General features: G+C 40.5%; 4 protein-coding genes and 1 long non-coding RNA gene across 6 annotated transcripts; 3 read left to right on the forward strand and 2 right to left on the reverse strand.

Annotated features, from left to right (window-relative positions):
- Nucleotides 1-6,934: 6,934 nt before the first annotated feature.
- Nucleotides 6,935-70,788, forward strand: LOC139683045 (hedgehog-interacting protein-like). The gene is made up of 9 exons (XM_071577767.1): nt 6,935-7,719; nt 14,734-14,929; nt 22,122-22,278; nt 22,727-22,728; nt 23,118-23,317; nt 67,328-67,479; nt 67,920-68,093; nt 69,499-69,642; nt 70,709-70,788. Exons 1-9 carry the CDS (start codon nt 7,453-7,455, stop codon nt 70,743-70,745), a joined length of 1,329 nt encoding a protein of 442 aa, XP_071433868.1. The 5' UTR covers nt 6,935-7,452; the 3' UTR covers nt 70,746-70,788.
- A 7,486-nt stretch (nt 70,789-78,274) lies between these two features.
- Nucleotides 78,275-88,785, forward strand: LOC139683043 (NEDD4-binding protein 2-like 1). Of its 2 annotated transcripts, XM_071577765.1 has the most exons (5): nt 78,275-79,162; nt 81,216-81,339; nt 82,807-82,895; nt 83,934-84,010; nt 85,805-88,785. In XM_071577765.1, the coding sequence occupies exons 1-5, from the start codon at nt 79,160-79,162 to the stop codon at nt 86,031-86,033; spliced, it is 522 nt and encodes a 173-aa protein (XP_071433866.1). In that variant the 5' UTR covers nt 78,275-79,159; the 3' UTR covers nt 86,034-88,785. The 2 variants fall into 2 exon arrangements, with proteins under 2 accessions (XP_071433866.1, XP_071433867.1); XM_071577766.1 differs by lacking the exons at nt 82,807-82,895; nt 83,934-84,010.
- On the reverse strand, nt 88,219-123,819 carry LOC139683032 (breast cancer type 2 susceptibility protein-like). Its single transcript, XM_071577738.1, is given in 29 exon segments — nt 88,219-88,629; nt 88,632-88,947; nt 89,942-90,085; nt 90,759-91,015; nt 94,478-94,613; nt 94,702-94,868; nt 95,087-95,288; nt 97,071-97,208; nt 99,255-99,410; nt 100,088-100,399; nt 100,401-100,440; nt 100,741-100,911; nt 103,489-103,676; nt 104,280-104,470; nt 105,405-105,823; nt 106,218-106,287; nt 107,677-107,769; nt 108,741-109,289; nt 109,292-110,529; nt 110,531-113,474; nt 114,312-115,484; nt 117,180-117,294; nt 118,211-118,266; nt 119,692-119,803; nt 119,902-119,942; nt 120,041-120,093; nt 120,888-120,993; nt 122,891-123,142; nt 123,732-123,819. Coding segments are annotated over 29 exon segments (10,035 nt in total). The 5' UTR covers nt 123,811-123,819; the 3' UTR covers nt 88,219-88,312.
- Nucleotides 123,820-127,211: 3,392 nt separating this feature from the next.
- LOC139683042 (zygote arrest protein 2.S-like) lies at nt 127,212-129,056 on the forward strand. The gene is made up of 4 exons (XM_071577764.1): nt 127,212-127,799; nt 128,227-128,319; nt 128,449-128,523; nt 128,742-129,056. Exons 1-4 carry the CDS (start codon nt 127,212-127,214, stop codon nt 128,883-128,885), a joined length of 900 nt encoding a protein of 299 aa, XP_071433865.1. The 3' UTR covers nt 128,886-129,056.
- Nucleotides 129,057-131,990: 2,934 nt separating this feature from the next.
- Nucleotides 131,991-143,414, reverse strand: LOC139683037 (uncharacterized). The gene is made up of 4 exons (XR_011699743.1): nt 143,330-143,414; nt 137,444-137,461; nt 133,562-133,672; nt 131,991-132,179 (listed from the first exon to the last, which is right to left on the reverse strand). It is a non-coding gene; the product is annotated as an uncharacterized lncRNA (long non-coding RNA).
- Nucleotides 143,415-144,179: the final 765 nt, after the last annotated feature.

Here is a 144,179-nt window from a genome sequence, read left to right on the forward strand (position 1 = left end):
ACAGCCTCACCTAAAATCCACTGCGCAGGCTGGAAGGGCACACCCACGTGGGGACAGCCCTTCCCAAATCTTCGTTCATGAAGCCGAGCCACACACACACACACACACCTGAGAAAAGTGCCAGGTACACCAGTACTTTCCCCTATATGCCAGGGCACTGGGTAGTTGTGTGAACAATGCATAGAGGAGCAAATATAATTGACATGAACTTCCTACTTTCCAAAAGAGAAATTATACTGAATTAGATGCACCTTCCTGATGCTGCATTACAGATATGAAATAGACACATGCTGTTCCAGAAAAATATGTAAAAATGGTTGATGACTCCATTGTTATTTTCCACTTGTGTGAGAAAAGCTTTTTTACTGTTTGGAAACTAGCCTTAAATACCACTGGTAATGCTGCATATATGCCCTACAGGCAGCAATGCCGTACATGGTGCCTTAGCAAATACTGTATGAAAACTACTATGAAGACTTTCCCTAAATGTCCATATCAAATATGAATTGACTCACACTGGCGTATGTAACAATGTGAAATGCACGTGCTGCATCAACACAGGGAAAACTTGTGGAATCCTGACATCCCAGTTATTGAGCATCTCAGAACAGAGCTTCATGACCGGTTAGTTTTAACACTGCCAGACTACAGTTTCCATCCTCGCACTCAGCAGGCAACAAAGAATCCTAGGCACAAATACTTTAGTCCATTGTTTAGTTCTGGCATGCACAATATCACTTATTAAGAAAGACCTTTATTCTTTTGATAATTATTGGATAACTATTCAGTTTCCTTGATGACATCTTATGTAAATTGTTCCTACAGTAAGTTATGGACACTTCAAACACTGGAGCAAAAGACAGCATACATGTGGCTGGTAAACTGCAGCACAGAGTGGGATTACTACAGTGCCAGGGAGGAAAGAAAGATTTTTCCCACAGCAGCTTCTTTTGTCTCTTTGTAGCACACATAAATAGAGACCCGCAGTTGAGGTGGATTACAGCAGGTAGTGAAAGTATGCAGACTATAGGCAAGAGGGCCTCTTGAGTCTTCATTTCCTCACAAAATGGTTTGCTTTATCTGCCTTCCAGTTAGATCTGCCTACATTGCAAAACTGATCACGTGTAATTGAAGGTTTGTGTTAGCAGCTGATGTGACGTGCTAAAACAATCTGCAGTTCTTACTCCTTGACAGGCCAGTCAAGGGGAGTTAACATCAGCCCAATACTGCTTTTGTACAAAGACAGGAATCAGTTTTTTTTTGAAGTCATATTTAGAGAGTAGATGAATTAGTTTACAGACTCAAATAGTCCAGGAGGCTTCAGCTGAGTTGGTTTAGAAGATTTCTCAGAGCCATGGGGAACTCTGTGGTAAAGACATACCCTAAAAACCTGTCTGTGACTGTCTGGGCACCTATTTGCTCATAAAAAAATATCCTAACAAGTCCTGTTCATTCATGTTATACCAGCTTTCACACCTTGTATTTGTGGTATGCAAAGACAAGCAACATGTCATTCTCAACCCCATGAAATGATATGGGCTATGGAATATGGTGGATAGAACCAACCAGAAGTGTTTTGACCAACTGAAAAAAATCTGTTACATCACAAACAGAAATATAAGGAAAAATATAATGGTTTTATAAACTCCCGACTAACCACAAGACACTTTAATGAAACCATTCCAACAGTTTTCCTTCTTCATCACCAGAGGAGCTGGTACAGGGAATGGACTTGTGGAGTTCACAGCTGTGGGGAACTCCTGCCATAAAGACTGTCCCAGAGTCAGAGTTTCCTGAGATTTCAGTTCTCTGCCTGAAGCCACAGGAACCCCAGCCCCAGTGATGCAGCTGAGAGCCAGAAAAAACTCTCAGCTTCACTTCTAATGGGACTCTCAGGACACTTGGGCTTTCACCCAAAAAAAGCCAGAAGCACAGGAGCCCAGACTGCCAAACCTTGAGATTCCTGCCCAAGTCCTCATTCCAAATTTCCAGATTCCTGTGTCTCTGTCCATCTAGCTGACAGAAAACAGGGAGATGGGAACTTTGAGTTTCAGGAGCCGCAGCTGAAGCAGAAGCCTCAGAGCTTGGACTTTTCAGCTTGATGTTTTTTCAAAATAATTTAAATTATCTCTGTGACCGTGGGATATTTAGAAAGATTTGATTTTTCTGTTTCCTTTTCTAAAGGAAAAAAAAAAAGAAAAATACAAAATCTCAGATTAATGGCACCTTTTTTTTTTTTTGAGAATTGAATCTGGAATTGGAACTCTAATTTTGAGCATCTGCTGTGGAGAATCCATGATCAAGTATTTCTCACTAGTCTATGATACAGTGACCCCAACAAGAATACAGAATTTCAGAATATCTCAAGCTGGAAGGGACCCATAAGGACTATTGAGCCCTAATTCCTGTTCCTCATAGAACTACATAAAACTAAGAAATAAAGTCGAATCATTGACTTCACAACACATCCCACAGTTTATAGAAAGGGCTCAAAATAACAAGTATAATGTTACAAATGGACTCAGTAAAAACCATAATGGTTATGAGATACTGAAAGATTCCATCCTCATTTCATCTGACAAGAAAGCGATTCTGAAATACAAGAAAAAAGCTTTCTTTTTCCTTTACAAAACATATGGCAAAAGAAAACTATGTTTCAGAAGTTCAACTCATATGCCAGCAAAACAAGAGCAGAGTCACTCTCCCAAGAGATGAAGTCCACCCACTTCATTTAGTTGAGTGTCCTTGATACAGAGGGGTAATGTTTCTCTACTAGTATCTTAAATACCATAATTTCTCAGATGCAGACCAAGGTGAGTGATGGTTTGTCTTCTAACCTGTTCCAACACTGCAATATTCATCCTCATGGTATGCCAGGTATTTTCCATCCGTGTGGAAGGTTGGAATTTAGCCCTGATATCACTGCTGAGAAGATACATCCCATGCTACATGGGCTTAGCTGTGAAAGTGAGGTGACCACATAGAAAGTTCTGTAAATCACAGGAATATGTAACACTGTGTCATCAGACAACATCTGTTGAGAGTTTAGGAATAATCTGATGTTACTGTTTGCTTCCATCAAATCTGGTGGCATGAGATCGCTTTGCCCAGCTCCTGCCCCTATCTGCAAACTCCTGTGGAAACTGTATTTCTCAACACTCATACTAGTTGCTACACATAACTATAAATTTACACATTTCCTCTTCTGTTCAAACTCCTGGGGAACTCATTGACTTAGAATCATAGAATCATTAAGGTTGGAAAAGACCTCCAAGATCATTATGTCCAATATTTGACCAAACACCACCATGCCAACTAAACCGTAGCACTAAGTGCCAAATCCAATAATTTCCTGAACACTTCCAGGACTCCCTGGACAGTCCATTCCAATGCTTAACCAACCTTTCAGTGAAAAAAATTCTTCCTGATGTCCAGCTTGAACCTCCCCTGGCACAACTTGAGACTATGAGCTCTTGTCCTGTCACTAGTTGCCTGAGAGAAGAGACCAACTTCCACCTGGCTGCAACCTCCTTTCAGGTAGTTCTAGAGAGTAATAAGGTCACCTCTGAGCCTCCTCTTCTCCAGGCTAAACAACCCCAGCTCCCTCAGCTGCTCCTCACAGGACTTACTCTCCAGACCCTTCACCACCTCTATTCCCTAGATCTGCTCCAGCAGCTCAATGTCTTTCTTGCAGTGAAGGGCCCAGAACTGGACACAGGACTCAAGGTGCGGCCTCACAAGTGCTGAGTATATGGGGACAATCACTGCCCTGGTCCTGCTGGCCACACTATTTCTGATACATGCCAGGATGCCATTGGCCTTGGGCACATGCTGGCTCGTGTTCAGGTGTTGTCAACCAGTGCTGGGCCACTTTTCCAACCACCCTGCCCCTAGCCTGTAGCACTGCGTGGGGCTGTTGAGACCCAAAGGCAGGACCTGGCCCGTGGCCTTGATGAACTTCATACAACTGGTCTCAGCCCATCCATCCAGCCTGCCCAGATCCCTCGGCAGAGCCTTCCTGCCCTCCAGCAGATCAACACTCCCACCCAAGTTGGTGTCATCTGCGCATTGCTCAGGGTGTACTTGATCAATCCCCTCATCCAGATCATTGATGAAGATATCACACAGGTCTTCAAACCTTAAAGCAGGTTTCTTGGTGCAGTTAAATTCCCTTGTAAAATATATATGACATAAAATAACCTGAGAAATTGTAAGTTTAAGTGCATGCCACAATCAGCCTTACACTCTTGGATGGGCATTCTGACACATTTAATCTACATTTAATCCACACAATAGAGGGACCCACAATATAGATAATAATATAGATAATTAAAGTAATGGCATAAATAAGCAGTCTTCTTATCTCCTAGGCAAAACGAGAAGAAAATCTAGCTACATTCAAACACTAGGGCAGCAACAGCTTCCTTTTTCCAAACTTTCTAACCCTTTCACAGGTAATTGCATTGTAAGCCAAAGATTCTCATCTATATCCTACAAAGATTTTCATTTACATCTGAACAAATAACAGATTTTATTCATCTCACTTATGCCATCACCATGTTTAATAATTTCTTGTAATGAGCTTCATATGACAGAATCCAGGTTTCCTTAAAAAAACCTCGTGTTTATTATCCATATTTCCTATGTATATGTTTTTACTTCATAAGTATTCCCTTATCTGTCTTTATCAAAAGCTGTAAGTCACCTAAAGTTGACACTCTGAACTGCATATACTAACACTGATCTTAACTTTGCATTATTAAAAAGGTTTATAAATAAAATCCTGTATCAACCAACTTGAGAAAAATACTTTTTTATAAAAGAAGCCAACATGTACTTTTAAAGTGTGGAAAGGAACATAAGATTAGATGAGGTCTTCTCACACAAAACTCCAAGAGTGACTTCTATTCAGAAGTTTTCAAGAACATTCAACCTTCTCCAAGTCTTGCTTATATACCTTTACATCACTCTATGATTACAGAGTTTGAAGTTTTGAGCACTTTACATTATACAAGGTCAACAGTACGTTCCACAGAATTTCTGGGAAATGTCTCCATTATAGATCCATGTAAAATTTCTGTGTAGAAATGAACCTTCTGTCATTCTGTGTAGAAATGGACAAACTGCCAGCTCTTTCTTAGACTAGCAGCTTGATCTAAACCCCATTTGGGGAAATCATTATCTAATTAATACACCTCAAACGCACTTCCTCTGAGAACAGGTACAGGTATACATAGAAATGGATAGTTGTACAGGTAGCACTTGAAGGGGAAAGAAAGGTTATTTACTAAGAGCTGTATTACTTTAATCATACAGAGTTATATTCCCCACTTCCTCTCTCCTTCAGAAAGATGGGAACTGTGAGGACCAGGCCACAACAGCTCACTGAGATTTTCACTGAACATTTGTTTTCTCAAGAGGGTATCTGTCCCACACTCACTTTTTTTCATCAAGTTCTAGTTTCCCACTTCAGTACAGGAGATGCAGGGCAGAAGTACACAACCTACCTGAAAAAGTATGAGCACCTGCCTGTACAGGGAAAGAGACATACAGACCTCCTCTTGAGGCCACTACAGTTCTGCCAATGTAACCCTCTCTAAGAAGTCTGCATGGTAATAAAAGTGACCTTTTTTTCTGATACAGTTGTTCTGCCGTATACCAGAATCACTTTTATTTCAAAATAATCTATGTAATAACCTAGAGCAATGAAAAGGGCATGGCTGTTGTAGTAGAACTACATTGCTAGTGTTGTTCATGGAACAAGTTCATGGATTGCAAAGCAGTACTTTTCTCTGAAACTATGAAAGGAGGATGCCATAACACCAGAATACACCTTTATTTCACCCATCAACATGAGTGCTGGGGCCCAAGATGCACCACCAGCTGCCTTGACTCATGTGGACACGGCTCAAGCCTTGGCTGGGACCACTGTCAAAGGAGAGTCAAGACAAGGGGTAGTAGTAAGGAAGCACTACCTTCAAAAATGCACTTGAAGGGACAGAAAAGAACCTCTATGTCTACTCAATAATTTATCTGATGTACCATTTACCTATGTCAAACTCCTATTTTGTTTGGTGTGCACTGTTTAAGAGTTCAAATGTAAATATGAACACAGAGGGGAGTGAACAGGACCAGGGCCTAGCTGGTTTCGAGACACCAGTGCACATCAAGCAGCTGCTTTCTCATCACCAAGGAAAGCCCTCGGCTCATCCCATTCTTCCCACACACAGCTCTCCCGTTCTCGGCACGCCAGGACAATGCTTGCCCCTCCACAGCTCACCTTTAGGAAGGGCTGCCATTACCAATAGTTATACTTTAGTTAGCATGCTCAGAATGAAGACATGAGTGTCATCGCGCTCACAGACACCGAGGGGTCTGCGAGCCGACGGCAACTTCGGCGGCAGCAACAATGTCGGAGATCCGCTGGAAAAAGGCATCGGGAGCTGAGGGCACCTCCTGCCGTCGATGCCCGCCCAGCGCTTGGCCCCGTGCCTCTGGAACCTTCCCTGGCGCTCGGGGATGAGTTACAGGGGCAATGGGCGGGCACGGGCGAGCAGACCCAGAGCCGAACCCGAGGGAGCCCTGCCCCGGGCGCCTCGGCCGTCGGGGGCGCAGGACCCACCTACGGCGCTCGCCGTCCACGGGCCCGCTCTCTCCCTCTCTCCGCCGGCCAAGCTGGGGGCCCGGTTCCCGTTCCACCGGGGGGCACGGGGGCAGCCGGACCCCTCGGCGTGGGGGGATCCCTGCGGGGCGGGGGGCGCCGCCTGCCCCACGCCGCTCCCTCCCGCCGGGCTCGTCCCCCGCGCCGCTCCCGCTTCCCGGCGGGCCCCCGCGGGCGGGCGGCACGCGCGGCTGGTGGATGCCGCCGGGTGACGTGCAGGGCGCGCGGTGGCAGCACCTCCCCGCGCGCCGCTTAAAAAGAAGAAGAAAAGAGGCAGCGAAACATGAGAGCCCGGGCCAGCCGCAGCCGCCACCGGCAGCAGCAGCAGCAGCGGAGGGGGCATCGCCCGGCCCGGCCGCCGTCGCAGTCCCACCGCGGGGACACCCTTCCTATGGGACGACAAGTGAAGGGCTGCTGCCGCCGCCCGCTGCCCGGCCCGCCCCGAGCCTCGGCGCCTCGGCGCGGCATCGGCAGCTGCTAAAACCTGTGCCGCTCGCACAACTTCGCCGGCTTCGAGCATCCTCCCGCCGGGGGCTCGGGGGCTCCGTCCCCTGCTCCTGCCTCTTCTCGTCCGCGTTTTTGGTAGAGGCGAGGGGTGGCCGAGGTGCTGTTTCTCCGTCGGCTTTTTAACCGCTTCTGTTATTATTCTCCTCCAGACTTTCCCCTTCTGGGGGAGGGAGGTGGTTTCCTGATCTGAAGTGCAAAGAAAAGTCAGTGGGATTCCCCTCCTTCCTTCTCCCCCCACCCACCCCCCACGCCTGGTTTGGGTGCATTCACACGCTCCCTCAGGCATGATGCTCAAGATGCTGCCGTTTAAGCTGCTGCTGGTGGCCGTGGTTCTGTGCTTCTTCGAGGGGGATGCCAAGTTTGGGGAGAGCGGTGCCCGGAGGAGAAGGTGCCTCAACGGGACCCCGCCGCGGCGGCTGAAGAAGCGGGATCGGCGGGTGCTGTCCCCGGAGGCCCCGGGCGGCGGGGAGGCGATGTGCCGCGGCCTCTACCCACGCCTGTCCTGCTGCTCCCGCTCCGAGCCGCAGGGGCTGCCGCACGCCGAGGCGAAGGTAGGCAGCACCTGGGGCCGCGCTGGGCTTCGGGGGCAGGTTTTTGGTGTCGTTTCTTTATTTTTGCTTGGAGCCACGCACCGGCCGCGAACCTGCCGCGTTTCCCACGCGGGTGGGGGCGATGCCGCGGCGGGGGGCGACGCCGCGGCGGGGGGCGACCCTTCCCGCCCGGGGGGCGAGGGCGCGACAAGAACGGGATCCTGGCGCGGGGCTGATGCCTCGGGGGGCGCGGGGAGCCCGGCAGGTCCGCGCCTTGGAGGGGTCGGGCTCCCCGCGGGGGAAGCGCTGTGCCAGGCGCCGGCTCTGCCCGCCAGTTACTTTCTGTCCGCAGCGCCGGAGTTGCAGGCGGTGGCCCCGGGCCCGGTCTCGTCCCGGTGCCGCGGGGCCGGGCCGCCCGCAGGTATCGCTGCCCGGGCGCGGCTGCGGGAAGGGCGGAGGAGCCGGGCGGGCTCCGGCCGCCGCCCGGGCAGCGGCAGCGAAGGGACTGTGCGTTCTCCTGGCAGTGCCATCCGGCTCGGTTTTGCCCTGGGGTGAAAAATTGTGCCCTGTTTGCTCCACAGGAGCAAAGTCAGGAGGGATTTTGGATAGTGGATGGTGCCGCTGTAGCAACACTCCGTGATCTCCAGCCGCCTCGGGGCCCGGGTGCTACTCACAGTTCCAGGTACCAGCGGAGAAACACTCCTGAAGTCTCCGCTGCAGGACCCCCGTCTCACGGCTCTCGCTCAGCACCGGTGCCTCGCACCAGGTGCCGTGAGACTCTGCCTTTTCACATTACCTGGCAGCCTCTCTGCCGAATTTCAAGCTGCGGTCATGTGAAGGGAAGCACCTCCTCTGCTCACCGATTTCTTAAAATTGTCAAGTTCTCCGCATCCTTTCGCAAGTTAAATTCTGCTTATCAGCCTGTTGCCTCGATTTTCAAACGCGTGGGTACCTAACCCGGTAGGACCGTGTTTGATAAACTCTGCTGTGATGGCCAGTGCTGCATCCAAGGGTACGCATGGGGAGGGAAGTTGCTGAATAATGTCATTAAGAGTCACTGCACGTGAAATAAACAATCAGGCGTCTTTTTAAAAAAAATATTATTATTACTTTTCTTGCTTTCTATTTTGTGAGGGTTTTTCCCCATTTCATCCTGGTTTAGGTTTAATTAAGAATTCCTCAGTTACAACTCTGTAGTTGTCAAGGTCTGAGACACTCTTGGAAAACTTGTGTTTCAGTCTTGCTGGCCCAAGCATAATAAAAAAAATACCCAGCCTGAATCGAATTTTTATGCTCAGTTCACGGTAGATATCATTCCATTCTCATGTAAACAGCTTCTACGAATCAACATATGTGTCTGGGTGGTATCTCTCACTTTGTTTTGTAACAAAAAGCCATATTGCATCATTTAATTTGCTCAAGTCATGCAAATAGGAAAAAATCAATAGGACAAAAAGGGGTCGACTTATCTTCCTCCCCACTAAACTGCTGCCCACACACAGAGTCCTGTTGCTTATGGCAAAAGAATAACAACAACACCATTGTGTTTGTTAGTTGGTTCACTAATGGGTGAAACTGGAGAACATCATTCTCCTTCAGTCCCCAGCTCTGTCCAAATGTTCATGCCTTTTGAGGGAGCATTTGTCCTACCCCCTCTATTCCCAGATGAGTGAGAACTGTCTTACTGCAGGTTTTCAGCTGCAGATCTCTCTTTATTCATACCATATGCAGCAGCAGTTTGAGATTCAAGGCAGATATATTTCTTCATGTTGTCTAGAGACAGTGTCATTAAGCTCCTGTGTGATAATTGAATTAAACTATAAACTAACCACACACAGATAACCTGAAAGATCTAGGTGAGAAAAAGAAAAAAATAAGAAAAAAAATAAGGACTGGAAAATATGTCCTTAATTCACCCTGTTTGCAATGTCTCTGTGGCATATATGCTACTGAGATTATTCAATGCTTGGAGACCCTTGTGGTAACTGGTTGAATGCAGTAAACTGGAAGGTCAATTTTGGTTAGTTTTCCATCTCCAGGCAGTTGAAGGGTTTATTCTCTTCTTGCTATTCCTTTAAAATATATTTTAATTCCTTTTGAGTGTAGATTCTTTTTAATAGTGGTACTAAAAACCTGACATGAGTGTGAGGAAGTGACCATATATGCCACCGTACCTATTTCTGAGCTGTTGAACCTGTTTGTTTGAGGTTTTTTTGTTGTTGATTTTTTTAATATAAATTGCACTTTTAAAGGAATATTATTTTACAGGGTTGTAAAATCAGACTTTTTTCACCAAAGACTAACGTTTATGAAACTCACAAATCTGCTTTATCATATCAATATATGTTTAGAAAAAAATGTCAAAATGTATGTCTTTTATACTTAATAGAATGAGTTGGTCATTCTGTGAAAGACATGCAAAGTATCATGGAATATTTTTGAGTGTAACTTTTCTAAAAGCACATTTTTAAACTCTCTTCTACTACAGTTCCAAACCCAACTTTTTAAAACTCCATCATGTACCTATGTACCTACATGATGGAGTGGCTATGTCATTAGCAGAAAACTGAATGCTACCATCTTTTCTTAAAAAAAAAATTAATTGAGCATGTTCAGTAGACATTGTCATAACATCATATTGATTAAGATGCTGGGTCTTTGAGAATTTTGGACCAAATTATTGATCTGTACTTAGAGCGAAAAGACCACCATTGCCTGCATCTCTGGGAACAAAAATGGAGCTCCTAAAATAAGCAAATGCAACATTGCACTGGCTCAAGTAAAATATTTGCATCTTGTTGTTGACATTTAAGTCTTTGTCTTTTATTGATGTGCAGTATCCCCTTGTTTATGTAGGGCTACTACATGCCAGTCAAACATTGTAACTTCAGTTTTTCTAAAAGTTTACTTACAGCCTGACAGGCAGAGAAGTCCTCTCTACCTTGGATGGTTTCACAGCCAAGGCTGTCAAGGAATGGGTGAAAAGTAATTGTTTTCAAGTGTGCCCTTTTACAATCATTTGTTTGCTCTGGCTCTTTCATGAACAAAGGCTATTGTTGAACACATCCAACTAAACAAATAACTCATCTTGGGGTCCCTTTAACAGCTGCCTTAGTACAATGATCTATTTAAATATTACCCCAAAATTGAAACTGAACTCTTTAATGACATAATCCAGCACTATAATACAGAAGAGGCATATGTTCAAGTCAACAGTTGAACAATCTCATCAGCACATGATTTTTAGACATAAATGCTTGTATGTCAAATACGGCTTAATGCAATGACTTATTTCACTGGGTTTTTTTCTTCTGTTAGCATCACAATTATCCTGTCTGTCTCAAACTAGATATGACAGAGTACACAAAACATGACAATATTAACCATAAAGATTTTCTGCCTATTGTGTCATCTGTTTCTTCTTTGCACTCTTCCTTTTGTTGATAAACCAATTTAGCATGCTATGCTTTTCTGTGCATTCCAGGATTTATCTTACCTTTAGTCTACCCGTCTTACTTTCATGTGGCTAGAGATTAAAGGATGATCTTACAGATGTTGTAAATTAATCAGCAGCAGGCATAATCATTATTAGGCATGTTGCAATAAATGTTTGGAAGTTTTACATATTTTCCAGAGCACAGTTAGTTTAAACCACTGCAGTTTGATGGTTTCACATATGACTTTAAAAATTGGAGAAGGAAATTAGTTTACATTTCTTCAAAAGACCAAAGCTATTGTCAACTTTAAGGTCATTTTCAAAGTAGACATCCAATAGAAAAAGCTTAATTTGAGTAAGCATTTGCTTAAAACTGGTTTTATATACTCCGGGATAAATACATTATAGATTTACTGAAATTCAGAATAGAAAGGTTGTCCTATCTCCGAGCCAGGACAGAGTTACACATCAGACCTCACACAGAGCAAGTGTTACCACCCTATTTTGCTTGAGCATTCTAAAAGTTAAGTAACATTGTACTTGATTTTCAGATAATTGATTGACTCTCATTCCTTAATCTTCTGATTAGCTATTATATGACTGAGATTCATTCCAGAAACTACATGAGGGGGTGAATTCCTGTGGTTAATTCCTGGATAGCAGCTGCTCAGGGGGATTAGGATCCTTTTGTCTTAACTTTGAGGACTGAAATGTTGGCAAGCCTGTATCACCAGGCAACATCTATTACGTTTTCCACAAGAAACAGTAAATTATCTTTGCTATCCTGTAATTTATTTCCACACACACAGGCCCCCACCCCTTACCCTGTTCACAGTGTGTTCTGGAGTCTTCCAGTGAAGTGCAGTTTTCTCTCTGCATCACTGTGGAGTTAATTCAATAAGCACTCTGAATATTTGCCTAGTAATACCTTACTTGTACTTCTAAACACACCATCACACTGCTACCACAAGAAAGCTTACTGCCTGAGATGAACTCCCTGATGAAAACATCTGATCTGAGATTTCTGCAAAGTAGGCGATACTACTGAATGTAGGCCAGTACTGTGAAGGGTCTGTACTCATGGTATAGTTTCCTTTGGTGGAAACACCAAAATGGGTCATTTCATCCTTACTTCGGGAGAGAAGTCACCTAATGTTCTTAAAAAATAGCATGTATGGATAGTGCTTTTGGTCATCCCCTATTGGCTTCAGACTTTGTTCTATTTGGCAGACAATGACCTGACTGAATTGTACAGGTCCCTTCCCATCAGAATCACAGCATCCTCTAAGAAAGCCCAGCTAATGCAGAAGATTACCTCAGCAGCATGGATTACTGCAAGCATGTCAAGGCTGTTCTTTACTACCTGGATTGCAGTCCTGGGCAGTATTAAGTCAAGCTTCAAGTTTTAGATGCTATGTATTTTGGTTATAGCTTATTGTAGTTATAATTATGTTTTTAGTTCTTGTCTTCAAAGCATTTCCTTCCACATTCACTATATCTAGAACAACATCTGAAACTCAAGAAGACTAAGGTTAACTGTTGTAATGTTATGGCCTAAATGAGCAGTATAGCAGAAAGAATCTAAACTTTTTCAGGAGAGAAGAGCCTGTGGCCTTGGAAAGAATTCCCCAAAGAATTCAGGAGCAATGCAAACCTTTTGCCATACATGCAACACGCAATTAATTGATTACTGTGTTAAAGCTTAAAAAAAAAAAAAGAAACCCTTTCCAAAATATGTGAGACAGTTACATTCTTAAGAAGGATCTGAAGAGAGATAATAAACTATGTATGGCAGATGTTAATCACATTACTGAGTTGCAGGTGCTGTGAAGCTGAGGATAGTCTGAGAACAGATAGTCTAAAGAACAGAACATTTAACGCATTTAATGATCCTGGCAAATCTGAAGGAATTCTTTTTGAAGCCAGGGGCAGCATATCCAGAATAAGGATAGAAGCCAAATGGTGTTCTTCTAATCAGTGGCTCAACTTACAACACTAAACTTAAGTACACATTTCAGATGGCCTCTTGACAATATATATATGGTAAGACTAAATTTTCCTGGAAAGAGTTCGTCTTCTAAATTAAGGTTGCTTTAAATAAGATTTTGTTGAAATGTATGGGCCATATATTGTGTAATATTTTGAATACATATCTGTTGAAAACAATGGAAAGTGCATTTCTCTCAAGCACTTGAGATTTATATAACTATGATCCGTAAATAAAAATCAGAGTTCAGAACTCTGTTATCAAAGCACAGCGTACCAGAAGAGAGCAACGTATGAGACAGCATACTCAAACATATCAGGAGTCTTCCTGCACTGAATAACTTATTTTTTCAAAAGTAACTTTGATAATTCCCTTTAAAGTTACGTTGCAAGGGAATGACACTGAAAAGTCCTGCAAATCAACTCAGAGATATGAGCTATAGCAAAGCTAGCAATGTTTTCAAATGTGCTATTTACAAACATTTACAAATTTTACAGAATACAACTATTTACCACATTAATACTTCTTAATGTGTCTTACAGCCTTTGTTTATAACTGTGTTAAATAAATAGAAGAAAGAACCTGAGTTTTGTTTTTGCGTTGGATCAATCACTGTCAATGGAGAGAACACATTTCCCACTATGCACCACTGGGATGAATGATCAAAAACAAACCATGTGGTTAACAATAGATTAACAAAATGCACTGCATTTAAAAGCTAATAAAGATGACTATGCTGTTTTCCATTATTTTTCACTATTTGATGACATTGCACTCCTTAGGCTCCTATGTTTACTTAAACACACATCAATGGTGGTTTCATGCTTCTTCAAGTGCTATGCATGCATAATATATGCTCTTTTTTCAGGACAAAGTTACAGTCTCAATATTGACACAAACAAGATGTTACAAATTCTACTTTTTCACTTACAGAAAGATACCTCTGCAAACACACAGGTTTTCCCACCTCCGAGTAGTTTACACTAGAGAGAGCAAAAGGCAGAGCAGCACTTGAAGCATGAAAATCCACAGCACCTGCTGGATTTCACAGCAGTCATTTCAGTAGCCAGGCTGTTATGTTGTTCAAGATACACCTATTTTACAAATACCTAAACATGTTTTTCTTGATGTGTGTTGATGCTAGAATTTTAATTTTTAGCCTCTAAACACTTGAATAGGCCACCTTATTAAGTTAGGGTTTAGGTATTTCTCGTAAGAGCAGTGGATAGGAGGCCTACTGCTGTAACTCCTCCATATATAAATGATCCTTCTAGTGCAGAGATTGCCTATGCAATTAAGATATGTCAGGCATGAATTTAAAACAACTCAAGTTTAAAACAACTTGAGTACTATTATTCTTACCCAAGAAGCAAGCTCAGATAAGAAATCTTAGAGAATCTTCTGTAAGAAATCAGAGAAATTAAAACCTCATAGCACTAATGGCATATTGAACATTTCATAGTAATAACTTTTGCACTTTATGCACAATGCATCGATACTCACTGTATTTGTCCTGCTAGCTTTGTTTATTACATTAGGTCACGCAATCTTTCTTTGGGTAAGATGGGAAAACAGGTCCTATGTTTATTTGTTTCTGGTTTGTGACTTGCAGGTACTTTCTGTTACCAACAACACAGAATGTGCAAAGCTACTGGAGGAAATCAAGTGTGCACACTGCTCACCTCATGCTCAGAATCTATTCCACTCACCTGAGAAAGGGGAAACACCTGAAAGAGAACTAACTCTTCCTTACTTGTGCAAAGACTATTGTAAAGAATTCTATTATACTTGCAGAGGTCAAATACCAGGCAAAACCTATATAAAAAGTACTGGGCTGAAAAGTGTCTGGTTTGATATGTTAGTATTGCCTGGAGAGTTGTAGATCGGCTTTGAACTGGGAAAAATCCCCATTTATATTCAGGGGATTTTGCCCAAGCCAAGACAGAATATCTCAGTCTTCACAGTAGATCTTATATAGGGAGGTAAATATTTTGAGTGTCTTCTTGCTGCCCTCCTGTTAAACTCTCCATGAAACAAACATGGTTTGATTGTTGTCAAAGGCACCTGGAACTTTTACCTTTACTGAACTATTTGGGTGTTAATTCAAATCATGCAAGCAAGCAGTTGGCCATCCAAAAGGCTATTCCAAACAATAGATTGCTTTAAAATGCAAGAAGTAAAAAGTCCTGGCTGTTTTCTGGAGACTCTAAAAGCTGATGAGTAAAGTGTTTTTTTCTGGTTTTGTTACCCTGGAAACTGATGGTTTTTTCCACAGGGTTTAAAGCCCATTGAAATCAAAGGGAGCTGTTTGATAGACTTCTGTGATCTTTGAATCACTTCCAACGTGCTGTTAACAACCAAATTCTTGACTAACCTAACACTTCCTCACTGTAGTCAGTAGAGTTAGCTGGACATAACCAAAAGCAGCATTTGCCCTGCACTGTCTAAGGCAGTCCCGAAGTGTGTGCTATCACTTGTCACTGTATCAACAAAACCACAGAAGATGGTTCTTTGAGAAACACTGTCTTAATACACTATTATGTTAAATAACATCTTTGGTATTCTCAATAGTAAATTATTTATATGTTTAAGACTGTCATTTTTAAACTATGCTTTTTTCCCTGTCCAAACACTACTTATAAACAATGCCACACAGGAGAAAATAATTAAATTGATTGAGGTATTTTTTACTACCTTTTTTTTTTTTAACTAGCAACACAGACTGGAAAAAAGAGTTGATAATGACTTTGTGAATAGTCATTTTTTACATATGAACACAGTTTTGTAATATAATATAAACATATTTGGGTAAGGGGATAGTTTATGTGGATGGGATTTGGAGGAGGGTTTTTTGATTGCATGTGTGCAGTGCTTACTTGTTTTCTCTGAAGTCCCAAGAGTGCAAGGTTTTCTTTGCAGTGTTCTTTTATTGACTTGAGAAAACATTTTGAATTGACTTACATTTTCCCTTTACTGTGGTTTAACATGTATCTCAACCCATTCAAATATGAAAATATTATTATTGTCTTTATAAACTAAGAGATGTTTCTAGGGCTTTCTTAAACCAGCTGTTTCTTGCTCTTTATCACATTCCCCAAAGCAAAGCAGAATAGATCATAGTTGCCAAGACTGCCTGCTGAACAGCGATAACAGATTAGATATTCTAAATGTTTGGCCCATATAAGAAGTCAGCACAAAGACATTTTTGACATGAGTTTTTAGCTAGCACAAATGATTATCATATTCTCCAGAGCAAGACCCTCATAGCTGTTTTTGAAATTCTGTGTTTACGAGGAAACAAGTTGTTTAATTGAGAAAAGTGAAAGAGGGAGAAAAGGGAGAAAGAAGGAGTAGACAGAGGGAGGGAGAGACAGTGAGAAAGTGCTGAGGAGCACAGGAGCTACAGCCACAGGAACCTCGCTCCTCAGATCAACATATGTGGTGACGAATGACAAATTTATTTTTCTACAAAGTTTGTGTATATGTAAAACTGCTGAAGTGCATCAAGATGTCAAGTGCTTTTTGTGACCACCCAGGTTGCCTTGAAAGATAACCAGATGAAAGCATAACTTTAGCACTGGGCAGAGCACTGTGCTTTGCAGGAAAAGAGTTTACATACTTCAGCATCAGTTAAAATAGGATTTTTCCTACATCAATCAGATGCTAATAATCATTCTAAATACTTGTTCTGAAAGTAGGTTGCACTAACAGAAAATTGTTGCATACTTACACCCACCAACAGGGTTAATTTGGTGACTTGACTGGTACATATGGTTGTTGATACCTAGTCTAGCATTTCCCAAAGGTATTAATTAAGATTCAGGTCCCTCTTTTGGGGAAGATGGCCTACAGGATTTTAATATAGTTTAGTAGTCTTATAGAGTCTGAAATATAAATAATTACAATAACAGCTTGTTTGGGGGTTCTATTTTACTTGTGAGACTCATATATCCATAATACTATTTATTGCAAAAGACAGAAAAAAAAAGAAAATGTGGAAGCTATGTTTTCAGCTTAGCCTGAAGGATTAAACAGAGTTGAAAATTAACAGGCCACCAAACCCAAGGTCTCTGGCAATGATTCACTGTGCATTTGTTAAAAAGTCGAATAATTGCTCTTCCTCCATTAGGGAGTGCTAATTGTTTCTGAACACCAATACGACGGAGTTTAAGGAAATTGCTGACTACAAAAATAATTTTATCCCTTATGTCCCGCACAAATGAGAAATATTAATAACATTTTAAGCTAGCAAGCATCTTTTCTGGGATTGAAATTTTAGCAGTACATATTAACCAGGAAGACTGAAAAATTATGCATCAGGTTTTTTCATGAGTTAGCTTCAGAAATTCATTTGTTGTTCTGTCTCTTTTTGCAAAGATGAAACTCTAGCAAATGCTTGATTAACTCTTTTGAAGACAGCAGTTTGCTCACCAGTTACAACTGTGTCAAAACTTCCATTGACTTCTGTAGGAATATACAGAGAAAAACAGGACCTTATCCTTTATTCAAACAATATAGTAACAATAGGTGTTATGATTGTATGAATATGAAGGAGAATGTAATGTTTCACAAAGACTATGAGATTAGAACTTTCCTGCCTCATTCCAGGTAACTGTGATTATTTCTTGTCTAACCTTTGCTGTAAGCCTCAGCTTAAGTGATCCGTGATGGTGACATCAGAGTTAAATGTTTTAATGAAGTATCTTCTGTCAGTATGAATTTTAAGTTTTCCAAGGACATAAGGGAAGACTGTCTCATATTTATGATTAGTACAGCTAGTAAAGAAAGGCATGGCCGATTCTCCCTTTAGATATAAGCAGAAACTTGGTCCATGACAGTGAAGTTGTGTATTCTAAGGAATAAACCTGCGCAACAGCCACAGTGCCATTCAAGGACATGGGAGAGATTTTGAACTATCTGGTCTCCATTATTTTCATTTGAAGGAATGGGTTCCAGATGATTGTGGCTGAATTCAGATCCAGGCCCAGATCTGAATCCAGGCATTACAAGAACAGAGGCTTGATGTGGATGGATGCTTGGTGGATTTTTTTTAACACCAAACATGGACACCCCAGCCCAAAATGCTGGAATTCTAAGAAATTCTACAACTCACACAGCACTTCCAGAAGTTCTGACATGAGCAATTAATAGTCACAGTCAACATAGCCAACCTGCAGAAAAACAGTAGTGGCTCATAATTTTGCTACTGATAACAGGGAGCATCAAGGGGATTAACCCTGGCACTGCCTGTGTGCAGGTACGTGCAATGTCTGGGTATGAGAACAGGACCACTAGTCATTTGGAAAGCAGTAGGAGACTATGTGAGCTGCCAGTGGACTCAGTACATTTTGAAACCATCAGTCTGGAATAAAGTCTTTGATTTGGATTTCACTGGGAGTTGAGAAGAGAGAAGCGAATGCGGGTTTTTTGTGAACAAACTCACATCTAGCTGTCAAAAGTGCACATCGGGGGCGGGGGGGGGACCAAAGAGGAAAATACTTCTTTAACAAAATACTGACCTGTATGCTCAAGGTCATAGCAGTGCCCTAAAAGCCAGGGTAGGTCTGCTCAGATGAGTGGATGACACCCAATACAGTGTGCAGGGCAAACAGGGAGGGCAGTGAGTAGGATCTTGAGTTGTTATAAAGACTGGGACAGGGGCTACCATGACACTGGAGTTGTATATCAAAGAGAAGAGGCAGGGGAATGGATAAGCAGGGAATCCAGCAAAGTGGAATTTGATGAAGGTAGGACAGGAAGGGAGATACAGTGTGAGGAACAACTGAATGCAAACACAAGTGGAGAGAGGAGGTGGAGATCAGCTGAGTGCAGAAGTTTTCCTTTGAAAAGGCTTGTAATCATGCAACGTATTCCCACAGTGTTTTATAAAGGCAAACACAGAAAGCCCTCACTGTAACTGCTCTAACTGAAAAGCCTGTCGTTCGATTCTTGTTTGCAAGACAGAAAGTTTCAAAAGCATAGAAATGCAAGCTTGTGCAAAATCTGACACACATGATGTTTAATCACCCTTTGTGATTTCAATTTTCTGTGTCAACACGTACACAGCTGGTAGGAAATTTGTAATAATATGCATGAGTCTTTTAAAATAAAGTAGTAAGTACAGAAATTCACACAGGACCAAGGTTTGCAGTCCTTATTAGGCACAGTTCTCACAGAGGACAGTGACGGAGCTGTATTTGAATAAATTCAGACTGAGTAAAACGATTTCTTTTTTTTGCTTTTTCTACTGCTTAGGGGCACTTGTCAGGGACCATTCTTCTGGTCACTGTACAAAGGCTGAACAAAATGGCAAACTATACTAAAGACCTTACAATCTAAGCACAAGAAAGAAGACATTAAAAGGCTATAAGCAGATAGGGAGTAGAAGCAAATGTTTCTCTAACTGTTTTTAGTGAAGCTGTTAGTATGTTAAATTGAGCATCTATTACACATGCAGATTTTTTTTTTTGTATGTTACTATTGTTTTTATGGAAAAAATTAACAAAATTCCATCCTTAATACACAGGTGAAACTGTATTCACAGAGGTTACATTCCTTCCAGCAATGCAACATTTTTCCCAGTTTAATTCTAACCCTGTTTTTTTACAAGCATTTCTAATGAAAATGGAACATAAGACTTATCCTTTCTTGGAACCTGCTGGTGGGTTTGCTAAATAGCAAAAGGCAACTGCAGTGCAACACGTACTTAAGTGCATGATAAAACATTTCATAAGGAAAGGGGATTAGTGTTACATATACGAAAAGGCACTGCACTATTGAAGTGAGTTTTCATCTGATCGTTATTTGGAATGGACATGCATGGAGTGAACAACACCATCACAACATGCTCTCAGCTTTTCTGACTAAGGAATACATTCAAGCCAAGAGTAGTTTATCATCAGTAAACAGTAGATGGTATACTTGGAAAATTCTAGAAATTCTTAGTAATCGTACACCTCTAATTTGCTATTACATTTTTTTGAGTGACCCACTGTGCCCAGAGAAATAAATCATTAAAGAAAAAACCCTGCATTCTTAAGTCAAATAATTCAATGGCAAGATTTTAGATTACCTTTGTTTTTGGCTTTATATCTCCAAGCCTTGGAATACTGCTCCATGATTATATCAGAGTTCCTCTTCAGTTGTTTCACTTGAATTTATATCTTTCATTTTCTCCAAATAACTACTATAAATTAAAACCAGCTCCTCAGAGATGAAATTTACTGAAGGTCCAAGTCACGGTAATTAAACTTTTACAACACAACACACTACTGTGTTTCCAGATATTATTTCATAGAAACCAAAGGCAGGCTTTGTCATGTAATTTTTTCCAATATTTTTAAAGGAAGATGTATATGAAAAGAAGTATAGTTGGGTGGGAAAGGCTTTCCACTCCACAAAAATTCTGGGATCTAAAAATTTTCCTATTCCACATAAGGAAGAAATTGAACTCTTTCGAAATTTTCCATGAAGAAAGCCACAGAGAGACCTCTAGCTAATAAAGCTGTTAAAGATAGCTAATAAAGTTGTTAATAAAGCTGTTAAAGATAGCTAATAAAGTTGTTAGGACATTTACTTGGGAAATGGGAGACTTAGGGTCAAACTCTTGCCTGACAGATGAGGGGCATTGACCTGAATATTCCTCTTCCTAATGAAACACCCTAATTACAAGACATTGCAATATGAGGTTTGCCGTCTGTTTCTGAATTTTTCATTTAGACCAGAAGTTTGAGTTTGGACCAGAAACATCATGTTAACTAAAATTTTGTCAAAACTGATAATGTTTCTGAAAAAGCTTTGCTTAAAAGAAACTGGCATTTTCCAATGAAACACAGCTGTCCCTGATCAGCTCTTACTGTACAATATAAGCCATAGGTTTTATGGCCAAGACCTATGGATTATTGCATTATTCACAAGTGGTAAAGCCATGCATAAATTAGGCTTCTAATTCCAATTAAGTGCTAATTCCGTGTATCCTATGAGTTATGTCCTGGACCATAGTACATCCTAAGACAGTGCCAATAACACAAAAAGGCATGAAGACAACTTAAGACATATTATCTTCACGTTCTAGTAAAATAGTACATGTGTAACTAGACAGATCTTGTCTTCCCAGATTTAATATTTGTGATTAAAAACTGGATAGCAATGACTAGAATTAGGTTTGTGAACAGAAACTTTTTATGTCATTAAACATAGTTTAATAGCAGTAGTGGCAGGGTTTTTCCTTAAAGGCTTTCATTTTACCAACTTCTCATTTCTCTGGGCCTTTGCACTCCTTCCCATTTTAACCTATAACCTAAAGACTACTTTTCATCCAAGCCAGCTCCAATGCAGCATGAGGCATATCCCCCTTTCAAGGTTTAGGGGCTGAGGAACTAGACCTTATGATGGGACACTGTTCACTCACTTTAATGCTGGGAGTCAACCAGAGGCCAACTGCATGTCAACACAGTCCAATTTTGAGCAGTACTTGTGGTTTTCTGAGATTCACCTGATTACTGATTAGTCATCTCTCTGACCACTGTGCTTTGCTGGCAGCACTCCACAAAGTCTTTACTACAGGCCTTTTACCAAAGCCTTTACTGCAATTTTAGCTACAACAAGCCACTTAAAAAAAAAAAAAGTTAAATAGAAGCTGCTCAAGCTGTTTTATTGCAGATATACTACACTTGACTGGTAGGGTTAAAATGAGGCAGAAGCGTATCATAGCTTCAACTCTGAGCTTTGTCTCTTATTTTTTTAGTGAGTGAAGTGTTGTGTCATTTTGAATGAATTGGTATTTTTATTAAAGCACTCTGAAAATAAGGGTTACTACAAATACAGACGAATAAACTGTGAAAGGTAATACTCTGTGTTTATTCAGAGCAGGCCTTTTTTGGTGCTTTGTTTAAAATGACCTCTTTTTCCACTATAATCTTTTTAAAGATGAATTTGATGACACTAAACTGCAGACATGACAACACACTAAATATTTGTATGCTCTTTTGCATTTTTAAGGTTTTCTCCAAACTACAGCTGATGATTTTTGCAATTACTATGCAAGAAAGGATGGTGGTGTATGCTTTCCAGATTTTCCAAGAAAACAAGTGCGAGGGCCAGCCTCTAACTCCCTGGACCACATGAAAGAATATGACAAAGAGGAAGAGATCAGCAGGTTTATAAAGATAAATGCTGTTTAATCTGAAAAAAAAACATAGAAAAGCCTGTGGTTTTCACAGTGAAACGGCTCAGTATGTCCTTATGCTGAGCAGCTGTGTTTTCCAGATGTTACTTTCTTTTGCTGCCCCTAGTGTATGTCAAAAGAGAAAGTTACATTCACTTCAACATTTCAGTACCATTTGATGTTTGCGTTGCTGAAAAGGTGTTAGAATCCTGGTTTGATCCACCCTGTGGATCTTGGTTATCATCCAGCCTGTGGATCATACACAGTTCTGGGAAGTCATTTCTACCTGAATCTAATATTACTAAACAAGTGCAATAAGTTTATTTAGTAAAATATATATTTCATAATTTTCAATTTATTTCATTCATGTATTTTTCTTTGTGAAAATCATTCAATTATAATATCCCATTATAAGTCATTATTTTTAAATGGGTTTTAGAAGCCAAATTTTGTCAAAGTGATGAAATTTGCTGTGTTTGTTTTATAGTAGAAATTCTGTATTTCTAAATTATTCTCTTCTTGTACCAATTTTTTTCTCTCCCTTTCCTCTTCATTTTGGATCTAAGTTTATTTAATTTTCCCTTCCTTGTATACAGACCAAATTTTGCTCAAATGGAGTTCAAACTGATATTAAGTATTACCTGCTTCCATACTTTCAAGAAAATAATTTATTCTGGATAGAGGATTACATATTTATATATATAAAGCTGATTTTAGTATAAACTGGTTTTAATACCACTGCAGAATGAGCATTTTATCTTTTGGAGACATTGCTGCGTCATGGTTATGAGAAACAAGAAATTTCTTATCATTTCTTTAAATTTCTTTAGAAAACAAGCACAACTGCTTCTGTATTCAGGAGGTTGTGAGTGGACTAAGGCAGCCTGTTGGAGCAGTACATTGTGGAGATGGATCCCATCGCCTCTTTATTCTTGAGAAAGAAGGATATGTGAAGATTTTCACTCCTGAAGGAGACATACTCAAGGAACCTTTTTTGGATATACACAAGATTGTTCAAAGTGGAATAAAGGTTGGATTTTATGCTTATCTCTACATTTTTATATTTTAGCATGTATATGGGGGGAAAGGAAACACTTTGCAGAAATTATTTTAATTTCAATAATAAAAAAGAGTAATGACAAGAGACACTACAGTTCTTTCTGGCAAAGAAGTGCAAACTTCCTTGTATTGGGAATGGAAATATAGCATCTTATATGTCTTATTAGAGTTTTTCCTTTCCCCTCATTTTTACCTCACTTGAAATTCAAATGGTACTGGTCAGCACCAGCATTCCACAGCACTGACTTTGTATTTTCATCCTTTGGACTCACTTCCATCCTATTGCCTTCAGCCGAGTGTTGCTGTGATGCCAGTGGGGGCCAGCTGGGCTCAGGGCCCCCCCGAGCTGTGGGTGCTCAGCATTGCCACAGGAGCCTGACACAGGAGGGGGCCTGGGAGTGCTCAGGGACCCCAGGGAGAGGGGCAGGGCTGCTCACTCTCTTGGCTCAGCCTCAAATGTAGCACAAACTGCCTTTGATGGGAAGCTGCTTTAAAACTGCATGTATTTGAGATGCTCATAAAAAGTGACTGACCCTCTAAATTCAGGCATGAGGGATTCGGGTTGGTGCAATGACTTTCATGGTGTTTAATTTGAAGACTTTTGTGGTCAGGGGAGTGAGAGGTATATGGGCACTGATGGGAATATGTTGGAGGGTGGAGGTAAGAAATTCCATCTAGTTATGGGGTAAGTACCAATGGAAAACTCATTAGTCTATTGAGGGATATTTTACTTTGGAAATGTCATTGAAGCGTTGTTCCATGTTGATTTCTTGTCACAATTTAGAGTGGTGATGGAAGTAAAATCCAGATATATCAAGAAAATTTAAGTTGTAATCAGGTTATGCTTACAGCAGTCAGAACTATATATCAAAAAGACTTCATGGATGAAAGATATATTGACATACTCTTGACAGAGTAACCTTAAATAACAATAGTGACAAAATATATCAATTTAAAATGCATAGCACATGCTAACTGATAACTTTGTGTTTCAGCTATAAGGGCAACAAGCCAATTAAGTCTTTTCTGCAAGGAAATCTCAGAGGTTTTTGGTTTGTGTTGAAAGAGTGAGAAATGAAATATATTGCACCTTTTTCAGGAAAGGAACCAATTTATATGATTATGTGATTTGCCGAATGCTTCCCTTTCTGCCACTGTAGGTAACCCTTATGTTCAAGTTAGCAAAACAGAAGGGACTTATCAGGGATGTTTTTGAACATCAATCTATAGCTGTTTCTTATTTCTTAACCAAAGGTTCTGATCACTTGTACTTGTGAAAAACTGACAGTGAAATTCCCACAGAATTGCTACTGGTCCAAAACAAACCTCTCTTGAAGAAACCTTTACAGCTTCAACTTAGAGACAAGGCTAAATGGAAAAATGATTTTCCATTCTTCTGAATAGGCAATAACGTGCTTGATATGACTCTTCAACAGGATCAAATTCAACTTTTAGTTCTGTTTTAAATCAGTGACCTGATCTTCTTAGTTTTTATTACCCTAACCATCATATAATACTCTAAACTGGATCTGTTTCAACCATAACATTTTGTGTAAACAATTTGATGTGTCTAAGCTAGAAAGTCTAATTCAATTCCCTGAGATAACAGTCCGGTGACTGAGGATAATTGTGTTGCAGTGTTTAATGCAGGCTGGCAAGAACAGTCTTTATGTGCTTTGCAGGTAAGGAGGAAGGGAATGTGCCTAGAAGCAAGACTCCAGCTCTTAAACAGAAAGAATAAAGAATTTCAGGAATGAGTACATTATATAAAATAATAAATAAATAGAATAAAACAAACCCCACATAATCTAAATGGTAGTTTTAAAACAAGGGTTCTTGAACATTGTTATCCTTATTCCCTGCACATTGATTCCTACAATCATTGTCCATGGTCCTTTACCTACAAAGGTGGGAGATCACTGTGACAATGGTGGCAATTGTCACTGCTTGATAGGCTCCTTGAAAGGTATTTGGTCTTACTTACCTGTTATACACTTTAAAACTAGAAATCAGTAATGGAGCATACTATGTGTAAAGATAGTTTTCCAGCAGACAGTGTAGAAAGTGTCAGTCAGCAATTAACCCCCCCCCCCCACAAACCACTGTCTAAACTGCTGCATCCCCACGCAAAGCATGAGGATCACTGGATGTGTCCTCTGGGCCTCCTCAGGAAAAGTGTGTAGTGCCAGAATGTGAATGTATATATTTTGCTTGTTGTGTCTGATTCTTCTCATGTAGTGGTGTAGCTGAAAACATAAAATGGAATCAATGAACTTTTAGTTGGCCCTCACTAAGCTTAGGCCAATGTATTCCAGGGAAGTGTTCTGCTGAGGTACCTCGTTGCCTTTTTCAAGTCCTCTATTCATTTCCACATATTCAAAGATGTTAACACAGATATTTGGTCTATTCCTGGGGGTCCTGGTCAGTGGCAAGTTGAATGTGAGTCAGCAGTGCCCTGGCAGCCAGTTGGGCCAACAACATCCTAGAGGTATCAGGCACAGCATTGCCAGACGGTCAAGGGAGGGGATTGCCCCTCTCTGCTCTGCGCTGGGGCGGCCTCACCTGGAATATTGTGGGCAGGTTTGAGCGCCACAGTGTAAGAGAGATACTAAGCTGTTAGAGAGTGCCCAAAGGAGGGCAATGAGGATGGTGAAGGTCCTTAAGGGGAAGCCGTATGACGAGCGGCTGAGGGCACTTGGTCTGTTCAGCCTGGAGAAGAGGAGACTGAGGGGAGACCTCATTGCAGCTACAACTTCCTTGTGAGGGGAAGAGAAGGGGCAGGCACTGATCTCTGCTCTGTGGTGACCAGTGATAGAACACAAGGGAATAGCCTGAAGTTGTGTCAGGGGAGGTTTAGGCTGGAGATTAGAAAAAGATTCTTCACCTAGAGGGTGGTTGGGCACTGGAACAGGCTCCCCAGGGCAGCAGCCACAGCACCAAGCCTGACAGAGCTCAAGAAGCGTTTGGATGATGCTCTCAGGCACATGGTGTGACTCTTAGTTCTGGTCCTGTGCAGGGCCAGGAGTTGGACTTTGATGGTCCTTGTGGGTCCCTTTCAACTCAGCATTTTCTGTGATTCTATGATAACATTATCCATTTGATATTATTCTTTAATTAACTTAGAGACTCTTCATTGAAGTAAACGAAAAATCTTCACCTTTTTTCCAGCCTTGAAGCAACGATAGCAAGAAAAGTCAAACAATTCTTTTTGTCTAAAAAGAAATGTAAAAATTTTCTCTCCTATACACAAGTGTCTGAAAATAGCAGTTTCTGTTATTTTTTTGTCTGTATCTGAAATACAAATACTTAAATTTTGTGACAGTAAAAACAATAATAATATTTAAAATATTTTTTTCAAACTTTAGAGATATATGTTGCATCCAGTAAATGATGATTGATGATGATGATGATGATGATGATGATGATGATGATGATGATGATGATGATGATGATAATGCATCTGTGGTTGAATGAAAGGTAATTTAAATTGACGCCTCTGAAAAGCATTTTGGACAGCTATCCTGATAAGATATTTTTTATGCTGATAGATGGAATAAAATAGTGGTAGTTGATTTTGTCTTCTAACATGGAGAGGAAATTTAGCAGTGATAAAATCACTGTATTGTCACAAAGCAGCAAATCTGTTACATGATGATTTTCCAAATAATCAACTTAAAAACTATTTTGAAGCTCTGATATAACCAAGAAACTGAAGTGACATATTTCCTTCATAAAAATAATCCCTGAAGTTTAGTTCTGATCTCACTAGCATATTTCACTCTTCACAGAACTGGTAGTCAGATAAGTAGGAAAAAATATACAACAACAGAAGAGGAGAGGTGACAGCATTGTATAGCAATAAGTCATGCTTCCCTCCTAAAAAGATGCCATTTTGTTCCCTTAAGGGAACTAATGGTCCCTGTGTTGATGAAATCCATTTGAATCTGTGAGCAAGTTTGTAGGGCTTCTTCATTGGTCCTACTAACCAAAGAACATAAATAGGATTATGTGGAGTTGCTTCTTGTCAGTCACTCCTGTGAAGGTCTGAATAAGAACAGAGGTACAACCTGATGCATAAGTTTTATTGGTTCGTTTGCTTTTAAAGTTCATTGAAGTTGTTGAGGTCTCTGCTTGAAAATTGTTACTGCAGTAAAATTACTGTCAGTTTCTTGATTTAATTTTAAGGAATCCAAATGAAAGAGAAGAAGTGATAATTTTATCTGCTGCCAGTATCTCGGGAGGAATTAGCACAAGCATGTAGAAGTATTTCATAACAGAGATAGATTCTATGAATTGATGATGATGACTTGTGCTTCTTGGTGGCTCTACTCGAGAAAATTAGATGCAGGATTACTGAAGACTCAAAAAAAGAAAAGCAACTTAAGAAACAATTTTTCTTTGCACATCTTCCAAATTCTAAAACTCTTTGACAGCACAGTTAGCAGGAATGCTTTTTTGATCTTCTATTTTTCTACTTAGTTACTGGAAACTGTGAATGGATCTTATTCAAGAATTTTCTGATTCAACACCTGTGGCCTTCTCCAATGCAATTTATGTCACACTGGCTACACAAGAATTGTACTATGTGTGAATGGACTGGGCACTTGGCCAGCTCTCTCTTATTACTCTTAGCCTTTTCTTTCCCATGTCAAGAATGTAGTGACAAGAAGCTGCATGCCTCAGTTTTGCCTCAAAGCTGACTAAGGACATGAGTGAGACTTGCACGTGTAACTCATACCTGGGACATGCACCTGGGCTTCAACTATCTCAGAATATATAGCCCTGTGTGTGTGTGGCTCGGCTTCGCGAACGAAGATTTGGGAAGGGCTCTCCCCACGTGGGTGTGCCCTTCCAGCCTGCGCAGTGCATTTTAGGTGAGGCACAGCGCACACAGAACTGGCCCCACCCTTTAACTCCTAAGGTTCGTCTGCCACGGCCGAGCGAGCTTGGACAGTGACAGTGAAGTCCTAAGGACTAGAACCTACAGCACCCGGCATTTCCCAGGAGGTCTCCCATCCAAGTACTAATCCGGGGCTGACCCTGCTTAGCTTCCAAGATCTGACGGGATCGGATGTCAGGGGGGCAGTGTAGTGAAGAAAATACTGACTCTGTCCCCCAGTATAAAATTAATATGTTCATTAATATTAAAACTATCCTGAGCATGTGGCATGTATTCAGAAGAAAATAATAAACAATTTACAAAAAACAAAACAAAACAAACAACAACAACAACAACAAAAACACACCAAAAAGTCCCTAACCTGAAAATCTGCTTCTGGTGATTTACTGTTCCATTATGCTGTGGTGAAGAGAGTTGTTATTTACACAGCAACATTTTACAGTCCTCCCTTCAAAGTCACATAGCAAAGACAATTTTTAATTAAAATATTAGTACCTGTTTTTTCTTTCAGACTGATTTTCACTACTCTTATTTTCTTTTTGTTTTAAACTATTGCCAAGTAAAGAGAGGCAGAAAGTTTGAATGAGAAGCTAGTGAACTAATTATGGTAGCGCTTTGATTTCATTGACAGTTAAGAAGACCTTAATCAACTACCTATTAAAAATAGACCTGATATGCCTGAATCTATTGTCAAAATTTAGGCATAATAATTAAATGCTTTAAAAGTATCAACCAAATATGATTTTATCCCATAATTCACTCTGCAGAGAAAAAAAAAGTATCAAAACATTCTACAGACTTGGCTTTAATGATTTCTTGAATTGCAGCAGTGCTGAATATGTTATTATTACAAGATCAGTCACCTTGTACTCAAGATTGTATCTAACTTAAAGAAAAATTGTGAATGCTGTAGCACTTTTTCAGATTTTCTTATTCCTCTGGCTGTATTTTATCTTATTAACTATATTATTTCCTAAGATTTGGAAACCTTTAGATTAGCAGCAGCCACCATAAAATGTAGCACAATCTATTCCATCAATTTTCACTCACTTTCTTGTCTCTCGAGCCCAGAAACACGTATTGGTCTAATATATATTGGCCTAAAACATATTGTTCAGAAGGGAAGGCATCAAGGTATGGTTTGGCAACAATAAAAAATTAAGAGCCTACCACTTCTCTTGGGAGTTAAATGCTATAATCACCTTTCGAAATACACTCTGAAAAGTTAAGTAGCTCTAGGGCTGCAACTGTTAGTCCTTAAATCATTTTTGTGGTCCTTCCCTATAATCATTCAACTTCCCCAAATCCTTTTAAAATGAAGGACATCTGAACTGCACAAAGTAGCCAAGCGGTAGCAAAGTGCTGCCAGTGGTAAAATCAAGTCCCTGTAGTTACCTTGTAGTTTTCTACTTATAAATCCCCAACTGAAAGCTCTTTAGGTACGGAATCGCAGAAGGTCTTCATGTTCAGTTGCTTATTGTCTCTGATCCTTAAGTTATTTTCAGTTTATTGCCTTTATTCTCCCTTTTGATTGTGCCTAAACTCTGGTGTTGCTCTGGTGTGTATCTGCTTGAGCTACAGGGTCATAAATTGTGCAGCCAGCAAGAAGGGTTGCATTCTGTCATACTTTGGCTCACACAGTGCCAAGGGGAGAAACCCCCATAAAATGAGTGTCCTTAAAATTGCCATTATGGAATTACCACTTGCACTTGTGCAGAGGTTTCATTATTTATTTTTTTTAACTAGTAATAAAATAACCCTAGTATATGTCATGGGAATACTGTGATAAAGGGCAAAGTCTCTGAGGAAGGAAAGGGCAGGGTAGGGAAGGGAAGGGAAAAGGGACAGAAAATCCCTGTTAAATTATATCAGAGATCACTGTTAAGAATATACAAGTTAGACTCCTTTATGTCTGTCACTTTCTTCCCTACTCTAAGACTGTGGTTTTCCTTGTCAAAAACACTTAAACAGAAACCTCCCTTAAATCCCAAGATATAGTCACCTTTTCATTTCATCTTGCTTTCAAATTAATCAGTAAGACTAGCTTTATGACATTTTTAATTCCCAAGGTATTTTAAATGCTATATTCCCATGTAATTCCTTATAAATATTAACAGCCAGTTTTCCTTGCAGTGAAAAAGAATGTAGAAATATATGCTCATCAGATTTCCAAGTACTAGTCTTAAGATGAGTTAAAAGTCAGATATATGTCTTACTGTGTTTCGGTAGTTTTTCTGTCAGAGCACAAATACTTTCAAACCTGTAAAGTCTTATTAATGAGTGATTCAGTGATTCAGGCAGGAATTTTCTGTGATGCAATGAGGAGTGCTGTGGAACACAGCAATTCATATGTTCAGGATAAGACTATGGAAGTGTTAACTGGGCTCCTATGAGCCAGTTATTCCAGAGCTACTCGGGGTCAACGGAGTATCTTGTTGCCATAGGCATCTTTTTGCAGGAATACATGGTTAGTAGTGAAACACCTACTATGCCTTCATGTTTGTATCGAGACATTGGAATAGACTGCCCAGAAAAGTGGTGTTCAAAAGGCATGTGAATGTGGCAGTTGGGGACATGATTTAGTGGTGAACACAGTGGTGCTGGGTTAGTGGTTGGACTTGATGATCATAGAGGTCTTTTCCAACCTTAGTGATTCTATGATTCTATAACATTTGGTCACATGAATATGTATTACTCAGATGATTAAATATAAAATCAATTTTTTTTTAAATTAACACTCTATTCAGCACTGGCAAAACCTGTTTGAAGGGGCTTATAATAGGTTGTACTCTCTTTGCTGTGAGGAGTACTGCTACAGAAAAATACAATAAAACAGGTATAAGATCAATTTAAAACAGTGCATGAATAGAATCAGATTGTTTGCACTATTTGCCGAATTGCTCAGTTCTATCACCACTAAAATTTTTCACATATTCCTCTTGACAGTGGATATGTGTATTTGTTTTCGCACCGTGTTGATATACAGACAGGCCAAGGTTAACGTATACACTGTCCACTGATACCCATGACAGAAGACCCACAGCTCACACAGTTCATGCTAATACTTCCATCCAAGTCCAGTAATTTAAATTTGTTTTCCTCTGAACACTTACTTGAGGGTGAAATCAATGACTTTCCTACACTTAGCACTAGTTTATAATCTCAGCAAAAGCCATCTTATGCTCTCTGCTCTCTAGAAAGCCAAACTCATAGTGGCTACTAAATTTGTGACCAATTAGTCCCAAAAGGGATTATTTTGGTGCATGGAGAGAAAGGGGAACAGGGGAAGGATGTACTTCTCCCCAGGCTTTAGGACTGGAAGAACAAATGAGACAGCCTATCTGAATTTTTATCACAGTCAACCCAATGGGCCTTCAATTCTTCAGAGTTACTCAGAAACATGGTCTATGAAAACTCTGGAAACTAAACCCTCCTTGCTCTACCAAACCAAGCTCTCATCTGTCTCTAAAGAATAGGGGTAGTCCTCTAAAATAACAACATTAGAGTACAGAATGTAAGTATGATATATATGCCATTATGAGTAGAGTGAGATTTCATTTTATAATTAATTCCACCAATGCTGAGGGCAAATTCTATTTGCTCTCTTGCACCTGTACTTCTAAGAGTAATTAAATGTTAAGTCTATTTAAGATATGTACATAGGCCTGGGCAGAGTGGCAAGGGAAATAAAATCATTGGCATATAACAGCAATACTTTTGGAGCGTTCTTTGGTGTCCTGTTCTTTCAGAATATGAAAAGGAAAACTCTAGGATGCCTTTGGTGAGAAGCTGAAATGTTCCATTTTTTGTGTTGTTGGAAAAATGATGACGCAAACAGCACAGAACTTGGCTTTCTGCTGGAGGGTGCAGAGGGAAGTGATGAAGACTATTTTTCAGCACAGGATTTGCTTGTGAAGTGAGGTCACAGGACACAGGGGTTTCTCCCTCATTCTGGAGGTCAGGAGAGCAGCAGTCAGACCTGTGGCACAAGGCACATCATTTTCGAGGCTACACCTCACCCGTGACCTGCCTGTCAGAGATCACAGTTATTTGGCTTTAAATGTCTTGACACCACTGGAACAGCAAACTAGGAAACACATAATGGTTAAGGTGTGCAAATGGCCAAATGTGAAAAAAACCAGGACATTTTAAAGATAAACCAAGTAGAATATCTTGTTTATATGAACTTAAACATTAATGAAATGCACACACCACAACAGTCTGTATGAGAATTCAGCCTTCTTCATAAAAAGGAAGATTTTTTTTTCTTTATAAGCAATGAGTTCATAATTTTTGAGTGGCTGATAATACTTTTGTGAGGACTTAATATAGTTTAACTGTATTCAGAAACTGTAAAATACAGCATTTTAACCAACTGCATAATGACAGTGAAATGTGCCTGGATTTCTCATTAATGATTTGCAGATTTTGTTCTAATCCTAATAGGGGCACCCCAGTCCTTTAGAAGAGGCTGTATCTCAGCACCTTATAGCTCTATTGCTTGCACAGAAAATACAGTTTCTTACAATTCTTAAAAGTGTGTGCCAAAAGACCTCTGTTTTTGTCTGAGAGACTGCACTAGATAACCATATCCATGCTAGCAGTTGTGGAACAGTGCAGTGACTCTCAGGTTGTAAGCTGACCAGATGAAGAATTGCCAGTTTGTTCTAAGGAAATTTAAATCAACAAAACAGTCATTTCTGTTGATTTTGGGTAGCATATCTTAGACTTGAGGAGCTGAGAGGGGAAAGAAGATAATACTTTATCATTTTACATGCACATGTGTAGATTTTAATGTTCTGTGTTTCCTTGAGAGGAATCCCATGGTGCCAATTAACCTAACTTATTCCAAAACAATTCTCTGTTTGGAAAGAATAATTTTCATTGTGGGTGTTCCATGAAATTGTATGCCTCATACCCTGTTATTACTGAGACGTGTGTAGTGCAATTGAGAATGCCAGTTTCTTTTCCATGCACTATGTAGATTATAGCTGTTTCCCACACACAGTGCTAGATAATCCCTACTTTAATTTTGTTATGTGTACAAATCCTTTCTGAACATTTAGTGGTTTTAAAAATGTAAAAATCCATCATCTTCTGAAACTGCATTTGTTAAAACCAAAAGCGGAATTTAGAAGTGATCAAAACCAATGAATAACATGGCAATTATCTAATTCAAAGGAAATTATTGCATTTGCTGAAATATAACAGGCAGATCATGATAGCCAACACAAAATGGCAAAGAAGGAATAAAGTTACAGAGAAAATTCCATGGGTTTTAGCCAACACAGTTTCAACCACATGTTTTTCTTTAATGGGAGGAGGCTTAACAGTCCACTGAAACTCCAAGATTCATCATCCCTTTAAGCTCTTGGACACCCCAAAATCTGTAAGAATCTGTAAGGTCTTAAGAATGCCTCAGGGAACCCATGGAGTACTGGGACTCTCAGAAGCAGTCCTGAGTCCTTGAGACTTCTACTTTCCTGTCCATATATGATTTCCTCTGGTGTTACATCCCTTGTACTGCGACTCACAGAAAATGGGTCATGGCTTTGTCTTGAAAGAGATGGAAAATTGAATAACACGTACACTTTCATGGTTAATACAGCCCAACTGCTATTCCTATATATCCTTCCCCACAATGCCACAGAAAAATTTTCCTTTTTATCTTCTTACACACATTTTCTCACAAGCTCTTAAGTCCTATTCCTTACAGAGTATCAGCAAGTTGGATTGAGGGAGGAACACTTCCTCCAGTGGAGCAATGGTATATTATCATATTTTCCACCCATTTTATCCCCTCTGCAGTAAAAGTTGGACAAATGATCTGCCCCTAATTAATGGCTTATATATAATTTTAGTTTTAAAAAGCAGTCAGAACTAATTTTTCCCATTACCAGAAAAAAAAAACCTCCAAAAGATGAAACCACTTAGTAGCTGACACTTACTTTTCTTCAGTGTCTGCCTACATTCTCATATAGCTGTAATTTTTAAAGAAATTATTCCATAAATCTCAATAAAGTAATATTCTCTCTTAGATTTAATTTGGAAAATGGAATATGCAATCTGTGGGAGAGAGGTCTGCAAGATACTTTCAACCATTTGTTTTTCATTTACAGCAGATACTTTCTAAAACCTTGATCTATCTTCACTGGCATTGGATTGCAATCCCTACAGCTGAATTGCAACAACTTTAATTTATGCAATAATCATTATTTTTATGTTAACTGAATGCCTTGAAAAGAAATAAAAGCGGGAGCAAATCACCAAAAACTTCTATATTTTTGACATTCCTAAAAATTGGTGAATCTCTATCAGCTGGATTCTCAGTCACCCCAATCACAATCCAATCACAGCACACCACAAGTGTAGTAGATGAATGGACCTAAGTCACACTGTAGCATGAATGAGAATAGATTTTTTTAATATCAAGCTACATAAGAAAAGTACTTACCTAAGCTCTTCCTTAAAGAAAATACATACAATTCCATAACAAACTGAATGCTTATTTGTTAGTAATTAAAGTAAGATGATATTGTACACCTCATAGAAGGCTTGATGATGTGACTAGGCACTATTGACTGTCCTTATCAAGTAGCAGACAACATTTAAATATGTTAATGTCTGCACTAAACTTTGGGCACTTTAAAGATCTCATCAAACCAATAGAATTTCAGGTTAGATGAAAGGCAATACCAAACCTTGTCCAGGAGTCAGGGAAAGCAGATAAAACTTAACAAGACACCTACGAGATTACTCCAATTTGCCCCTACAGTTACTTTCAGATCACTGCCCTGCCAAATACAGTGTAGGTCCAAATGTCATGTCAAAATTTTGAAGAAAAAGATAAATCCAAAAGTAGAGAATTTATTGGGGAACCACCCAACAGAAACAGTCTCTGCAAGTTTCCCCTCACTGCGACAAATAAAAGCTATTTCAAGGACAGTAACCATGTTTCTCCAAAGGCCTGTGGGGCTGGTAAGGCCACAGGTGAAATTGGATCAAACCCTTTTTTTACAAATGCTTGGTAAAAAAATGTGTAATGGATTACATAATGCAAAAGTAGTGTCAGGTCTTGAAGCAAAAGCATTAAAAACTGTGGGTTTTAATGCTGTAAATCAATGTCTGTATTTTGCAACTTGCAACATTTTGCATTTCTTGTAGAGATACATTCTCCTTGCAAATTGCATGGTCCTTTAAAAATATTGCTTTTTAAATAGTATGCTAAACATGTAGGGCACTGATAAAAGAGCAAAGGCAACACAGTTTTATACATTCCATATAATCCTCTGTTTTGTATAAAATGTATATACATTTTCTCAGTGGGTATGAATTTTGTTATATTTTACTATGTGCATAATTGCTTCAACTTCCAGAAGTAAGCATTTTTATGTAAAAACAGTAGCAAATGACTAAGGGAAATGAACTTAATTAGCTCCTTACTAACATAGTAACTTCTGAAATCCTTTTTTATGAATGGTCAAAAAAAAAATCCCATACAAAATGCATGAAAGAAACCATTACACCGCCTTCAATCTAAGCAGTGCTAAAGTTATATTTTAATAAGGCCTGAGAAATCCCTTGTTCCATAAAACAAAAATGTACCTTCAACAACCAGTGAATGATTCAGGTGAATTGAAACATAATGAAATCGAATCCTTAGTACTGAATTTGATTTATCTAATTTTCTTAGGTGCTGCAGTTTAAGAAAAGAAATTACAAATGTTCTCACAGAAAGTGAAGAGAGTATCTTATTCATGTGTTGGATGTACCAGATATGCAGCGAAGGAGAGGTTTTTGGAGAAATAAAGCTTCAAAACTGAAGTACTGGATTTTAAAACAGACTCTGCAATGTGAAAATTTGGTTACCAAATGTGTATTACCACTCAAGAGTAAGCAGTGATAGAGTAGGAAGTGCAAAGGGCATTGCTCGAGCTATAGTATCGCTCTGTCTGGAGCATTCACAGAAGCTCCCGAGCCCAGACTGCACAAAACTTGCACTCCTTCCATTATGTTCCCTTGTTTTCTGTGTGAATCCTGCCCATTTGTAAAAAGGTAGAATAGGGTTTCCTTTATGCTGTCCTCAACCACACAATTCTTTATTTGATCAAAAACTAGTGGAAGGAGGATTTGTGTTTAGCTGATTAAAGGTCTGGGTCCATGATACTCTGTTTTAGTTCTAGCTGTTTGAAACTTTATCATCTTAATTTTGAGACTGAACATACACTGTGTTGTTCTAATTGCACTGGCTTTTTGCAAAGAACTTTGTACTGTATTCAGCCAAGTTACAGGGTTTCCAAGATCATGGTCTTGGCTCAGGATAAATGGAGCCAATGAGCTAAACAAATTCCTGCTTTCTTGGTTCTTATAGTACAAGAAAAAATGGAAAGAGCAGAATACATTTTTCTTGCTTTGTACAAGTGAAACAATCCTGGAAACTGAAAAAAAAAATATAAGTTAACCGTGTTTATGTCAGCAAAACACACTATTTTAGAAATTATTTTTAGCTTTCTTTTGAAATGGGAACCACAAATTATAGTATTAATGAAGCAAACATTTCTCTCATGGCAAATTTAAGAAAAGTTAAATTTAAGAGTAACCAGTTTGGGATTTAAAATAGTAAAGAAATTCAGTCTAGTACAGACAAATATTAGTGTTCTCATATCATGTAATAGCTCTCTTGCACTATGCTGAACGAGGATACACATGTCTATATTTGTTTCAGCTTCTGTTACTGTGAATGCTTTTCTAATGAGCTAGATTTTAAAACTGGGATTGAAATAAATGAGTAATGGGAAAAAAAAAAAGAGAAGGGACTTCTAATCAGAAAAACAGTGTACATTCTTTCAAAGTCATGTTTATAAATTCAGAGAAGCAGTAGATCTAGTTCAAAGACAAACCATATTTCAATGTGCTTTTCAGAACTACCATATAGTTTGTTACTGAAGTTTGTTTTCAGTTGAATCTTATCCTCACAACAACTGATGACTTGAGATACATCGCTGTACTTCATAATGGGCTTTCACTTGTAAGGTATCACAATATCTATTTGCTACAGATCACAAAATCCTTAATTTACAGTTTGGGTTTCAGGTGGGTTTTTTTTAAGGAACCAACTGCCCTTTGAGTTGGCTTAGGCTCTCAAGCTATGGGAGAACCAGTAATTCCCATTTGCTGATTTGCAATTGGATATTTAACCTGCAAGATTCATGCCTCACAAACAGGAATCTCAACATATGCAGAGTTAGATGTGTAACTGACCTCCCAAACATACAGTTTGATTCATGCACAGAGTAGGAATATTTGAATTAAAAAACTCCATGTGCATTAACTGACAATTAAGTCCTTTAGACTTCAGGCACACTTAAAAGTGCACTGAATAAACAAGTATTTCCTGATGACTTTTTCATGTATATCACAGGCACATATTTTTAAGCCCTCTCACTATAATACTGGAATAGTGTGTAGACACCAAAGACAATAATTTGTTACAAGAATTCTGAAATACTGAAAGGACAATCTAGTCTCAATGCAGTTCTTGAGCAAAATATATGAGTTGATTCAGGAAGTTAATATGGTTGAGCCACTAAATAAAAGTGACCATAATATAATTAAGCTCAACATCCTCCCATGGGAACCTACCATAAGGTAATAGTATTACAGTGCTTTTCAAAAAAAGGAAGATTTTTATATTGAGGAAGTTAGAAATAGCCTGAAGGGGAAAGTTAGGAAATTAAAATCCATAGAAGCAGCATGGAGGTTCTTTAAAAGTACCTTATTAGACTCAGAGAAAGGACCTATGTACTGAAACAATTAGGAATCAAGGTGAGAAATATAGCAAGGTACAAGGGAATGTTCAGGCCCCCCAAAATAATAATCCTATAATAAAATGGAAATCCAACTCAAGTGACACTAATAGAGCAGAATATAAATTCAGAACACCAGAGTAAGGGTTATATCCTGCCATTGTTTCACTGGCAGAGTAAGTAGGAGTTTCCCATAAATATTTATGGTAGAACAACATTCTGAGATTTGAGAGGAAATTTTTAAGGACAATTAGGGAAAAATACAGAGAGGTTTTAAATGCATTGTGATAAAAGAACTTCCTTAAGCTAGGTGATGGTCTTTGGCAGAGGCCACTTAGCTAGACCAGTGGAGTATAAAAGCAAAAGCTGCAGCTTTATTTCTTTCCTTAAGAGAGATTGGGAAAGACACATCCTATAGTTGTTGTTTAACATTTGCCATTTCTCCATCTGTAGGATGAAAAGGGGGGAAAAAAAGAAGAAGGAGAAGAGAAATAATGGAAAGCACCAGCATAAATTACCCTAAAAATAAGTGCTCTAAAGGAAGTGAAAACTTGACTAGTTAAGATAATGAAGTTGTACTATCTCTTTTTACAAACTTTTACTATTATCTGTGAGTCTGACTGTAGAAGGGCTCTGAGGGTCATCTTGCAAATAACAGAGAATGGAGAAGCCAGAAAAATCTTAGATGAAAAATTAAGAAAATTGTAAAATTAGGTCAAAAAAAGCATCTTGTTCATGTATTGATCTGTTGCGATAAGCACAATCCTGTCAAAGAATTAGTAAGATAACAAAGAAAAAGTAGTTTATATTTCTAGAAGATTTTATACAGTGTTACTAAATAAAGTGGTAGGAGAGGTTGCTAGGCATATAATAAAAAAGTCCTGTTGGTCTTCTGACTGCATTCAGGGAAGAACTGCTCTATACCAGTGCCTCTACAAAATTAGGAGCAAAAAACAAATAGAAGAAATAAATAACTGGTATCTTTAAAATAATTATAAAAATGTGTTATCCAGAAAATCAGCTGTTACTTTGAGAAGTTCATGATAACTGGCAGAATTTGCTGGTGGTACAAGATTAAAGTGTGTTGGTAGGAAGGCTAGAGAAATTTTCTTAATCTAAATAATGAAATGGCACACTAAATTAAATACAACATAAAGAATCTTTAAACAAATGAAGAGCTCTCAGCTTATTCTTTTCTATCCTGAAAAATATATAAGAAGCATCAGTGCCAACTCAGAGTAGCTATCCAACTATAAATTAACAGGTATTAAGCAATATCTGAAAGAGTGCTTTGGATAATGAACCCTGTCACTGTTTAACTCAGCAGCATTCTCAGGAGTTCAGCAAGAGACAATTGGATAAAATAGTGTTGAAAAGGGGGTTTGTTTGATGGCATCTAAAAATATATTTAATTTGGAAAAAATAAAATCTAGCAGAAATAGGTGAAGAAATAAATTTCAGAGAAGGCAATGTTGCCTTTTCATTCTCTTTTTTTTCTTTGATGAAAAAGTTTAACAAATTGAATTGTCACACTTAAAAGGAATGACATTTGAGCAACATAATCACTTGTCTGTTACATGCTGCTGCCTTGATAGTTTAGATTCAACACCAATTAATGAAGCATTTGCCTGTAGCTTTTCTACTACTACTATAATTTATTATCCAATTGTTTAGAAAAAATACAGCAGCCATGCAGCTCTCCTGATAGGGAACTGGATCATCTGCATTCAGGTAGGTCCTATCCCTGCTGGGGTGGTAGCCTATACCAGTATGACACTTAATTCCTTGTCCAGAAATAATGTAGTGGTAATGTTTGTTTTCTGTGTGGAACAGAACCAGGCATCCCAAAATTAATCTTTTAGGTGAAACTTGAGGTAGGCTGCAAAGCTCAGTGACTTGATAACTCATTTAGGCTATCAGACTCACACGTAAGGTCTGGTTTATATCAGGGCTGGATGCTTGAGGAAGCATTTCCGACAGTAATTAAGAGTTGTCAAGATATGCTTCTGGAGACAGTTATAAAATTGCAAAATACTGGACACAATATACAAAACCCAGATGAAGTTCAGAGAAGCAGCTCCAAAGGCACATATAAAAAAAGTCAGTGGTCCTTGCTCATTGAGACCTGCTGTGCTACTGCATGAAATTAAATAGTGTTTGGTAAGAGACTCATTGCTCTTTACAGATCAAAGATATGTAAGTTACAGATTGTAGTGCTTGTCATGAATCAAGTGCAAAATTCCTCTTCCAATTTTAAGGAAACTGTTGTTTGGAAACCTTCTTGGGTCAAGACTAGAAATTCTAGTAAAAACAGAAAAAGAAAATGAGGCAAAGTCCATAACAACATAACCAATAGCTTGATAGGTTAGATTTTTGAAAAGGGATGTGTGAGCTGATTTTTTCTTTTAATTGATTAGGATTTTCCAACAATACTTGCCACAGAAATGTTTTGCCAAAAATCCCAGGCTAGCATTAAGAGTCATAGACTCATAGGAAATGATTATATTAGTGATATCATTCTCTACATTCATTGCCACACTTAACTGCTCCACTTGCAGAACAAGGTCCTGAAGCCTTCTCTTCTCCGGGCTGAACAAGCGCACCCCCAGTCCCCAGAAACCCTTTCCTGAGCTCACTGTGGTGTGGTGATACCATTCTGGCACTGAGGGGCCTATAGAACCAGATGCAGTGTTCCATCTGCAGCCCTGTGAATGCAGGGTAAAGGAGGCTGGGGGGTTTCTCTGCCGCCTGTGCCCCTGTCACACAGCCCAGTGTGCCACTGCTTTGCTCTGCTGCTGGGGCACACACTGCTGGCTCAGGGTCACTGTGCTGTCTGCTGAGAGCCAAGGTCCCTTTCAGCAGAGCTCACCCCAGTCAGTCTCTCCCCTGCCTGTATTGTTGGAAATGTAATGGGATGTGAAAAGGGAAAGGTCTGCAGGGATATGTATCTGCAGTTGCAATGTATTACTTCTGACTAGGCTAACCAGTCAGAAGTTCTTCTTCAGCTCCATGAAGATCAAGTTTTCTCTCTGAAAGCTTAACTTAGAGATAGACTCCCCTGAGATATCTTTCTTACCCTTCTGTCCCTCTTCCCACTATAAAACCCATCCAGTTGCTTTAGCCACTGTTTAGAACTTTCTATCAGGCTGGCTCCTCTCTGTCTTAAGAATTGCTTCAGAAATAACAGATGCTGTCACACTGTTGACTGAATGGCTGTGAACTGCACATGTGCATAGAAGGGTGTGAAAGAAGCCTCACCACTCACACTATTTCCACTGAAGACTATCTTTTAAGGGGTTGATTTTCAGAACTCTTAATCACTGCTGTAACCAGATACTTAGACTTGAATATTTATTATACACATAAGGCATTAAATACTTATTGTGATTTATTGCTTGGGTTAGGATGTTATTTTTAAATAAGCCATATAAAGTACCTTCAATCCTGTCCATTCACACACTCAACAAAACAGACTCCAAAATCACAAAATTGGCTTTAAAAGCCACATGCTTAAAAAATGCATTTGGAAATGGAGTGGAAATTCACTGCCTACTTACTTTTTAGCTTGATTTGTGTTCTCAGACTTCTTCCTGCAATCAAGAAGTTTAAAGGGTTCAATTTAAAAAGCTGAAAACCTACTTGCAATGTTTTATTCTACTAATTTCAGCTTTCAATACACCTCTTATACCTCACAAGGCTTGTGATTTAATTGCAAGCATTGGCTACACTACATACTAAGACGTGTATACACATCTATGTAGCTGTAATTCCACAACATCATGAAATATTAGTTGTAATTAACAAGAGAGTGGATTGCTGAAGTTCTGTGGCATGCCTTCAAGTGTTTAAACCCACATTCCTTCCATACAGTCAGCTCTGACGGAGTTCCTAAATCCCTCATGCAGTGAGACTGTGGGAAGAGCCCATATGGACAGGGAACAGGGAAACCTGCTGGTGTTCTGGAGAATATCTGCTTTGTTTCAATCTTCGTGTGAGAAAGGGCAATTTTCATATTACACTTATTACATTTCATGTGTCCCTGGAGGTTTTTCTCTATTAGTACCAAGAACAATTGCAAGGAAACGTCCGAGTTTATGAATTTGTAGAGGAAGTGAATTTACCACTTTCAAATATGTTTAAGCAGTTATATTTGTATTCCTCAGATAGACCAAATTGTGTATAGCCTGTCATTTTTCTCAGAAGTTATTGCTCTTTTTCTCCTGAGGGAATATGGTTTCTGTAGCTTTAGTGAGACTTTGATAATTATTACATACCTCATATTTCTAAAGAAATTATGCTTATGTTAGCTATTTTTCTTTCAGAAAATGTTCCCTTCAGTACTTAGAATATAGAGTGCAAATGTGTGAATTCCTTATTCATTTTTTTGGGAGAGAGGGTAATAGAAAATGTTGGCATTTATCAAGGAGTAATGAATCAGTATATCACAATATTCTGACAACTCTAGTATTTTTTTCGACTTTGAATTTCAATAACTGTTGCATTTAGCTAATGTCCGTTCAAATGCTAAAGTCCCCATGTGTAAATAATGACATCATTTGAAACAGATGCCCAGGTCTTCCAACAAAAACAACAACAAAATCAGGAATAATAAATAATATTTACTTACATTTAAGTTTATATTGAGTAATGCAATGCATTATCTTAAAAAGTTGTCAGGGGTCTTTGGATTAAAATGGTCCAAATCATCTGTGTACTGCATATCTTTGAAAGATGATTTGAAATGAAAGATATAATCCCAGTTGCTAATTTCATTACAAATTTACTCAACTGGTACCTATTTGTCTAGATCAAAAGTATGTTAAGGACAAAGATGCTGATGAGCCAGTCATGCTGTGGAGCAGAACAGCACAGATGGTTTGTGAAAGGCAATGTGGATCATGTCTCACCACCATCTCTTCTGCTCGCTGCTCCTTTCTGGAAGTGGAGAGATGGCTCAGACACCATTGGCCTCCCTGTGGGAAAGGACTCAGTGGGCAAGAGACAGAAAGAGCAAGACTCTATTCCACATGTGCAACCAGACCTGCTGCATATGACATACAACTTTCTCATCTCCTATGTATGTTATTAGCATATGGCATTGCATAGAATTGTTATACCGTGGTGCTGACATACCTCTTGCCACTAACAGAGAGCAATGATGAAATGAAATTACTATTTCAAACACTGTAAAAAACTCTAGAGTTAAAAGAAAATGGGCATTGGCTCACTGCTCTATAAGCATAAATTATCACTTAATAGACAGTTTCTAATTAATGTAAATAGAAGACTAAGATTTTCAAATGTGAGTTATTGCTTGTGGTCATTGTGAGACTAGTTTTGAGGATATACTGATTGTTAATTCTATGATTCCTATATGCCTTTTAGTTGTTTTAAGTTAAACCTTAAATATAAGGAATTGCTTCTAGAAATGTCCTTAAATGCTTAACATGTTGTCGCAGGTTTGGCCTAGCTGTTGCCAACCCTGGACTGGCCCCCCTTCCCCCCTCCCAGAACTTTCCCAGCAAAGGAAAGGGGAAAAAAAAACTGAAAAGAAACGCACTCTAAAGAAACTGAACTGAATAAAAAGAATAAATTATATTTACTAACATTTACAAACCACACTGTATACACAATACATAGGATCCCACCCCCCAGGGGAGAGGGGAAGGGAGAAAAGAGGATTGATTAGCTGGAAAATAGGGAAGACACCAACCCAACCCAAAGAAACCGAATGAATCAAAACAAACACAATTAAAAACCTCAAGTAAGGGAACAAGAATGAAACAATCTCACCCAGGACAGGAGAAACACCAGGGACCGGAGGGACCAGACCTCCACCACCTCCCTCCAGCTCCTCAGCCAAGGACCGGAAGAAGGAAAAAATCCACTCCCCCACTGCTACGTGGAAGACACGTGTGGAATACTTGTAACTTCCTTAGATACAATGGTTACTGGGGAAGGCCTTGGGTCAAACCATTACATTCTCCACCCCTTATTCCACACTGGTCTTTCCACGCAAACTTTGTATTATTGTATTTGCTTATATCCCACACACACATATATATATATAGTCCATATGCGGTCCTTCAAGGCAGATGTCTTGTCATCAAGGATCAGCACCAGCATCAGTTTAGCTTTAGTCCATTGCCTTTTGGTTAGAGTCACAGTTCCAAGTTGAGGCCTAGTCCACAGTTTAGGGCTGCCTTATCGTTGGACATCATGGGATACCAGTACCGGCTTTGTTTGGGTTTTTCTCATCTCGTGTCTGGTTTCCTGCAAAACACAACTCAAAGCACATCATTAGTTCTTCCCCAAGGCTAGATTGCCTTGGGGCACACACTGGATCTCACCATCTTTCCTCATTACCCACCAGGTGTTTCCGGACCCTTGGGCAAAAACAATCCCACGAATGGGTTTGTCTTGGCCCGAGGGAGGGGTAATCCAAACAGATTTCCCTAACATGCCTCTCAAGTGAATCGCTGGAACTTTGTCTCCATCTACCGTGTGGAGGGATTCTGCTTGGGCAGGACCAGCTCGATTGACGGAGCCTCTGGTGTTAACCAACCAGGTGGCCTTGGCTAAATGCTTATCCCAGTTCTTGAAGGTTCCTCCACCTAGTGCCTTCAGAGTTGTTTTTAATAGTCCATTGCACCTTTCAACCTTTCCAGCAGCAGGTGCGTGATATGGAATGTGATATACCCATTCAATACCATGCTCCCGTGCCCAAGTGGCCACTAGATTGTTCTTGAAATGAGTCCCATTATCTGACTCAATGCGATCTGGAGTGCCATGCCTCCACAAGACCTGTTTCTCAAGGCCCAGGATAGTATTCCGGGCTGTTGCATGTGGTACCGAATATGTCTCTAACCATCCAGTGGTCGCTTCCACCATGGTAAGCACATAGCGCTCACCTTCGCTAGTCTGTGGCAATGTGATGTAGTCAACCTGCCAGGCCTCTCCGTATCTATACTTGTCCCAGCGTCCACCATACCAAAGGGGCTTCAATCTTTTTGCCTGCTTAATGGCAGCACACGTTTCACAATCGCAGATAACCTGGGAAATAGTGTCCATGGTTAAATCCACCCCTCGGTCTCGTGCCCATTTATAGGTTGCGTCCCGGCCTTGATGGCCTGAAGCATCATGGGCCCATTGAGCTAGGAACAATTCTCCCTTTTTCTGCCAATCGGGGTCTACTTGTGACACCTCAATCTGTGCAGCTCGGTCTGCCTGTCTGTTATTATCTTGTTCCTCGTTGGCTCGACCTTTGGGCACATGGGCATCTACATGGCGGACTCGCACGTTCAATTTCTTTACTCTGGCAGCAATGTCTTGCCACAGATCTGCAGCCCAGATGGGCTTCCCTCTACGCCTCCAATTCATCTTCTCCCACCGGTCTAGCCATCCCCAGAGAGCATTTGTTATCATCCATGAGTCGGTGTACAAGTAGAGCCTTGGCCATCCTTCTCTTTCTGCAATGTCTAGGGCCAATTGGACAGCTTTGAGTTCGGCGAACTGACTCGATTCGCCTTTCCCCTCAGTGGCTTCTGCCACCCGCTGGGTGGGATTCCACACAGCTGCTTTCCACTTCCGGCTCCTCCCTACGATACGGCAAGAACCATCAGTGAAAAGGGCGTAGCGCGTCTCTTCATCTGGCAGCTGATTATATGGTGGAGCTTCTTCAGCTCGACTCACTGACTCTTCCTCTTCTTCATCTGCCAGGCTGAAGTTCCCACCTTCAGGCCAATTGGTTATAATTTCTAGAATTCCAGGGCGATTCGAGCTCCCAATTCGAACACGTTGTGTGATCAAAGCAATCCACTTGCTCCACGTGGCATCGGTGGCATGGTGTGTAGGGGGCACTTTTCCTTTGAACATCCAGCTTAACACTGGTAGTCGAGGTGCCAGGAAAAGCTGGGCTTCAGTACCAATTACCTCTGAGGCTGCTCGTATGCCTTCATATGCCGCTAGGATTTCCTTCTCCATAGGGGTGTAATTGGCCTCAGAGCCTCTGTAGCTTCGGCTCCAGAAACCAAGTGGTCGCCCTCGTGTCTCACCAGGCACCTTTTGCCAGAGGCTCCAGGAGGGACCTTTATCTCCAGCTGTGGAATAAAGTACATTCTTCACATCTGGTCCCGTCCTGACTGGTCCAAGAGCCACGGCATGTGCGATTTCTTGTTTGATCTGCTTGAAAGCCTGTTGTTGTTCAGGACCCCATTGGAAAATGTTCTTTTTACGGGTCACAAAATAGAGAGGGCTCACGATCTGGCTGTACTCTGGGATGTGCATTCGCCAGAAGCCTATGGCTCCCAGAAACGCTTGGGTCTCTTTCTTGTTAGTCGGTGGAGCCATTGCTACAATCTTATTGATGACGTCGGTTGGAATCTGGCGACGTCCATCTTGCCATTTCACCCCGAGGAACTGAATCTCTCTGGCAGGTCCCTTGACCTTGCTCTTTTTGATGGCAAAACCAGCCTTGAGGAGAATCTGAATAATCTTCCGTCCTTTTTTGAAGACTTCTTCTGCTATTTCTCCCCATACAATGACATCATCAATATACTGGATGTGTTCTGGGGCCTCACCCTTCTCCAATGTGGCCTGGATCAGCCCATGACAAATGGTTGGACTGTGTTTCCACCCCTGGGGCAATCGGTTCCAGGTGTACTGCACGCCTCTCCAGGTGAAAGCAAACTGTGGCCTGCACTCTGGTGCCAGAGGAATGGAGAAGAATGCATTAGCAATGTCAATAGTGGCATACCACTTTGCTGCCTTGGACTCCAACTCATACTGGAGCTCCAACATATCTGGCACAGCGGCACTCAGCGGTGGCGTAACTTCATTCAGGCCACGATAGTCCACAGTCAGTCTCCATTCTCCATCTGATTTACGTACAGGCCAGATAGGGCTGTTGAAGGGTGAGTGTGTTCTGCTGACCACCCCTTGGCTCTCCAGCTTCCTGATCATTTTATGGATGGGAATCACAGCATCTCGGTTTGTACGATACTGTCGCCTATGTACAGTTGCAGTGGCCATCGGTACTTCTTGATCTTTGACACGGAGTAATCCCACAGCAGAAGGGTCTTCTGAGAGACCAGGAAGAGTAGACAACTGTTTGGACTCTCCTTCAATCACTGTGGCTACACCAAAAGCCCACCGGTACCCCTTCGGGTCCTTAAAGTGTCCTCTTTTTAAATAGTCCATACCAAGAATGCTAGGGGCTTCTGGTCCTGTCACAATGGAATGCTTTTCCCATTGGTCTCCTGTTAGGCTCATGTCAGCCTCTACCACCGACAGGTCCTGAGACCCTCCGGTTACTCCAGAAATAGACACAGTCTCTGTACTCTCATGTTCTGATGGCATTAATGTACATTGGGCACCAGTATCTACCAAAGCTCGATATTTCTGAGGATCCGATGTGCCAGGCCATCGAACCCACACAGCCCAATAAACCCGATTATCATCCTCGTCCCTCTCCTCCTCCTGGCAGGAGGCAGGGCCCCTCTATTGTTGTTCCTGGTCGGAGCACTCTCCATCTGACGTGTGCGATGCTCTGTCAGAGGCTCCTTCATCAGCATGGGGGGAGTTGTTTCTTTTGCGTCTCGGAGATCGATGTTTCTTTTCCGGGGTCTTTGCTTCAACTATGTGGACAGCTTTCTTGCCAGCTACTTTCCGTTTTAATTCTTGCACTCGGGCTCTAAGTTTAGAGGTGGGTTCACCGTGCCATTTCTTCATGTTTTCCCCTAGTTCGCGCAGAACAGTCCATAAGACACTACGCTCACTCTGTGTCTTACTCCTGGGGCTTCCAGTTTTCTCTCGTGCTGCATGAGATGACCGAGAACGGGAACTGGAACGAGAATAAGAACGAGACCTTTCTTTGCGATCTCTAGAACGTCTGCGTCTAGGTTCTTCTTCATACACAGAGCGTCTGGTATTCCTCTGGTGGCCTCTAGTTCTCCCTCGTGTTGCATGAGGTGACCAAGAACGGGAACGGGACCGAGAACGGGAACGGGACCGAGAACGGGAACTTGAATGAGAATGAGAACGAGACCTTTCTTTGTGACCTCTAGAACCTTTGCCTCTAGGTTCTTCTTCATACACAGAGCGTCTAGGATTCCTCCCTACCCTTTCCCCACTGTACAGGGACGAATGCTGGTGGTTAGAGGGGACCCTCATGGTTTCCGATATTCTCCGTATCCAGTGACACATTCTGTCAACGTGTATCTCATTCTCGTCCATACTTAGAGGGTATGCAGATATCAGACATGGCATATAAGACTTAGGGGCCCCATTCATCACCTTATCCCACATCGGCTGTGTGCATGGCATCTTCTCTGGGACCAAGATGTCATAGTAATTTGGATCGGAGTATATAATCTCCAACATGGCCAGTTCCCGCAGATACTGGATGCCTTCTTCTGCAGTATTCCACTCTCTCGGAGCACTCACCAAATACTCTTTAAATGGGTATCTTGCCCTCACGGCACGGAGGATTCGGGTCCAGAGACTGGATGCCATCTCCCCCTGTCCCATTTCCTGTTCTATTTCACGGTCTCGGGCAAGAGATCCCAATTGTTGTGCTTCATGACCTTCCAGCACATGACTACTGGCCCCCTGGTCCCAACATCGCACCAGCCAGGTGAGGATGCGTTCATCGGGCCACCGACTGTAATCCCTTCGTATATCTCGAATCTCCTTTGGGGTCAATGATCGTATAATTTCACTTTCCCTCATTATTTCCTGTCCATCTCTCCCACGTACTATTCTCTCTACCTGTGTTTTTACTCTTCCACTCCTTCGTGGAACCTCTCTCACTTCCTTTCTGACCCTCTCACGTGAAGATGAGGATTGTTCGCGCCGCGAGGACGAATTTCTATGGTGTTCACTCCGGGAGGATGGGCTCCTACGTCGCCCACGCTGTGGAGAGAGACTTCTACTTCGTTCGAGCCATGGGGAAAGACTCCTAGCTCGTGCACCCCGTGAAAGGGAGCTCCTGCGTTGTTCATCAGGTCTGATGAATGGAGGTAGCACATAGTCCTTGGAAGGCCGGGGTAAGGGCCTTCCCCGATCATCTATTCCCTCAAATGTAGGTCTAGTATGGGGAGGTGGAATCATACTTCCAAGGGAGGGTTGCCTTTGGAGAGGCTGAAACGGTCCTTCCTCAGGCTGACGGAAGCGCGTTGACCTCCTCTCTTCCTCCACTGGGTACTTGCGTATGTAGTCAGAGCACCAATCGTCGAATGTTATTCTATCCCAGGATGCTCGCACCGTCCCTTTCCTTTCTCCAGGCATGCCTCTGGTCTCTTTTGGACGTGCCCCCAGTCCCATTAGGTGTGCCCCATCCCTTGTGACCACTCCTCCCTCTCTGGCGGCTGCTCCCTCTTCTACTGTGACTGTTCTTTCCTCTCGTGCCGTCGCTCCTTCCATCGTCACAGTAGTTTCTTCCTCTCTCGCAGCTGCTTCTTCGTCTGCTTCTTCTTCTTCTTTTTCTTCTTCCTCTTGTTCCTCTTCTTCTTCTTCTTGTTCCAATTGCGGGGGTGGCTCTATGGGTTTTGTAGTCTCCTTTGTCCTCGTTGTTTTCTTCTTTATGGGGGCAATGATAATCTTCCGGTCCGTAACTTCAGTTTGAGTTCCCACAGAGCGAATAGGAACTGTATCCGCGTCGGCTTGAGTTTGAGCTTCGACTGTGGTCTTGGTGGGTTTAGTAGGAATGGCTGCTTCCAGATCTGCAGCTTGAGTCCGAGTTTCCACAGAGCGAATAGAAGCTGTATTGACGTCAGCCTGAGTCTGAGCTTCAACTGTGGTCTTAGCAGACTTAATAGAGATGGCAACCTCCAGATCTACGGCTTGAGTCTGAATTTCTACGGAGCAACTGGAAGCTGTATTAGCTTCAGCTTGCGTCCGGGTTTCAGCTGTGGTTGTAGAAGGGACAGCAGAAGTAGCCATGTCCGGGTCTGCAGCTTGAGTTTGGGTTTCTACAGATCGGTCGGAGGCTGTATTATTTTCAGCTACTGGAGTTTGGGTCTCTACAGAAACATCATCGACCTCATGCTGTGTTTGGACTTCACTTTCGGTAGCCTGAACGGGGACTGCACGGGTCTCGGATGGCATATCTCCATATTCTATCCTGTCCTCAAGCCAGTGACAGTAGTCTATGGCACATCGATAAGCACTAGCCAGGCCCCAACACAAAGCAGAGACTCGCGTATACGGGTCCTCATAGGAAAAACACTCTTCTGATAAACAGCGGGCCACCTCAGCAGAGTCACACACTTCTTCTGGCGTGAACTTCCAAAGAGCGGAGGGTGAGATACGCCCTAGCACTTTACCGAGATCCGACCAAGGCCCATCCCATCCAGGGACTGGCCTGTCCGAAGCCCCTTCCAAAGTTCCAGCGAGTCCCCCAGAGGCATAGCCTTTCTTAGGTCTAAAACAAGGGAAGCAACAAAGTGCCAGCATTCTTCCAATCTTATACAACAGTTTCATTACCCTCATAAACACTAGTGCTGTCACAATACAATTTAGGTAATAACTGGGACCAATTGTAACAGTAGGGATCTCTCTCAATAGTCCATTAATGTCATAATTTAACAGGCCTTTAATGTCAAGATTCAGGAGGGCCTTACATGGATGACAATTATCACGCAGACCTAGGTATGTCCCTAGGAGACCTCTCAGAGTGGGAGTAAGCATTAGCACCATCAGTGTGTAAAAGAATAGAAAGACACTTAACAGGAGGCCTTTCACTACAAGAGACTGCCAGGCCATGCCAGCATGGTTGGACTGACCTCCTCTGGTACCTCTCAGGTACTTGCCAAAAAGGGTGAAAACCATTCTTTCTATTGTTTACCTTATGCCTGAGTCCTCTGTTCCCAAACAGAAAACCTTGTTTATATCAACAAGATACTCTTTTGATAATACCACTTCAGTTGGCAGTTCTCCCGGCCACTGTTCTCTAAACAGAGAATTATTTACAAAACAACTCAAGGTCAGTATCTCGGTGGGACCTCCAAATAATGTCGCAGGTTTGGCCTAGCTGTTGCCAACCCTGGACTGGCCCCCCTTCCCCCCTCCCAGAACTTTCCCAGCAAAGGAAAGGGGAAAAAAAACTGAAAAGAAACACACTCTAAAGAAACTGAACTGAATAAAAAGAATAAATTATATTTACTAACATTTACAAACCACACTGTATACACAATACGTAGGATCCCACCCCCCAGGGGAGAGGGGAAGGGAGAAAAGGGGATTGATTAGCTGGAAAATAGGGAAGACACCAACCCAACCCAAAGAAACCGAATGAATCAAAACAAACACAATTAAAAACCTCAAGTAAGGGGAACAAGAATGAAACAATCTCACCCAGGACAGGAGAAACACCAGGGACCGGAGGGACCAGACCTCCACCACCTCCCTCCAGCTCCTCAGCCAAGGACCGGAAGAGGGAAAAAAACCACTCCCCCACTGCTACGTGGAAGACACGTGTGGAATACTTGTAACTTCCTTAGATACAATGGTTACTGGGGAAGGCCTTGGGTCAAACCATTACACATGTCAAAAGAGAAGCATCAAAAAATGAGTTCATGGCTCCTCTGAAACATTTTTTAAAGTCTGAGTGATTCTAAGAAGTCTTCGCAAGTCATCTGTGATAAATGGGCATATATCACCTGGAAGGGAATATTGTTTCCTATGTAAAACCATTATGATGATGCTTATTTCTTTTTAAAGAGACCGACAATGAAAAGCATAATTTCTCCTTTCATCTGAGAACTCAGACTCATGACTGAAACTGGTTCTTGGAGATAACCACATTTTTGACAAATTGCTACTGCTGTATTCCTATTATTCCTGGCCTATTTTGGTTTTTGTTTTGTTTTGTTTCAAGCAAGTTACAAAGATGGCTTAAATTCAGAGAGATTTTCTTAATAAAATCTATTCCACCCAGAAGGTGTTCTCTTTAAAAAATGGGAAACATCACTAAATTTAACCCAAAGTCTGAGCATATGGAAAGCTACATAGATGATGTCAGACATTACAAATATTATTTGTACTTGCTAGTTTACTTTCAAGGGAAATTATGAGAATGACATCATAATGATGACTGACTAATTTTTATTAGTGTTTTTTCTCTGAAACTCTAGACTTACAGATATAAAGGAAAACAGCTTTTAAAATGCCGTATCTGTTATTCTGTTCTAACACTTTTTGATTTTCTTATTTATAAAAGATATTAATATTTTACCACAAATACTATCAGTTCTTTTCCTACTCCTTTGACTTGTCCAAAGTAATAAAAAAAGTATTATTTAATGCTCCTAAAAGATAGGAAATGATCACATCTTCTTTTAAATTAATTGCTGCTTGGGTTGGCCTACAAACCTATAAACTCTGCTGGAGCAGTTGCAGCAAATTTCTTTACAACTGTTTCTTACTATGGAAATGAATTATGCTGATGAAGGGGTGATGACAAGCTTAGGAATAGCGATATGTTTCTTCAGTCAGCAAAGACAAATCACAGAGTGCCACAACTGTAGAAACATCCAAAATCCACAGAACCAGTGTAACTCTATTTTACAGCAAGAAATGCGGCAATCCAGGGTTGTGCAAGGACTTTTTGCAAAGATCTAGTGAGGAATTTTGCTGAGGACCTCTTCCCAAGAAGTACTGTATCAGCTCCAGCTCTGCAAGGCTGCTCAGGTGTTGTGTGTTATCTCCAGAGCTGGAGGCAGCAGCAGCCCAGGAGATCAATAGAACAGTATCTCCCACAGCAAGGCGAGAAATATTTCTCAAGCCCAGACACAGGGAATCCCTGAAGGAATACTGTGAGAGTCATCAAGGGACTAGATATAATGATTGAAGTCATTAGAGACTCTGTACCTAAAACCTGTTGGGTGGCACAGCAAACCAAAGGCTGTCTCTTGTGGAGAATTCCCTTCCCTATTTTGAGGAACTTGTCACCACCAGACTGGATTCTTAGGCTCTTTACTGAGGATGGGATTAGGCTGCAGTAACCTGAAAATCCATGACAATATTAGTATCTTTCTCCAAATGCTATTGTCCCATTCAGCACCATGTTTGTACTGGACCTCAAAGGCAATGGAATTATCAATGTGTTTATGGTTGAGCATGTTCATAGCTGTTTGATGTAACAGGACCTTTGTTTATCTATAAAGACTTGTTTTCATGAGAAGTTAGTATTTATGGTGCCAAGGTGCCTACACACATTAGGGCACTTAAACGCTGTGTCCTATTGGAGCCTTCAAACTCTTGAATTAATTTAATATGCAAAATTCAGGGATAAATTTAGCATCAATAATCCCTACCAGACCTGCATGTGTGGCTCTGACTCCTGGCATAAAGTGATGCATTTGCAGTCTCAACTTCCACATAAATGCATATAAGTATGTGAGTTAAGCGTGCAAAGGCAAGGTTGTCAACAGGACTCCAATGGCTGAGTTCAAACCCTACTGGTAAAGCAGCTCTAGTGATGTGAAAGATTGCCCCCTCTCAGTCTTCTTTGTAATGTTCCTGCTGAGTAACTATCTAACTGCTCCCATTTCACTCCAGTGTAAAGCTAATAAAGTTCAGCAAATAACTAAGGGGTGGTACTTTCATATAGCTTTACAAATTTTTACTTCCAGAAAATCCTGCAACATCTTTGGTAAATGATATATATTTGAGCTCAAAGATATCCCGAAACAAAAGGTCTAGACAGGCACCAATGGCATCATTCATCTCAGCACTGGGAGAAAGTTAGTTCTGAGGCTGATTTGCAGAGCTCTTCTGAAGAGTTACACCACCATGTAATGGGCCTGTGTGACAAAGAATGTTCCCCTAACCAACCCCATTTGCAAGTGATTTGCAGGATAAAAATGAACAAATGATCTGTAACAGATAATAAACAGCTAATCATTGCATCACACATACCATACAACATCAATTAATATAGATGCATTTATTAAACTTCTTTAATATATGACTTACATTAAAGCACTCTATTTTATCAAGGATTCAAAGGGATTAGATTTTAATTTGTTATTTTAGTATACTATACCTTTAAATTGTTGACATATAAGTTGTATAAATAGAAACACCATAATCTCTTAAAAAACATACCATAAATTTTTTATGTATGACCTTTAAGTAACAGCAGTCTGTTGCATAACTCTGCAGGGGAAGTCACATGGTGGAAACCTCATACTTCCTTAAATTTATGGTTGTTTCTTGGTGGTCTAAAAGACATTTTTTCTCTCTCTCTTTTTTTTTTTTTTTTAGTTTCCTTTCAAAGTTGTAATCTTAGTAAATTGTTTAATGTTTGGTCTAATGCAGGTCAATATAAGTTCTTATTTAGATTTATAATAGGAAATATATAATGTCAGATACCAATGAAGCCTGGCTAATAAAGTCAAGGATACCAGTGTTAAGTTTCATTATAATGATGTGAAGATAATGTCTTTAGCTGCATAACCACCACGTTAGCTGCAGGCCACAAGAAAATCTTTATGAAATCTTGGGGTAAGATTCATTAAGGAAAAAAAAATCCTTTTTTTCCAAGTAATTTTTTTCCTTCTCAATCAGAAGCATTTTTGATGGATAAATCCCTTCATCACCATTGTATCAGCTCTCATTTATTGACACCAAAAATCAAGTAAATTCTGAAATGGAGAGAATTGGCTGCCTCATGTTACCCTGTTTTGCACTAGAAACAAATCAGTGAAGTTTGGGCATGTGCCTAAATACTTGCAGAATTAGGGTCTTATGAAACAAAATTTTACATTAAGGTAATTATCATTGCCATTACTTAGAGAAAATTTTACCTATTCCACAGGAGTTTAGTTTACACTGAGAACAGTGTTATCAGCATCAACAGAAAAGTCTGCCTCAAGTTAAAATGTGGAAGTGAATATAAGTCGTGTGAACAAGAAGGACTTATTAGGGGTTTTCCACCTCCACTGAAATCCTCAGAATCCAAAACAGGAATTTACAACACTTGGCAGAATAAAAATTAAACCCCACTCAGAAAAGTCAATATTTAAAATACGGAGTACAACCATAATTTAATGAGTTCTTTAAAAAACACAGGCACATACATGAAGTGCTCAGTTTTCAAAACCCTTTTCCCCCACCATTAGAATTGAATTTTGTAGGCATGACAACATTAACTTATTCTATATTATAAAATAAATTCTTCTAGGTAGTTCAAAGACCATTTATTTAAGCCTTAGGATATGCAAGTCAAGCACTGTTTATATCCACTCATGTTCCACTTTTGTGACTACAAAAAAGAAATTAATTTGATCTAAAAGGACAAGGCAAACTGTGTTTCTCTAAATGCTGGATGCAAGTGTATGTAGGGCATATATGCATAACACAGAGGCATCAACAGCTTGACAAATTCAAGCCTTGCACAGTCATAAATTCTCACCTGAAAGGCAGATGTGCACATTGCACAGCGGATGCAAATGAAAGAAATGCTTTATGTCCAGCCTAGCAAAGGATGAGGGTGGGTTTAGATTAGATACTAGGAAGAAATATTTACTGTGAGGGTCAGGAGGCACTGGAACAGGTTGCCCAGAGAAAGTTATGGATGCCACATCCCTGAAAGTGTTCAAGGTCAGGTTGGATGTGGATTTGAGCAACCTGGTGTAGGGGAAGTTGTCCCTGCCCATGGAAAGGGGTGTTGGAACAAGAGGATCTTTAAGGACCCTTCCAACCCAAATCATTCTATAATTCTCACTTCACAGAATGTCAAAGAATATTCTGAGTTGGAAAGGATCTACAAGGATCATGGAATCCAGGTCTTAGGTGAAGGGCTCATGCAGTGATCAAAGCCACAACCTTGGTTTAGTAGCACCATGCTCTGAGCAATCAACCTCATCTCAGCCTGTAACACCATCCTGTAATGACGCTGAAAGACATACCAGTAATTCATTTTCAAAGAAGAAGGAGTCAAAGCATACATTCGTAGTCTGTTAGGTAGCAAGCAGAGAACTCGACCCTGATTATCTGCTCAGACTTGCAGTTGCAGTGGACCCTGTAATGGGCTGCCGTTCCTACATCAGCCTGGCTGCTTCTTCAGATAGCCCATGTTGACCTGACTGTAATCCATTAGTCAAAGATGCACAACAGTGTGCCTTTAGTGTCTTAATAACATTTGGTTGACTAGACTTTGTTCATTCTGTCCAAAGGTTTCAGGTGTTATGCAGGTCCAATGAGTACTAAAAAAGAATGGAAACTAAAACAATGAAAATGACCATTTTAATTTTCCATCTTTTGGGGGTTTTCCATTCTCCCTTCTGGGTAAGGACTAAAACAATTAATATATGTTAACTAAATATTTCCAGGAGTGTTTAATAGTGATAAAAACAAGCCTGTTCAGATATGCCAAAAATCTGCTGAAAACCAATTTAAGACCAAGATACAATAATAGAGAGTTCACTGTGATAGTGTGAGCATTGCTCAGTTAAGGAACATGTAATTTGTATAATGAGTGTCTTTGTACTTGGAACAGGGTTAATCCAAAATCTTGACAGACATGAAAGACTAGGAAACTTTTTATCCTCTCGATAATTTTCTTTAAAAGAGCATTTAAAGCTTGGACTTCGAGAAAGGACGATAGTACTAAAGGCTAGTCTGGAGAAGAAGGCACATGTGCACTAAAAAGAGAGCCTGGAACTTTTTCCTATCCATGCAAGGCATTCATTATCCTCACAAATAACAGAAAAATCAGCACTGCTGGGGCTTTCACAAGTAGATGAGGGTGTCAAGGGAGAGGCAAAAATCCATCCCGCAGGCAGCGAGTCTTAGGAACCTCAGAATGCTGGCAATGGCTTCGTTAGAAACCAGAGAGCCTTCCCATGCCAAGAACAGACACTAAAATCTCAGACAGTTAATGCAAGAACAGGATAGAGAGGAGTGAGAATATTCTGAGATTTTGAAAACATACTCTCACCAAGTGTGGACTGGAAGACTCTCAGAAAGGGCCAAATGAAATATTTCATTTCAGTGTTGACATTCTTTTAACTAAAACTAATTTCTAAACTGAAAACAACTCACTGAAAGAATCAAAATTCCAAATTTTACAAATATTGGAACTGAATGTCTCAGGAATTTCAAAACTATTTTCCTTTTTGCCCAACAAATACAGCATGTATCACAAGCAAACCTCTCTTTCCATCAGGGAAAGTGGGGGCTTGGACAAATTAACATTTTCAAATCCTCTCTTTACTCAGAGAGCTTCTGGCCAATTACACTGAAGACATTTTTTCATAGTAATTCACTGATTGTCTTAGGACAAATGAATTCTGAAGTTCTGTGTCTGCATCAGCTATTGACGCACACAAACATGTTCCTCCAATTATTCCATATGCAGGCAGTGCCTCACCCTATTTCATTTTTATAACTGTCCATGCTTAACACATTCCTTCTTTGCAATACCCAAAACTATCTTTGCATTCTCAACAAGAAACATATTTCTCATTCACACATCTTGGGCCAAACCCAGCTGGTATTAGTTTCCTACAAGGGTATTTCCTGTATGTCTGAATTGTCAACACGGCTGTGGATTGCCATCATTCTCCTCTTATGTACAGATTCTAGTCATGGAGAGCAAACCGTATATCCTCCACCATCCTGTTTTTTCCACTTGGCACATTTCATTAAAATATTCATGTCTCTCTTCAAAATATTAATATTTTTTCTCACTATTTTAGTTGAGTTGTAAAGACAAGAACTTTATGAGTGATCCTCAAAAAAGCTGTATTATTTTAGCTTCCTCTGGTGTTTGCAAAATGGCTGTGCAAAAATCTGGATTTCTGGGTTTATTTACTCCTTGTTTTCAGGTAGCTGACAATTTACATTTTTTTAAAGACTTACTGAAAGAACTAAAATAATTTGGTTACTTCAGTCAGTGTTAGAAAGCCAAGTTTAACTGCAGCAGTGCAGGTAAGTTGCCTGGTGGTCTTTCTGCCCTCGGGCTGCACAGCTCCTGGGGATGATGGGACTAGCAAAGTACCAGTGAGAAAAATGCTTGGGCAGTATCAGAAAATTCAGACGCATTTTTCTTCCCATCTCCCATTCAGTGTATTTTCAGAAATGTGATGGTTTGATGCTTTTATGTTTCTGACCCAGGTACAAATGTGAGGTACATGCACAATTTTTGTTGAAAGAAAAACAAAAATAGCATTTTCTGGTTTTTTACAGATGTGTTTGTATCAGGACTCCAACAAGTAGTCCTTATGTTTCAAACAGTTTTATTTTGGGTAGTAAATACAGTTCCAATGCTCATGCTCACATGTGGAAGCTTAAAAACTCAGTAGCAGATGCTGTACCTCTAAATGGGTTTTCTCTGCATTTGTGCCAATAAGACAAGATTGTTTACTTTTTGGAACAGTTGAATGGAGAAAGAACATAGGTATAAACAATTTCAATATTGGAGTAGAGAGACAGCAGAGTTGCCCAGCCTTCATGCAGTAGTTCTGCTATACGTCTGCTGGTAAAATGTTGGAGAATACTTACAAAATTACTTCTAAAATACAAAGTCTGACTTGGCCTATTACGTTTAGCATAATAGTTACTGAGAAAATGAACAACATGTGAAACCAGCATTTGCTTTGAAGATATGACACATTATTATCAAATGCTGATGCTAAATATAGGCTGAAATATGCCTGTCCATGCATCCAGATTTCAGAGTCCAAAAGTTCTTCAGATATTAGAGAACAGAGCAGCATTCACTTTATTGCTAGAATTTGCACACACATTCTTTGGCAACTGGAAAATGGTGACATGTTCCCATCTGTGGGTGCCTGCAGGCAAGACTTCACATTCTACTTGGTGTCGGAAGAGAATCCCAGACAAGATGATAGGGGGAACATGAGCATCAATTGCAGTGAACCTTTCACATGCTTCCTGACTCTGCCCTGTGTTTTTATGTTAAGTGAACTTTTATCCTTCAAATTGTCTCCCAATCCCTTACTAAAATCCATTCAGATAATGCAATTTTCCAGTTTCTTACAGTAAGAAGAAAAGGAGATTTGAAATATCTTGCAGAAATCACTTTAGAACCTCTGCTTAGTACCTTCAAAGCCTTAGTGACTAAAGCCAGAAATCTGCTAAGGAAATAACCTTCAGTGAAGAAAATTACCTTTCTATTTTACAGGGAAGATGAGCATGATTTTGACAAGCTACTGAACTCTTGTCTCAAAACAGTGACAGAGCTCATAAAGCCCACAGTTTAATCCAGGTTATGTTGCAGACATGAATGATTGTCATAGTAAAACTTGCCAAAGAAACAGAAACAGTGTGGACTGAATGAAGCTCCTCTGGTCCTTTATTACCCTCAAGCAAAAGGTATCCTGTTGAAGTGGGACATTTTAATTTTTTTTTTCAAGATTCAAACTGCTATGACTTACTTTTAGCACTTGCTGAGCAAGTTTTAATATCCATTCGCATAGAGGCAACAGTAAAGACATGAGGACCAATAAGTGGAAACCTGTAGTTTCTTTCCCTTCAAACTGGCTGTGGCTTTTTGCTTTCTCCCTCTGCCCCACAATATTTAAATACATCACTCATGTGAATGTACCATTCCTCTTGCAACCAGAAAAAGTAAGTATCTTCTTTAATAGGTAACAGTTCAGTACTGAGAGCCAAAGGAGAATGGCAGAATTGTTTGTAAGACTAATGCCATCATGGCATCTTTCCATTTACATCTCTCTTTTTTTGAAACAAGTTATTTTTTAATGCCTACAATTAGACAGATCAACATTTCTGGTTTTAATTTAATGCACAGAGCATGATAATTACTGTTATTCTGTTCTGAATTATATCCCTAAATTTCCATATAAAGTGGTCACGGTAAAACAGTATGAATTTGTTTTCGATTATTGGAGTATAGAATTTGGTGTAGGTTCGTTCATTTTACATAAGCACTGTCAAATTTCCTCTGTGTCACCATACATCCTCTTTTTTCCCCCTCTCTCAGCACAAAAGAAAATAAGTCTTCCTGCTCATTTTAGAGTGCTTTAGACTTTTTTGTGGACATTTACGAAACATCTTAGTTTAGTAGCTCAGGGAGATCTTACCATGGTAAGATTTTTATTTTTCCATAGCATATTTTTATCCTTAGGAATGACACAACTGACAGCAGTGATTGGCTGAAATGTCATGCCATAAAAAAAGCAACATATAAATACAATTGTAATTCTTAGAATCTTTTGACAACTGTCTGCCATTAGATCTGTGTTTTAACCAAAATGAAAAATTTTATGAAACATGCTACTAAAAAAGAAAAATAATTTTTATATACATAGTGAAGGAATAAGAGCATGAGAAAACCAGAACGGATGGCTGAAAGGGTCAAATTAGAGCACTGGTAGAACAGTAAATCACTAATAAGATTAATTTGTATTATTTGTATATTTACAGAAAAATAATGTTAGCACCAAAACAGGATGTAAGTTTAAAAAAGTCATTCTTGATTCGAAAAGGTAAAGTCACAGGTTTGGTGACTGAAAAATGGGCTATTAGTGACTTGTCATCATGTCATGTATTTGTGAATGTTAATGGAACACAGTCTGTTTTCTGTGGGGTATCATCTGAGCCCATTTTATTGGACTGCCCACTGAAAGAGAGTTGTAAAATTTGCCTTTATCACTGAAGTGGCATGGAAAGGTGGGTAAAGCTTCAGAGCAAGAGAAAGAAGGAGCAAAAATACAAAGGTCATCAAGCCTATTCTCCCTATTAATTAAGGATTTTCATGGTCAGTAAATTTCTTAACACTTTCTGCATTCTCATTCACTGGAAGGAAGCTCTCTCCCTTTCCTTGAAGGCTCATTCTACAACACAATAGGCCTCAAACCAATGCAGCTGAAAACCTGTTAGGAAAAGACAGTCTGAACTGGAAGAATGCTGAAGAGGAAAAGTGCAGGAGAGCAGATATGCCGAATAAATAAATAAAGAGAAGAAAGTGGAGGCCTGCCAGGGAACTAAGAAGGAGCATGCTTATTTTTTACCTTCCCATAGTGGCCTCCGCTGGTGAACCACTCACTGAGCTGCTGGTGGAATGTAAAGCTTCCTTGAAAATAAATCCAGCTGGGGACAGAGGTGGAATCACCACCTGTGTTCCCAGAGGATGAATGCTGCTTACAGCTCAAGAGGTCTCTGTGGTGCGGGAAAGTGTGTAATTCACACCTTCCTGAGCCAGCTTTACTGAATGCAATAATCATCTGGTCTTTATTTGAATCTCCCTCTTCCAGGACTGATTTCCACTGTCTTCTGTTATTCCAATTCTCCTAAAGCAGTGCAGTACATAAAGTTTCTCAGTCCAGATGCAGACCTCACATGGGCTCATGGCCACCTCCTTGCAAGCACACTCACACTCATATGTCACTCTGCCCAAACCCTCCCAATTATTGGCTGACTCTGGGCAGTCTCAAAGCTTTCAGCTGCTCCCAACCAATAATTGGGAGAGCTGGGAAAGCAGGATTCATGTCGTGCTAGAAGAGTGTGAAGGAGGCAAGCTGGGGGTTTGTGTTGGGTTGGTATCTGCATTTATAAGTTTCATGTACTTTCTTTAGGAGGACGGGAAGAAAGAATTGTATTATCAGGGGACGAGGAGTGTCATTTGGATTAAACTAAAGACTTGCCCAGCAGAACAGCAAAATCTGGAGTTGAGGAATTAAAAAAATAAGTTCAGAGGACTAGGACTAGAAGTGAAAGGTCCTGCATTTAGTGACTGGTATCTTCAAGGGACTGTGAAGGTAAAGAAAAGAAAAAATTATCCCCCCATGTCAAAATTTTGTCTTTGCTGCAACAGAAGTAAGAAGAAAAAAAGAATTAGGCTTTAAATTCTAGTGCTGTCTTTAGATCTCAACAACTTTTTATTTACTTCTGTTCAAGTTATGGCCACTTCAGAGCTCTTTTGCTGGAAAACTATGCTGCAAATAAATATGCAGGTGTCATTCCCATGAATAGGTACTCCAATTTTTCTCCAAGTGTAGAGAAGCCCTACCCAAAATCCATGAAGAACTGGTCTTGTGAATTACCATCCTCTTACCTTTTGATACATCTGTCACTTGGACCCACTGCGCTCTAAAGGAGTGGGACATAATTATTTTATTGTGAATTCAGTTCTCCTGTAAAAAAAAATTAGCCTTTAAATGTCACCACAAACATCAGAACAGACAACCTTTTGATGGATGCACTTTGGCCATTTTCAGCTAAATCCTGCCCTGCACCTAACTGAATAAAAAGCACCTGTAACTTCAGTAAAAATTGTGGCCCATTAAGTATTTTTCATGTATAAATTTAATTCTAAAGAATTCCTGTATCTATAGATATTTTAAAGTCAAGCATTAAAATAGTGCATTTGTTTAAAGCACTAAAATACTGAAAATGTTTTGAAAAAAATCGTTAGATAACTGCAAACCCCTTTATAAATAAGGAAAATAGTGAAACTCTGTAACCCAAGAGGCAAAGGGAAATGCTTTGCAGTTAGGGTCTAGTGTGTGTGTGTTATACTGAGCCATGACATCAGGGTAATTATTTTCCCCTAAGGTAAATGTCTCATCTTACAAATTCTTCCTTTGCCAGAGGCCTCAGGCCCCACAGGTAGCAAAGCACTGAAGTTCCCAACACCCAAGAGGTCTGATAGGAGCTCTACTCCTACATCCCACGACAGCCCAAGCGACTTCTCTTCCTCTCATTCTGTATCTGTTGTCCCCTTGAACCAGTCAGAGGCACTTCCCTCATGTGCTTCTCAGAAGAGGTGGTGCACCTTTGTAAGAGAGGGTGTGCATTTACAGCGGACCTTGTGCAGGCTTTCACTTCTGCTGTAGTCAAATTTCTGTCCTGTGCTGGGGCCAAATTTCCAAAACAGGTCGATTAAGCAAACACTTCCTACAGAGAAAAATACCTGAGATTGATCTTCAGCCCTACTGGATCTCCTTCTAAAGAGTTCACATGGTGCTGCCTTATAAGAGATTTCAGATGTTCCATGGCCCCTTCACCGACGTTTTTTACAAATCTTTACAATCTAACTCATTAAGATCAAGCAGATAGTAATACATATTGGTTATGCTATTTATTACATAGGAAATAAACCAAATTAAGGGTGATCCTACTACTTCAAATTATCCAGCATTTGCACTATAATAATAGATGAAAACAAATGATATAAAGACACTACAGTAGAGTTAAAATATTGGGTCACCACTGAATATGCATATTTTAAGCACAACCACTTTTCAGTAGGCTTGCTACTCCTTTGTAGCACGAGTGGGATTGTCCAGATGAAAAAGCTCTTGAATATAAATACAATTATTTTCTAAGTATTCTGTAAGAGCATGCATTGTGAAATCAATTTTAAAGAAAAACTTGGAATATGCTACCTACATTGTTTACTATTAAGGCACACAGAGTAATGGAAATAAACGGTCATGTCTGGTTTTGCTTACTAAAATTAATTACTACTAAGGTTACATAATTAAGGGTCATAGTCACAATATGATCTGTTTTAAATTAAATATTTAAAATACCAGTTAAAGCATTCCTGTGTATTTCTCTGTATTTACTATAGGTAATAACACATGTATTGACATAATTAAATGGCAACATGTCTTAAAAATAGCTGCAGCATATGTTTCTGTATTACAGAAAAAGTACAATACCTTAATAATATAATAAAACTTCAGTCTATAGTACCAGAGACATATCAGAGTACATTTGGAAGCACACAGATTGAAAGCAGAGACCACTTCTAAGGAGTGGTTACAAGAAAATAGTACCTTTCTGTAAAAATTCAGTATTCACATGCAACAATGACTTCTCTTGGTGTAAGTCAAAATATGAAATGGATCGTATTGTGCACTTGTTTAAGATTTTTACAAGTGTAAATATAATAGAAATTACAATGCAAAAAAGAAATATCAAGAATGTATTTCAGTTGAGAACACTTGCTAGTGTAATATGCTTTCAGAACTGACATAATGTAGCTAATCAACTATTTAAAACTGAAAAGTAAAGAAACACTTCGTTTAATGCATACAATTAATCTTTGCTTTGCTTTGTACTAATTTAATAGAATTCTGATTAAATTCTTTTCATAGTTGTGGTCCTAAACTAGATCAAACTGGGGTTTAAAGATCCTTTCACAGAATTCCTGAGCTGAAACTTATAATCTGGCCCAAGGAAATCAGTTTTGAAATAAGTGTAGCATTGGTGCAAAACGTATCACTCCCACAAAGGAGATAGGAGTGTTCAGGCTACAGAGCAGCATCGGGAGTGTCGGCTCCCAGACTTAGCTGCAACAGAAATTTCACACTGGCCCCAGTCCACAGTATGTTTAAGTAATTAATACTCGTTTCAGCCAACCATCATTCTTTGTCTTCAACAGACATCCCAATGGAATACAAAGATTCGTCTCATTCTTCTTGTATAAGGAAATACAACTGACAAACATTAATGGTTATTCCATCAAATAGGGTAGCGCAGAATCTCATACAAGCTACTATGTCATCTACAGTTTGTTGATGCTGGCTTCATCTGAAGGGAAACTTTAAAAGAAAAGGTTGTCAATAACTTATTAAGCTGCCAAAAAAAGATATAAATATTCCACACATGGTATCTACAGGGAAGACTATACAGTCTGCTTTCACATGAAAAGTCTATTGATAACAAAATAAAAGTGAGGAATATTCCCTAGAGAAAGTCTGAAATTTTGTACTCAATGATTCAGTTCGGTAGTACTAAAATGACTGCTCCTAAGAGATTTTTGCTGGATATCACTCAATTTACCCCACAAGATATGAGACAACTCTACTATATAGAAAACTATATGTACCCTCAGGCACATAGAAAACACTTCAAAAGCTCTGGAAGTTGTTTCAGTGATTTAATTGGAAAGAACAGGTTTGCCAGTTAATGATAAAGCTGAAAATACATATGAATAATTATTCTCCAACACTAGAAAAAACAAATATGGAAAAACTCATCTGAATTTCTAGTTGACTGCAATGGCTTGATGCTGCACCAATTTCAGTATCTTGGAGGGATATCCACAAAGTTTTTATTAAATACATGAGTAAATAGACTTTTTAGAACAAAATGTGTACGTCTCAATTTTAAAAAGAAACAGCAATGAGACTTTTCAGGAAGCAGTAGATACATTCTACAAGCAAGTAATATATTGCTGTCTAACAGAATCAGACAAGACAGCAAGGAGTAGAAATAGTGACCTGATCCCATTTATGCAACTTGCCATAGTTACTACTTTGCAGGTCCCATGTTTCATTCATTTTTCAAATTCTTGCTTCATGTATACGTCATTAAAAGCTCTTAATTTAATTTTCACCTGTTTACCCTTTCAACAACTTCACTTTCACACTGAGAGGGCTGCCATGGCATTGAGTGCTATACAAAATCTTCAGCATAGTAACAGAAAGATCTTTTATTACTAATACTTTCAATAACTCACCTTGCATGGCAGACCTAGTGTGACTCATTGACATTCCTGGGCACTTAAATGAGTTGAACTCATCTCTCAGGAGAAGAAATAGGCCTGTCTTTGTCTGGGCACAGCACATAGAATCACTCATCAGGAATCTTTGAAATATGCCTTCCTGTTCCCAAAGCAACTGATTTGCCACCCTTTGCTTCAGACTTTATCAGAGCAACTTGGTCAAAACTCCTAGAAACTCAAACAATAATATCTGCAATCAGTTCAGACTCAGCTGCAGAATTATTTTTGGCTCATAAGGGAGAAAGAGCTAGATTACCAGTCCCTTCATCCATGATGACTGCAACTGATCTGGCAGTTCTAACCAGACTTTCAAAACAAACCTCTCTGATAACCCCCTGAAACGAAATTTTTCTAACAAACAAACCAGCAAATTTTGGCTTCCCTAAATTAGCAGGATCAAGATTTCATTGTACAAATCTGCTTGTACGGAAATCTCTTGACCTATTTACATCTCCCTTTCTGACTCAGGTTTCTCGTTGGTGGCTGTGATTTAAAAGCAAGTGCAGCAATCATGATGAATTAAAATAAATTAAAGCTGTGCACTTTCCCAATTAGGCCTTTTGTGGGATGACTTTCAACAGGAAGACAGGCCCATTCATCACTCTGAAATGCAAATAACATTTTAAAGCTTCATTCTCTCTTATAATTTAAAATTTCATAATTAGTTATCATGGGTGTGGTTAGAGTTGCAAAACGTTGTCTCCTTATGGGTGCAGAGCTGGAGCACTTGAATCTACAACAGAGTCAGTAGTTTTGAAGGGCTGGCAAGCTCTGAGTTAAACTCCAAGACAACTATCACCTTGTGAATAATCACATATATGAATTGAATTCGAATTGTTAATTATGTACTGTGTTTATTTCTGTGCCTCAGCTTTTCTCTCCTGTATCACCTCAAAATCAACAAAGAAATCTAAGTTTTATTCTTCATTTATACAAATACAATTTTAGGCATAGTAATGTTACACACATTTTTAGAAGCCAAAAGGTAAAATTGCTTTCTATTTAAGCACATAGTGTATTTTCTTTGTCACAGTATATTACACGGACTGGATGCTTAACATATAACTGTACTAATCTTTATGGCAAACATAACAAAAGAAAGTTGTTCTGAGATTTTTCTATTTTTATTTTAAAAAATAACAGAAACCTTTCCAGTGAAGGACCACATGTAAAACTATGGTTTCTCTGCACAGAGACCAAGGCTACTTATTACCTACAGTACACTGGCTATGATGAACAGAGCACCATAGTTGTGACAACTGATGTTGCTGCCTCCAGGGTAAAACAAAGGTTTACATATTACACAAGCAATTTAACTGTTTTCTAAACATATTGCCAAGACAGTGGGAGTTGGCAGCCAGCACTATGTTTTAGGTTTTGGATACTTGGATTAGAAGTGACTGCTGATTATAGACCTTTTTATTCATCTTCTACGAATTACAAGCAACCCAGCAAAGAATCCTTCACAACACTTAAACTTGTCTGCATGGCTTCCCAAAGATTACATACACAAATCACTCCACAAAAGTGGTGGAACAGACTTGTGCATAGATAGCTACATAAGGCAATTGTCTTGTTCTAACACTTAAAGACTTCCCCCAAGTGAAATGTTTTATAATCCTTTTTGTGCAGTAGTCAGGAAAGAAATAAAAGAGTTTGGGGAAAGATTATCCACAAGAAAGAAACTTTTTTTTTGGGGTTCCAGCTGAAACACAATAAAGAACATAATTAACTTCACAATTCTTTGTGTTTTTCATTTGACTGCAGGGAGGAGATGAAAGAGGACTGTTAAGCCTTGCATTCCATCCCAATTACAAGAAAAATGGAAAGCTGTATGTGTCTTATACCACCAACCAAGAACGGTGGGCTATTGGACCTCATGACCACATCCTTAGGGTTGTAGAATACACAGTATCCAGGTATCAGTACACATCTAAAGTTCACATATTCTGTATTTCTCAGCAACTTTTGCAATTTAGTATGTCCCATTTCTAAAATGAACTATGAGGTTTACAATATATATACTTGGGCACCTGCAGAAAATCTATTGAGGATTTTATTTCTAACAGTAGCTTTGGAATGCCAGTAAGTACACTGTTTTTTACTTTTAAGTTGTTTTTTTTCTTTTAGCTATTTTATCATTTTTATTTATACTTATTTCCTACTTACTGTGTATTGGCAGCAAAATAAATTTTGTGAATGCTATAAAATTGAAATTTCTCAGAAATAACTATTTGGCATTTTCCCACCAAGTTACAATATACACTTCTCGAAATATACTTTGAATGAGTGAAGCTCATTTTTAGAAAGAACATTGATACTGAACTGTGAAAACTGTATTCATATACTTATCCTGCAGGAAAAATCCACACCAAGTTGATATGAGGACAGCAAGAGTGTTTTTAGAAGTAGCAGAACTGCATCAAAAGCATCTAGGAGGACAGCTTCTGTTTGGCCCAGATGGTTTCCTATACGTTTTCCTTGGAGATGGCATGATCACGCTGGATGACATGGAGGAAATGGATGGTTTAAGGTACAAAGCCTACCAACTGATATACTTCTATTATTGTCTTTGGTTTTGCACAGTGTTTGGGGTCAGAATCCCAAGTGATCAGCAGTTGTGAAGACAAATCTCTCTCCTTCTTCCTTTACTAAATAATCCTACTGTTTCAGTGCCTGGGTTTAGCAAACTGCTGATATTCAGAACAGTCTAAATGCTTAAATACATCTTTATAGCCACATCTCTTAATAGCTCTGTGCTATCAAACCATTTAAATACTGGAGCCCCCATTAGTAAATGCAATTTTGCTTAAACACAGGTTAAGCTTCTGTTTTCTGAACTCTTGTTCTATGAACAGGACAACTGTATTGAGCAAAGATTCCAAAAGGTGTCTACAAACACATACCAGAGACAATAACAGCAATGCATCACTTAGGAAAATGTCCCGAGAACATAGGAGGCAATCATACTTTGGCTCTATCTCTACACTTCTCTCAACCTGCCCTTTCCCTCTGTGTTTCATTATGCTCTGTTAGAGTTGCAATATTTAGAGAAAGTGTGGTACTGAGCCTTTACAGGCCTAAAAGGAGTTCCTGTGTTCAAAGACCTCTTTGGCTCAGCAGAATTGCAGGTGCTCCTGTGATTTCTAAGGTTTTTTTAAGTATAAGGATATACTTAAAACCCAGAGCAGAGGGCAATTCTAATATTCGGTTTTAAATTAATGTAAGACAAGGGGAGACTGAAACAGATTAACAACGAAGAAACACAGAAAGAAATCAGTTTAAATATCACAGCTTTTCATGTTTATAAGGAGAGTTTTGATGCTCTTCTACTCCTTCTCCTTTCCTCCATCACAATCATGGACATAACGTAAAACATTTTACTCTCTCCTGTTTCATATAACAAGAAAGTTCTGAATCCTTACAAAATATTATAAACATTTCCATTCAAACAATACAATTTCTTTCTTGCTTGCTTTTTTTCTATGTAATTAGTTCTTGGATTGTACTGTGACTAGAAATCATTGAATTAAAGAGTTGGATTCAAAGTGTTAGCAAAAAGCATTATGTAACTATCAAGTGATTATATGCATAGTTACTCTTGATGAGATGCAGTCTAGAAGAGTTAATGGCTTTATATTTGAAGCCAGAAACCAATGCTGGTGTTTGGAAAGTTGTTATGATCAAGTTGCTTCCCAACAGCACAATCAGAGTTGTTCTGGTCTGAACACAACCAGGCAACCTATGGGACAAACTTGAATCTTTGATAGGCTCTGCTACTATTCCTTGGACTTGCATGTACCATAAAATCAATCTATATCTGATTAATCTTTACTGTGGGTGGCTTATTTTGCTGGTTCACTGTGGTATGACACAGATTAAATCTACCAGTAAAATACTTTTAAAAACCCAATTATTTTATCCTCCAATTTTCTCAGTGACTTTACAGGTTCTGTATTACGCCTTGACGTAAACACTGATCTATGCAATGTCCCTTATTCCATACCACGGAGCAACCCACATTTCAACAGCACAAACCAACCTCCAGAGATTTTTGCACATGGACTCCACAATCCAGGCCGGTAAGTAACTCTCAATTAAACTGAATTACTCTGGAGCAGATATTATTCTCAACCAGAATTCTTTTATACAGTCAGGCAACAACATTCCACAAATCTTCCACTCCTCCACCTCCACACATATGTCACAGTCAGAAACAAATGTATGTTGGCAAAGGGTGTGCTGGTTTGAAGGTGAACCAGCAAGGGAAAATGAACTCACCCCGAGAGAGATTATAAGTCAGAGCTAAAATTTAATAATAATATTATTATAACAACACTGACACACAAGGGAAATTGCTTCCAACTCACAATACCCCAGCAGTATAACCCAGTGTCCTGGGGCACAAACCCAAGGGGGTTTGTTTGCCCTTGTGCTGAGACCCCTGTGGCTCCCCCAAGTCCAGAGCAAAAGGAAAAGAAAAACCTGTTGGTGCAGGCGAGGGCTGTGGTCTGGGCGAGAGCGGTGATCTCCTGCTGTCGAGGTCCTGCTGCTGCTCTGGATCCGACGAGAAGTACCCGAGGTCTTCTTACCCACCACTTATGTACCCTCAGGGAGCACTCAGTCCCTCCCCCTGGGCGGGGACTCACACAATGGGTGATTGACTCTGGGAGCCAGGGGGTGTTGAGCTGTTGATGGCCCATTAGCAGCTCCGCCCCCCTCAGGCTGGGTGTGAAGGTGATAATGGCTCCCTGGGCAGCTGCTGCTAATGGCCCATTGTCCTTGGGGAATGAATAGAGGGGGTAGAATACACAGCTTTGATCACCCCCACACAGGGTTAGCTGGTCCCTCCTGCTGAACTAGGACATTATCCACCCCTTATTCTACTCCATCTAGTCATTCCCAAATTAATCCCCTTTTTACCTATACATATATATATATACATATATGCAATGAAACATTACAAACTCTTCTCGCTCAAAATTAGGTCCCCTTGTGGTACACAACGTGTTTCTCCATCTTTTTGCATTACCCACCAAGTGCAACCAGGTCCTTGAGCAAAGACAATCCCTCGGATGGGTTTGCCTTTGTTTGAGGTGGGACTAACCCAAACAGTCTTTCCTAACATACCTCTCATATGGACCACAGGGACTTTATCTCCATCTACAGTATTCAAGAGTTCTGATTGGGCAGGGCCAGCTCGATTGATGGAGCCCCGAGTGTTGACCAACCAGGTGGCCTTTGCCAAATGCAGCTCCCAGTGTTTGAAAGTTCCCCCACCCAACGCCTTCAAGGTTGTTTTCAGCAGTCCATTACATCGCTCAACTTTCCCGGCAGCTGGAGCATGGTAGGGGATATGATACACCCACTCAATGCCGTGCTCTCTGGCCCAGGTGTCTATGAGGCTGTTCTTGAAGTGGGTGCCGTTGTCAGACTCTATTCTCTCTGGGGTGCCGTGTCTCCACAGGACTTGTTTCTCAAGGCCCAGGATGGTATTCCGGGCAGTGGCGTGAGATACGGGGTATGTCTCCAGCCATCCAGTGGTTGCCTCTACCATGGTCAGCACATAGCGCTTGCCTTGGCGTGTTTGGGGAAGTGTGATGTAGTCAACTTGCCAGGCTTCCCCATACCTGTATTTCGACCACCGTCCACCATACCATAGAGGCTTCACCCGCTTGGCCTGCTTGATGGCAGCACATGTGTCACAGTCATGGATAACCTGTGAGACACTGTCCATGGTTAGATCCACCCCTCGGTCACGAGCCCATCTGTATGTTGCATCTCTGCCTTGATGACCAGAGGCATCATGGGCCCATCGGGCTAGAAACAATTCACCTTTATGCTGCCAATCCAGATCTACCTGAGAGACTTCAATCTTGGCAGCTCGATCCACCTGCTCGTTGTTACGATGCTCCTCATTAGCCCGGCTCTTGGGTACATGAGCATCTACGTGACGGACCTTCACACTCAGCTTCTCTACCCGGGCAGCGATGTCCTGCCACATCTCAGCCGCCCAGATGGGTTTCCCTTTGCGCTGCCAGCCGGCCTTTCTCCAGCGCTCCAGCCATCCCCACAGAGCATTGGCCACCATCCACGAGTCAGTGTAAAGGTAGAGTCTTGGCCACTTCTCTCGTTCGGCGATATCCAAAGCCAGCTGAACAGCTTTCAGCTCTGCGACCTGACTTGATCCACCTTGTCCTTCAGTCGCTTCTGCAACTCGACGTGTAGGACTCCATACAGCTGCTTTCCATTTCCGGCTTGTCCCTACAATGCGGCAAGAGCCATCTGTGAAGAGAGCATATCGCTTCTCCTCTTCTGGTAGCTGGTTATATGGTGGGGCCTCCTCAGCTCGTGTCACCTGCTCCTCTTCTTCTTCAGAGGACAATCCGAAACTCTCACCTTCCGGCCAGTTGGTGATGATTTCCAAAATCCCAGGGCGATTAGGATTCCCTATCCGGGTTCGCTGCGTGATCAGAGCGATCCACTTACTCCATGTGGCATCAGTGGCGTGATGGGTAGAAGGAGCTTTTCCTTTGAACATCCAGCCCAACACTGGTAGTCGAGGTGCCAGGATGAGCTGTGCCTCAGTGCCAATCACTTCTGAGGCAGCTCGAACTCCTTCATAAGCTGCCAGGATCTCTTTCTCAGTTGGGGTGTAGCTGGCCTCAGATCCTTTGTATCCCCGGCTCCAGAATCCCAGTGGTCGTCCTCGAGTCTCCCCAGGTACTTTCTGCCAGAGGCTCCAGGGTGGGCCATTCTCCCCGGCTGCAGTGTAGAGCACATTCTTCACATCCTGTCCTGTCCTGACTGGCCCAAGGGCTACTGCATGGGTAATCTCCTGTTTAATCTGCTCAAAGGCTTGTTGTTGTTCAGGACCCCACCTGAAATCATTTTTCTTCCGTGTCACAAGGTAGAGAGGGCTTACAATCTGACTGTACTCAGGGATATGCATCCTCCAAAAACCCACGGCACCTAGGAAAGCCTGAGTTTCCTTCTTGCTGGTCGGTGGGGACATAGCTGCTATTTTGTTGATCACCTCTGTTGGAATCTGACGACGCCCGTCTTGCCACTTCACTCCTAGGAACTGAATTTCCTGAGCAGGTCCCTTGACCTTACTTCGTTTAATGGCAAAACCAGCTCTTAGGAGAATCTGGATTATCTTCTTTCCTTTCTCAAAAACCTCCCCTGCTGTGTTCCCCCATACAATGATGTCATCGATGTACTGCAGATGTTCTGGAGCCTCACCCTTTTCCAATGCAGTCTGGATCAGTCCATGGCAAATGGTGGGACTGTGTTTCCACCCCTGGGGCAGTCGATTCCAGGTGTACTGCACCCCCTTCCAGGTGAAAGCAAACTGCGGCCTGCACTCTGCTGCCAACGGAATGGAGAAAAAGGCATTGGCAATGTCAATGGTGGCATACCACTTGGCTGCCTTGGACTCCAGCTCATACTGAAGCTCCAGCATGTCCGGCACAGCGGCACTCAGGGGGGGTGTGACCTCATTGAGACCACGGTAATCCACCGTCAGCCTCCACTCTCCACTGGACTTTCGTACTGGCCATATGGGGCTATTAAAGGGTGAGTGAGTCTTGCTGACCACCCCTTGGCTCTCCAGCTCACGAATCATCTTGTGTATGGGGGTCACAGAGTCTCGGTCAGTGCGGTATTGCCGACGGTGCACTGTGGCTGTGGCCAGCGGTACCAATTGTTCTTCAACTTTCAGCAGTCCTACAGCAGAAGGGTCCTCTGAGAGGCCAGGCAAGGTGCTCAGCTGTCTGATTTCCTCTGTCTCCACAGCAGCTATGCCAAAGGCCCAACGCAGTCCCTTTGGGTCTTTGAAATATCCATTCCTCAGGTAGTCTATGCCAAGGATACACGGGGCTTCTGGACCAGTCACAATGGGGTGTCTATGCCATTCCTTGCCAGTCAAGCTGACTTCAGCTTCCAGTACAGTCAGCTGTTGGGATCCCCCTGTTACCCCAGAAATAGAGATGGATTCTGCCCCGACGTATCCTGATGGCATCAACGTGCATTGTGCGCCAGTGTCCACTAAAGCTTTGTATTTCTGTGGGTCTGATGAGCCAGGCCACCGAATCCACACAGTCCAATAAACCCGATTGTCCCTCTCCTCTACCTGGCTAGAGGCAGGGCCCCCCTAGTTCTGGTCATGGTATTCACTGCGCTCTCCCTGTGAATATGACCGGGAGGTTCCTTCAAGAGGATCGGGCATAACATCATCATTCCTATACTGTCTGGAGCCTTGCCCACGAGAGACCGGAGCAGCCTTCAACCTTGAAGAATTCCCTGTGTTAGTTGTGCCTCTTTGCAATTCACGTACCCGAGCTGCTAAGGAAGAGGTGGGTTTCCCATCCCACTTCCTCATATCTTCTCCATGCTCATGGAGGTAAAACCACAGATTGCCGCGTGGAGTGTACCCTTTCTCCTTAGCTGGAAGACGCCTGCTTCTGATGGCGGAGACTCTTGTTTGATCTGGAGAGATATGGAAGAGTCCTTCCTTAATCTTCTCTTCCAGTTCAGCCAGTTTTGTTTCCACAGCTGAGACATGGGCTCGTAATGGAGCAGTGACAGTGTCTTCATAAATCCTGAGTTTGCTGACCAGTGCACCCACCTTGTCTTCTCCCTCTCTCCACTGCAATGTTGCAAGGTAGCGAGAATACATTTCTGGCCCAAGTCGTGCAAATCTTAACCACATCTGGGATGTGCACTGGACACCATCTGGACTTTTAGGGAATCTCTCATCCTCTGAAAAGATTATCTCCAGTACGGCTAATTCCCTTAAGCACCGGATACCTTGTTCCATCGTGTTCCACTGTCCTTGCTGTACGTGGAGGTCCTCCTTACAAAGATATCTCTGTCTCACGCTTGACAACAGTCGCCGCCAGAGGCTGAGAGTTTCCTGTCTCTTTCCAATGCCCTGATCAATGACAACATCTCGAGACAGGGATCCCAGCTGCCTTGCCTCACTCCCATCTAGAATTGTATCATTGGCTGCAGCATCCCAGATTCGAAGTAGCCAGGTCAAGATGGACTCATTTGCCTGTCGTGTGAACTCTCTCCGGAGCTCACGCAGCTCTCCCAGGGATAGGGACCGGGTGATTATTTCTGGCTCCATTTCTTCTGCTTGAGATGAAGGTCCTGACTCTTCCTCGTCATGCACTATACGAACTGATTTGGTCTTTGATTTTCTTTTCTGGACAGGGGCAACTGCTATCGGTTTCTGTTGTCCTTCTGGCTCCTCCATGGTTTGTGTGGACATGGTGCTGGTTGATGTATCTCTCTTCCTCTCTGGCTCAGTCATGGTCTGGGTGGACATGGCGCTAGTTGATGTATCTCTCTTCCTCTCTGGCTCAGTCATGGTCTGGGTGGACATGGCGCTAGTGGATGTATCTCTCTTCCTCTCTGGCTCAGTCATGGTCTGGGTGGACATGGCGCTAGTGGATGTATCTCTCTTCCTCTCTGGCTCAGTCATGGTCTGGGTGGACATGGCGCTAGTTGATGTATCTCTCTTCCTCTCTGGCTCAGTCATGGTCTGGGTGGACATGGCGCTAGTTGATGTATCTCTCTTCCTCTCTGGCTCAGTCATGGTCTGGGTGGACATGGCGCTAGTTGATGTATCTCTCTTCCTCTCTGGCTCAGTCATGGTCTGGGTGGACATGGTGCCTGTGGATTTGCTCCTTTTCTCCTCCTCCTGATGATGCTGTACCACACCAAGCAGTGTGCGGTAGGCAGTGGCCAGGGCCCAGCAGGTTGCTGTGAGCTGCACATCTCTGGGACTACCAGAGCATCTTCCTTTCACATAGCTTAGCATTTTGGCAGGGTCCTGCAGTTGTTCCGGGGTGAATTTCCAGATCATTTGAGGAGAGAAGGTCTCCAAATACTGGCCCATATCTTCCCACTTCCCGTGCCACTCAACATCATCCGCTCCCAGGGCAGGCCTCCAGCAAGTCTCCTTAGAGAGCCCAGTTCTGACCCTAAACATGGTGTATACAGTACAGAGGAGACAAAGCAACACTAACAGCAAGATTATGCTGTCCCTAACATCAAAAGGAAGCTCAATATTTTCAATGATTGTTGTAGCAGAGGTGAAAAGGTGGAAGTAAGAATCTCCGCCTGTTTTCCCCACAGTCTGGGTGCTATTTTTAATGAGACCCCAGAGGTAACAACCCAAACCAGGACAGGCAGACCAGACTGAATATACATTCACAATGAAATTCATTGCTTCTGATGTTATGACAACATAAACATAGTATATTAATAAAGCAATTTTGATCCTTCTCCATGGTATTAAAGAGAGCATCAAAACAGGCACATGGTTCCCCATGTGTCGAAATATGAACAGGCCCAGATACACCATCCACATGAATACATCAAGCAACATGGTAGTCAGGGAGTTTCTGTACCCAAATACACAAAATGAAATTGTAGTTCTGACTTCTCTCTCGTGGCCCCACGTTGGGCGCCAAAAGATGTGCTGGTTTGAAGGTGAACCAGGAAGGGAAAATGAACTCACCCCGAGAGAGATTATAAGTCAGAGCTAAAATTTAATAATAATATTATTATAACAACACTGACACACAAGGGAAATTGCTTCCAACTCACAATACCCCAGCAGTATAACCCAGTGTCCTGGGGCACAAACCCAAGGGGGTTTGTTTGCCCTTGTGCTGAGACCCCTGTGGCTCCCCCAAGTCCAGAGCAAAAGGAAAAGAAAAACCTGTTGGTGCAGGCGAGGGCTGTGGTCTGGGCGAGAGCGGTGATCTCCTGCTGTCGAGGTCCTGCTGCTGCTCTGGATCCGACAAGAAGTACCCGAGGTCTTCTTACCCACCACTTATGTACCCTCAGGGAGCACTCAGTCCCTCCCCCTGGGCGGGGACTCACACAATGGGTGATTGACTCTGGGAGCCAGGGGGTGTTGAGCTGTTGATGGCCCATTAGCAGCTCCGCCCCCCTCAGGCTGGGTGTGAAGGTGATAATGGCTCCCTGGGCAGCTGCTGCTAATGGCCCATTGTCCATGGGGAATGAATAGAGGGGGTAGAATACACAGCTTTGATCACCCCCACACAGGGTTAGCTGGTCCCTCCTGCTGAACTAGGACAAAGGGGAAAGAGAAGAGCATGCACAACTACTAAAAGTCAAGACCAAAATGACAGAAACAAAGTGCAGGATTTTTGGTTTTAGTGAATAATAAAATTATGACCTTTATGCACAAAAGGAGCTTTAAGGAGAGTGTTGGTAACGTACAGCTGAGATGGGAATCTTGACTGGGAAAAAAGGGCACGTGGAAAACAAATGAGAACATCTGGTGATACCTAAACAATAACAAGGAGAAGAACAATGTTTTAACTAAACAACACATAATTCAGCCAATTAGGTGGGTGGTAGTACTGAAGTGACATTTAAAGTCATTGTTTGAAAAAAATCAGAAAGTCAAGTTGTTCAGATAAGCAGTTGATTCTTGGACCTTTTTAACAGTCCAAAATTCCTACACCATATAAGTCAATTCATTTAGCTTGGTTAAGGCACTATCCATTTCAGGTGCTATACAGCACAGTACGTTTTATCACTAAGAAAAAGTAGTTTAGTTGACATTATACAAAAAAATGGTGTAGGAATGAGAAAGTTGTAATATCTCTTGTATATAAATCTAACACATTTCTTGGATATTTTGGCTCAGTATGAAATAGGTCACTCAAATGAGTAGGCACCACAAAGAAACAATAATATGTTACAATGTGATGCTTCATAGTATTGAAAATTATGTGTTATGAACTCATCTATGTAGTGAATTTTCTTCTTTTTTTTTTTAACAGGTGTGCTGTGGACCGCCATCCAACAGATGTAAAAATCAATTTAACTATACTTTGCTCAGATTCAAATGGAAATGTTATAGGCACCGAGGCGTTGGCTAGATAAATCAACGTTTATTTTATTTTATAAGGAAAAAAAAGGTTAATAGCATTTATTAAAAAAAAGGTAGTGATTTTATTAAGTGATTTCAGTATCCAGCTCTGTAGGCCTTAGCCTCAGTGATTGCAGCGTCCAGCTCTGTAGGCCTTAGCCTCAGTGATTACAGCTCTTTGTGAAGGCAAGGAGAGGAGCAACACAGTGCTTGCAGGATAGCAGAGCACCGGGTGACCCAGGAGACCAGCTCCCAAAGGTTCACATCTGGCTCTCATCCAGGGCTCTGCTTATATTCACTTTTTCTGGCGTAGGCCACGCCCCCTTTGCGCAGGCGCAGTTTCCATGTGTTACATAACAGTTTCGCAATCGCTTCTCGTTTGCGCAGGCTCAGTTCTGTGCGTTGTAACAGTTGCAGTCCTCAACCAGGTCCGGCCGTGTTTCGCAATACCTTTTGCCTCATGGTGCCCAGGAGTGGGGGGGGTTTCCATGTGGCTGTACAGTCCGGGGTACTTGGCAAGGGACAAACTGCAGGCTTTGGCATGATGTCCTGTTCGGTCGTACACAGCAGGAAGGGTTGCAATGCTGTACGTTCAGACGGGGGTCGGCTCGTGCCGAGCCGGCGCCCGCTGGCATGCTTGGTCGCAGGCTCCCCACGCTGGTTCAGCTTTTAGCATGGGCGGCGGGACTGCCCCGGTGGGGCTGCTTTGTCCGGCAGCGTGGCTAGCTGGAGAAACTCCCCAGGGCGGCGGCTATCTCTGCTGGTCCACCTCCACTGCGCTCCTGCCTTGGCATGGGGTAGCTGGGGCCAGGTGTGGGGGCTGCACAGCCTTCCTTTGGGGGGGGACTGGCGGGGAGCTTGGCAGGGCTTGCGCTGTGGGTGACCGTGGTACTGGGACTTTTGGGGGTGCTCTGTGGGACCTGGTTTCCAGCGACACGGCTGGCAGGCACCTTGGCAGAATATGGAGACAGCCAGGGCTTTCCAGCACGGCTGGCGTGAGGGTCGGGACTGACTGGGGCCGTAGGGGAAAAGAGAAAAACTGGTGGCTCTGAGTTTTGGGTGTTTTGGGAGTGAAACCGGGCATGTATGGCCAGGAAAGGCTTGTACCGGGAAAGATGGAGAGGCTGAGAGGAAGTGGGGGTTTTTCCCGGGTGCTGGCTTAGGAGGGGAACGGGACAAACTGGGGGGGTTTGCAGGGCACGGGTCTTCCCCGGAGATTCAGTGGGGGGGGTTTTGGCTAGCAGGGTCCCGGTGTGACAATGTGGCTGAGGAGAAGAAGGGAATTCTCAGGGCTAGAAACGGTAAAAAAAAAGGCAGGGAGGTATTTTTCTTAGCAGGGCGAAACTGTTTGGGGCTAGAAAAACCTGTAGGGGAAGGAGGGGGGAAGGCACCGGGCTGAGAGGTATCGAAACTGGGGAATCTTTCCTTTTCTCCACAGTGAGTACCCTACATTCCTTGTTAAGCACCGAGCCATTCTCCGATAAGGCATTGTTCTTTCTGCCGGGAAGCTGTCTTTCTGGTTTTTACAATCCTCCAAGTTTTCAGGCATATTTAATTTTACATTTAAAACAAAATTAAAAATACTATTTGATTTGGTTTCTAGCAAATTAATTAATTCATCTATTACAGAAAGAACAGATCTTCAGCGAGAATCTTACAAATGATAAAGGGTAAAGACTATGGTAAGTTCCATCCAGCATAAAGCTGCTGGGAACAGCCAGTTACAGTGCCCATGGAATGACAAATAGGAAGTAGGGGAGAATAGATACAGGACTGTATAGCCATGATAGGAAACTTACTGCATAGCTAGAACAGATAACCTACCAGAGATAGAACTTCTGAAAAGTTACATCATTTCAAGACAGAACTTCAAGGTACAAGCAGATAAAAGATGCAGGACAAACCAAAATTTAAATGACTCCATTCTTGTTGGTGTAGAATATGTTCTAAATAAGGTTCAACAAATTTGACAGTTGTTAGTCTGTCCAGGATCAAACTGTTGCTGCATATATTGGCTCATAAAGAGAAGATTTTGGAATATCAGGAAGTGATGAAAATGTAATCTTAGTCATTCATAAATAACCTTTTAAGGCAGAATGGAAACCTCATGTAATGTGCTTCCTATAATGGAAAAAGTGAGATGGACAACAACAGACCGCAACCAAACAGGGCAATGACTGAGCTGTTTAAACGTTACCAAACTAAAAAACTTAGAAAAATGCACTCTGCTACTACTTCATAATAAATGACAGGTTTGGCTTAGGTTAAAAAGGATGAATATACTCAGTTAGGGACTGCAAATTATGAAAGTGTTTCACCTTCCCTCTGAATTAGTATGATTGTCAGTCACATTTTTAGTTTAATGTTTAACTCATACTCACTCAGATCACTTGCTAGTTCAGAGGAGCCAGGTGACAGTTCCTATGAGCTCTCATCCACCTTGACTGACCATTTAGCAGCTCGTAAATCCAGGGTGGTAAGATGTGACAAATGCCAATGGTGTGTAAAGGCATTGAGAACTGGTCTGTCGCCTGGAATGCAGCATTTTCCAGTTTTATTCACATGCCCTGTGCCCCCACCTGTAATTTACTTAAACAGCAAAGCAGCTGTGCTGACTAGAATAGCACACAATAGTATAATGCAATTGTAGTACTTTAGTTATTGTGTGTATTTTCTGTGTCCATTTTATAAAAGCCAAACCAAAGAATAATATTTGGTTAACCACTGCTCCAATGGAATTTTGACTGCATCTTTATTGCAGAGTAAACTAAGCAATATTGTGTCTATACAGAACAGCTCGTCAATATTAATACTAGGCTGTGGGTCAATTGCTTCAATAAAAAGAGTTCATCATCCTTTTCTCCCCTATAAAATTTCAGCTCTTACTCTTGTAGAATAATCTGGGAAATGCATTTATCAAAGGCTTGCAGATAGCCTTCTGACTAAAATAAAAATTGTTCCTATAAACCAAAATGGTCTATTGGCTGCGGCTTTTATTTAAAATTATGCAGTTATCATGTCAAATTGAATCTACTTTTACCCTAAACAGCACTGGATTGTGTGAATAGGAACATATGCACTGAAACTTCCTTGAATAATTATTTGATAGGGTAAAATTCTGCAGTTTTGTGAAAAAAAGAATAAAAAATGTACAGGAATTGCAGCTACAGCAACAGCATAAAATAAAATGCCACAAGAAGCTACAACCAGTAATACTAGTGTTTTATGGGATGTAACACACTTACCATGTTTAAAACGGTGAATTTGAAAGAGTTTCTCAAACCACTGAAAGGCTTTGAAAACAAATTCTGTTGAAAATCATTGGAATTTCTGCCCTTAGTTAGTGGACTTTGAAGTGAAGGGGAGTAACTGTATTCCTGAAGTTCAGATGATCCATTTTGCAGACTGTATTGACACTAGAAATTAATAGCAGCAACAACACCTATTTCAATAGAACACCAGCCTAATCTTTGTGTAGTTTTACTGTCCCAGGTTGTAGACATTGGGAGAAAGCAACTATAGCCTCTCCTGAAAATCTCTAATGGATTGTTTCAGAAACAGACTTTGTTTTAATTTTATAATTTTTTTTAATGTTCCATTTCTGATTTTTTTTAAATGCTTCAATTCTGCATCTTGAATCTTTTAGTATCTTTTTTCTTCAAGTAATGTCATTTTCATAAATGTGAATCAGTGTGAGACTGCATATGATCTAATGCTACGGTAGTTCCTTTTTAGAAAGTGAGCCTTCACTTTTGGAATTCAAACCATTTAGCAGTGGATCCCTGGTTGGTGGATTTGTCTATCGAGGCTGCCAGTCCGAAAGACTCTATGGAAGTTACGTATTTGGAGACCGCAATGGGTAAGTGTCTTGTACCTCACTCTTAACCAAAAATGCATACAGGGTATATGCAGTCACTCAGCTTCCTGTACGAAGGAATGCCACAAGTCTTGAATATTGTGCCACATTGCCAGTTTAGCACTGTGATGAATGCAGATTAAATTCTACGTTTGGAAATAAAACAGCACAGCATTCTAATGAATGGTGACATACATAACATACCTAATTCTTGGGGAAAAGTACAAAGATACTCACATCATGGCACTCTTGAGATTTAAGTGCTACATATTCTTGCATGCCTCTTTTACATTATGATGGGAATAACTGTTAATCATGGATCTGTTTCCCAAACAAACTGGTAAGACATGGAAAAGTTTTGGGGGTTTATGGACACATCACTGATTGAGCAACATGAATGTTTCTTTAATGAATGGGCATAGTTTCCCCATAGCAAATAGCTGACTATTTACAAATGATTGTGTAGTACAGTTCGAACACAATTTTGCAATGTTTGAATGACTGCATGGCTTTTAAGCATCTGAAAAATAATGGGCAGGAAATCATAAGACAGTGAACTGCATAGATGTATCTATGGAGTTACTTGCAGCAGGTGTCTGCTTACTTGTCTGGACAATGGAACCAAAAAAGAGGTGGCCGGACTTGATCCAGGGGTTGTGCAGAATAGTTTTGCTTTTCCGTCTGTCTTTAAACATAGCCCCCAAAATAAAATACCTTTAAATGATGTCATACATTACAGTTCAGGGGGTATTGGCTGAAAAAAACATTTTTACCACTTCTGATTTTATTTCTTCTGACTTAATAGAGAGAAATTTGTAAATGAAAAAATATTGGAGGTTGATAGATGTTGTTTTAGAAAGTAAAGGAGTGACTGCTAGGAAGCGCTGCTGAAGCTTGGTAAGAAGGGCAGGTGCCATAGAGATACCAGCCCAGAGCTGCTCCCTCAGGCTGTAGGCACCACGGCCCTGCAGCTGTACCTTCTTAGGGGTCTGTCCTGACCTGGAAGGGGGTGTTATGGGGTGGGGAGGTAGTGATACACAGGAGGAAAACCTGCAAACTGAGTTATGAGTTTGAGAATTAAACAACCCAGAGAGAACTTCAGAGAGAACAATGTAACATGCTTTTTTGTGCCTGTGCTCTGAAGGAATTTCCAGCAATGACAAACATACTTATGAGGTCATATAACAGGGATTTTCTGCCAATGACAGTAATTTTTAGCTGTTGCAAGTATGTTCTACAAGAGTTTCAGATGGTGCTATGGAGCAGAGGCAGCAACTGCACCACCTCCTCTGGGAGGCTCCTGCTGGGCACGGACCACAGTTCCTGTTTGGGTGGTGGCTGCAAACCCGGGTCTGGTGGGGAAACAAGTGTGTGAGCAGTGGGCAAGACAGGACACTTTGGGGCTAGTTAGAGCCTGGATCCATCTGTTATTTGGTACATTTTAGCTTTACTTAATATGTTACTTTGCAGCACGCAAAGCAATGAAGAATGGGAAAAGTCCAGTTATTAGTGATAATACCAACATCCATGCTTGGGAAATGAAGCCATATGTGATAATGGTAGGGAAATTCTGATTTATACTTTTTATATGCTCAGCTGTGATATTGGCAAGGTGATCTGACTGAAATGGTTCTTAACATGGCTAAAAATAATTACTTCAATTTTCCCATTGTTCTCTAATTGTAGCGGATATTGTGGATATTGTGACAAAGTAGGGGCAGAGGTGTCAGTGTAGTTGTTTTAGCCAGTCAGCTCTACTGTAGTGAAAGCAAAATGTCTTGAAAAGATTAACAGTTTGAACCTCCCCTGTTACTTCTTGGCCATCAAGATGTCCCCCCTTCCCTGGTAGTGACATGAATTGAACAGTTCTGTCAACTGTTTGTTGACAAATATATCAAGATATGACTTACAATTGTAGTTCATGAGTTGTGAAAAATACACCATACAAAGTCTTCAAAGACATATGGTGTCTGTCAGTAGCTCTGGCAGAGATGGCAATATTTTTAGTAGTTTCATAGATTTAAGACCTTGGTTGGTAGATTTCCCTGCCTCCTTCCCTCAGCTCAAAACAAAAGCAATCAATAACTGTATTTAATACATATATATATATATGTATATGTGTATTTTTCTGTGTATGTATATATGTATGTGTGTATGTACATACCTGTACACACACAAATATGTTGCTTTACTTTGAAAAAAATGGAATGCTGTAGACTCAATGACTGTGAATAACATGACTAACAGATGTTGACCTCACAATCCCAAAAACTCCAGATTGGTGTGGTGAACCTGTAGCTGTTAAGCCATAAGTGACTTCAGAGAGGTCAAGTGCCAAGATGCCATTGCCATGTGGGATGGAGACTGGGGCAATGCTGAGGCAAGTTTTTCTGGGAAACCCAAGTCCTTTGATGTAGAAGGAATGGACTAGCTGGGACTCAGACCAGCACTGTGGTGGCAGCCATGGCTATCATCCTCTCTCTGACTCCTGCCACATAGCATGGATACATCTTCTGGCCTGGTAAAATCTCAGGGGGTCTGTAAGATTGTCTATTCCTGAGCTCAGCAGCCACACATCTAAAACTTGTGTCCTTCAGGCACGTGAAAATAGATACAAGGTTACATTCCAAGAACCAGATACATCATGGAAGTTCAATGTTCAAGAACTGACAAGGTACATATTTTCTCTTTGATATAACAGATAGCTTTCCATTTTGTTGATGTTTCCTGAGAACGAACAGTCTTCTTCCTCCTCATATACCCTGAAATGTAGCCTAGTAAATGACAACAGAAAATGTTGTGGAAAACTTCTATTACCAAGTACCTGTTCTGTAGTGAAATCAGCCCTGAAAGGGCCCAAAACTGTGCTCAAATGAGACAGGCAGTAGAAAAAGTAACACAGCCTGAAACATGTTTCTATGCTGCAGGCTTCTTGGGGCAGAAACCCTGATTTTCATTCTGTATTTTGAGCAACAGTCTCTGTGTTTGACACAAAACCATATGTAAGCACTACAGACAATATTCAGACTTCTGTTCTTAAAAATATAACCATAAAAAATTATGGCTTGCTGTAGCGTGCAGGGATGTTATATTAAATGTGGTTAAGAAATGGGGTTCTGGAGAATCTTTGTAAAGATCTCACACACACACAAGAGATACAATGAATATATCAACTGTGCATGATGTGGTAGGATATAGAGGCAGCCAAATGTGGCTCCAAGTGTGTTAATTGGACCAGTGACTGCAGGGTTAATGATTACATCACCAAAAAAAAACTTATGCAGGCTAATTTCCTAGCCTTTAACCAACCTGATGTACACATTACAGTGAATTCCCATCTGCCAAAACCAGAAGCTAACACATGCTAATTTATTTGTTACTACAAGAAAAAAGGGCATGAGTACTTCATTCTGATGGATGGATTTGTTTGTACCATCTAGGAATTCTAATCAAAATTAGCACTGCTCCTTTCTGTGTATGATGGAGACAAAGCTCTGCTCCTTTCTGTGTGTGATGGACACAAGGGGCAGAGGGCCTGGCCCAGAGAGCTGGCTGCAGGCCCCAGGCATGGGCTGCACCTGTGCAGGGCTCTGGCGGCTGCAGGAACTTGAGCCCACTTCACAAGTGGGATGCTGCAGCTGGCAGCCTGCTTTGTTACTGTCATACTCATTCCCCCATGGAAAAACACACACTGAGCAATGCAGCATTTGCACAATACAAGGTTTTGAAACTATCGACGCAGGAACAAACATAGTTTCTAGATCACAAAGTGTGCCTCACAGAGCTAAATGGCAAACCCAAAGATAATCAGCGTTTGCAAACTCACAAACAGAAATTCCTGGTGAACTTTTGAAAAACAATTCCCGCTAAGCTGTGGAGAGACTGTGACTGTTTCTACTCTATCCATAAAGCTCTGCATGTTTAAGTGCCATGTTCACCTCCCTCTCAAACTTGTCATTTAAACATCTGCCCTGGAGCCTGAGCCACATCATGTATGATTTTTTACTACTTGCACTCAAGCAACAACACTTTTTGACCTCTATATTTGCTGATAAGTCAGTGTCTGCGCTGGCTGCAGACCTTGTCTGCATTTCTCCAGATGTACAAAAGCTCACCCTGAGGCTAACAAGTTGTTAGTACTAAACCCCAGCAATACTCATATAAAATACTACACAAGTCTTCCACATAACATCTGTATAACTCTTTAATTTCAAAATACTTGTCAACTTCTTATGTCCTGGCTGCCCAAAAATATACCGATGTTACATTTTCCAGCAGTCATAATAATATTCTTAATAAATAGGTGGAAGTAAACAACAATTTGTCAAAAATGGGGTAGAAACAGGTCAGTGGAGACATGAACCATTGTCGTGATCCTGGACCTATCAGGAACCTTAGCAAGCTGAAGATAATTTCTAGTACACAGACAGCTAAATACTTGTATTTTCTGTTAATGTTGACTCTACAGAAGAAATATTCATCATGTCCCTCGGGAAAAGATACAACGGATGAAAGAACAATATGAGCACAATGTTACCTTCCAGAGTGTTCTTCGGTCTGAAAAACCAAGCAGAGATGAGGGAAGCTACAGTGGACCAAATGCAGCTTATGGCATGGGTACCCATACCAATCCCCTTCCGGCCTTCTCAAGGAGAAGACCTCACATGGCACGTACAAACAACATGACTTTTAACTGAAGAGGTGTATTCCTTGGTGTGTTTTAATTATCAGAGTATGAAATCCTCTAGTTTTATATTTTTTCTAAACTGTTTTTTATTCTTCTGTTTTTCTACTACATTTCTAAACTACTTTTCTTTCTTACAAATCTTTAAATGGCATTGGACTGTGATCTTACAGATCTACATGACCAATTTAAGAGTACTGTCCCCAGAACAAACTGTACTCCCTCTCATCCCTGTTCCTCCACAAAAAAACATTCAAGCATATGGTGAAATTTCCTGGCTCTGCCACACGCATTTTGGATTACTGCATCACACTGTAATGTTCCTAATTACTTCTTTCTCAAAGGCCATGTGGCCAATTCCTTCTCCAGGCAATTGGCATTTCTTGCCATTTTAGTGTTTTTTATCTGGCTGTATAAACTTTTTGTATCTGCTCCTATCTTGCCTAGAGCATTTTTCTAACTTTGAGAGGATGAATGATGGCCAAGGTCCCTCTAACATTGTAGCGAGATTTGATGCTGTTCCCAATCTCCATTGACTGGATTCATGCTGATCTTACAGCCAAGCAGCTTCTCCAGCCTGGAAGCAAAACACTTTAATACACCAAACCGAGCCCTTCCTCTTGCCAAGACGTAGGAGTTCAATCGATCCTGAGACCAAGAGCCTCCTAACATGAAACAGTAGTGTTAGGTTTGTGCTTGTTGACTCCTAAGCAGGAACAGGGACAGGAGCAGCTCCAAACAGCTGAAGCACAAGGCTACCAAATACACAAATGAACTCATAATGACTTGAGAAAGGAGGAAAAAAAGTTTTTGTTCTTGCTAAGGGGAGAAATCATCTTCTTCTACCACTGACTGATGGATGGGTGGGAAAAGGAACTATCCTGCTGTGGGTTTATCCATATTGTTAAATTCTGATGATTATGTTCTCATCAAGAAGCCTTGGAGACATTTTTAAAGCTCCATTTGTGATGTCAGTCTTTCTAAGTAGGTGTGGCTTATTAGGCAGTGCCTACAGAACAGGAAAATGGTGAGTTATTTCGCAGTAGGAAACAAACAGCTCACACTGGACATTAAGAAATACAGGTATAACTGTGATTCATCCACCAAAGTAGCAGACATAGAAGTCTAAGAGGTATAAAGAATTATGCTGTCTCTATGCAAAAGCCAAGCTGTGTTCAGGACATAATAGATGTACAAGATAAATTGCATTTTCTACTCACACTGCACTTAAAGCTCTAAGTATCGTTATCATTACCAACAATTCTGAACTGGGGGCCCAGGGAATCTGGCTCTGCAGTGTTACGTAGAAGTTTACAGAACTACCAGCAAGCTCATGTCGGCCCATTACAGTTCTCCAGACCTGCCACAATGTGCAGTTTGGCAATAGGAACCACCCCCAGCTCAGCAGTTGAGCCAAGTGAACAGCACAGCACCCCTGAAGGGTGGAAGCTGGTGGTCTCACTTCTGAAACATTCTCCCTCCTTTCCCTGTGCCTGGTCAGAAGCAGCAGGGCAAGGGGCAGCCTGACAAGCAGCTAATTAAAAGGTGGGGGTGGCAGCCAGTCTAGCAGGACCATTTCCCTCTCCAGTGGACAAACTCCAGTTCTGAGAAGCTTCACTTGTTGAAATTAATGAGGACAAAAAAATTAATGGAAGCACCATCTCACCCACAGCAGAAAGATCTTGTGATAAAATAAAAGATCTGATTATCTTTCATGATGCTGTGGCCTCAAGTGCTTCTTAAAGGAGTAACTCAGAAACACTGACCAAAGATCTATCACTAATACCTTTGTGTGGCATTTTGCTGTCAATCAGATAATCACAGCTGTTCTCTAAACCTCTTTTACTGCTAAATGGAAAGTCTGAGGAGACAAGTACAAGAACAGACCCTAATTACAAAGAGCAACATTTCAGAATTACAGTGTTCTGTCTGGTAAAAATAAGAGAACTGTTTATTTTGCCCTGTCCTTCTGATAGCCAAACAACTACTCTAATGCTGCAGAGGGTAACAAAGCTGATTGTCTTAGACTGAAACAAAGATCCTGCTGTAATTTAAGTATAAATCAAAATCAAAACAATGGCTTATAAAATGTTATCAAACCCTCAGCCGTGCTGATGCTGTTGTACAATACACACTTGTGAGAGGTGGGTAATTACTAAACTTCAGACTGTTTCACAGATGAAATGTTATGTCATGAGTCTGTTTTTGTAACATAGCTTTATTAAATACAATCAAGACAATGTACAAAGTGCAAAAATAATTTGAAATATATACAATACTGTACATGTGTGTTCAGTAGCATTTTCGGGATTTTTGTCTTTGTAGCACTCTGCAGGCTGGTAACGAGTCCACAGGTTCCTTTGGGTCCTTCTGAAGGGCTTCAGCTACTTCAGAACTGCTTTTTGATGAGTTATTTGCTTCCCGAGTAGAGCTGGAGCTATTTCTGGATGAAAGATCATCAGACAAATTAGTAGCTATTGTATTGCTGTTTTCATTTACATAATTCATCTTCTTTTCTTCTGGTAAGTTATTAATGAGTGCCTGTGTATTAATCATTGCCAGTTCTTCATCAGCAACCAGGTCATTCTCAGGAAGATGGGCACTTTCAGTTTTCTACAGGGGGTGACATGACTAGTATTCTGATCTGTCTCTTTTGATGACTTGATATGCTTTAAACCCAAACTTCGTGGAGGCTGGAATGCTTTTTTAACAGATGGAGAAATGACTGAACATATCGGTGTCAGTGGTGGAGGGGCAGGTATGCAACTGAGGAAGTCCATAGCTTTTCTCTTTTTGCTGTTTTTGAGATAGTCTTCACTAACTGCAGCAGGTGAAGGTGTTTTTGCTGACCCTGGTATGACAAGTTTCATATTTGGTGTGCTAGTTGACAAAGGGCTTGGATGCTTCATCTCAATTCTAGAAGAGGTCTAGTTAAAAAGAAGTTTGATGTTGAATAGCGTGTTCTATTTCATTAACTTCCTCAATTGCTTCCACAAAGTGGTAAAAAAAATCCTGATATAAAAAAACCTTGAATATAACAATACACCCAAGACAGACACTGCACAGCAAATCATTCAAACACATGCTTAACTTGAGAATACTTTTAATGTCTGATTTGTTTTAAATTGGTTAATATATTTGATAAACAAATAAAAACTAAACCGTCAGAATTAAGTATTAGCACTCCCTCTGAAATGGAAAAGGATGCTTTATAAGCCTAAATTTAGTCCCCAGGAACTGAAATCACATCGGTGTTTCCCCCTCTGTCGCAACTAGTGGCAGGAAAATTTTAGTTCTGACTGTGCTCAGTGCTCTACAGCAGAAACAACTTGCCACCAGCAGCTTTCAAGGGGAGCTTGAGTATTATTTAAAACAAATTTTGCCAAGACTGCTATAAAATGTAAACATTTACTAGGTCATACCTCTTCCCATTTAAATCCTGGAAAGAGTAACCAATATCTAGTAAAACACCAGGAGGTAAATTCTATCAACAAAGTGAGAACTGCAGAATACCATAAAACAAAAATTTACAGGCCAAGATTTTTCCTGTCAGTGACATTCACATCAAGTGTAATCTTCACAGTATGACCAACAAAATGATAAATCATCTACAGAGAAATTATTATTCATTTTGCTCACATAAAATTTAGAATATTTAAAGTATGCTGTGGAAACACAGGCCACAAGGGGAAGTTTTCCTGTACTGCTGGGAGGAAGAATAGTCTCTCAGTTCCTCATGGGGAATAATCCTAAACCCACACAGAGAAAGCTTCTAATCAGCTTGCACTACCCTGAAGAGAATGGATGGAGTGGACTGAGAAGTGGGACCATTCACCCCAGCTATCAGTATGGAACTTAATTATGTCCTTCCTGCAGGCACTACTGCCAGTACAAACACAGTATTAATTACCAGGAGCTTACCAAACTTTTATCCTCTGCAAAAATGCAGGAAGGCGAGGGGCATTCCAAGCTGCATCTTTTTGTTAACCCAGGTGTAACCAAGAGATTTCTTTGTAGCAAGTTCATCAGTTTACTTTCTGCATCAGAGCAGAAGGAGGCCACATTCTGCAAAGGAGAACACAGTTTGCAATGCAGAATAGTTGTTTTTCAAATTGCTAAAGTACTATATGCTCACTAAGTATTTAGGACTTTCTTTTCTCATCATAACCCCACTAGAACTTCTTTTTATATCAAGCCAACAACTTAAAAGACTGTTGCACTTTCTGTGGTAGGAAATACCATAACTACCTTTCACTGTGAACAAGAAAAAGAAAATTCTTTTGCATTTAAACTTATTTTTCAGGAAGAAGTGGGAATGCATGACCAGGGCATGCTATTTAGCACTGCTAGGAAATGGAAATAAAAAAGGAAATAAATGACATCAACAACCCAACACTGAATATACCTCACTGAGCAAGAGAGAAAATTTCAACTTTTAAAAGGCTAGAGCCAAATTGTCCAAGACAGATTCACTATTGACAGGTATAAGATGCTTTACCATCCAGAGAAGATTTTGTGGCACATCCTAAAGATGTTGAGCTGAATTAAAAAAAAAATAAAAACATTGAATAGGTCATATGTAGAGTCCTCTGCATTAAACACCTTACTCCATCTCCCAGAAAATCCCCTGAAATTCAGCATTACTTAAAGATTTATTAGTACTAACAGACTCTTTGGTGAAGAATGTAACACAGCAATAAATAAAACTAATCATCAAACCATACATCTACAGATTTACCTCTATCATACTTCTCAGTTCATTAAGCTTCTCTTGAAGATAGTTCTCCTTTGGACTGGCTGAGAATACAGAAAGATCTCCAGCCAACAGCACAGGAATTTCTGATTTGAATTCAGACTGCCACTGAAGGTTGCTTGCAGAAATGAGTGAGCACTGGACAACTATATCTTCAATAGCAAAGTGTCTGAGACCTGGCTGGATCTTTACTGCCACTAAATTATAGCTTTCATCAGATAAGTATACCATAGTAGTAAAACCTAAAAGCAAGAAAAAGGTTTGAATTAAACCTTTGCATCCTTAAGTAAAGGTTGATTCGTAGCTATAAAAAAGTCACACACATCTTGAGAGAAATGATAAATGTTACATGGCCACCTATCTGCATGGTAACTGATGTTTCGTGCTTTATGTGTATTCTACACCAGCTCCCTGTTGATTACAGAAAACAACTCAAAGTCTGTGTTCCAGTGCCTATGTCTTGGTTTGAGATAAGCAACTGCCAACCCCCCCAAGCACAGAGAGAAAAGCCTCCCTCCTAACACCAGGGAAAGGGAGGAAAAGAGAGGGGAAGGAAAAAAACACTTCAAACTGCATTTATACTAAATCTACATATATTTTTCACAGAAAGAAAGAGACAATTAGAAGAGAGTACAAATATACACTCACACAAGTCTACAACAACAAGTTCCCCACCTCAACTTCTTAACGAACACACAAATTCTACTGTCTTAACTACACATTACTTAAGAAGAAGCTTATTCCCCAGGGAGACAAACCCAAGCAGAAAGGAGAGACCCAGAACAACACATTTTACTTTCCTGAGGTACCCTGTGAGCCAGTGGTGGGCCTGGTCCTCTCCATCCCCCCTGGGACAGCATCGTGCGTCCTCTCCAGAGGAGGGCTGAGAAGCGACTGACTTAACCACTCCCACACTGGTTCCTCCTTCCCTGGAGATGATGTCATAATGTGGTATGGAATACAAAATTACTGGCTAGAAGAGGTCAGCTGCCAGCCCAGCCCAGCCCAAGTCAGCTGACAGCTTCGGCCCAGTCCAGACCCCAGGGCCCAAATCCAGGCCCACCTAGGTGAACCCATAACATTCTCCACCCCTTATTCCATACCATATTATGTCACTCATATCTTGGGTTCTCATGCTTAAACACTTATTTTTTTTTCAGGGCTGATTTCCACCCCTCCATAATGTGGCTAAGAGTCCATTAGGATGGGGTAGATATTTCAGATGGAAACAAAGCAGGTCATCTCAGGTTATCTTATCTGATGGTTCATGTCTTTCAATAGGGTTACCATCCTCTCTTCAGGAGTCTCTAGTTTCCCACTGGGGTTAAAATAGTGTTCACAGTCAGATCCACCCCTTGGCCTCATCCACCTACAGGTGGTCTGAGGCATCATAGGCCCACTGAGCCAGGAACAACCCTCCCCCAGCCAGTCCAGGGTGTGATGTTCTTCATTGGCTCGGCTCTTGGGCACATCAACACTCACACGATGGGTTTTCAAAGATTCAACTCAAACGGCAGTGTCCCACCACATATCAACAGCTTACACAGGCTTCTCTTCATGTCTTTCTCCTCGGTCACACAGAAGTACTACAGTTCACCATGTGAGCCATCCCCCTTAGCAGCAGTCCTAACAGCTTTGGCAGCCTCGGAAGCAGCCCCGACAGCAGCACAAGCAAGCAGCAGAGGCAGGAGCAGCCCCGGCTCGCTCGCAGCCCTGGCTCGGCTTGCGGCCTCTCACGGCTCGCGGCCTCTCATGGCTCGCAGCCTCTCATGGCTCGCAGCCTCTCATGGCTCGCAGCCTCTCATGGCTCACGGCCTTTCACGGCTCGTGGCCTTTCACGGCTCGTGGCCTCCCACGGCTCGCGGCCTCCCACGGCTCGCGGCCTCCCCCGGCTCGCGGCCTCCCCCGGCTCGCGGCCTCCCCCGGCTCGCGGCCTCCCCCGGCTCGCGGCCTCCCCCGGCTCGCGGCCTCCCCCGGCTCGCGGCCTCCCCCGGCTCGCGGCCTCCCCCGGCTCGCAGCCTCCCCCGGCTCGCAGCCTCCCCCGGCTCGCAGCCTCCCCCGGCTCGCTCGCAGCCCTGGCAGCAGCCCTGCCAGCGACAGCCCCGGCTCCTGCGGGTCGCTCAGCACTGCGGGCGCTGGTTCTGGGTGCCGCATCTGTAGGGTTCTCTGCAGGGGGTTCCGCAGCTCCTCTTTTCCCTGTTCACTGGGGTCTCACAATGGCAAGCACGCTTCACAACTGTGGATAACTTTAAGAATAATGTTCACGGTTAAATCCACCCCTCGACTTTATCCACCTGCAGGTGGCCTAAGGCACGATGGGCCCATCGAGCCAGGAACACCTCCTCCCCATGCCAGTCCAGGTGAGATGCTCCTCATCAGCTCGGCTCCTGGGCACATCAGCATTCACATGATGAGTCCTCAGGGATTTAACTCAAACAGCCGTGTCTTGCCACACACGAACAGCTTTCATGGGCCTCTCTTTTCTGCAGTGGCTACAGTCACAGCAGGCACCAGTCGAGCTGTTTGAACTCACAAAGACAGTGAAACAGTGAAAACGAGCATTCAACAGCAAGGGAGAGTTGTGTTGTTTACATTTTCTGTTCTGGATGTACTTAAACAAAGCACTTATCAATCTATGTTTCTACAACAATCCTCCCGGGAAGCCTGCTAAGATTCTGGGACACCTGCCAAGGTCCTCCGTCGCTCCCGAGTTTCCCGGCCAACGCACCATTAACTGTCTTGGTTTGAGATAAGCAACTGCCAACCCCCCCAAGCACAGAGAGAAAAGCCTCCCTCCTAACACCAGGGAAAGGGAGGAAAAGAGAGGGGAAGGAAAAAAAACACTTCAAACTGCATTTATACTAAATCTACATATATTTTTCACAGAAAGAAAGAGACAATTAGAAGAGAGTACAAATATACACTCACACAAGTCTACAACAACAAGTTCCCCACCTCAACTTCTTAACGAACACACAAATTCTACTGTCTTAACTACACATTACTTAAGAAGAAGCTTATTCCCCAGGGAGACAAACCCAAGCAGAAAGGAGAGACCCAGAACAACACATTTTACTTTCCTGAGGTACCCTGTGAGCCAGTGGTGGGCCTGGTCCTCTCCAGAGGAGGGCTGAGAAGCGACTGACTTAACCACTCCCACACTGGTTCCTCCTTCCCTGGAGATGATGTCATAATGTGGTATGGAATACAAAATCACTGGCTAGAAGAGGTCAGCTGCCAGCCCAGCCCAGCCCAAGTCAGCTGACAGCTTCGGCCCAGTCCAGACCCCAGGGCCCAAATCCAGGCCCACCTAGGTGAACCCATAACAGCCTAAAAAACAATACTCCTGTGGTGCTTTTCCTTTTTATTCAGAAGATTATCCACATGTCCCTAACCATGAGATCCAGTGCCTGCGTGCCACTCATTGCATGACACTGCACACAAAAGAGGAAGCTCAAATACATGCACAGTGGCACTTCTGCAGATACTGAACACAGATGTGAGAATTCACATCCACTGTCTATAGAAAAGACAGTTTTGCTTTAGGAAAACAGAATTATCTGCCAGCAGGTCACGGTGATGGGCTGTATTAGCAAGTTTTCACAGGCCTGATATGCAGGTACAACACCAAGATAACTCTGACTTGTGAAATAAAGAATTCAGTGCTTATTCAATGGGAGGACATGAATGTGGTCACAACATACCTGTTCTGCTAACAGAAACTACAACTCCAACTAAATCAACTTCAGCACATGGTGGCTGAAAAGAAGGATCCAACAAACTGGTGAATTTTAGAGCTTTTCTTGGAAAGAAAATCTGTACCAGCATCTCCTGTGATACCTGAAGAAACACAAAACTTCAGTGTTTAGCATACATATGGACAGTGATTTGTTTTAATGACACATCTTTATGCACTTAAAGCACTTACTGGTAGTTGAAGATACCGAGTTTTCTTCGTTGCTGTTAATTGTACGTTGGTTGAGTCTGACCTGCCTTTGGCCCGTGCTGCTGACAGCTGGTAGATTCTGTACCGACTGCCTTCCTTTAGCAACGAACAAACATCCAGCAGCGGACACCAGATACTCAGTATCACTCCTGCCAGTATCACAGTAAGATACATTAGCTGTGCAATACTAATTTGAAGGCTTCTAAACAAAACAAATGCACAACTCTCCCCTCACCCAAAACCCCTAAACCAAACTGGAAATATTAACATGCAAGGTAGAATACTGTTGGGAAACTCTTCAGTTCTACCTATATTGGCCAGTTACCATGTTTAGTCAAAAGCTATTTATAATTTTTCAAGTACTAACCTGTATGTTTTTCTTGTTTTCTGTAGTCTACTACACATAATTTCCATACAGGAGACACATCTCTTTTGGAACAACCATTTTCTTCCTGTTCTGCTGACTCCAAAGCCTTCTTGAATTCTTCCTGCATCTGAGTTTGCTTTTTGTCATTCATCAACTGCCTGTAAGCACTCAAAGCTTTCAGCTGGTCTTCACTGAGGTATCCCTGTAACCAGGAGAAAATATACTCAGTATCTTTTTTATTAATTAAAAAATACTGTCAAGATTTTTATATAGCCTCTTTCTTAAGCATTCATCTGTTAGAAGCACTTTATTGTTCAACTGATACCTCATTTCAAGTCCTGGTAGTGTATGTTACACAACAGGAGGCATCAAGTCTTGACCGGTGCTCAGCTGGTCCTGTGTGGTCTCCAGAGAGTATTACACTACATGACAATTAGCAAGAAGCCTGCCTAAGAGTGCATAACTAAGGTGAATATTTAATATAACAGGCATGCTTGCCTGTTTCACATGAAGACATATTAGGAGAAATTTCTGTCAGAATAAAGGAAGAGCTGTATTTCTCCTCAGGCTCCTCTCTCTGAGCTGACACAGTGGTTTACATACACTAAAATGCACCAGAAAGGTTCCTTTTCTGACCAAGCCTTCAAGACTCAGACGCTTTTACATGTATCACTGGAGATATGCACACCACAGATCGTACGGCCTTATGACCATCAAGGATCTTGCCTTGCAAAAGGCAAGGCGTATATTTAGTTTAACTAGCAGTTGCCTCCCTGACATCCGATCCTGTCAGATCTCGGACGCTAAGTCAGGGTCAGCCCCGGTTACTACTTGGATGGGAGACCTCCTGGGAATACCGGGGGCTGTAGATTTTAGTCCCGAGGACTTCACTGGCACTGTCCAAGCTCGCTCGGCCGTGGCAGATGGACCTCAGGACTGAAACGGTGGGGCCAGTTCTGTGCACGCTGAGCCTCACCTAAAAAAATCCACTGCGCAGGCTGGAAGGGCACACCCACGTGGGGAGAGCCCTTCCCAAATCTTCGTTCACAAAGCCTAGTCATACATATATATTAGGAAAACAAAAACAGGAAAAAAAATCTCAGTATAGATTAAAATATTATACAAATTTGGGGGAAGCCAGTATCAGTATCTGCATTTAGGAGTGGGTGGTGTTGGGCTGCCAAGAAACTTCATCAATACTTGACTGTATTCTCTTTATGTCTGTTGCTTTCTCTTTTTCTTATACACCAGAAAACTCTCAAAGACACCAAGATGAGGGACAACAGGTTTGCACATGAAGTCTCATCGGGACATGATCTAAAAGCCAAGTTAACTTTGTTACATTAAACTATTACCCTCTCCTTAGGTAAGTCGTTTTGCTGCTACCATTTTGATGAATTCCTTCAGCACAGGACTCTAGTACAGACACGTTTACCAAACATTAAACAACACAATGAGGTGACTGACATGTGCAAGTTCACATCAGTGAAGGTAAGGATTACAAACCCATCTCCAATTTCAGCTGAGAATTCAATGCTAGAACTACTGCTAGAAATCATTGGCAGAGGTGCAGAGTGTCATTTCATCGTGGAATAAGAAAATGGTTGAAGTGGAAGGGACCTCTGGAACTCATCTTTGAAGAGAACGAGATTAAGAATTCTACCATTCTGTACCACTTCCCTGAGCATCCAGGCTTCCGTAAGTAGTCCAGCTACCAACACGTTCAGGAAGAGTTCTCTAGACAGCCACACAGGCAAGCAAATAAGCATGTAACTGTTTCATACTGAAAGGTCTTGATTACACAAGAAGCAAAAATCTAGAGAAATACAAAACAACAACAACAGAGAAAACAACCCAAAACCCCATCTCTGCTGCTCTGTCCCCAGGGAAGTTTTTTGAGTTTCTTTAGGCTCTTCTGTAAATGTCAAAAATGTTTTTGTGTTCTTAATACATGTTCTGAAAGAATGGAAGCTTTACCTTAATGTTTTTCATATTCTGCTTGGATTTTTGCAAACAGAGCTTCCAGTTTCTTTTGTTGATCCTCTGCATGCCTGGCAGCTTCCCTTTCTTCAGCTCGACTGTTACAAAACACATATGAACCAGCTGATGTCTTTTCCATCCACTGAAATAAAAAGATTCAAACAAAAAGCAGACTTAAAATTATTTTTAACATTATCTAGTCTCCTTTTAATACTCTTAGGCAAAAATGCTTTAAAAATGAACAGGTAGCAGATCTTAAGTTCTTTCAGTGTAATAGATACAAGGCAAAACCCCACAGCATTGGTTGGTAGATCTTCCCTTTAAAGATACAGACAGAATGGAGCAGTATCTAAAACCAGATGATTTAACAGCTGAAGAAACCACAGCTTAAAGTAATAAGTATCGGTGATGTAATTTCAAGGATAGCTGGATCCCAGTGGTAGATACATTAAGATACAAACCATCAAACTCAGTGCTTAAAAATACAGCAGACTGCATTCTACCCGATTTGTCCTTCTACATCAACTGTACTGTCTGTTCTAACATACAAGATTAGATGCTGTAAAAGAACTATGATGTTGCTCTGCTCTTCAACTTTTTCTGCCTGAAATGGTTCCACAGGGCTACAGCCTTGTCCACAACCACACAAGAACTGGCTTGACAGAGATGGGTGACCAAAACAAAGTCACTGCTGACAAAAATGGTCCCTCCCCTTCCTCCTTGCTGATCAGTTCTGTCTTCTTCCTTGCACTGGCTCTAGTACATATTTGACCTCAGCAGACCATATCAGTTTCATAATTCAATAGACAGCAGTTCATTGTGGATTTTTAAAAAAAATTATTATTAGTTACTTAATCCTGGTGTAATAAATTAAATTAGCAAAGCAACGGGATCAGGAGAGGTCCAGATTTAGCACAGAGAAGCAGCAGGAGAGTATAGTGAAAGCAGGATGAGGAAGGGTTGCAGGACTAATCCTTGAGGCAGTGAATCATTGAAATAGGCTCTGCCTGCCTCATTCATTGCATGCCAAGTATTTCCTGTGCTGTTCACAGTTTGACACCTTTAATTAAGCTTACTGTGATTCCTACACTCCTTCACTCTTGAGGTAGAAGGAGACAGACAGCCCAAATCTTCCTATAATTTTGGTACATTTGAGCAAGAGTCAGAGTTTAAAAAGAAAAAGGTACTTCAGTACATCAATCTCTTGATATAGTGAGATACAAAGCACCACTTTCCTCCCCAGCCTGGAAACCATTTGCTGTGATGCGGTTACAGATTACAGTTCCCTTTCTGAGCCCTAAATAAATGTTAGTTCTACTAGGCAGCTCACAGAGTAAGTGCTGCAATTTCCTCCATTAAAGCAATCATCTAAATATCAAAATAATGATCCAAACCAAACACTGCTAGGACCTTTGCAGAATTCATTCTACATCAACCAACACCTTAGAAAGAAAGCAACAAAAAAGAATCCCACATGTACATGCCAAGGACAACATATTCTGAGAAAAGTTAATAAAACCTGAAGGTTGTATCCTGGTTAAACTGTTAACATTAAAAGGATTGATTACTAGCAGAAATATTGTTTCATTTGTGGCTGGTATTGTTAAAAAACCAAATAGCTGCAGTGAAGTCTGCTCATATTTAAAATGTCTGGATATCAAATGGTATTGAAAATATCTTAATCGTATTTTATACTATAATCACACATTGTATTTTCAGTCACTTTTTAAATAATACAATTTACACAATACAATCATGTAAGAAAAAGTAATCTTACTAATGGCTAGAAATACATAACTTCTATGTTAATATGCATGCCAAGAAAAAAAAAAAAGGAGTTCACTTGTACTTGGAGCTAAAACTGCCAATGTCTTTTTTCTCCTCTAAAACAAGTGCTGTGCTTTTTAGATTCCAGAACTGAAATTCAATTCTTTTTGGCTTTTTGAAGTTGAAAGCAAAGCCAACCAGAAGATACTAAGTGCGAACTCAAATTCTTCTTACAGCAGTATACTCCAGTCCTGAAATATTAAATACATGCATGGTGCAAGAACCATTCTTGTTCATTTTACACAGAATGATACCTTTTCTTAAATTTTTTAGCTCTCTATGTCTTATTTGATACAGCAATTAACTGATAAAATTTAGATCTCATAGAACCTGTTAGATCCATAAAATACTTACATCATACCTGAATAGGATAAGTTCTTTGAACAACTACATCAATACACCCCACTGCACCACCCTCACTGTAAAGCGATGACAGAGGCAAAGGGAAAGGTCTGGGATCCCAATGAAATCCTAGTTTGGCATCCCATCGTGCACATCGGGTGCTGTTGGCTGAGATCTGAATGAGTCAAATGATCAATGATAAACTGTCACTGGTAGGTCACAACTATATCCAACTTATTATATCTACAGGAAAGACCATTTTCAAACTGACCTCATTAAGAAAGTATCACATTTGCACTGGAACATATGACATATTAATTTAAAGGTTTCCTTCCACATTGAAGAAATGTGTTTTAAAAATAAACTAAAAATGTGATGTTAAAATTCTGTAGGAAATGAGTATCTACAAGACAAGCCATTGCTTTAAACCAGAGGAGCAACAGCATTATGCTGAAACTTCATCCAGCTCTTTAACCATCCTCAGCTGAGTCAAAGTCCTGTCCTGCCAGTCTACCCTCTCATGACCTGTTTTTTTCACCCCACACTTCCTCCAACTTCCATATTGTCTGTGAAGGAAAAATACTTTTTGTAACTTGGTGCTTAACTAAATTAAGGAGCTGAATCTGTCAATATACACAGCAAAACTTGGCAGCATTTTGTATTACAAACTTCTCTTCCAACCCAATTGAATAGTGTCATGTCTTACAAATCTGATTATTAAACTTCAACAGCCAACCATCTGTTTATAAAGCCCTGGTAAATTTTTTTGTTCACAAAACATGGCTCAACTACATAGCAGTTATCACGACTCTCAGTTACATCCAATCACTCTGAACTAATAGTTTATTTTACCTTTAACATAAGGGAATCTGGGGCTTCCAGTGGTGTACATCCATTTTGAGAGCCAACAAGTTCTGCTCCATGCACTATAATCTTCTGACCAACAGTCAGCCTTCTTCTGTCTAAGAAAGCTTTGAGAGGTGGATCCAGAAGAGCTCTAATCCCATACCAGCCATCAGTAACTTCAATTATTGCTGCTGCTTTTTTATTTTCCATGTTCTTATTGCTACTGCTAGGAGATACAACAGTGTTTAGCGATATGATTTTGGAAATACACAGTACAAGTGTTTTACCTGCTGCATCATCTCTTTCCATTATTTTTTTTGATTGCTGTTCGTTTACTTTTATCAACTTCCAAATCATACCTACAAAAAAGGATTAAGGCTTTGTTAAAGCAAACAAACTCCATCCCACTGTTTGTCTTTAAACACAATCGTAGCAAACCATTGCCTACTCAAACTATGATCAAGCACCACTGTACCAAAGCAAATGTTATCTGAACTTTTGCAAATAACATGCACTATCTTTTTAATACTTCTATGCATAAGGTTAACAATATAAGCATTCTGCTAAAAAGCAAATGGAAGGTAAAGGTGTTAATTATAAAATTTTGAAACTACACAGTACCACAAATTACAGCACCAGATACACAGCTACACACGTACCTATATTTCAACTGCAACAATACTGTTTCTGGTGTCAAACATCTGTTAGCAAATTCATGTGGGAAAGACACTTCCATGGCTGCCAATTTCCATACAATCCATCTGTAGTGATTGTAAACCCAGGCCTCAGTTATTAGTTTGGGATCCACACCAGGAGTGTCACAGAGGGCTCTGCAGATAAATGGTTAATAAATTAACTTGAAATCCACTGCAACCTTTACCTTGTCTGTTTAGCCCTAGCACTGTATTCAGTGTATGTACATAGGCAACATTAACAAAAAGAATATTTATTACACTGAAAATAGGAAGGCTCCATTCCACAACCCTATCTGGTTATTGTCTACATACTGAAGTTTTGTCCTCACACACTTTGGCAGCATGCATGTGCACACATGTACGTATCCTTCACCCTGGCAGTGGTTTCAGGGTCGTGCTCTGTCTGCTTCATGGAGTTATGCACAGAGGGACTGAGGTGTGCTCTATTCCCACTCAGCCCTGGAACTTCCTCTGCTTGCTTCATGGGTTCATTACAACCCAAATGATGGCCTGGAAGACACAGCAAGCTTACAGAGAACACCAGTATGGGGGAAGGGATTGATAAACTGGGGGTTCCTATTTAGTGGGACCCAAACAGGCAGGAGAAACAGGCTTGGAGGAATCCCATGAATTTCATGAAATTCAACAAAAGCAAAATCTTCCACCTGTGATGGAACCATCCCACCCAACAGTAAACAGGCTGGGGCTGACTGGGAAGCAGCTTTGCAGAAAAGGGTCCAAGGATCTAGTGGACAACAAGATGACCACACAACAGCAATATATCCTTGCAAAGAAGCACAAAGGCTTCTTGGGCTGTATTATAAGCAAAGCCAGGAAGGCAGTGATCGTTCCCCTCTCTTCAGCACTTGGGAGAGTACATCTAAAGTTTCTGTCCAGCTTTGGATTCACCAGGCCAAAGTTGTTGGTGTACTGGAACAAACCTCACAGAGGGCCACCAAGGTGATCTAGAGGGCTAAGGCCATGACACACAAGCTAAGAGAGTTGAGTTTGTTTGAATTTAAAACAAGTCAAAAAGACCTAATTGCTATCTATGGCCACTATGACTGGAGAGTTCAGAGAAGACAAGGACACATTCTTCCCAGAAGAACACAATAGGATAAGAGGCAACAGACCAAGTTGGAACTGGGGACAAATTCCAATCAGAAATAAAGGTTGTCATTTTGTTTTTTAAACTATAGGAGTGGTCAAATGGCATAGGCTGTCCAGAGAGGTGGTAGAATCTCTGTCCTTGACATGTTCAAAACTCAGCTAGGCAAGTCCCTGAGTAATTAACCTAATTCAAACTGTACTGAAGAGAGGCTTGGACTGGATGAACTGCCAGCAGTCCCTTCCAACCTAAACTGTTCTATGATTCTGTGAACTCCAGCACTTGATTGATCTTCAGTGAACAGGTGCTGGGTATGGACACAGAACATCTCCAGTTCTCCCATGATGAACAAATATCACTGACACCAAAAGCATTTCCCAGAGTCATGTGGGAGCAGCTAATAACGACTCTGGCTCACTAGCATGAGTGGAAAGTAATTCCTCGAGAAAGTACAGATCACAACATCAAAGTACACATCTCATCCTAGTCAATTTTCCCATTTTGGGATTACTGGTACCAAATCAAACTTCCAAGTAAAAACAGTTCCTGAGCTTGGAACAGACCTATCTCTGTCACACTTTGGTACTGTGAAGCAAATAATGCAAACCTTTTGAATCCTGACGTTATTTAGATTGGCAACACATGCTTGGCTATAAATATTGCTCCAATACAGGTGCCTGCCTTGAGTGTTTTGTAAATGCATACCAACAGTGATACTGATTTGAAAATAGACCATCTCAAACGCTGCATCTCATATTGGCAGGGCCAGCACTTGGCCTTCCATGATCCTTGTGGGTCCCTTACAACTCAGGATATTCTACAATTCAGATTTACAGAGAAAATCAGAAAATACCAGTTAAGTATTTTCTGAAGTTTTGCTACAACAGTAGACTGGTAGTTCCTTGTCCTGTTGCACATGCTGCTGCTGACGTTACAATGTAGAGACCTGCTTACAGTAAAACAAAACATAATTTTCATGGAAGTGTTTAGGAGAGGTGCACTCAACACATTTTTTTTCCAGCTCCTTTTAAAGAACTTGCAAAAGGAGGGATAGAAGAACCAGAAAGAATAAAAGATCAAGGGCTGTTTCTGCACCTTTTTTGGGTTCTTATGTGTACTCAAAAGAAGGCTGGAATGAATCAGTGCTTTACAACTGTACTTTTGGCTTCCTTCAAATTATATATCCCTTTTAAAAAAGTTATATTGAAAAAAAACATTTTCATCCCAGTCCTGTCGAAGAAGCCCAATCAACCTTCACTCCCATTAAGACACTCTAAAGCACAACTGAAAGAAATAATTTTCTGCTTGAAAATAAACAAACAAAAATATTGTTTTTAGACTACTTACACTGTTGAAGAATTCCCAGAAATTTTCTAAATTGACTTTATGTGCTTTCTTAAATGGTCAGTGAAGACCAATCACTAACAACGATAATCTACTCATCAAATTTACAATCCTACAATATCTTTATTTACATTAACAGAGGTGTATTAAAATGCACAATAATAAAAAAGATAGTCAGAGGCATTGGATTTATTTTTGGGGGTAAAAGAATCACTAACTAAAAAATAGCATAGTTGCCTCGAGTCCATAAGTAACGGTACCTGTAAAACTCCTTTTTTCCAGCTTTTCCCTCATCCGTAGGTATCAGCCATCCTCCATCAGCAAGTTGCATTCCATTTCCAGCTAACAAATACTCCTTACTGAAAAAGTCTTTGACAAGAAACTGGAAAGATTCTGCATTTGTGCTGTTAATTTGTATGCATTGTTTTGAAACACCGTATGTGTATAGCTGGAAAAAAAATTAATGAAAAAGGTAAAATAACAACAATACAGTAAGAATTCAGCTAAGAGTTTTAATATCTAATTTTATAAATTCAGTTTAAACATTTCATTAACGCTAAGACAGCTCTTCACTGATCTTGTCATTTCATACGTAATCCATGAAGAATGGATGAATTCCCAGCAATTATTTTAGCAGAACAGCATCCCAGTGTGCTTTTAAAGTGTTTAAAAAAATCTATAGGTTTTCTACCTTCACTGAACCAAAAGCAAGAGGCTTTTCATAGAGATCTACCTAAGCTTAAATTTTATAACTGTTCTCTTAAACTAGCACATCATATGGGTTATAGTCAATAGCAACTATAATTGGTGAATTTTTTTCCTTTTTTGATGCTTCTCTGGTTCAACACTAGAGACATTTATGACCTGTATTACTTGGAATGGTCTCAAAAAATTGTGGATATGCAAAGCTACTTACACACAGTAGCAAGTGGTATAAGAGCCACTGTAAATACTTACCTAAAAACTGAAGAATGTAAAAGCTACTGAGTTTTTATTTGCTTGTCTTGAGAAACAGATACAAAAGACAGACAATAAAAAGACACCAATGTACCTCTTCCATGGAATAAAAACTAGGAGATTTCTCTTCTACTGCAGTTTTCAGAGAGATTCTATTGCTTGTAGATGTTTTAGTGACATAAAGACTTCCTGGCTGTGACCGAACATTTTGCCTGCATTTCTTTTTAATTCTCATTTCCTGCACATCCCTGGCACAGCGGAGATTTGTCACCATCCTGATCACAGCTGCAAAGAAAAAAGACCCAAAATATTTTTAAAGTATATATCAAATAGAGATATAGTCACACTACAAAAGTAGATTCAGAGAAGCATATCTGCTGTGCCACTCTGCAGATTTTTAGAAACTGCAAGCCTAAATAGTCGAAGTTTAGTGCATTTAGAAAGCAGTAATTACTGAAAGCATCTGAATAATATTAAACAAATTATATGTTCATAATAATTCTGTATAAGTCCCTGAACTAAATTTCGAGCCATATATTTTTCTCATCAGACTGAACTCCGTCTTCATAGAAAACTCCAAATGAAGAGAAATCAGTTGCTCACTACAGAGCCCATAGTCCTGAGATTCTGACCTAAATACAGGATCTAATTCTGCAAATGTTCATACACCTGTTCCAATACACACAAGTCCCCCTGAAAAAAAACCAGATTATTTATGATAGTTATAGAAATCACACAAACTGGAACATTCAAGAGAGCTTGGAAGGCATAAGCCCACATGCTAAAGTAAACAGCTGAGCATTTAAACTCTGCCTCTTTGAAAGTGACACAATCAATTATTTACATGGCTAACCCTACATTTTAGTTAGAGAACAGAATGAAAACAAGTGTCTGTAAAAGTGAATGAACAATAGCAAGGCTAGTCTAAGGTTCCCAAACTATTTTATCCAAGAGGTATACAAAAAAACCAAATATCAAATTAAACATAAGCTCTCTTGTTCCCGAAGCACTGTGTGAAATATTTTTCACACAGCTTAATTAACTTTGAAGACGAGCTGCATTTACTTTGTTAGGAGTGCAATACAAAATATTAGTAATTATTTCCTAATTTTCTCACACACAACAAAAAAGAAGGCTGACAGAATACGCAACAAACCTTAAAGATTTAATTCTGACAGTTAATATTCACAATAGTTAAGTGAGTAAAATCTGAAAATACCTAAATTTCCATGTTCTAGGTCTGTGTTTGGTGCACGCTCAATGCCAGACTGGTGATCTTTTGGCTCAGCTGTATTTTGTTCAGTTGTGATCTCATTTAGCTCCACCTCTTCGGTCCTGTGTTTGCTGAGCGGGGAGCCACATCTTTCACTGCTGCCTTGTTCACATGCGGAAAACGTCAGCTTCATTTTGAAGGGTGGGACAAAAGTTTTAGCAGTTTTGCCACATTTGTACAAACTTCTTGTTTCTTCACTCTCTTTTGCTGAGGCCTTACATGGAGTAGAAACCCCTGACGTACCATTTAAAGCCTGTCTGAGAGCACAGTGCTGAAAAATGGCAGGTTTAGATTGGAATCCTTTGAAGTCTTGATCTGGTAGAGTAAGGGTAGGCTTCTTGACTTCTTGTCGTTCTTTTTTTGACCTACAGAGATGAAAACACTTAAACATACAGGTTTCAGCTTCCTGACAAAAATCTTTTTCAGGATTTTTGTATTGTTAATTTAGTAACACAACTTTCAATACTACATCAATAAAAAGACAAAATATCAGTCTTTGATATTTTAAAAACTTAATTTCTATCTATAGAGAAAAGAGAAAGAATGTAAAAGAGTGTAGTTTGTTTAGCCAATTACTGGTCTCCTGCAGCAACATGTGTTATAGAGTAATTTAATATGTTTATTTTTATGTAAAATTCTTAGTCTTTTATAAAGTTGGCTAGTAAATTATTACTGCACATTTTCACAAAGTCACAAGGGCTTGTGAGGTTTTAAGAAATTGCGTTAGAAGAGTTCTAAAATATTTAATAAATTTCTCACCCAAAAGGTTGACAAGTTATGGGTTTTAGAGGCACATGGTACATAAATTTTCTTCTATCTTTGAAAATGCCTGTAAGATAATTAGAAAAAAACCCTGAAATGCTACATTACATGGATAGTTATTTACAGCATGTTTTATCTATATTAATGATATAAATACATAGAAAAGTTTCCAGAGTGGATTTAAACAGTTTTACTCTTTCCTGCCCCCAAAAACATCTTCACGCTCGTTGCAGAGAGATCTAAAGGGTAAGTGATCACAATGCAGAACTCTCAAGAGTTTCTATTTGTGACCCTGCAAGACAGTTTTAGGCTTCTGAAAGGGAAATGTTTATCATGTATTTAATCGCATGTATTTAATCGCAGCTCATCATTTCATTTAGAACTCTTCCGGCAAACTTTTTGGTTTTATTTGAAGTTACAACAGAAAAGGGCACATTCACACAAACCGCTCCTTCCATCATTGCAGGACAGGCTTATCTTGGAATTATCAACATAATTAAATCGTATCTGCCTGGAATGCAAACTCATTTGTGCCCTCAGGCTGCAAAGAGCAAGTTTCATATGAGAAATTGTGTATACAAGATGCCACATGTTCTGGAAGTCAGAGGCAAGACTGTACTAGAGATAGAACTGTTTTCAGTTGTCCACCAAAGAATAACACTTTTAAGGTCCTGCTACAGAGTAGGATAATATTGACATATGAAGGGAATAAAATTATCCTCTGGCAGCAACTTACAAATTCCATTTGAAATTTTAAATCATGGCTTTTATGCCTAGAACAGATTTAGTAAAGCACTCAGGAACCAATATACTGGTTAAATCAATGTACCTAATGAATCCTGCTATTGAATTTAGGGGAGAGCATGCTTAAAAAGAACATGTTTCTTAAAGAACACAACTTATCCCATAACTAAAAGCCACAGCCAAAATCACACTACCTTAATATGCCAGTCACTAACTAGCTTCATTTAAAACATCAACTCAAACTTTAAAACCTTCATTTCCCTTCCATAAGCCTCCATATTACTCGCTCAAAATATTATAAGCAACTGTAATGTAGACAGCCATCAGTAAACACATTACAAGTAGCTTTTCATTTTCCTATAGATAACTAATCAATAAAATATATTCTTTCTACTGAGACTAGAATTTGTGACATTTAGGATTATGAGAAACTGGATAAATTCCTACTGCACTGGAAATTAAACAAGAGTTCTTACAGAAGTAATATATTGTAATATATTTAGATTCTACACAATCAGGCATACCATTAATCATCTGATTTCAAGTCAGCACAGACATTACCACAGCAGCTTCCCTGAATTTCCATGACTATATTGATAAATGCAGTAGTTAAGCAACCTTATTATATGTTAGTTCATTGAAAATTGAAGAATTTCTAAAGATAACAACTAACATTGGATTAATGCTTAGAACACAAGGTGACTAAAATTACCATCAGGGATGGTTTTGGAAGCTTTCAAAGGTCTGGGGGGATTCTCTGTTCTGTTGAATTCAAGCAGTAGCTGTCTTTTAATTGGAGGCTCTCCTAGGATAAAAACATAGAATTTTAGAAGTGATGTTCTTTTTTAGTTCAGTTCCTTACCAATCTGCTCAACTTAATGGTAATTTTTAAATAATAAAACATTAAAGTCAGAGCAAGCAGAATTAGCAAATTTTCAGATCACACATGTCTATTAAACAGCCTTTTCAAACACAGAGCTAACTCACCATGAACAGCTCACCTGCCTCTTTCTTTGTACTTTCAATATCCAAAGAGTTGCTCCAGAATATTAATAACGTGTGTAACCATCTTTTAGAGAAGCTGTAAGTAAGGACAGGGTTTGGCTGTGGCTCAGCTGTTTCAGGGTGGACAGATGGAGTCACACCTGCCTTTTGACACCTGCCCAAACTATCCAGCACCAGCCTGCCTGACCTTTGCACCTGAACTTGTGCAGCTGGGCAGGGATTCTGTTGCAATCTACCCTTCCATAAATAGTTTTCAGCTAGTCCAGATCTCTGAACAGGTCTGGGTGACTGCAACCATCAACTCCCAGCACTTCAGCCCTAGACAGCTCAGTTTTAGATGGCAAGAAACCACACACTTAGATCAACAACTACTGTTCATATCAGCAATCTCGACACAAGTGAAACAAAAAGGTGAAAATGAAAATACTGCTATTCATTTTTCAGTAAAACCCCATAGATTTGTGAAAAGGAAAAAAAAAAGAAGTCTGCTCGGGGAGAAAACAAGCAGTAGGTTTCTTCTGTAAGTTTATGATAAACCAGCAAAGCTGTACACCTTCAAAATTACTAATCAGAAAATTAGCTTGTACTGGGCATTTAAGGCTGGAAAGAGTGGATGAACTACTTCCTGCAGCAAGAATTTTTGTCATTGACACCTAGGGAAAGAACCTCAATTTCTCTGTGACCCAAAAATCAATATGCCAAGCTAAAAAAGACCACCTCAAACAATCCACTTTGCAGAAATGTGGAGCTGAACATATATAAAAGACGTACCAAATGAGTTGTTTTCTTCCAAGTGCCTCTTCCCAAAGGTCTTGCTTGGAAAATTTTTATCCTGTCTGCTACGCGAGGACTGTGCAGCATTAACTTGTACTCCAGAACTGGAAAAACTGTCTTCCATAAAAGCTCTTGCACTTTCTACAGCCTCCAATTCCAAGTAATTTTTTGGAGTTTGGAGAAGATTAATTTCTGTGTTAGCAGTAGCATTGCTGTATGAAATTGCTTCAGACTCTGTTTTCGACCCCAGATTCAGCTGCCCTTTTCTGAAACACCTGGTCTCCTCTGGCTGAAAGGTGTTTTGAAATGGTGTTAACTGCTTGTTTTTATTACTGTATGGTATGTACTCAGACATTTTGACATGGTCAGTGCTTGGAAAATACTTCATTTCCTCAGGGCAGATGCTTTTAAAGTCAGAGTTTTGATTGCAGCTTTTTTCCGTTTTGGATTCTGAGATCACCTTATCAGTTAAACATTTTGCATGTTGACCATCTTCTTTATTTGAACTAAGCTGATCTGTCATGCAAAGCCCACTACTCAAAAATCATTGGATTCTTTTAAAATTGCCTTTGCTTTTTCATAGGCATCTTTAGAGACTGTTACCTGCTTTCCACTTGCAGTGCTGAACCCAAAAGCGGAATCTGAAACCCATTCAGTGCTGGCACTTTCTTCCCCTTTCAGTAATGCCATGTCCATTTTCCTAGGAAGTACTTCAGTGTTCATTTTAGACTTTTCAACATCTTCCTCAACTGAAAATGCTTCTTGTGCACACGATGAATGATTACCTTCCATTTCAGAAAAGAGCTGTCTAGCTTTCCTGAGCGACTCTTCTGACAGTTGTACAGGCTTACCACTTGCTGTACTAAAAAATCCAAAATTGCTCATAGAAGCATCTGATGGCTTCATCTGCCTATCTGGAGCAGACAAGTGCCCTTTAAGCTTAATGTTCTGTTCAAAGCATTGCTTCTGAGAATTCGAAACAGACTTTGCATCTGCAGGTGTGTTTGTTTCTTGGTGACCACTTGCATTCGCTTTAATAAATTGGGATGTGGCTGAATTGGCCTCTTCTCTTGCTGTAGCATTAAAAGAATTAGCAGAATTAGGACACTCAGCATGAATGACTGAAGATGAATTTCTACCAATTTCTGCTTGATTAGTTCTTGAGTTAGGCTTAATTTCATGTTTTACAGCTTCGCTGTAGTCTTCTTGAAACATTTGTCTGACTTTTGCTAATGCACTTTCCGAAACAGAAACTGCTTTACCTTTTGCTGTGCTAAACACGGTTTGTTTCAGATCCCCTCTTTGCTCTTCAACAGTAAGTGGTTTTCCTTGTAACCTGGTTTCATCATCAGGAAGACTGAGTGGTGACTGGTTTTGGCAAGCATTAACTATGGTGTCTGTGAAGCAGTTTGTATCAGCACAAGGTTCATTTAAATGTTCTAAGTCCAATTCTGTACTGTCACCTTTCAAATACGAGCAGCTACTTTTTGAAGTTAAGAGGAGAGACTGTTTAGTGTTATCCTCAACAAATGAAGTATTTTCTGGATCTCCAGGCACACGGTTACCTTCAAGGTCATTTGGCGCTTTCATTACATGCAGAGATGCAGCAGAGGACACAAGAAAGTCATCTGTGTTTTCTGAATCATGCCTCTTTCTTGGTGAGTATTCCATCTTTGTCTCTGGAAGTTTTCCATCTTCATACCAACAAGTTCTACTTAAAGCATCACTCTTCTGTCCTGTCAGGGATTCCAATTCTGACTTTCCAGGTCTGACATCAGCTTTTTTGTGCACATGTAGTTACCAAACTTCTTTCACAACCTTCATCTAGATTAACAAATGCATCTACTTTAACAGGATCCAGAATCACAGGATATTTAGTGGGACTGCTCACCACTGCCTGCGTAAACTGATCTCCATGTTCTTCAGGAACAAGCTTTTCAGGAAGTTTTTTTGGATCACATTGAGTGATGCTTTCAATACTGAAATCACCATCTTTAACCCAGTTTTTACCACGTTTCCTTTTCTTGATGAGATTCTGAAAATTGTCATTATGTTCCTTTCCTACATCAGTACTTTCTGCAAAGAACTATTCTGCTGTAGCCAAAAATCCAGCAGGAATTGCTATTTTCTTGCCACTAGCAGTATGAAAAACAGTCAGATAACTCCCTATCACTTCACTTTTTTCCACATTTATCTCTTGTTCAAAAGGTATTTGATGTTGATGGCAAGAACCTACTTTTATTCCGTCTTCATTTACTAACAAGTTCTTACCATGGGTGGTGTCTTCTTCCATATTGTTACAATTTGTTTTATCGGAGGTCTCCAAAACATTTATGTCTCTTTCTCCACACTGTACACTGAACAACTGTAGGGAATGATCCAGAGTTGCATCAGAAATAGATGTATCACCATCAGCTGGAGTTTGAAATGTTGGTGACAAGTATTCATCTTCCCTCCTGTCTTCTCCTTTCTGATTAGGAGACCTGTTCTCCATTTCATCTGATATACTTAAGGGATGTTCTTCTGCAGCTGTAATAGCATCTTCTAGACATTTTACATCTAATGTGCTGCCTTGCAAATTCCCTTCAAGTTGATAATCTCCTTGATTTAATAATTCTTTGGAAGTTTTATAACTCTGCTTATGATTTTTAATGGATGACAGACTGTTGCTATTGTTAATACTATTGAAATTAACATTTTCACTATCATTTATTGATATTTTTGTCTTCTTTTCCATATTTTCCTTAAATGCTGTACCATGCTGTGCATGGTGGGAAACTGAACCTTTGTGGGAAATGGCACGTATGCTTTTGAAATCTGAAACACAAAATGGTTTTTCTTTGCTTTCTTTTGCCAGGAAGCTGAAAAAATTACAGTTAGAAGACATGTGCCCACTTGAATTGTGGCACCTAGTACTAGTTTCAGAAGATTTAAACAAATAGTTATCATCATCCAAGTCCCTGAAGAGCTCTGCAGATCTACTCAAAGCTGCCTTAGAAATATTTATTTTTTTACCTCCAGCTGAAGTGAAGCCTGTGAAATTAGAAAAGCTGTCTTGTTCAGCTATGGGAAAGCTCTCATCAGATCTTCTACTTTCATTTATGTCTAAGTTAGTAAAAGTAACCTTTTTGTCATTTTTATGGAAAACCACTGCATTTTCTTTTTCATATTCCACCACTTTAGAGTCTTCACTTTTATCTTTATGCTGAGTACCATACTTATCATTTTTCACTTGACATTCAGATTTACAAGTGCTACAAAACCCAGCATCTTCCTTTGTTTCAGAAATATTTTCTACACTCTTTGTTCCATCTGTTTCTACAGTTCTGAACTGTTGAAAGGCATGACTTTTTATCATATTACTTTGCTTCCTAAACTGTGTAAACTCAAACTGACTACCTGTTTCTTCCAGGATACTAGAAAGTTCAGCAATTTCAGCTTCTTGGCTTGCTGTCAGGGTTTGATTTGCTTCTTCCATGGCCTGTGAAGTTCTAGAAAAGTCAACTTTATGTGGAATAAACTGTGTGTGAGAGGGCTCAAGAAAACTTTTCTGTGAATCTACAGAATCAGACAGATTACTGCCCGACTTGCCTTCTGTGTCTGAGAAAAACACATTCTCCTTTTTAACTTGGCTTGGAAAGTTTCTGGCTCTTTCCACAGAAGAGGCTTCAAAGCATTCATTTTCAATAACCTTTAACAGCATTCTGCTTTTTGCTATACTGGCTTCAGAGAATTTAATCTGCTTATTGGACGCAGTCTGAAAGCCACCAAAGCCTGGATTCCAACTGCATGTATTAAGATTTGCTGATGACTCCCCTTTATGCTTCAGGTTCTTCTTTGGCCTTTTGCTGGAATACACTGGTGCTACTTGTTTGTCTTCTTCAGAGATTACTTCATTTAAAGAACTATTGTCTATACAATCTAATTCTTTAGCAATGTCTACACCTACATTACTGAGAGCAGCTGCTTGAGGGCTTTTGTTGTTTCCAGCTGACTTTGGTTCTCCCTTGTTGGCTACAACTTCTGAAGAGGCAGCAGCATCTGTTTGCTCCCCTTGTTTTAATCCAGTACTATCGTTTTCTGCGCAGTTTATTCCCAAAGGTCTGTGTACTTCTCCACAGTCAAATCCTGACCTGTGGTCATGACCTGCAGCATGCCTTTTATCAGGTGATAATCTACTGCAACAATCACGATGGACTCCAGTTATGCCAAAGCTGATCTGACTCATGGTATTACTGGAAGTGCTGTTTGTTCCACATGTAGAGTCACACTGCACATCAATCAAGTGCTCCTTATCCTTAGGAGAAGACCCAAGTTCTTCTTTTAGGCTCTGAGGTGCAATAGCTCCATTGTTTGCATTAGCACTCACATCCTTCTCTTCCTTACCCTTCCCTAAGCCACAGCTTTTAGGGAGAAATCTGGAACGCTTTCTTGGCATTAGGCATCCTGAAGTTAGAACTTTACGTTTTATATTTGAAATAATCTCACTATTTAAGGAATTTTTTGTGTCTTCTTTCTGTGTATTAGATACTTCTAAGCATTTTATTGACATAGCAGGTTGATCCTCTCTTGCATTTTCTCCCAAGTTTCTCATGTCTTGTTGCTTCAGCCTGTCGCTGAAGGAATTATTGGATGAGTTATCCATTATATTCATTTTTAAAGTACAATTGCTGAAATTCTTTGTCCTGGTATTTGATTGCAAGTGCCTTCTCTCAGCAAGAAGAAAATGGTCTACTAAAAAAGATGTTACAGAGGAAAACAGGTTAATAAATTTATTCAAACAAATGTAAATTCAGATTTTCATAAAATTTTGGCCCTTAACATAATTTCTACACATGCTTAACACTGGAACCACAAATATCACTTTTGTTTTCAAATGAAAACACCTTGACAGGACTGGAGATATGTTTAAACTAGTTATGTTCTAATAGCCAGAAACAAGTGAGTTGGGCTGCCATCAATGCTACCAGGTACAATAAATCAGTTTTTAGCTGCAATGAAATTTGAAAAAATGGGCATCCATTCCTTGCATCTCAACATAAGGATTTGTTTCAAATTAAGGCACTGCAATTCCTAATACTGAAGTAACTCTTCTAGCAAGAAAAACAGCTTCTAAAAATAGGAGCATGTGTTTGCTTTCATTATATTGTTTTTTAAAATATTGTGTACTTTTGGAGGAAAAAGATGTACAGTCTTAAACTCCCTAATTTTAGAAAAACAATACGACTTTAACGTTCTTTATGATCTTTTAGAAGTCATCAACTCAGACAAAGTGGCTCTTGACACTATGGATATATAACCAGCACTGACAAAGATAATTAAGCTTGTCAATTAGAATACTGCTTCAAGGTTAAAGTTTCTATTGCAGAAGCTAATCTGAGAAAAGTTAGCAGAGGATTACTTGCTTTTCTTATCTCTATGTACAAACCAATTCCATATGCTGATACCCAGTTGCAGAGCTAGTTTATCACAAACAAGAATTTACAGGATTTTAACTGAAACATTTACACAAAAGACCCTTAACAAATAATGAATCCTCCACAAATAATGGAAAGCTTAATAACATACCTTGCTCTACATCACTGGCCACTTGACAGCCTCTAAATTTGTGTGAATCAGATTCCAAAAGTGGTAACGCAGGGTGAATAGGTGATTCAGAGGTTACTTCTTTCTCTGTTTTTTCTTCTTGATACAGTAACGTATTGTTTACTGTATAAATAAATCTCCTGGATCTCTTTCTCAAGTTGGATAACATATTCAGGCTTTCAAAGCCAGACTTTGCAAGAGTATTTTCACAATTTATTAAATGTAGGTCATCACAATTATCTGGAGATGTGTCACTACACATAAATGGGTGAGACAGGACATCAGTTACAACAGATTTAGAAGTTGTTTTTAAATGCTTGGAAAAGCTGCCATTGTAGACTACAGAATACTCCGTGACATTTTTACGTTCAATTACAAAAGAATTACAGTTTAAGAAGCTCATTTTGGAAACCTCGGCCACACATCCTTTTACTAACTTTGGATCCTGAACACTCAGAGACACAGATTTTACTGGAGTTATTTCCAACGTTGGGTTGTTTTCAGCATTTTCCATTTCACAGCACTTTTCTGACAAACTGACACTCCACAGCTTTTGTGCTGTTGTCGAGTCTGGAGTATTCAGCAAAGATGTTTCCACAGCATCACCCTTGGTCATTAGTACTGACTTTTCTCCTAAATTTTCCCCTCTGTGTAAGTCGGAGGGTGGAGAGCTACATACAGACATCTCCAAGTGAGTTATGTCAAGGTCGGGTAAGTTCAGCTGAGACCACTGGCTCGATGAAGGTTGCACAGCTTCTTTCACAGGCTTCTCATTGTGTGTCCTATAATCTTGCAAATTTCCTGTGACTGTAAAGGACTCCAATTCCTTTTCATGTCCTGTTAAACAGCCATCTTTACCATCTCCTGGATCTTCACCAGTGTTTTGGAGTAAAGAACCATTCATATCAGTAGAGTGGCTTTTTTCAGTCCACTTATTTGTTTTCACTTCCTGTGAAATGCCAATCTTTCTTCTATTAGGATGCTCAGGGGGAACATCCTCCTTTCCTTGTGCTTTATCTGTGTTTATCTCACATTTCTCTACTGCATCCAGAGCATGTGGCATCAGCAGAGAAGTTCTGCTGGACTCAGCGGGCATGTTGAGTGTGTCCTCAAAGCTTTCCATCTCACCAAGTAAGCCAGCTAACATTTCTGACTCTGAAGGCAGGGAGGGAAAGAAGTAAAAAGGTAAGTTTTAGGAAATAACTTAGGAATAGGATTGTGCTTTTATAGGTAAATACAGCTTTCAATTTTATAGTCATTACTTTTACTCAGGAGCAACTTTGTAAAGATAACTCTGAGCAGCTGTTAGAGGAAAGAGAAGGCAAAGGACACACATGCACACTCCTGGCCTACTGAGGACTGTAGTGGTTAAGGTTTCCAGGATGAAACCCAGCTTCTCTAAAGAGGGGGCTTTTTCCCCAAAGGACAGGACAGGAGAGCGAGTGGTAAATTTGATAAATCTCTAGATTTTTTTCTTCCAAAATTTATACCTGATGGGGTATCGGACACATTAAGAAGCTGCCTATTTTTATCCATAACTGGCAGCTAAGGAAAGTGTTTTGTAAGGATTAATTTATTAAACTGTCTTCCACTGTGATATAGAATAGTATAGTATCTAGAAAGATTTCAAAAATATTCTCAGTCTCTTAATTGATTGGGAGGCTTTTAAGTAGTTCCAAGACTGGCATAAATATTTGAAAAATAATAAGAATTTTTTGTTTGTGCATAGATATAGTATGCCATGGGGGAAAAAAACCCCCAAACTCCACTTTATAGACAGTCTTACAAGCTTATACACACCAAATAAAAATATCACCTTCTCAGGATCTTTTATCCTGTAATAATTTGTCAATAGAGCTTTCTAAAAAGACACAGCTTTTTCCTTAAACAAGACACATTACTTTTTTGTATGATATAAACATACAAATGTATGTATTTGAACATACAATATAAAAATAGCACTGTGTATTGCTCTGCAAGCAGTAATGCTTCCCGATCCCAGAATTTTCAACCCTCCTTGTCAAATTCTAAACTGATTCTTACCCAATTCTTACACGCACCACCAAACATTTTTTTAGGGCAGTCCATTCAATCCAGATAAGGAGACATACATACAATGCTAAGGATACATTGTCCTGTCTAGCCTATGTGAATCCCTATAGCACCCTTTTACATCCATGCACGCTGAACAAACTTCTGTTTGTATTCTTCCCTTCTGCCATCACTTCTGAACTAAAATCAAAAAGCTCCCACTGAACTGTACATTTTCACCTGTTTACTAACATGACCTCAAAACACACAACGAAAACACTTTTTTACCCCTTGTCTGCATATGTTCTGCATTCATTTAAAAAAAACCCAAATATTTCTTTTTTCTGAAGGATTTGTCAAATTTTGACCTACCTATTTTGGATAGGTGAAAAAAAACAAAGAAAGGATATAACAAGTTCAAAAAACAAGCTCACCACAGAATGAGTGTTGGGGTGAAACTTCATGATCAAGCTAAACCTGTCCAATAGCTAGAAGCGGTAGTCTTGCTCCCCCTTGAGCCTGTACCACTTTTTTCTCTCAGCTTTCCCACAGAGTCCCACGTCTTCAGCTACAGTGAACACACTTCACAGTACTAATCCAAAACACTTCACAGCACTAACCTGGTTGTCATCCAGCTTAACTAGGACAGTGATTTAATTCACTGACTCAGCAGACATTCTTTTTTTTAAGGCTAGATTAGTTTTACAAATTTGAATCAATTCACAAAGCGGGAGTACAAAGCTGGCAGAATAAGCCATAACAGCAGCCCAAGACATAGAGCTTTATCTTCAGTTTTGCTTCACAGTATACAATGCATACCCAGATCTTGGGTGTCCTCTTCAGCATTTAGCTTGACTGTCTCTGGTACCAACAGCATACTTGTGTCACTTATCTCAGAACCTTTATCATGGATGGAAAAAGTGTTCTGCAAAACCTGTAAAGCAAAGACAAAAGCTGTTATATTACATACCAGTGAGTGTCACTTTAACAGGAAAACAGCAACACTCTGAACATTTCCTGCAGTACTTGAATAGTGCTGCATCTCTTAAAATGAGAGGTAACATTTTCACAGGTACATTTGAATAACAAATAAGAAGATAATCTGTATTTTCAATGCAAATCAGGTTCCATCCTATAGTCAAGGACAGTGAATAGGTTCAGCAGTTCACTGTAAGCCTCTCAAAAGCCAACAAAGGAGATATGGGGAAGGGCAAAGACCTTTTGCTTATTTCAACTCGAAACTGCTTGTTAACTGTGAAGCTTCAGGTCGTTAAAAATCAAACAAACTTGTAATTGAATCCTTTTAGTGCCATCCTCAGTTTTCAGTCTGAATAATCATTTAGCTTTCATATATACAGAGTAAAATTACAATTATGCAAGAACTCTCCCTAACACTATCAAAGGACTGAAATTCAAACTCAATTTCAACTCTTGGTGTAGTGGTTGAGCACAAAAAGTTATTCCCAAAGACTAACTTCCAAAAGTTTGGCAGAAGTGGGAGAAAAACAAGCCAAACAACCCTCAGATAAATAGCATATTGCAATTCCTATGTTTGATTTCTCTCTGAATGATGCCCATTGCTGCTGAATCCAGGTGGGTTTGGTGGGGATTTTTTTGGTTTTGTTTGGGCTTCTTTTTAATAAACACAGCAAAAAATATTTCTCTGAGAGGGTTATTTGTGAGAATACAGTCTACAGACTTGTTTTGTCAGCAGTAACTTTTTAAAAGCAGCCAGAGTAGACAGCTTAAAATGAAAATGACAGAATTTTTCTCTCTTGGCTCAAGGAACATAAACATGTAATGGAATAGGTTAACTGAAATTAAAGAACATGGCTCTTAAAACTACTTACTGTATCAGCTCTTCCATCCTGTTGCTTTGCTTCAGAAACAGAAGAATTGTCTCTAGCTTTAGGAGAAAGACAAGTCAATTTATTTACTCCCAATTCATGTGCTGAGTGTGTTCGAATTCAGTTTTGTTTCATGAGAGTTTCCATTGGATTATTTTACATGCCACTCCAATCTGTAAACGCAAAAAACCCTACTAAACCTAACTAAAAATTCTAACTAGAAAGTCCTACAGGTGAGGCTGAGGGACAGTGTGCAAAACCAGTTTCATAATTGCAAAAAAAAGCCCAAATCAGGTTGTGGTTTCTGCTATGTAGGTTGACCAGTTACCACCCTGAGAACATCACTCCATTCCCCTTTCAAGCAGTTATCCATGGCACTACTCCCTGTTTTTTACTGTCCAAAGATCTGGATGAGACCTTCAAATCTCTGTCAGGAATTTGGTTTTTTCCCTCATTTGCTCTCAAAATAGCAGTACTGTCTCTACCTATGTTGCAAAAGGAAAAAGTGAACCCTATTTTTAAAATATCAAAACAGCAGTGTATTACAAGAATCATAGAATCAATTGGGTTGGAAAAGACCTCCAAGATCATCAAGTCCAACCCTTGGTCCAACTCCAGTCCATTTACCAGATCATGGCACTCAGTGCCACGTCCAGTCTCAGTTTAAAAAACTCCAGGGATGGTGAATCCACCACCTCTCTGGGCAGCCCATTCCAATGCCTGATTACTCCCTCTGGAAAGAATTTTTTTCTGATCTCCAACTTAAATTTCCCCTGGCAGAGCTTGAGGCCATGCCCCCTTGTCCTATTGCTGACTGCCTTTCAAAGACATGGCATCTAGGTTCTATATAGCAGCTCTTGCTTTACACATGTGTCAGGTGGAAGAGAGTGGCCATCACTATTATAAAATCCTAGGCTCATCCAAGAAGTGGGAGAATGAGAGCTCAGACCATAGCTCACCTTCCAGAACATCATTATTAAGGTAGGGGTACTTCCCCCAGCCTTTCTATTTGGCTGACTTCTTTCTGGACCAATGAACACCCAAAATGGCACAATCAATAGTCTTGTGAATAGCACCACTCCTTCCCTTTCTGAACAGATTCCCAATTCTAGCATTCATTCTTCATGTGCTTTATGTGCTTTATACAGTGATAGTTTAACATAAAAAAGAGCAATGTCAGGAGATAAGTACAAACCCAGGTCATCCCATTTTCTTAAGAGTTTTCATCAACAAATCATACCCTCTTTCTATGTTTTGCTATGTTATTTCTAAATTTATATTCCCTAATGCCTCAAATAAAGAAGAAAACTTTGAAAAAGTTTTCTGGTTAGGGCTGCATTATTTGAAGTCACCCACTAAGCATCACTGTTAAGAGTTTTTTCTTTTTTAATTAAAAAAACAAACAGTTCACACTGAATGAATTTCCAGTGTCAAAACCAGAATTTTTCAACCCTTAGCAATTGTTCATGCTCAGAAATAAATACCTATTATCACTGTTTCACCAAGTGTAGGAGGTGTGGCTAAGGAACTTGACCAGGACATATCTGAATCCACTTCTGCTCCCAGACTTTCAGAAATGCATTTTGGAGTTCTGACCTAGAAATACATTTAACAATTACATATATAATTTCTATGTCGAATTCTAAATGTACTACTCAGGAAAAGGAAACAAAACACATAAATAAAATATGTACCTCCAAAAGTTTTGGTGTGCAAAACAAGCTTCCATATGGTCCTAAAAAAGATTATATAAAAAGGATATTGAACAATAACTAAAAAATAAGGATTTTTAGCTAGATATATTTTGTAGAACCCAAAAGGGAAAATACAAACCAGGCATATTATTTCTCTGAGGTGTTCTGTAAGTATTCCTTAAAATAGCTGGACTGCAAAACAAAATGAAACCCAGAATATTAATTTTACTTCTCCATTTCTGAAAACAATTCAATATTTCAATATATTGCATATATCACCAACATATCCATTGCCATCTCCATTAGTGTCTTTCTTTGTAACCATGGCTATTTCCCTGACTAGATAAAATTTTGATTTCTCCTACTCATCAGTCAGTATTTTAAACCTTACCATAAGTCTATTACAAACTGTAAAAAGCTTCTTTTGTGAAACATGTTCATTTTCAGTCATGCTTTTTCTGACAATTAACAAATTTCAACATAATCACACATTTTGTAATATGCTGCATGAAACTAGGGAAATTGGCTTAACTGATTTTAATTAAAATTAGTTTAATTGGTTTTATAATCAACATGAGTACTTTGATCCTGAAATATAGACATTTAAGTGTCAAAATAAGGCCATTACTAAAGCAAATCTCAGTAAATATTATAAACAGCTTTACAGAAGCACATGATACATCAGTACTACTCTTTCTTTGGATGTTGAGGGTTTGGAAAGCTGAAATAATGCCAACAAATGACATATTCCAGCTGTGAGAGAGTAAAAAAATAAAAGGAAGATCACTTGAAATCAAGGAAATGTTCAAAATTGTCTAGTCTATTATTTTAACTCACTTGGCAACCTACAAGTATCATAAACATACCAGACATACAAGATTATTTCCTGCTATGAAAAAATTTAACAGTCAAATATGGTGGATTGAATAGTGCTTTTTGATTAAAATCCAGTTTATTTTCTATTTGTGTAGACATATTTACCATACCTAGCAGCAAGGCCGTTGCAGCAGGTACCAGGAGGAGAAGCAAGTATTTCATTTTCTTGGTCTATTTTTCTTCTTGTGATACTTGGGCTTATCAAATTCTCTCTGTCTACAACACAGAATATAATAATCAACACAACTTTGCAAAACTACAAATAACTGTTCCAACTCTGAAGTTTAAAGACAAGCTTTTAAAAAAATATTATGTGACTGAAAACAAACACCCAATGCTGATTTCTCCTCTGGTATTTTAAATAGATTCAAATTTTAAATCCAAACAATGCCAAACATATCTCAACTGCAGAGCCAAAAAAGTCGCTCATTACGTCCCCTTATTCACTTGGTATCATTCAAGTCATATATCCCATTTCAGTTTTAATACACTGCATTGTGTCTTTCTTGTAATTTCAGGAAGTTATTCTTAGAAGAAACACAATACATGCAAACACAGGATTGCACCAGCTTTCCCTCAAATTTACTAAGTCATACACTTCTTGATTCTGAAGCAGCAGAAAGCAAAAACTATTTCTTGAACTGTTGGTAGAATCATTGTCACTGGCTGCAGCACCTGTTTATATGGGAAGCCTTTCCAGGCCAAAGAGAAAGAGTGTGCCCACCAAAGCAGCAGAATCCTCTGAATGGTGAGCCCCTTACAGGAACAAGTACCTACTCAAAGGAATTCCTACTCAAAAATTTCCAAACAACTTTAATATCAGGAATTACACCTTGGTTTCTGACTCGCTCTCTGCTTTTGAGTTCCTGAGCCCACATGCACAGCACAGTTGCATCCCAGTACCATACCAAGGGGAAATCCATCAGCTCCCACTCATGCTCTTGTTTTCACAAGAGGAAAAACCTGGGCTACATGAGCCATTTGGCTCTGACCAAGAAAACTGGAAGATCTCAGGCCAGTCACAGGTAAACTAACCATTTTGAAACAAGAAGAATCATAAGGTTCCTTTGTTTGCCATTTATGAAATGCTACAAAGAACTTCCTGGTGACCTAACACTGTAAAATCCAAATAGCTACATTTAGAAGAAACATGTTCTCAGCTGAGAATACACTGGGCAGAAGCTCAGCAGTAAACCTCAGAAAAACCAAGAGGGTAACAATACTCCATGGAAGCACTGTTATAAAGGATATTTGCAAAGCAGCACATTCCTGCCTTTTTACAGACTTTGCTTTAGGATCTATGAAAAATTCTGGTAATAAAGGAGTCTTGTAACCTGTTTAGAAAAGCTTATCAGGAGGGCATAGACCCAGGAGCTGTACAAATCAGGTGCTTCAGGAATGGGGTTAAGACATTCTCCCATAGAACAGATAAACAATCTTGCATACATTCCTTATACAAAAAAATACTTCTCTCTGTCCAGGGAGGATGGGTACATCAGAAAGGAGCAGAGTGACATATAATTGCATGACATCCTTGAGATTTGGAACTAATGTAATGAGAAGCAGATGATGAAATTCCTTTTATTTCCAAATGCAAACATATCTCTTCTTTCCATGACAGTTTTAGTAACTCAAAGAGCTTAGTGCTTCTAAACCTTTCCAAGAGAGGTTACGGAATACCCTAAGATCAAATCATACTTTAGCATGGTAAGGAAAATTCTCTCTTGAAAAGATCTTCAGAGATTTTGCATAAAACAAAATGACATGGCTGAAAAAATTCACACTGATTCTCAGTCAACAGGTTACACTAATAAGCTCATATCTTCTTATATTAACAATATTTAAAGTATTTGGACCACAACGGCATCTTTTATATAGGGAATTTTGCATATATATTACAAGTTTATCACAAGGTTGAATTCATTAATTCTGTGTTTTTACAGATGGTCTTCAAAAGACTATTAAAATAAGCTTTTTAGTCACACAATTCCTACAGTAGCATTATCTGTTACTGTAGCAATCATCACCTACAATAACAAAAGGTTAAAAAAAAGTATCTTGCTTCTGAAGAGACAAGCAGCCTTTAAGTACCACTTTAAAAAAAATTACTCACTCCTTCCTATTTTTTTCTGATCCAGTTCTTTTTCAGGAGAAGAACAAGGTGGCAATATTGCATTTTGTTCTTTAAAGATCAGTGGAGTTGATGCCAGCTGACTGTATGTAGAGAGTTTTGTCCTTGGAGTTTTAAAAGATGCTTGATCCAGCCAGCCAGAGGGAGCATCAAGCTCTCTGAACGATTTAGGTTCATATGGAGGTGCTTCTGCACTGAATTCTTCAAACCAGTTGAGACTGATAGGCCCTAAATCTAGTAAGAAAAACATACAGAAAACCACATGAAAAAAGATCCTCCCTGCAGGATGTGGAAATACATCAGGTAAAACAAGTTGCTCTGCCCATTGCCATACCTCTGTTTAGTTTTAGATGCCTTTGAACTGACCCACAAAACATAAAAGAATGTCTAACTAATTTCTAAGACCATTACCAAAACTAACCAAAGAGCAAAAAAAACCATCCAGTTTGTTTGAAATGAAAAGTATTCTCCAGATTTTAGTGTCTCTTATTTTGCTCAGATTGGCAAGTTAAACAGGTTCCTTTTAACATTAGCAACTCATTAATAACTAGGACAGGTGCATTTGGCAAAAGACTAAACCTGGTCTGCATGTGGCTACAGATGGAGGCAGCAGCTAACACAAGTACAAAAAGTACTAAGCACACATCATGAAAAAAACTACAAATAAAAATTTAAAGAAAACTACACAAAGTAGATATTAGCAAATACAGATTAGCTAATAAGTTGCATAATACTTTCCTTTGGAACATACAGCACATGTGTATAAAATACCGATGCACAGAAAACAAACCTAATAAAATTATTTACTGTGGAGAAGCTGTACCTGATTCACTGCATTGTGCCTTGAATATGTCAAAGAAAGTTGGTCTTTCCACAGGTTTGCAAGCCATTTTCTCATCCATAACATTACTTGAACAGCTGTTGAGAAGCCCGAGAAGAAATAAGGAAACACTTTCGTGCACTGCTGTTCCAGTGTTGTGGCACTGCAAGTCCTAAGCCTGCTTTCCTCTATTTATTGGTGTGTCATAACCCAACTTGTTTAGCTTTAAGACTGTGATATGACCAACTTGGTGTGAAAACAAACAAGAAGAGCAGATGGAATTATGCCAGAGACAATAAAAATACTCGGCAAATGCAGGAGAAAACCGAGGTGGAAAGGGCAGAGCACTTTTGAGGTATTTTAAACACCAATCAAAACCCCCCACTCACTACTATATGCTAGGGTGGAATATATACTATCCCATATATACTCTTACAACAACTATTATAACTTACATGTCAAAAATTTGATTCAAAGCTGCTTTCAAGACGAGCAGACATTGCCAGTTTCATAGTAAAACCAGGCATAAATAAGGCTGACACGGAACTTTACCGTTCAATACGTTTATTGTTCCCACAGGGAAATCAGTTCCCCTCGCGATGACTGCGCTGTCTCACCACAACCATGGCGGGCACTTTAAAACAGGGCAAGGCCTGCCCACACACAGAAAACCAGCGAGTTTAACGCTTGTTCGGAAGTACATTTTACAAAGACGATGAGACCTGCGCACGCTGCGGCTGCTGAGGGAGCTCCTCCCGGGCCGGAGCGCGGCCTCGGGGGCGAGCCCGACACCCCTGCCCCGTCCGCACCCTCGCAGACCGCAGACCCCCGGCGGGCTGCGAGGGGAGGGGAGAGGAGCGGAGGGGAAGGGAAGCGAGGGGAGGGACACCCAGGGGCGGGCAGGGCCACACGCGGGGCAGTTACCCGCCGGCGGGGCGGCGGCCGCAGAATCGCCTCACGCAGGGGCAGGGGCGGGCAGGGGAGGAGGAGGGAGGCAGAGAAGGAAGGCAGGGAAGGAGGCGATGGGCACAGACCCGGCCCGACCGCCCAGTTCGAAGCTTGGCGCCACCCCCACCCCGCGCCTGCGCATCGGGAGCATCCGCCGCTCCCGCCCCGATCCGCAAGCACCTCCCGGGAAGGGCCGGCCCGGCCCCGCCGCTCTCTCCCGGGAAGCGCCGGCCCCGCCCCGCCGCTCCCTCCGGCCCGGCCCGGCCCGGCCCCGCCGCTCCCTCCCACCCGGCCCGGCCCCGCCCTCTCCCTCCCGCACAGCCCAGCGCACCGCGAGCTGACCCGCACGGCACACGCCGGGAGCGAGCCCCGAGCCCGCAGCTGCCCTCACGCCTCCCAGAGATGTGGGCGATGAGGGACCGCGGCCAGGGCTGGCACGGCGCATCCTGCTGTGCAGCACAGAATCATAGAATGGATTGGGTTGGAAAAGACCTCCGAGATCATCAAGTCCAACCCTTGGTCCAACTCCAGTCCATTTACCAGATCATGGCACTCAGTGCCACAGCCAATCTCAGTTTCAAAACCTCCAGGGATGGGGAATCCACCACCTCTCTGGGCAGGCCATTCCAATGCCTGATTACTCTCTCTGGAAAGAATTTTTTTCTGATATCCAACAGCAGCTAACTCTGACCTCCCTCCCAGGAAAAGGCTCCCGGTGAGCAGCAGTGCTACCGCGGAGTGTCATGGCCTGGGCGAGCCGCAGCCTTGGCTTTTCGGTGGTACTGTAGGCCTTGATACGTGAAATAACCATCGTGGTTGTGGATGCTACAATAAAGAGAATGTTGTTACCCTCCACGTGCACATCATTCCCGTTTCATCTCAACAAATTCTTGGCTTTGTCAATGAGTCCATGGAATAACTTCAAGTTGGGTGTAACATTTTTCTCGTCACCAGCCTTGAGTTTGCCATCTTCATTTTAGATGGATGTTCATCTACTCTCGTGCCATAAAGGGGTTTCTTCCTGCCTGTCCACACTAGTCCTTACTGTGCAGTTTTATCACATCACTTGCTCACTCATCTGTCACTTTCATCAGGTTCTTGTTATACAGTAATTTTCCATATTCCTTCTCCTTCCAACAAACCTATTTTAACTTCTAACCTTGCAGTGCTTTGAGGAGCTGCAAGTTCTTCCCAAAGCCTTTTAGAGGAAGCCAAACCATTGCTTTGAATGCTGCCACGTAGTTTCCAATTTAATCTCCATCCCACTTCCCAATGCACCCTAACAACTTACTCCTTTTGCAGCCACACTGCTGTCAGTAAGTTTTAACTTGGCCATCTTGATACCTTCTTTTTGCTATGAGTTGACACCAACAGTGCTTTGAAAAGCCAAGCACAACATGGATTCTTGAGACATCCTTTATTTACAATGAATGCGTTTCCTGAATCTTAACTTCTCTGTGTCCTGCAAAAATGCTGTTACTTACTAATTTATTTCAGACACTGGAAAAATCTTTCTCAAATACGCTGTGAACATTTAAAGACATCATCTCTACCAGCTCTTCTATAGCCCCTCTCTTGCTGGCCCATTGAATTTTATAAAGCAATGTATTTATAAAGATGGTGAGGAGTTGCACAAAGCAGTCACATCACAGCAGTTCCAAGGCTTTGAGGATTTTCTGGTCTCTAAAGGCTCACATACAGTTTGGATAATTTCATTATATGAATTTAACTGTATTACCTTAGACTTGAACTAAATTGATGTAATTATGGAAGAAGGACTATTAGTCTAATATGTAAATGCTTGTATTACCAACACTAATTATCAAAGAATCATAGAATCACAGAATCAGTTGGGTTGGAAGAGACCTCCGAAATCATCAAGTCCAACTTTTAATCCAACCCCACTCTGATTGCTAGATCATGGTACTAAGTGCCACATCCTATCTCACCTTAAAAACCTCCAGGATCGGAGAATCCACCACCTCCCTGGGCAGGCCATCATACAGGTATTAAGCCACTTTTCCCGGTATAACTGTTTCCCCTTACTTAGATTTTTATATACAAGTATATTCCACCTTTTCCTAAAACAGTTCAGTTCCTAGAAAAACTCCAGGTAGAACATTCCCGAGTAATGGAACAAGGGGGATACTCAGACCTTTTAATACCGGTAAAGACTTCTCAGAGGTGTATGTACTTGCCTGCATCCCCTCCTCAGCTTTCCTTGGGACACCCAGTTAATCCGGGTTCTGTCAGTTTCCCAAACCTCATTTTCCTTCTTATACGACCATGATCAGAAGGAGTTGGGAGCAGGCAGCTTCCCCTCCCTGCGAAGTCCGCGGTTAACCTAGCGATGGCTGAATTACATCTATTCATCATTACAGGGTAAAGAAGAGGCAAGCCGGCCTCTCTTTGTCATCAGCCCTCACTCCCCCAGCTGGTCCCAATTTCCCTATCAATTAGGAGCCATTAGCTGCTCAGATAAGATAAAGGCGGGACAGGGCGACAGGTAGGGCTGATTCTTCCAGGGTGCTGGCCATGGAGGGCTTTGTCTATTCCCCGTTCAGCATGTTCCGGGGCAGACCCACGCCGGACCGCAGCCGGGATCCAGCGGCCAGGCAGCCGAGTTGGAAACAGAGCAAGAGCGGCGGCATCAGCCCGTTCCCGGGGGGGCCGCTCACGCCGCTGCCACCCGAATACCTGGACAGCTACCGGCGGGCGTACCTGCAGGCGCTGGTGTCGCAGGTGAGCCCGGAGCAGGCGGCGCGGCCGGGCCGGGCGAGCACGAAGGAGGCGGCGGCGCAGGTGAGCCTGCGGGCCGACAAGGCGGTGCAGTGCTCGCTGGGGCCGGGCACGCTGCCGCGCCCCCGCCTCTTAGGCAACGCTGCCCTGCGCGCCCCGGGCCGCTTCGCCCTCTACTCACCCGCGCCCGATCGCCGCACCTTCGCGCTGCCCGAGCCCGCGGCCGCCCCGCAGGGCGCAGCGCCGCCCGAGCCTCCGGCACAGCACACCTTGACGGCCCAGGACGGCGACGAGAAGAAGCAGAAGGGCCCGGCGAGGGCTGTGCCAGCGGCCGGTTGGCGGCGGAAGGAGAGCGCGGCCCCGGGACAGCGAGCTGCCTTCCAGGTGCGCGGGGACGGGGCGGGGCCATAAATCCGGGCGGCCAGGAACCCATTCTTGAGCAGCACAGTGATCCCCAGCCTGGCGTCCTGCCCCGGGTGGGCTCTGTCTGCCCTTCAGCGAAAGACCCTCCAGCCCCTGAGAACCCATACGGGTCTATCATAGCATCGCAAAATGGTTTGGGTTGGAAGGGACCTTAAAGATGACCTAGTTCCAACCCCCTTGGCATGGGCAGGGATGCCACCGACTAGATCATGTTGGTCAGAGTCCCACCCAACGTGGTTTTGAACACTTCCAGGAATGGGGTGTCCACGACTTTTCCCGGCAGCCCCTTTCAGTGTCCCACCAACCTCAGGGAGAGAGCAGTAGCTAGGGAGCTGGGCTTGAGTATTCTTGGGGTGCTAGAAGGACGCTCAGTAAACTGTCTCTGCAGTTCTTGGAGCAGAAGTATGGCTATTTCCACTGCAAAGTCTGCAAGACCAGATGGGAGAGTGCTTATGTGTGGTGCATTTCTGGAAGCAACAAGGTAATTAAAGTAATTTTTTGCTCCTGAGACTTTCAATTGACAAATCAGGTCTTTTGGCACAAATTTAGGTATCTGTACTTAACACCTTGAATGAATTGCTGTAGTAACTGAGAACTTGCCTCTTTTAAGGTGTGCTTCAAGCAGCTGTGTCGCAAGTGCCAAAAGGGTTTCAATCCCTATCGAGTGGAAGCAATCCAGTGCCAGGTACGTTAGCAATTGACAGTCTTACCAGGATACAGTTATCACATACTCTAATAGTTTCCAGTTGTTGAATTTGATATTGACTTTATCTGAAAGATACCACAAGGGCTTTTAAGTGTGTCAGCCCAAATGTGTTGCTATGATTAAGGAAAACTAAATGTCAGTCTAACATGAAACAAGCACCTTTGATGCACTTCTAATAACATGTCTTGTTTCTTAAGATCTGTTCAAAGACTCGTTGCTCCTGCCCTCAGAAGAAAAGACACATTGATCTCAAGAGGCCACATCGCCAAGAACTTTGTGGCCGCTGCAAAGGGAAGAGGCTGTCCTGTGATAGCACTTACAGCTTCAAATATTTTGTCTGATCTGTGTGCCGTCTTCTGCAATGTTTTGGCTTTTAAGGCTTTTGACCTGGCATTGGATAATGGACAAAGACATTTGTATTATTTATAAAGTATATAACTTCACTGTATAATGCTATAAATAAAGTTCTTCATTGTATATACGCTGTAAATAAAGTTCAATAAAAATTTGCACTAGTTTGTTACCCCTTAGTTCTACTGTGCTTGGATGAAAGAGGGAAATATATGTGGAAGGAAACAACCTCTTTGATTTCCTAAAAAAAGTAGATTTTTTTTTTCAGTTGGCCTTGAAGGCACATTAATATTAAAGCTGCAATAATAAGTTTTTTTCTTCAGTCACTCAGACCAAACTAGGGTGGAACATGCAAATGTTCTGAATCGTGAAGTCTGGTGTAAATGCATTTGCAAATGTCTTCCACCTGCTGCTGTCAAATGTATAGCAAAAAAACCCCCACAGCTGTCTCTAAGCAAAGACTATCTGCTGGAAGACTATGGCTGTAGGACATGAGAGGAAAACCTTTTCAGTGGCAGTATCTGTGATGGAGCATAACAAATTCTGTAGACTTGATGTGTCCCCAGAGAGGCAGAACAAGTCCCTGTGCTCCTGGTTTAAACACAGGCTTGTGCCTCAGCAGCTTTCCAGTCATGTAAGGTATCTCCAGGGCAGGTGGCTTAAACATAACTGAAGAGAGTACCTGAGTGTGCTTTCAGGGACAGAAATTCTTAAAGCAAGTATGCCAGTGTGGTAGAAGCACAGTGGAGATCATTGCAGTTCATACTGTCTTAGGACATGAGTGAGGCTTTGTTGGGAATATTCTGATTTCTGCTCTACCTGAAGTTTAGAAATTATGCTAAAAAGGTAGATGGCTTTGTTTTATCTGTGAAGAATTATAGGATACTTCAGGGAGGAAGGAACTTCTGGAGGTCTTCACAGTCAGAAACTGCTTTTGTCACTGTAATCTTCCAAGTTGAGTTGTAACTACAGCCTGAGAAAAAAATCCTTGTATATCTCACTGTTTTCTGTCAGTGTAATAAATGGTGAGAAGAATGTCTTTTGGGAAGTGCTGATCACTGATACCATCTGCAATGGTATAGAATCAGACAAGAACACAATTTTCATAACATGCACATACTCTGTTGTGATTATATATGACTTTTATATTTTAGTTAAATGGATGTACTAATCCAAATTTCAAAGTTACTTCACAAAAATGGTAAGTGTATTTACAGCATGAATAAGTTACATAGAATAAAAGTGTCTCAGATGTGCAACAGATTTACATGCATACCTTTAACACTGGACAGCAGTTAAATGTAAGAAAAGACCCTATAGTTATGACTTTTATATATACATTACAAGTAAAATAAGACATCTCTTTAAAGAAACTTAACATGAGAACTTGCATTTTTTATACTCAAAAATTATATTAAATAAAAATATGCATGCTTAACAGTTCAAAAGATTTGACTCTGTGGAGGGACTTTCTTCTACAAAATGGCAAGTTAAATTAGATCAACCATCCTTTAATAGTATAAATATATTCATAAAAGCAACCCTCTAGTAAAAAGCAGCCAAGGTCCTTAAAAAAAAAAATCTACCAAGACCATTCATGATTCTTGGGGGGCCTAAGAACAGACCTCTGCAATATGATCCAGTACCTTCAGAGACAGTAGCCTAGTAACATTAGGAAATGTACTTTATAGCAGCTCGTTGTTTTAAGATACAGTAATCATATTCAAATTACAGTGTACTTTAAACTGTTGTCCATTTACAATTTGTTTCATATACACAGGCTCTCAGCTTTTGACCAACAAGTTTGCGAGATCCCATGGCCAGCTTCATTCTGCCCATCTTTCACTCAACTAAATAAGAGAAAAAAGGAAAAAATGTACAAGGTTTATTTTTTTTAACAAAAAAATACTATTTTGTGAAGGAAACTTTGCACTTTTGCCAACCTAAAATTAATTTTCTACAAAGGAAGTATTGTTCAGTGTAGTAGGCTTTGGTATGCAATGGAAGTCACGTCTTCAGTAGTGAGTTGCAGTTGCTCAGTGAAATGCTAACCGATTTTTGTGCAACACAGAACAAAGGATGTTGTCCCAGGTGCTCTATGCTACCTCTGTCCTTACAGTATTGCTACACATTTGAAGTTCAGCCCATCGCTTTTTAGAAGAAATCCTAAATGTAACAAGAGTGAGTACAGTTTGACCAAACCTTTGTAAGGCTGAGAAAACATTGAGCCACTTCACTCCCACAGGGCAGCACTCCCAGCTTGAAAGAGGACACAAGGGTCCTGTCAGAGACTTGTGCCGGAAACGCTGGAGTCTGGAAGAAAAGTATTGATGACCCGGTAACTCTGAGCTCTGCGAATCATGTCGCGGATCTCTATGTTCAGTTCCATTAATTTGGTGCAGATTTCAGTCAGGCTCTGGTTGGAGCCCACCAGTGCGTAGGTGCCTGTCTGACCCAAGGTTTGGTGGCGGAAGTAAATGTTCAGTAGCATCTGGACTTCATCATCAGAGCTACTTCCAAAGATGTCATTGGGCCACAAAGTCCTGCAATCAAACAGGGAAAGAACATGCGTATGACTATGAGTTTATTGGCACAGACAGAAGCTATGTGATAGAGATCTCTAAAAGGAGAAAGGTCTCACACAAGCTTAAAAGCCAAAAGCAACTCCCTGTTTTACACTACTCATCTGTTAGTCAAACTCTGGTATCAGGCACTGAAATCACAAAAAAGCGCAATTCCCGTTATCTAAAAACATGCTTATGAGAACTCATTCAAAAAAGTGGAAGTGAAACTGGGCTGAATGTTAGCTGATGCCAGTGACATGCACCTGTAAGGAATTACCTATATAAAAAGACTCTTAAAAGCCTCACAGGACTCTTGATCTACACTATGTAAGCATGCATGTTTAATAGTTACTTGTGGCACATCCCTGCAGAAGTTAATGATATCAATGGCCCCATGTACCTTGTTGAAACATATTAATTAATTATGCTGATTCAGTGCATTACATTTAGTATAAAGTTAGGAAGATAATAAATGCATACTTTTCTAAACATGAAAGTCTAATATGAACCATGTAGCAAAACTTGCCTGCATTCTCTTATTTGTCAGACGGCTTTAACAAGTTCATTGTTTTTCAAACACTCCAGCATGGACTGAATAGCTGCTTCAGTAGAATTGAAGGAGGGCTCAGATTCTGTTGTCAGAGGCTCAGCTGCGATTGCAGCAGTAGCATCCTTCAGATTTTTCTTCGGCTCACTCAGTTCTCTTGACATATTTAACAGCTATTGCAAAGGGAAAGATCAGAGAGAGGTATTTTCATTCTCCATAGGCCCAAAAAAGAGTAGGTGTTTCAAGTCTGTTCTTCCTACTGCACTGGATGTACACATTATGGAAAAGACCCCATTCTAATACAAGGACATTTCTTGATCTCTGTACAATATAGGGAAAAAAAAATCTTTTAACTTTTGCTTCTTTTAACCTTAAGCAGTAGTTTTGGCTTGCTAAAATGCAAGAGCACATCTACACAACTTTTATTCTTCACCCCTGCTACGTTTTTCATATCATAGTGGAAAAGTTGAAGAAAATATACTTCTAGAAAGATGTTGTTATTTATTTACAAAACATATGCAGGACTTGATATGATTAACAGATTGACAGGAATTGTATAACCCTTTGTCAGGCTGAAAAGTTAATACAGCACAAGATTAGTAAATAATAAATAAATTAATTTCTAAGGATCTACTTTTTCATGCTCATACACGCTAAAATTAACCACAGTCACATGAACTAACAATAGAACTTCCTTTAAATAATAGCTTATGGCTCCAGCAGAGTATGCAAATTTCATGGTGAAACAGCTATTCCTCATAAAATTGTTCCCCAGGCTGCATTATTTACAACAATCTAACAAAGTCATAACTGTGAAATACAATTGTGGAAATCAATTATAAGGAACTCAAAATATTTCTAGAACTTAGGACTATTCTAGCAGTAGTGGACTAGATGCCTACACCTGTCTCCTCTTAAAAATGAACAGCCCAGTCATATTCTGAGCCAGGCTTCATAACAGTTCCTTAAGTATTCAAACTCCTTGTACTGCTACAGTACATCTGATAAAACAAACCATTTCCATTTACAGACTGTCTCTAAACTACTAGAATCCGTCATAAATACATATCGTAGCTTCAAATTTTATTTTACAAAGCAAAGTACAATAACTTATTTTCCTCAATATTTTAAAAATATATATATCTTACCAGGAGAAAACAAATATGGAATGGCAAGTTGCATCTTTGCTTAAATGATGATCATTCAACTTAGAGTGACTGCCTCAAAGATATTTTAAAGTATTACATATTTTAAGCAATTGCTGAAAATAAACCTGACTAACAGTATTGTGGTTTTGAAAGTAAGATACACAGATTCATCTAAACAAAAAGACTATTTGGTTCAAAAGTGAGAATGTGCTGTGTCAAAAATATTTAATGAAAAAGCTTGTAAACATTACAGAATTAAAAAGACATGACATTAAGGTATTTAGTTGATTATGTATGCTTGCAGAAATATTCAGGGTGAAATAGTGTAATCTTTGGTGTTAAACCATAGAAATAAAAATAAGAACATGAAGCCTTTTCAGTATAAGGCTTTGTCGTTTGTTACATACCTCTGGCATGGAACTCACTTCGTGTACTTGTCCAATAAGTTTACAGTAGGACTGAAAAAGCAGCAGCAGCTGGAAGTGCAGTTTATATAACCTCTGACAGAGTTCCAATTGCTAAGGAAAGATTTGTAGAAGAAGAAACAATTAATAAATATTAGTGAGTTTAGATTTTTTTTTATAACTAACAAAACACATTGAGATAGTTCTGTTCTTACAAATCATTATTTTACTAAAGTACAATCATATACTATTTCAGAAAATAAGTAATGCTTTTTCTTCTGCAGGTAAGTCATGTATGATGTTGAAAAACAAAATTATGATGACTAGCTCTCAGGTAACACATGTCAGCACCAGTTGCAAAACATTTTATATTTGTTAGCCTCACTGTCTCCAGTTTGCAGCTGGAAAGCAGAGAAAGAATATGGGGGAAGTGACTTTGCTGCATAGAATATAAAACTCTGAAACTTCAGATGTGGTCAAAGACCTCTTCTGAGGGAGGAAAATCCAAGAGAGAAGCTATGAAATAGTTGTCCAGGAGGGTCAAAAATCCTGCCTGTTTCTCTGAGGAGAGAAGGAGAAGGGTGCTAAATCTGCCTCGGAGTGAGAAGGAGGAAATCACAGCTCTGGAACTTAAAACTCTGCTCATGGATTTTCCACCATCTTAAAGAAACTATACAACAGATGGATGGAGTTTAATGTGTAAGAGGCTATTTGGCTTCTATGATGTATTATCCCAGATTACACAGATACAGCTCTATGAATATTCACTCATTTCTTGAAGTGTAATGTGCAGCATGACACAAAGAGTGTCAGACACACCGAAGAGGTCAAGTTAACATGGTTATGGTCCTGGCATTCTTGTGTGTATTAGGAGCAGGAATCTTGTAGTTCCACAGCTGGATCATGGTGAAGAAGGGAAGAACATTTAATCTTTGGCAAACTAAGTAAGAAGTGAAAATTCTGCAAGTACAAGTTCTGACCTTGTACTGACTCTTTGGCAGGAAAGCCTTACAGACTTCAAACTGTATTTCATTTTTCCTGCTGTTACAGACACAGTGACCAAGGGTGGGCTCAGTGCTCTTTCCATGTCTTTGGAGGAACTAGAGCAGAGTTCATGCCAAACATGGCAGAAAAGAAGAAGCTGTTAATGACTTAGCTTCTTTAAAGCACTTCAAACATGCTTAGCTACCAGAATGTACTGCAGTTCTTTGATGAATTGAGGTCTGTGCAAATGTGAGCACAAATACTATTAAAAAGTACTTTAAGAACATTATAAACATTAATTTGACTGAAGTGTTTATTTACATATGGTTCAATAGTAAAGTGCCACTTTTTTTTGTTAACAAGCCTAAATTAGAACCATAGCCTTAGCATTCCAGTTCCCAAAATTTCTGTACCAGCCAGACAAGGCTGAGGGACAGAGGTTCAAAGCAAATTTCAGCTTTGTTCATCAGGGTGAGGTGGACATCAGCTCCCCATCTATGAACAGTCAGCCAAGGGCACTGCCAAAATGAGGCAGAACTACTCTCCTGAATGAGGTTTATGAAGGAGAGTGGGAGCAGGAGGGGAGTGCCAAGCCAGCAGCTGTCAGCCTAGCAGGATTTGTCCTGAGCTGCTCACACCTCATGGCAGGTCTGCCATAGCAGCAGAGGTCAGCACTGTAAATTTGCCTGGACTGAGCTCTGTGCCTCTATGGATAAACTGGCTCTGGTATCTGAGTCACTATGTTTCATGTCTGTTACTGGTGGGAAAGGTTGAAGTACTACTGACCCAAATGGAAAGGAGGAATTTCAGCAAGGAGATCTCCCTCAGCAGGTTTACAGATGACACAAAGCTCAGCAGTGCAGCTGACAGCAACAAAAGAATGGGATGCCATCCAGGGAGATGTGGTAGAGCTCGGGAAGTGCACTCACAACAAGTTCAAGAAATTCAACAAGTCCAAGTGCAAGATGCTGCACCTGGGTTGGGGCAATCCCAGGCATGAGTACTGACTGGGAGAGGAACTCATTGAGAGAAGACCTGTGAAGGACCTGGGGGTTCTAGTGGATGAAAAGCTGGACATGAGCCAATAATGTGTGCTCACAGCCCAGAAGGCAAACCACATCCCAGGCTGCATTGAAAGAAGTGTGACCAGCAGGTCCAGGGAGGTGATTCCGCCCCTTGTGAGTCACCACCTGGAGTGCTGCATCCAGCTCTGGGACCAGTTGCAGTGAGTAGAGGAGCACCACAAAGATGATGAGATCTGGAGCACCTCTCCTATGAAGACAGACTGAGAGAGCTGGGGTTGTTTGGCCTGGAGAAGAGAAGGCTCCAGGAAGATCTAATAATAACCTTCCAGTACTTAAAGGGGCTTAAAAAAGGATGGAGAGAGACTTTTCACATGTGATATGACAAGGGTCAATGGCTTTAAACTAAAAGACAACAAATTTAGATTAGATTGTTAAGAAGGAATTCTTTACTCAAGAGGATAGTGAGATACTGGAACAGGTTGCCTAGAGAAGTTGTGGATGCCCCATCCCTGGAACTGTTCAAGGCTAAGTTGGATGGGGCTTTGAGCAACTTGGGCTAGTGGAAGATGTCCCTGCCCATGGCAGAGTGATTGGAACTGTGATCTTTAGGGTGTCTTCCAACTCAAGCCATTCCATGATCCCATGAGACCTGATACCACAAAAACCCACAGGAGCTGAAAGAAGGCCCAGCAGATCCGTGGTGAGGAAAAAAAGCAGGATGGAACAGATGTGCTAGGATAGAACTGGCTTGTGAACAGGGATAAAACCTATCAGTGGCCAAGAGAACAAAGAGGTAGGGCATGAGGGACACTGCCAGTGAAATAAACCTGCTCAGAGGCCACTCTCTGTAACTGAGGGCACAGAGCCTGCCAAGTTTGCATTTGTGTGGCTAACCATTGTCCTCCCAAAATAAAGACTGACTGTTCAGATACAACCCCCTGGCTTCTGTCTTCTCTTGAACTGTGCTTGGGCATGTCAGGGGGCTGGCTGGTGGCCCAGGCAGGGAAGTGCTAACCACTCACCCTGAGTGCCAGTCAGGGACACACACCTGGCTCCTGCATCCTGCTCAGCTCACAAGCAAGGACACAGCCTGAGGTTCTCCAGCAGGGATCAAATTCACTTTATTCAAATTTTGGAGACCTTGCAACACTACACAGAAGTTACACACACGTTCACTTGAAGTTGTCAGGGAGTTAAAAATTGATTTAAAATGAGGACACCATATAACATCACCCCCCCCCCCAAAAAAAAAAAAAAATCTCATGATAGCCTGACATGTAACACCTGATTATTTTTTTAGTCCCTGGAGAAGAATAATTCAGTTTCACTGTTCTGGCTGCTAAATTGAATGAAGACAAACTAAGATTAAATTGATGATTCTAGTTTGATAATTCTAGTTTGACTCACTTAGTATTTAGTTACTGTATCAAGCAACTCAATTTTTGTTCTTCCTGAACAAGTATTAGAAACCAATAGTGGTGAAATTGTTCATCAACATATAAACAAAACACACTTGAAATATAACACCCAACTATAAATTGCAGTTTTCCATTAGGACAAAATGAAAATTATTAATTTTAAGATAACAAAAATGTTGTTTTCCACTCCAGCTGTATTACATCCATTCAAAGGCTTGATTTTTCAAAATGTGTGTAAATGACCATTTGAAACAGCATTATGAAGGTGTTGGAAGTTTGGCACAGTAGTTTTAGATTTCAACAGAACACAGTTAGTAAATTATTTTAGTCACTGCATTTAGACCATGTATTCTATAGGAAAATTATAACAAAAAAGGAAAACATGCTTAGAACAGTAAAATTGGGGTGTATTAGTCCATCTACAGATGGACAAAAAATATGAAAGAACTTCAACTTACTGCAAGAGATTCCATTTGCTACACAGCAAGCATGGCACAGGAGAAAAGGAAAGGAAAGAAAGTATAGTGTCAGTGTAATGCATGCAATAGGAAGCACAGCCCATCTGTAACAGCATAACTTGTCAGCAGTATTAGCAATGCTTGCCTCAACCTGATAATTGGTTGGAAATATCACATACAACATGCACAGCATTCTTAATAAAGTCAAGCTTTAATTCTAATGGTAAATTCCAGTCTAAATATCCTTAGTTAGATCTTCAGATTTATAAAGTTTGATTTATCCCACTCAGTAGCTCAGGAACCTACAGTGAAATTGTGTTACAAAACTCTTTAAATAATACTTTTACTTAAATTTGCTTTCTTTGTTATTAAAAAGAGCTCATATTGCAAAGTACTAAAAAATTGGTGAGGTTTTTCAAGTCATGAACAAAACTGAACTTTGCTATTTCTAAATATTTTCTTGTTTATAAATATTTCTATTTTATGGACTTAATAGATCTAACAAAATTTGCGGGGTAGGCTTTATAACTGTTGGGCCTATTACTTGGCACATTACCATGGAAACATTTTGCATATTAACTTCTAAGCTATGACTATCATAAGGAAAATTTCCCTGGAAAATGCCAGTTTTATTTAACAACATGGCAACACCACAAGTTAATATATCTTTGTATTCCTTCCTCTCACCTGTAATGAACCACTGGTTTGTAAATCTGGAGCTACTAAAATGTCAGTGTAGTTCCTGTTGCAATAGTAATAAAAATTCTAATTGACCTGCATTAGCATTTCAAAGATAAGGGGACTAACTGCTCTCTCCAAAAAAAGAAGTGCTTCTCTTTTCTTTGCCAAGAGCTCACATTTGTGCTCTGTGTACATCTAATGCAGTTTTCCTTATTTTATAAATATTACAATCTCATGATATTTTATATGAACAGTCATCATGTAAATGCTGTAAGTAACAAACACAGCATCTGCCCAGTTACAGTCTGATGTCAGTGCATATGCACAGTGTTGTTAATAAACAGCTGGAATTCTTACTAAAATTATTTACCTTACCATCAATAGAAAGGCAGAAAACAGAAATGTGAACTAATGCTAACTTTGGTGAACCTAACAAAGTATTTCAGCCTGTCTTCTTTCCGTTGCCCTTATGATTAAAAAATATATGAAAAGTATTGTCCCAAATCCTCACTTTTCTACAAAACCATGACAAACGAATCTTTAAGCTTCTGTGATGTTTGATTTTATGCCTTTAACATTGCTTGTTTTTATTTCTATTTAGTACTTTTTAAAAAACCCCTTTATATCTTGGCTTCTAAGCTGTTCACATAAATGAAGCTTTATAAAGCTAAATTCGAGATAAGAAGAGGACAAGAGTAGACAGATCACTGTGTTCCAGTAAATTCACAAGCGTGGTGGTTTGTGTTTTTCAAATCTTGTTTATCTCTGCCTTAAGCTTCTCTGAAGTTTAACATGCCATCAAGTATTACTTGGACTTTCAAAAATATTGGAATCCACATACAATATCTAATTTGCCATGGAATTTACTTTAAAGAATGGGGGAGGGGGGTGGAAGCAGCAAGTAAGTGAATTCTGTGGTCTTTTTTTGCCAGAAAACACTGTCTCCTCTGTACTGCTTCCAAAACCAGGACAAGCCAAAAAAATGGGTGAAGAAGAGGTTTCTCATTACATGAAAAACTTTTCTTTACTGAAAGAAAATATACTGGATACAAAATTTCCCCAAGCCACTGATGTTCAACTCCATATTGCTCTACAGTATCATGATTGTAACTTGTTTTCCTCTTTCTTTCAGCACAAAATGAATTATTCCTTGGAAGTTTAAAAGATGTAAATTACTGGCCTAAGTGATTATTTCTTTTTTTCCCTGGCAGCAAGTGCTCAGGAGGAATGATCATTCCTCACTTTTCAATGTCTAGTTTAATTACTACAGTAAGGGAAGTGTTTTAGGTTATTTGATAGACACTACACAAACAGTGGTTTTGGCAGCTGAAAACAGCAAATGTTTAGAGTATTTGGATCATTTGCACAGTTCTTTATGCAGCTAGTAAATGCAGTGTCTAAGGAGGGCACACTCCCTAGCAACAACACTCATTTAGTTTTTTATTCCAAGAATTACTGTTTTATACTGTTAGCATACCAGGAAGGTAGCAAACCACTAATTTTTAGGTTACGGATCTTATTGGTTTTTCAAGGAGTCATTTTTACATATTGACTGTTTCATAATTATTCATTAAGACATTAACATGTTGCTGGCATTGGTGTCTTCAGTCATTTACTGGCACAGGAGAATCCCAGTATAACAAAATAACTACTGAGTGCAAGAGTTTATTAGCTGCAAGTGCGTTTTATTAAGTTATTCTACTTGACTTGGCATGTCAGCAGACAGAACCTTTTTCCATGATCTAGGAAACAGTATATGCACAAACTTGTGTATATATGTATATGTATCAGAGACAGAACAGCATATCCACTGGTCTTGAAGGATAATAGAAACTACTGTCTGGAGAAATCTATACTCACCTGTGTTTCTCCTTTGGGAAAACTACCTACCTGAGCCAGTTTTACCTCATTGTCAATCCACAGATCTGTCCAGCAGCAGTCAGAGAATTGATTATTGATTATTAAGAATTTCTAGCTTAACAATGGACTCACTGTGTCTTGAGCTGTACTGTATCTAACGCAACTCCAGATGACTATGGTCCCAAGAGGGTACACCTCCAGTCTTATTGGTGGCTTAGAGTGACTGAGCCTTTAGCCACAGGGAAACTCATAACGGCAGGTACATTCTGATCTTTTGGGGCAAATTTTTATGAAGGTTTTAAATATCCATTACCAGTTTGAGTTCACGAAGCCCACATCCATCAGCTTGTGGTGAACTTTGGGATGAGGAAGGTTTGAGAAAAGTGTATACTGACTTTGGATTATTGCTGACAGAGTAAACAGAATATCTCATTAGGAGATAAATACTTATTTGAAAGAGTAGTGTTAATTTATAAGCAAAAGATCTTTCAGTAGCTCTTTTCCAAAAAAGGAAACAAAGAAACAAACAAATCCAGTCTTTGACTAGATTAAAAAAAATCCCTTCTTAGTAAAGCTGAAGAATGTACTGATAGCTGTACTTATCTAAGACTGTTATATCTGGACAGACAGCACAATAGCATTTCTCCATGAATTGGCTTCTATGTCCCTAGGACTCTGTGGGTCACAGTAGCATCAAAGCTTAAAAATCACACACATCTCAGTTATATAATCTGTTGCAATAATAAGCAGGGGAAAGACATTCTGGATCATGAAACTTTTACCCAAATTTCAGAAAAGTTGCCAGCTCTAGCTACTGACCTACAACTTCTATTTCAAACTTCTTTAATGTTAGAATAAGCAATGTTTGCCTTTGCCCATTTTCAGTTACAGTAACAATGGTCAACAAATCATGTACAATTATTTTGAAATAAGGTCTGATTAGAAAAACTGGTGACAAATTAGTTACCAGCATCAGCAGGCATTTGTGATGCAACTACTTCTGATAATGCTGAATTTGGTCTCGTGTCTGTCTCATCTAGAGAGGGAGATATTTTCACCTCAAGCTTTCTACCTTCTGTAGAGTAACATTTAACTTTTTCTTCCTTACAGTTATTTCTGCACCTTTTCCAGAAGTAGCCTGGTTTTGTGCTTAGTTATGCAATCTTTTTAGCCAAAGTTTTCAGCAGGATTTCAGGCCCTAGACTCAATGAGTTTAAGAGTTCAGGCAGGTTCCCTTGTGACTACAACTGAAAATTAGCCTTTCATGTTGAGGGAGAAGTAGAGAGGAAACATAAGAAAACAAATACTTGCCAGTCTAGGATTAATCTTTCCTTGTCCCTTCCTAATCACATTTCCTCAGTTTTTCTGGCCCCTTCCTCCCATTACACTTCTGTTGAATAAACAGATTGTTCCTTTGGGAAAAGCTGCCTCAATTGACATGTTAATGAGTAGGGGAAGAAAAGAAATTCGGCTGTTGATCAAAGACCTACCATCCTGTCAACTTCCAAGGAATAATGAATTTTGGGCTGAGGAATAACGCTGGGGAGAAACCAGGGACTCCTGAACAAATGAGAAACCCTTGTTTTTAGTCTGTCTGATAAGCAGTATAAATACCACCCCTGGCTTCACAAAACACACATTTAATTCTGAAACTGAGAACACCTAGTCAGAAAAACCCACACAAGCAGAACATGTCATTTACTGACTTTTAGATGTGTTTAGGCCAGCTATATTAGCTCAGTTCACAGCATACCTTCTCCTCAGCATTCTTTTTCCTCTATTTAAAAAAAGTATGTGATCGGCAATATGTGTGATCCTCTCTCCCATTCTATGGGTTTCCAAAAGAGGGATGAAGAGGATAAATTAAGGTGTCTACAGCAAGATATGTAACACTAGAGTCTGAAGTCACTGTTCAGGGTATTGTGCATCAGAGGGAAGAAAGTGCCTGTGCACATTCCAATAGTGATGGATACTCTGTCTCCCTCTCCTGATGTGTCTGCAGGAGAGGAAGTGGCATGTGTTCCAGGTCTCTTTTTTTTAGATTTGAGAATACTTCACTTGTAATCACCCTGTACACCTTACAATTACAAAAGACACAGTATCTTATTTCAATGCACTGCAAGGTCTCTAACTCTTACTGGTGCCAAGGCTAGGTGGGGAAGGTTGAACAGTTTTCCCAGTGCCTGTGATTGCAGCCAGAGGATTTATTAGCAAGCTAGATTTGCTAATAAGGTCAAGGAAACCAAAATGCAGGCATGGCAAGGATTTGGGATTCTTGGGAAATGGCATAAAAAATTAAAAATCAAGGGAGTTCAAAGACAGAAAAACAAATACACAGAGAGAGGTTAAGATAAAGACAAAAGAAAATGAAGTGAATTGGGGAAGAAGAGCGACAAACTGAAACCAACATAAGAATAAAACAAGGTATTTGAAAAAAATTGTTACAACAGGCAAGTTTGTATTCTGAAAATTTCATAATTATATTTTATAAGTTAAAATACATGGAAAGAGGAAATGTCACTTTTTTCTACATGTTGTTGCTGCTTCCCAAACTTGGCTAATTTTCTCCAGCCCCCTCTTTTTCCCATCCCTCCATTCTTTTTCCTCCAAAAGGAAAAAAAAAATAAAACCAAAATAACATTTCTCAGTTCATATACATTCCTAATAAATTATCTGTTTCCTATACTTAGTATGTCAAATAACAGTAATGTCTGCTGATGGTGGTGATTTCTGAAAATATAGTTTTCTTAACTGGAATCAACAAATATAAACAACCAACCAACCAAACATACACATACAAGTGCATATGAATTTTTTTGTTAAAAATTGACAGAGAGCTTTTTTGCCTTTGCTCCAAATAGTTATCTACAGCATAAATAATTTCACTGGCCATTTTACAGTCATTGTTTCATAACTACTAATCTAAGTGTATTTCAACCAGGCAAGTCTTGCTGTTGGGCAGACCAAGTCTGTAACAGCTGCAGATAAAATGGGAATAATATGTAAGGACAGTACACCAGGAATGATTTTCAGAGACACTTCCCTGCAGAAAATTGCTGCTGCAACACCCTTCTAAAATGGATAGCACACCCAATCCAGGCAGGGTTAGCTCTGCTTCCTCGCCCAGACTAGGAAGGCAGAAGTACCTCCTCTGAATATTTCCCATTTCCTGTGGCCAGGCCTGAGACAAAAACAGTAACTTCGAGCCTGAAGTGTGAAAACTGGATTATGCCCAAGCCCAGCACGGAGTCAAGGAGGAAGTACAGCAGGCTCTTGTGGGTTCAAGAGCAAGATATATCACACATGTCACTTAACAGGACAGAAATAATACTGGCCATTCATTACCTTCTCCTCTGAGTCCCCTGGCTGGCAGGTAATAACTCCATCTCGGGAGCCTCCAGCAAATGTTGCTTTGCAGTTTGCAAGCCACTGTTTTCAGAGAGAAATTAAAGAAGATATGAATAAGACCTACTGTTTGATTCAAAGAAAGATAAGCAGTATTTTAATTTCACAGCTGATGCCGTGAATGACCCTTCCCCCCAAAAACAGGACTTCGAGCCACGTTAGTGTAGGGTAAGATAAAAAGTAAAGGTCCTTTAATAACACAGGGCCTACAGCCCACAGGAATACAGGATGACATGCATGTGTCTTAGTTCTTCTTTCCATGGCTTTTATAATAAGATCCCTCCAATCATTGCTTTACACATTACTCAGTCCAGCCCCAGTCCCACCCCTGGTCCAACCCCCTGGAATTGGGTCTGGGGTCATCAGGACCCTCTGTCTTCATCAGCTCTTCTTCCTCAGGCACACAAAGGTCTCTTGGAGCTTATCCAGTTCTGGCTTTTGGGTCACTCTGACCTATGTTTATGTTTCATTCTGTATGCCTTCTGATATCCTTCAGCTCTTTACCTTGGAAAGGAGTCTAAACAAGATTAATTAACTAAAGGAATCTGAGCTCCCTGTTCTGGGACAGGGGTAGTGATAGAAAGGCATTAAACTTAAACTGTTAGAAATATTAACCTTCTAAAAATCTACAACTACTGTGTTCCTAAAATCTACAAAATGTAAAAATCAGAACAAAAACCCTTTCGGCATCAAGTCCCCCCTTTAGAAACAGACAAAACTCAAAAATTTTGTCTGGATTCTACTACTTAAACTTAGCATTACACTAAAAAGATAAACAAAAACTATAGTA

The sequence above is a fragment of the Pithys albifrons genome, chromosome 26 (genome assembly GCF_047495875.1).
Source record: "Pithys albifrons albifrons isolate INPA30051 chromosome 26, PitAlb_v1, whole genome shotgun sequence".
Lineage (NCBI taxonomy): Eukaryota > Metazoa > Chordata > Aves > Passeriformes > Thamnophilidae > Pithys > Pithys albifrons.

What these genes read in the sequence shown, in the direction of transcription:
- LOC139683045 (XM_071577767.1), top strand. Translation starts at nt 7,453, where the DNA reads ATGATGCTCAAGATGCTGCCGTTTAAGCTGCTGCTGGTGGCCGTGGTT. An exon ending in TTGCAGAGGTCAAATACCAG is followed by an intron (nt 14,930 to 22,121) that starts GCAAAACCTATA and finishes TGCATTTTTAAG; the next exon opens with GTTTTCTCCAAACTACAGCT. An exon ending in GGACTCCACAATCCAGGCCG is followed by an intron (nt 69,643 to 70,708) that starts GTAAGTAACTCT and finishes TATGGACCACAG; the next exon opens with GGACTTTATCTCCATCTACA.
- LOC139683043 (XM_071577765.1), top strand. An exon ending in GTATTTGGAGACCGCAATGG is followed by an intron (nt 81,340 to 82,806) that starts GTAAGTGTCTTG and finishes GTTACTTTGCAG; the next exon opens with CACGCAAAGCAATGAAGAAT. An exon ending in AATGTTCAAGAACTGACAAG is followed by an intron (nt 84,011 to 85,804) that starts GTACATATTTTC and finishes TTGACTCTACAG; the next exon opens with AAGAAATATTCATCATGTCC.
- LOC139683042 (XM_071577764.1), top strand. Translation starts at nt 127,212, where the DNA reads ATGGAGGGCTTTGTCTATTCCCCGTTCAGCATGTTCCGGGGCAGACCC. An exon ending in GACAGCGAGCTGCCTTCCAG is followed by an intron (nt 127,800 to 128,226) that starts GTGCGCGGGGAC and finishes CTGTCTCTGCAG; the next exon opens with TTCTTGGAGCAGAAGTATGG. An exon ending in GCATTTCTGGAAGCAACAAG is followed by an intron (nt 128,320 to 128,448) that starts GTAATTAAAGTA and finishes GCCTCTTTTAAG; the next exon opens with GTGTGCTTCAAGCAGCTGTG.